This window comes from Lathamus discolor, chromosome Z (genome assembly GCF_037157495.1).
Source record: "Lathamus discolor isolate bLatDis1 chromosome Z, bLatDis1.hap1, whole genome shotgun sequence".
NCBI lineage: Eukaryota > Metazoa > Chordata > Aves > Psittaciformes > Psittacidae > Lathamus > Lathamus discolor.
The window spans coordinates 53,207,376-53,317,670 of NC_088909.1; the positions used below are offsets into that span (position 1 = coordinate 53,207,376).

The 110,295-nt window shown below is 42.1% G+C and overlaps 1 protein-coding gene across 10 annotated transcripts; it reads left to right on the forward strand.

Moving 5' to 3' along the window:
• The first annotated feature begins 12,202 nt into the window (after positions 1-12,202).
• Positions 12,203-93,990, forward strand: MOB3B (MOB kinase activator 3B). 10 transcript variants are annotated; one of them, XR_010608709.1, is made up of 8 exons: positions 12,646-12,702; positions 27,544-27,602; positions 28,739-28,831; positions 49,138-49,279; positions 50,260-50,868; positions 67,853-68,055; positions 74,668-74,797; positions 89,322-93,990. XR_010608709.1 is itself a non-coding variant. In XM_065662495.1 (5 exons), the coding sequence occupies exons 3-5, from the start codon at positions 50,451-50,453 to the stop codon at positions 89,349-89,351; spliced, it is 651 nt and encodes a 216-aa protein (XP_065518567.1). In that variant the 5' UTR covers positions 29,485-29,626; positions 49,138-49,279; positions 50,260-50,450; the 3' UTR covers positions 89,352-93,990. The 10 variants fall into 10 exon arrangements, 1 of the variants encoding a protein (XP_065518567.1); XR_010608711.1 differs by lacking the exons at positions 12,646-12,702; positions 28,739-28,831 and adding an exon at positions 12,203-12,231; XR_010608708.1 differs by lacking the exon at positions 28,739-28,831.
• The last annotated feature ends 16,305 nt before the right edge of the window (positions 93,991-110,295 follow it).

Genomic DNA, 110,295 nt, shown 5'->3' on the forward strand with positions numbered 1-110,295 from the left:
AGCTCAGAGCATATGTGAAAGAAACCAGCTCTGGTGACTGTAGTCATCTGGATACTGTAGGTTTTAGACAGCTTTTTGATGTTCTGGGTTGTTAGCCTTACTTTTCTTGTTAAGAGATTGCTCTGATGAGTACAAATGATCCTACAGGCAGGTGGCTGCAGAGATAAAAGGTGATGAGGTTTATACCTCATTAATCAGTGTTAACTGATTGTGGTGAACCACTTGAGGCCAGCTAAAGATGGTCGGAACAGGAATTCAAAGTCTGCCATGTTTTAATACTGTTTTGCTTTAATGAGCAATTTCTCTGAAGGAGACATTTCGTTTGCTGTTATATTTTTGGGGGAGTGTATGATAAATGCTCCTAATAGTGTTCTGGGCTAAAGGGTAGCAGAAAAAGCTCTTGAAAGTAGAAAATTTTAGTTAATAAAACAGCTGCATTTCGTCCCAAGTGCAGACATGTTTCAGTATCAGTTTGTGCCAAGTCACGGATTTTAAGTAAGAGAGCTAGGCTTTGCTCTAGAAGGCATATCTACAGCAAGGATTTCATAGCCTTGATGACGCAAACATGTCATTAATGATCAGCTAATGACAGGATTGCTCATTTGGACACCCGAACCCAGCAATTGCTCACAAACCCTGTGGTGCAGTGAGGCTCAGCTACTAAGCACAAAGCCTTGCTGGCTGTGCAGCGAAGTGCTCACACAGTTACTCTTCAATCTGTCTGATGTGAGGCGACATGTATACTTCTGATGTCCAGCTTCTCTGCTCCCTTTTCTGGACATAGTGGTTTTCAGGAGTAAGGGAACAGGAAGCAGAAGCAGAAGTGGAAACAGAAGGTAAAGAAGAAAGTAAACAAGGCTCTTACTAATTACCTTCCTGGAAGTCTGCCATACAACTATGTTTCATTAAGGCACTTAGGCAGAGTGAGATGAGAGCTGTAAACCACTATAAAGAGGTTTTGGAAAACAATTACAGCCTCCCCAGAAACATAAATTAGCATGTGAACAAAATAATAAACATGACAGAATTCTGATATTTTGAGTGTTCCAGTTGTCTGTATATGCAACTAAACAAAACCAGAACAACAATTCTTTGTAAATGCAGTTTCAGTTGAGATTACTTTGTTTGCCCTTCATTGTCTATACAGTAAGTGCTGAACTGTGAAAGTTGTAACGGAAGTAACTTCTCTTAGGTTTTTTATTCTTTTCATTTCAAAGCTTGCAAGGACATTTTTGACACTCTGTGTTATTTGGTTTTTACAAGGACTGTTATGGGCTGTAGAAGTGACAGTCTCACTTGCTGAGGAGCTACACTGACAAACTGAAATCTCTCTGTTCTTTAACCTCAGGTGTTTTGAATCTTTGCGTGTTTCTGCATGCAGTTTATCCTTGGACCCCATTCAGATACAATGATCACAGACCTAATTGGACTGGAGCTGTCCTGATGGAACTATCTCCCCATTTCACATTTTTCATGAAAGTTATTTAGTGAATATAAAATCAGAAATGACCCAGAATGATGTACACTTGGAAAAAAAAATGCTAAAAAAACCTTTGTCTCCAATGTAATACAGTAAGACTGAATTTCAGTATTATCAGACTAGGATTCCTTTGTCCCTGCCTTCTGTGTAGGAGGTGGAGCTGGCTTTCACAGACTGGATCCTAATTTGTGAATGGACATCACTTTCAGGGTGTTTCAGGTACCTCTTCTGTCTATTTCCTTTGGAGGTACCCATAAAGAATGTTTTGTCATGAGTTAGCTCACCTCACGATCTGCATTAGACAATTAAGACCTCACTGAATTCATGGTTTGATTTGATTTAAAAGACACATCTCCTGAACCCAGCAGATTCAGAGATGCTCAGGGGACCATGCATAAATCTGAAGATCATGATGGAACTTTGTGAGCAAAACCAGTGGTCCCATACTGACTTTCTAGAAACTAAAACTGTGCGATTGTAATCCATGATGACAGGAACAGGAATATCTTGCATCAGTTTAGTAAAAAAATGGCGATATAAGAATGTGTGATTAAAAATGCATGTGGAGTTTATACATAACAAGACTTTGGGGCCAACACCAATGTTTTTTCTCTTCAGTTTCAAATCTTTTTTCTAAAGTATAAAGCCTCTGACTTAAGGCCACCGGGAATTCCAGTATCAGAAAGGACTGTCTTTTTTGTGTCATGTGCCTGTGGATGTAAAGAATTAAAACATTACCACATTCTCTACCTGACTGTGCACGTACTGCAAGGACAGAGCAGTGTGGATGGAACTTTCTCAGTTAAGGTGCAAAAAGGCACTGAGAACTGCAATCTGAGTTTTGTTCTTCACTTCTTTTCTATATTCAGTCCTTCCCACTGGACTGATTTAACAGGTTGCTTGGCCATCTGGATATATATAACCAGTGATTAGTTTATATAGTCTGGGAATGCATTTACATAAACATTGGCAATTTAGTCACCCTGAAACCAAGTTAAAGTGTCTGCACAAGGCTTCATGCTCAGGTCTGTAGATTCCCACTGGAGTTACACCAAGAAGATTTCTGTATGTAGCCAGAGCCCACTTATGCACATTTTATTTATTCAAGCCTCAGTGCCTTTCCTTAGAGAATTATATTTCCTAGGCAAATAGTACCACTACAGATAATCCACAGGGATGTCTAGAGTAGCTCTGTATTTTGAAATGCATTCCCCACTCCTTAGTCCTTTTCACTACCTGGAATGTACAGTTTTATCTTGTGATGGATTAGCCCACATTTCTGTATCTCAGGGAGATGAAGAGGTGTGCTGCTACCTGCTTTTTAATGAATAAGTACACCATATTTTACCAGTGGTCACAAAATTGGTGTTCTGAGAGATGGGACTACTATTAAAGCTAGTAACTTAACTAAAAAAGGAAGTCGTGTTCTGAGATGAGATTTTAGAGTATGAATACTTTCTCTCTATCAAGTGAGCCCTTAATGTTATTTGAAGGAGACAGTCACCTTGGAAAATGTAAGCCTTCTGGTTTAACTGTGATTTGGAGCTGTATTTTCTAGATTCGTTTAGTTTACAAAGGGGTATCTTGTACGCCTTTGAAGGCAGTACTCAGCCTTTGCCTTTCCTTTAAATGCTGTGGTAGAGAAAACTTTGCAGAACTTGTCAGACCTGGATGATATTGCTGTATGTGCAATGAAAAGTTACTGTGTTCATCTAGGTGTTCCTATAGATGTCCTCAGTGAAACAGCACAGAAGGAAAAAAAAATTACTGCCAACACATCCCTGCGGAAAGCTGAAATGCAGTAAGTCTGCAGCCTTCAGCGTGAACGGGAGAACCAGCTAACGGCTAAAGAATGAATTTTAATACTTGCTGCTCCCACTGCAGTATGCATGGCTCTGAGCCCTTCCTGGGGGCATGAGCCCACTCATCTTGGTGCCTGCTGTTCAAGCAAGTGCACTTCTTTCACTGAACTGGCACTTTGTCCATGGTTTTGCCTATAATGCAGCCTTCCTTGTACAGAAGGCAGCAGCGTTATCTTTAGATCAGAGAGAATTAAAGGGAAACACATGACAGTGTGCTCCATAGTCTGTCTTGTCATAATAGTCTGAATTAAAATTTTAGCTATTTAGTGTTCTGGATTTTCTGAGTCCAGAGTTCTGAGTTAACTTTAAAAAGTGCATTTTATTTAGGTATGTTTTACAAGACATAAACACCAAAAATGTCTTTCCAAGGACTGAAGTCTTCCTGACTTATAATAATGTTCATAATAACAGAATTTTGTCATCTATACATTCAACCAGCTGACACTACTGCATTCAGCACCTAAACTAATTATATGCTGCAAAAAAGCTCTTCCTAACCTTCCATCTCCCGGTTGCCAGACTGGAAAATAAGCTCTAATAACACATCTGGGAGCTCAATCTGGGAAGAAACAGACCTGAACATCCAAGTGCTCTTGCCACCCACTTCTCTTTTATATGAGGGCTTCTCCAAGTTGAGTGCCTCTTCTGCTGATAAAACAACCCAGATCCAAAACAATTAGAGCCTTGAAAGCTTTGAATTTTCCCTAGGGCCTTCCAGGCAGCCAGTGCAGCTGTGTGAGCAGCAGTATAATGCTCTCCTGTCGTCAAGTCTCACTTATTAAGTGAGCTGCCAGGTTCCAAATGAGCTTTGGTGTCCAAATGGTTCCATTAAATAGGAGAGACTAGGGCTAGTCAGGGGATAGACCAGGCTGAATATAAACCAACAGTAATCTACAGCTTTTCCAGTTGCATATTCTGAAAAGTGCTGAATGTGTTATGTCAACACTCAACAGGTAAGATCAAGTGCCAAGTAAAAATATGTATAATTTTGTGTATGAGGGTCTTTTAAAGTGTGTGTTTATACCCAAACTGTTCTATGTGTCATATATAACACATAGTATCCCATGGATCACATACCAAGATGGTATCTCTTGGATCATATATCCAAGCGATACCATCATACCATCAGCTTTTCTGTGCCACATCTACGCTATCAAGTGTTTAGTGACAAAGCACAGCAGACATTGGCTCACAGTGCGCGTCCCTTCAAGATGTGGTTGAAGTATTTAAAAAGTAGTGAAGTTCTGCACATTTTTTTTTCTTTGTTTCTTTCCTAAGGTATTTGCCCCATAATGGCAGACCAACACAGCACGGACTTCCTGCATTTTGTATGAAACATTCAGAGTGCTTTCAAAAAGGGGTATAACTCCTCTACTGAACACTGGGATCACTGAGAACTTCGGCAAAGAGGGCATATGGTGCTTTCATGATCTGCTCTAAGCGCAGGTGGAGGAGGGATCATGGTAGCTTTAAGCAGGAACTAAGAAGTTCTATGGGGAACCTCTAAGAGTGGAGGGATACAGGTAAGAGAAAACCTGGAGACAGATTTAGTAGCAGCCATGCTTGGGGGAGTAATTTAAGTAGCTCTTTTACACTAGGAGAGAATAATGCTGGATTACGAATATGAAAGATGTTCCTTTCACCTCTTTCCATAGAATTGTAGCTGTATCCTTCTTTATCTCTGTGTGTCCTATGGTAAACAAAACATTTCTCTTTCTTGTTTTGTATTGTGGCAAATGCTGTTGGTTAGGTTGAGTCTGGGTGGGAATATAAGCTTGTCTGATGGTTGATGTTATCTAGAGATCTCCTTGCTTCTTCCCCTGAGGAGACTGTTGTGCATTATGTCATCTCACTGCCAGCAAGGGCTGAAAGACAGGGCTCCACTTCACAAGGCTTGGGTCATTAGCTCAGCTGATGTCCCCAGATCAACCACCATAAAGCCTGTCCTGTCTGGTGCTCCAAAGGTTGTAATGGTTTCCACCCGTTGGGGTGATCACAATTCTATCCTTCAGCTATATGGAATCATTAGGGAAAGTTGTTTTCAGCTGTGTCTTTTCTGTAATGTGACTTGGGTTGAAAACAAAATCCTCAATCAAATAGCTCTTAACAGAGAGAAACTGAACCAATGCATGCTTTGTAGACTTGACAGACTACCTTCATGGTACATTAACATCGCAACAGTCCCAGGAGGAGATAGAATTTTGCCACTAGGTCCAGGAAAGCATTCTTTCTGCTGTTTATAAGGAATAGCAAGCAAAGATTCAAACCAAAAAAAAAAAAAAAAAAAAAAGTACTTTTGTCAAAATGCAGTAAGATTATAGCACTTTCTGATCCACACATTTCTGGCAAATAAATCCTATAAATCCTAAAGAGATGTTGCAATTGTAAGAGCAGAATTAAGTTCCAAGAGCAGCTTGAATACAACCATTGTCCTGAGAGAAGCCTTGAGCAGTGTTTGAGACAGAGAAAATAGTAATTGGATTTTGCTGTTTACTTTTTGCTGGGTACGAATGGCAAACAATACTTTAATCTCAAGAGGACAAAGGGCGCTGAGTTCCACTCTTGGCCACCTTTATATAAATGTATAATCTCTTCATTGCAAGGAGTTGAAGATTTTCTTGGTTTATATTGCTAAGATTGTGCAAAACTTGTTTATGTGTACTTTACGATAAAATCTAGCAGGTATTGCCTAATGCCAGCAGAGGGGTTATATCTTGCACTGGAGATTTCTAGAAAAGTTTTCTTAATGCAGAAGCAAGGCTAATAATTCAGTTGCATGCTGTCTTTTCCCTCTAGGTACTGTATTGCCTCCTTGATTTTAGCATCACTCACACTGCTTAGGGAACACAGAAGAGATTGCATTACCACAGAAGTGCACACGTCCCTGCCTCTCCCCTTCAGCTACCAGCCCCAGAAACCTGTGGGAATATCCCACAGGTGAGCAGAAACAGACAGGCAGCAGAGGTAAACAACATGATTCATGTAGGTCTCCTGACCTCAGCAGTGTTTCTTATTCACTCCTGAAGACACTAGCAAATTTAGTCCACTGGTGTTCAGCTCCTCTACAAATGAAATAGGACTCCTGCAGGACAGTGCTGTGGGGTTTGACACCAGTAACTGTATCTAAGTACCACTCCCCCCAGGTTATTGCCATCATCAGACCTCAGTTAAACTTGTGTTATTTGCTTCCCCCCTCATCATCACATTTTGAGCTCAGACATCATGCTCTTGAGGCAGAGCTGGAGTAAAGGCAGGCAAGAAATGGCAGTATGCCCCAAAAGTGCTCTGCCCTCTGGCACCACAAGAAGACCATCAAATGTTTTTGCTGATGCCATTCAGCTGCTGGAAATGAATTGTTGTATGGCAACTATAATTACCAGGACAATCAGCAGAGGGAATAGCTGTCTTTCTGAATCACTGAGCCAGAAAATAAGCTTTTGACAGGATCATCATACTCTCTGGCCAACATCAACAAAAAAGGATTCCAGCCCTAATGGAGCTGTCATGGGACCATCAAATGGTTTATTCAGAGTTTTTGTACCTTCCTTTCTGGTGTCCTGCCTCCCAACAGGTCTGGGAATGGTAAGCCCTGGTTGCAAGTAGTAGCCATTATACAGAAGCTGTTTCTGGATGCTCTGTGAGCCACCCATAAAAATGGCAAAAATAGTCACAGAGTGCTTTTTGTTATCACTATATTCACTGCTGCTGCTTACCACCACACTGCATACGGCGGAGCACCTCCAAATTGCTGAAAGCCATCATAAGCTAAAAAAAAATTAAAAAAATAAAAAATTGAAAATAAGTCAATATAAGCAAAAGTTGATTCTGTGTCTACTCAGAAATAGGAACACTATGAAATCCCTCCGCTGCGAAACGATGTTCTTTCACCACATATATCAGTGCAGTTAGTGGAGATTTCCAGTCTGTGATGCTTTGGAATAAGTTAAACTGGTGGCACAGTTCCTAAATAGAGCAGAGATATGATTTACTCCTGTAATATTTCCTCTTAATGCCAACAACTTCAATGTATGCTCACCATATTAAAAAAAACAAAAATGAAAACAAAACAAAAACAAAAAACAACCAACCACAACATAGTAACATATGAGTCTAGGGACTTTGGAGTAGAGTATGTAAACCTTCTATTATGAGTATTTACAGCATCTGGAAGCATATTAGAAGTACTGCCATGCTAAAAATGGTAATTCTAGTTCTTGTTTTTTATAGGAAAGAAAAAGTCTCCTCTTTGTAATCACAGGCGCACATGTGTATGTTGGGAAGCATAAATTGCCTATTTGTCTCACACGGGGAGAGGCTGGAGACTACACTTTTGGGTCTGAGTTGTTCTGGCTATGTGAAGCAACTGGCTAGGGAGTAGAAATAAAGCTAGGAATGAATGCATGGAACAGCTGCATTTGTTTGCAAGCCATATAGTGGTGGTACCTGCTCCAGAGTGAGCAGTTTTGGCTTCACTGCACCTCAGACTAAGTCAGCAACATCAGCATCATCTCGCCTTCAGACACAGGTGCAGACATCTCAGCACTGCAGCCATAGATGTTTTCAGTTCAAGCTGCTGCAGGCTGGCCTACTGCCTGCTGTGGCCTTGCCTAGGTTGGGGAATACTCAGTATGTTGCCAGAACTATCTGAGGAGCAACTATGCTAGATCTGTGTCATACATAAGAATTTCAAGGGAATGAAAGAGGATTACTGTATTGATTTTTTGGTTATGGCAGCAGGCCTTTACTGTGCAGTAATTTGGGATTAAGTCAGAACTTAATGCTTGGTACTGTGTAGAGCACAGTTATGCTCTGAAGTACCCTACAGGTTATCAACTGAAAGGAACACAGGGAGATAAAATCCAATAAGAAGATGTATTTAATTTTACATGCATTGTAGCTTTAAACTATTCAGAATTTTATTGATTCTCTGTAAGTGTTGATTTTTTTTAATCATTATTTGTCTGTTTCCAATTTTTTTCCTACATAATTTTTCTGTAAATAATACAAGGTAGCTGAATTATTCTGGTGATTAAAAGAGAGGAAAACCATAGAGGTGACCATAGAGGATGATCTCCTCTATTGATATGAAGGGTACATAGTGTTCTTTTCCTTCTTTCAGGATACTCTGCTGCATAAACACATCCAAGACTCTGAGCCAAAAATGGTAAAAGATTAGCATATTCTATTCTGGTACTTTTGTAATCTTTCCTCTTTCTTTCCTTACATCACAAGACACCCCTTGTACCTTGGGGTACAAAGCTAGAAGCAAATACTAAAAAAAAAAAAGTTATTTTTATTTAGGTTGTTAAAACTTTCACAGTACCTCTGATAGCAGCTCAGTTACATGTCACTGGCTATATGCTCAGAGGGTGTAGCACAGTATAAGTCTGTGGTTTCAGCAAAGCTGTGTGACTTACAGTCAGTAGTAAGGCCAGTCCCAATACAAACAGAATTGGCTGCTGGTAAATGCAAAGACATACTTACTTCGAAAACAGACTGAATTGTTTAAATTACATGTCCAAGATTTTCTTAGTCACACTGTTTGGAAGCTTCATGTGCCTACAGCCCCTGAGACGAGAGCCTGCTATAACCTACTTAAATGCAAAATCAGCTGATCCGAGCTGCCACTGACAGTGGTTGAGCTAAATGAAGATGCTTTATTTTTTAGTAAAGCACACTCAGCTTTCGGGGTGTTAACCATCACCAAGAGGGAGGCAATAAAAGATGCAGTGGACAACTTCTTAAATGCCCCAGCTGATTTCACCAGGCAGTATTCAGCAATGGCCTCCTTTGGCGTGGTTTAAACTGATTAAGGGCCTTGACATAAAGCTAAATCAGGAAGTTCAATGCAGAATGGAGTAAAAATTATTTCCAAGTTTAAATTTGGTTTACCAAAGCCACAACAATTTCTTGCAGACTCAAATAAAAACCATAAGCTTGCCACTTGAAAAAAGAAAGAGGATGAGGCAGGCTTTAATTTTGTCCTGCTTTCCCAAGAAAACAGAGTTTATGATAGCATCTTGGTTACAAACATGTTTCTATTCTTCCCACTGTCCCAAGATCAATTTTGATTTTGCTAGCCAGTTTTGTAAAACTGATTGAGGGATACCAGTCTCCAAGATGGTATGTTTCAGCAATTCCTACGCAAACCTATGTCAGCATACACAAACAGATGCACACAAATTTTGTGATCTATCAAGGCGACAATGCGAAGTTAGTCATATCAGACACAAAACCCTAAAACAAAACAAAACAAAACAAACAGATTGGAAAGAGACATAGGAAAATAATGCTTGTAAGCTCCACTTGCAAGTTCTTGGTTCCTTCAGAGTATCCAAGCACATCTAGAACCAGAAAGAGCAACATCACAACTGCTTGTTCCTGCCAGTTTGTTTGTACCACTGTGATCTGCCCCATCAGTGTCATACCCCATTCTGGAGTCTTTGTTTTGGTTTGGCTTTGTTCGTTGAGCTGTGTATTTTGTGTGGTAGGAAAAGGGAAGACCCTTGACTTCAGCATCTTTTCTGTATGTGCTTAGAATAATAGGGCATACATGACTGAATTAATTGCTTCTTAAATTCTGCTGAAGTATGATGACTGGGTTTACAGTCCTGGTGTCTGGCTTCTCTCCCATCAGCAAAGGAGCACTTCCATTGAGTGTGCTGCTGAACGTGGCCATAGTGCTCCAGTGTGCCACATGACTACAGAGAAGGGCGATGCAGACATCTTTCTGTTCAGAAAGTCAGCTGTCCTTGATGTGCTTTTAAGCACTCTAGCAATTTGTGATGGTTACAAAAGAAGAAAGGGGACATGATTGAAGTTCAGGAAACAAATCAGGTCTGTAGTTTGTCCTTTCTGGGCTTTAGTTTGTCACCAAAAATAAATCCTTCCTAGCCAAAGCTGGCAGGTTCTTGGTATGCTTTAATGATTATGAATCACAGAAAAGAGAATGCTGACCTCAAAGACACTGTCTATCCTTGTTTGAGTCTATACAACAAAATGGATCTTGTCAACCACATCTACTGCAGTTTTAAAACAACTTTCCACACAGTGTTTACAGGGATGCAGACTTTAAACTTTTGAGGATACTGGGACAATGGGAAGACTATAGTTTGTGTAGGTTGTTCACTTGTTTTTAATAGGGAACTTGTCTGAAAATTGTTTTACTATATTGCTGGTTTTTGACCTGGCATCATCCCAACATTATGTTGAAACCTTTGAAAAGCCTTTAGGAAATGTTGAGCTTGGCACTTTTCTCTTTTTTACTTACTTCTTCTTAGGGGTCTGATCCCACAGACTCTTGTACACATATTTTACTGTCTTTAATTTCCTATACAGGGATATGGGACACAGTAATGACAACATCAAACCAGGTACAGCTCAGGAAAAAGAAAGGACTGATTCACTGCCTGAAAACAGGGAATTGCTAATGAGATAAAAAGCAGTTCTACCAGTGACTTAAACCTGCTCATTCTGCTATCAGAAAGATCATTTCTACTGCTATTTGCTCAGATAGCTCTGTGAGAAACACCTAATGACTGCCACACTAACACTAAAAAGTTGTTTGAAAAAGGGTCACTTCTCGGGCTGTTCTTGCTGTGTTTCTCGAGGTACAAGGATCACTTCCACTATCTTTATTTGCACATGTTCGGGAAGAACAGTTAATCAGTCACAATATGGTATTTCCTCTGAGCAACTCAATCTCCCCTCCCCAGTCACAAACTGCTAGATGCTTCTTAGATACATTCACCTTCTCTGGTTTGGCAGCTAAAAGTTCCTAAACCAAGCTCTCACCTGAGAGGCCACAGATTCAACCTCTTCCTCAGGCCAGCTGAGGTTCTGCTTTGCTGCTGCCACGTGGGAGCTGCTCCCCCATTTCACCTCCCATTTGAAGAGAAGTAGAAGCTGAGTCCTTTTGCAATGGCTGGGAAGAAGAGGCCACCTTCCTCTGCGTTTCATGGTAGAAAGGAGGCAATGCCAGTCTTCAACAAACCTTGGTGATTTATTGCAATCTTCTGCAAGCCTGTGAAGCAGGCAGACCTCTCCCCCATACCTTCCTCCAGACAAGATACAGACCAGTTCCCAGGGACTTTTGTCAATGCTTGCCATGATGTCCTTGTTCTCAGAAGAACGCCTTCAGTTTTGCATGGTCCTTTGTCTTGCATCTTTGCACAGCTATATGGCTCCTCCTGGGTTTCTGTTGCTTGAAAAGAGAGAGTCTGGGGTTTTGTTCACTAAGTCTTAGTGAAAACAGGATTTCCCAAACTCAGTCAGCATTCCTGCTGGGTTTGAAATTCCTCCACTTAAGAATAAAGAGTTTGGCACACAGCCATTTAATTTTGAGTTGGGTGGCACTGAAACAGTTCTCTGCTGTTACTCTCCTCTGTGGAAAAATGGTCACTTGGGTATGTGTAAGACCCTGAAGTCTTTGTTGGCATGAAAACCCAACAGATTTTAGTCCAAGCTGTATATATAGACCAGCTGTGAAGGTGGGTTTGGTTTTTGTTTGTTTGTTTTGTTTGGTGGGGTTTTTTTCAAACCGAGACGGTCAAATCAGTGTAACTGCAAAGGTGGATTTAACTGTATGAATGGTTGTGTATCAGCCTATTCCCACAAATGCCACGGATTAGATAAACCAGAAGACCCTTTGGCTGATAAAACAGCAACATGAATGCCATTACTTATCTAATTCTCCAACTCTGAGGTAAGGGATCATGCTCTTTGGCCTTGGCTGGTGTGGTAAAGCAACCATAGCTGTGGAGGGCAAACCCTCCGTAACACTGTCTCTGAGGAGTTTTGAGAAAGAGGGTCGTGGGGGTTGACATTTTCCTGGTGGTTGTTACAGGCTCCACGACAGATCACAGCTCCGCATTTGTTGCCTTAACTAAAGTAAGTTTTCCACCAAACCCTGCTAACGTTCGGTGGAGGATCTGGCCTCTTACCGGTAGCAGTGAGGAAGGGGGCTGCCTCTCAGACGGGGCCGCACGGGTGAGGGCTGCCGTGGAGGGGTGGCCTCAGGGCGCCCAGGCAGCTGAGGGGAGCGGCTGCGGGGCCGCGCCGCCTCGCCTTGCCCCGCGGGGTGCTCCCTGCGGGCGGGCGGCGGAGCAGAGCCGGCAGCAGGGCAGCGCCGCCATTTCGGTCCCTACCGCTGCTCCGCGCCCGCCAGGGGGCGGCCTCCGCGCAGGGCCGCACCACGCGCGGGGGGCCGCGCGGCGGGAGCCCGGTACCGGACGGGTGGCAGCGCCGCTGGGGATCGTCCGTGGCGGGCAGCCGCGCCGTGCTGCCCTGCTGCCCTGCCCGTCCCCTGCCCGTCCTGCGGGGAAGACACCCGGGCGGGTGGCGGCGCCCGGAGGGGTGGAGGTAAGGCGGGGGCTGCTGCGGAGGGTCGGGTCGGGTCGGGTCGGGTCGGTCTGTGTGAGGTGAGGGCTCGGACCCTGTGAGGGCTGAGGTCGGTCCCGCCGCCCCACGAACTTCCCGCAGTGAGCGGGTCGCCCACGGGGACGCGCAGCCAGCGCTGCGGCCGCCCGCCCGTTCCCCGTCCGGCTCAGCTCCAGGGGAGGTGTCGTCCCCCGCCGCGCCAGCTCCTCCCAGGCCAAACGCGGGGCTCGGCCACTGCCCGCCGCTGCCGGGAGGTTCTCCAGCTCCCCGCGCCCGTCGTGCCGCGCCGGCCAGGGCCTTCGCCTTCGGATGTTGGGGAGGGACCCCCGTCCCCCCGAAACGGCAGGTGTGCGCTTGCGTCTCTGTGGCTACGCGTGGCTCCCCGGTAACCGGTAGTGTGGGTACAGCAGCTGACCGGCCAGCCGCCCTTGTAAAGGTCCTGCGGGCTTCCCCCATCCCGGGGCTCCCCGCTTCGCCTTGTCTCCAAAAGGTGGGTCCCTCTGTGCTTTCCTGCAGGGCTGTGCTCGCGGAGCTGTTGGTCTCCAGAACTGTTGCTGCCCGGAGGGTGCTTGGAAACTGTCGGATCCAGGCGCACCCGGCAGGGCGCGGGGGCTGCTGCTGCCCGCTGTGTCGGGCGCTGAGCGGCGAGCGTGCACCAGGGTCAAGAGAGAAAGGAGGCAAGTACTTGTCAGACTGAGGTCTGGGTTGTATTTCCCCCTTTATTTAAACCCAGTATGGTGTCCCCCTGCCAGCCCATCGTCCTGCTGCCTTTCTGCACCGTGCTTTGACAGTGGTGGGATCCAGAGCCCTTCCAACCGGTCCTGTTGTAGCCGCGTTGAGCAAAGGGATGGGAGTTTGTCTTCTGGCATGGCAAACGCTGAGGCACAGCAAGTTAAAACCAGCAATTTTGCTGCATTTCTTTAATGTTGGGGCCGAATTTGGTATTTCAAGAAACTTGGCATGCAGCTAATCTGCCGGGTCTTTCAGTTGTGGAGAGACAGGCTGAGCGTGCTGGATTTTGCCTTTAGTTTGCAAGGTTGCTCAGTGAAAAATGGTTTGTGTTAAACTCCTTGTCCATTAGTGGAATGCAGGATTTGAAATCTCTGCAGGCATCACAAAGCGACAACCTGAGAGCTGCTCTTTGAGAGGCTGGCCCAAGGCTGGTTATGAAGAAATGAGTAATTGCTGGTGGAAGGACCAGCAAACCCGAGAGGTACCTGCAGTTGGCTTAGAAGAGAATGGTCCTCGCTGGCAGGGGCTTCCGGAGAGTCCTGCCTGAGGCTGATTGTCTTCTAGCAAGACTGCTGCCAGCTGGCATTTAAAGGTGTAGAGGCCTTCCTGCTTCTACTTGGTGGTCAGATCAACCTGTTCTGGGCCTGGTTGTGGGCAGTTCTCATAAACAAAATGTTCTAATTGATGCAGAGGTGTGTCCTAAACCAAGTTAGAGCAAGAACAGGTTACCTTTGTGATTATCAGATGGATACAGGGTGATTGAGGATCCTTCCCACCCTTACTTAGATTGCAGTGATTTCTTATAGACAACACAATTGTTTCTGGTCTCCAAAACATTTGTCTTTTTACACACAAATATAATTTGTACATAATGAGGGAGACTCATGAGAAAATATTCCGGGCATTCGCAGTCTGGAGGGTTTGTTTGCCAGGTGCATTGCAGTAGCTAGATGGAGAGCCTGTTTCCTCCTCTTCCACCATGGCAAAGCATGTTACTATTCAACATGTGCAGACTCTTTTGACTGGACCAACATTTGTGACAGTTTTGCTTCTTTGCTCTGTGGGGTAGAGGAAAGAGCATTGCTGGCACCAAAAAAAGAAGGGAGGAAACTGTTCTTTTGTAACAGAGAAAGAACACATCTCAGAGAAGCGCATCTCAAAGAAACAGGGCAGGGGAGAAAGAACAGCAGCACAAGGTAGACAGGGTATAGTTAAGTAATACTGCATTCCAGAAGGTGCTAAAGAGCAGGAGATGAATGCAGAACAGTGTGATGTTGTTTGGCATCAAGCAGTTTGGCATGATGATTTAATGCTGTTTGCCACCGTATTGGTGTAATAGCTGGTGCTGCTTAAAGTGCATTAGTGAGTGATGTGAAACTTGGGACTGGACCAAACCACTTATGCTCCTTTGCTGATATTTCTCTCGCTATAAATGTTTCTTTATCAACTGTTAGCTAAGTACTCGTCATCGTTTGAGATCCCTGAGGAAGGCGCTGTGTTCTGGAACAGAAACTGAAAGCAGCAGAGAGGGCCAAGCACCCTGGAAAGATGGATCACAGTTATTTGGAGTAACAGTTGTTTAAAAATGTATCAGGAAAAATGTGGTGCTGTTCTTCGTTTAATATTCAGCCTGTATTATGAGTCAGGTAAACTGAGGTCTGGAATAGTTTATAGATGGAGCACAATGTTTTTATGTTTCTGGTTTAGGATATTATCTCAGGATTAGATGCTTCAGTAGTACCTACGACAGACATGAGTCTTGTGAGCCTCTTGTGAGACAGGGACTTAGGTTTGTGCAGGTGAGATGGAGACAGAAAGCTGAAATAAGTAAAATATAACTGGAGTTTTAACTACTGCACGATTAAATTTACTTCTAGACAAATTAGTATCTTACTACTGCAATAAGCTTCTTTGGTGATGGGTAATTAGTACATTAGTATACTAAAGAAAAAAGGCTTCTGGGTGAACTGCCATGTATGACTGAAGATCAGTTGTACACAAAGTAACCAAGAGACTCTTTAAAAAAAGTTTGTACCAGATAACAATAAGAGAGGAGGTTTTGCTCGCTGTTCTCCTGTAGCTTTATTCAGTCTTGCTGCCACACTCTCCTTTCTCTTTTGTGGTGGTTGTCATATGCAGTGGGTATGCTTTAGTTTAAATCTTTACCTTTACAAAAGTACGAATTTTGTTATTGGTTTTGTTTGGATAATTTCCTTTTGGTCTGGTGAGCTAAGGAAAAGGTTCAACAAGGTCCTGGGTCGGGGCAGTCTCAAGCACAGCTACAGATTTGAGAGCAGCCCAGAGGAGAAAGACTTGGGGGTGCTGGTTGGTGAGAAAATCAACATGAGCTGGCAGTGTGTGCTTGCAGCCCAGAAAGCCAACCGTATCCTGGGCTGCATCAAAAGGAGTGTGACCAGCAGGTCAAAGGAGGTGATCCTGCCCCTTTGCTCTGCTGTCATGACACCCCACCTGCAGTCCTTAGTTCTGGGCCCCAAACACAAAAAGAATGTGGACCTGTTGGAGCGAGTCCAGAGGAAGGCCATGAAGGTGATCAGAGGTCTGGAGCACTTCTCCTGATAAGACAGGCTGAGAGAGCTGGGATTGCTCAGCCTGGAGAAGAGGAAGCTCTGGGGAGACCTTAGAGCAGCTTCCAGTGCCTAAAGGGGGCCTACAGGAAACCTACAGAGGGACTTTTTACAAGGGCAGGTAGTGACAGGACAAGGGGGAATGGCTTTAACCTGAAAGTGTGTATATTAAAATTAGAAATAAGGAAGAAGTTCTTTACTGTGAGGGTGGTAAGGCCCTGGCACAGGTTGTTGAGAGAGGTTGTAGCTACCCCATCCCTGGCAGTGTTCAAGGCCAGGTTGGACAGAGCTTTAAGCACGTGGTGTAGTAATGTGCAGTTTCTTCAGTTACCTGGTAACAGAGGACCTTGCCTGTCTTAAAAACAAGTCTTTCCCCACTGTTGTGAGCATTGGTTTTGGACTTTTGTTTTTTGTGATTTTACACTTATTACCATTTTGGGGTACAAAAAAAATAAATTAAGATATATCTATCATAATTATGCAGCTCTCGAGTTCTAAAAGAAATGTGTATAGATAGATGAGTGCAGTCTCTGAATCAGGGACTGGAGGTAAAACAGCTCGGGAAGGCTTGACACCAGCCCTTGACTGGATGGTACACTTTGTGTGCTGAAACCAGTGAAGTGCAGCTGAGAGCTGTAAGAAATGAAGTTCCATCTTATTTCTCATCCTTTGGTCATGTACTCTTACTCCAGCTCTAAATTTTGGGAGGACTTCAATTTTCCGTCTTTTCCATCTCACAACTGTCTGTATTTCAAAGCAATCCAACCTTTCAGTGACCAGCACAACATGGTACAAGTGCTAGCAGTGAATGTTTCAGGTGGTAATTCCCTAAAAAATATGGGGTTTCATTTTTTCTTTTTCTACCCAGGAACATAGTCAAGAAACTGTCCACTTTTGTAGTCACTTTTTTTTCTTAAAAGAATTTTTAAGTGACTTTAAATCTCTGTACTAGGAGTCTTAGAATACCATTTTTACTTTCTTATTTTACTTCCCATCCCCTCCCCCTCTTTTATTGATGGAAGTACCCGCTGACATGGTGACAGAGTGCTTGATAAGGCAGATGTTGAAATAGTGTGTATCCACAGTGGTATCAAAACCAACAATATAGAAAAAACTTGGACAAATAGACATGGGCTTGTTTCTTTGGATCTCCAGTTACAGTACTCAAAAAAAGTTGAAAAAAACCCCTAAACAACAAATAAAGTTTAATTGTGAAAGCTGTTACATGTGGCAATAGTCGTCTAGATTTTTCATAGAAAAGTGCAGTACTTAATTCCTAGATACTGCTTTAAGGCAAAAGGTCAAGATTTGAAGTTATTTGGCTTCAAATAGTAAAAGACCGTATTCAGTCTCAGCCAGTGCAGCTCTTTCCATAGGACTAGAAAGTTGCATATGTATTCCCATTTTTAACACTGAATTCCAGACAGGGAATGTGAAAATAATATTGTCTATAGTAACTTCTTTTTTCTTCTATGATATATAATTAGTAAAAGCAAAATGTTTTTGCAGAAAACTAACATAGGCAATTCTTAAACAACTGTTCCCTGTAAATGCTAGCTGACAGCAGTCAGTTAAGGTCACCTGGATACCCCAGATTATCACCTAATGGGCATATGGCTTTCCTCCTTTGGGAAAAAAAAAACCAACCAAACCAAAACAAACAGAAACCCAAACCAATCAATCAAACAACAAACAATCAAAAAACAACAAAGAACCCCAAACAAACAAAGCCCTCCCATCCCAAGAAAAAAAAACAAAACAAAACCAAACAAAAAAACCCTCCACAATAATATTATTTCCCCACAGTAACCATACATTAAAAGCAGCAAATTAAAAAAATAATTCAGATTTAAATGTGTAGATGTGCTTGAAAATATTTTGCTGCTGTGAAATGTCACTATGAGTCAGCATAGTTGCAAAGTGTTTAAGTCAAGAAAACGGAGATTTCAGAGATTAATTAATGTGGTTGTTGGGAATTTAATGTTACCTATGATGCGCGGATGTATCTAAGGCTCCTTATACAACCAGTTAAAGAACAAGGTCTTAGTTGGTGACAGAAAGTAGACTTATGAGTCTGAAACCCATTGTGCCCTTCCCCTGTTTCTGTAAAATAGGAGCACATGAAAGTGAACTGGATGGGCCTGATCTCCTTAGCTAAATGTCTAATTTATATGCCTAAAATTAGGCAGTTGTAAGTATCTTGTTGTTTGTTGTTGCACCCCTGGGATCAGGAATAATGATACCATTCCATTAAGATCACTAAATGCAGAATTAGTTTTCCTTTTTTTTTTTTTTTTTCCTCTCTCTGAAGTGGGAAGGAATTTTGAGATATGTATTCTCTTTAAATAAAGACATGGGACTGAAGTTGCTGTCAGGCCCTCAAGCTTCTCAGGCAGTATGCTGAGTTTCTGTATTCAGGCAGTGAATAACAGCACATTGAAGTTGAGCTTTTTGGAATACTCCCATTTTCTTCCCCAGTCCCATATAGTCACAGAAATATTTTAACTGTTTTGCCCTTAACATTCCAGTTCAACAAATTCCATTTATGATAAACATATTTTGTGAATCAGGTATGCTTAGAAGTCTGAGGTGGGAAAAAAATCCACGTCAAAGCCTATCCAGTGGTACTAAAGCCCAGGACATTCAAGGTCTTTTTAGAAGCAGGTAAACTGATGTAGATAATGACTTGAAGCACTGCTTGGCTCTGCCTGTATGAGGGGAAGTAAGGTAGGAGAGCAGTGGAATAAATTTGTTTGCATTTATGTTTATATAGTAAATATTTTCAGACTAATCTTGTCTCCTTATGAACACAAACCAGATAGAACAGATACATAATTTTTATGGTGTTGTGAACCAACATATCCTAAAAATCCATGCTGTAGTTTGTGGGAATCGCCGGGAGACGAGCTCATCAGATGATGACCAACAAGTCTCGTTTATTGCTAAGCAGATGGATACTTATATACCTTGCTTGCATGTTTATAGTTTGGTTACAGAGAGATCATTGGCTTACAGCTTTTACATGTTACAAGATCATTGGTTTGTAGCTTCTACATTTTTTGCAGCTACACCGTGCACCCCCCCACCATCCTCCTTCTCATGCACTTATCACTTAGTGGCCTTGGCTGTGATTGGTCATAGTATGTTGCTGTTTGCCGGTGTCCTTCATTTCCTCATTATCTGGCGTGAGAGGTTTGCACCATCTTCTACACAGATGTCTTGTTTCAGCTCGTTGATGGGAACATGACCTTTTGACCTTTTTCGACAAGCCAATCCTCCACAGTAGTTATTGAATATGATATATAGCAAGATGGGTTCAGTGTGCCCATAGCATATAGAGATAAGTCAACTTGCAAAATAAGGATCAAAGCTTGGAATTTACTTTTCTGCCTCAGGAGGTCTACTTGTCATTTTTTTGAGTTTAAAGAGGTTGAAGTCATGTTAAATTCTCATCTGCCTGTAAAGTAAGATCTTTGTAGCGTACAAAGGACTTGAGGAAGGTCTCTCTTCCTTACGCATCTTGTACCTTTTTGTGCATTAGTGAAAAGATGCAATAGCAAAATCTATGCAGTATCCAAATGCAGGAGTTTCAGGTCATAAAACAATTGGCATATACTGTGGGAAAACCACAAAATGTTTTTATAGTGCAAAGAGAGAATACAGAGGAGCAATATCCACTTGTTCTTCAAAGAGTTTGTCTTCTACAGAAGTGGTGATACCAAGTGCTAGAGTACTATCCATGTTTACCTTAGACTACTGAATGCTTTTTGAAAACAAACCCCAATTATCAATTTGAAAATTATTAAAATAAGGAAATTAAAAAATATTAAAAGAAGGAAAATTAGCAAATTCTCACAAAGAATAAAGAAAATAGATGTTACCTCTTCATGGTGTGTGTTTTTTCATAAGACTGTCAAAAATTATAAGGCATGTTCTCAATTCCACTTGGACTGCTTCCCAGGAACAGTGGCTATATTGCTTATCTTTTAGAAAATTGGTGATTCTTTGGAAGCACTTTTTCACACTTAATCTAATGCTTTTTAGGATCCATGTTTGAAATTTCTTTCTTGCTTTTGGTTGTTCTTCTGACAAACATATCTCTAATTCCTCAATTTGCTGATGAATAGCATTTTGGAATTTATCAGTCTTGCTTGTATTACAAACACCAGCAGGAAGATTTTTGCTAAATATTTGGCAGATCTGTTGGAGAAACTCATAGATTATCAGTGTGACAGTATTCTTTGTGACCTTGGTAATCTCCATGGGGCATCTGAAATCGGTGGTTCCGCTGAGACATTGCTGGACAAAATAGCCACCCATTTTGCACAGAAGTTTCATGTTGTGGTAGTTCATTTTGATTCCTTGGAATGGCAAACTGGATGAGAGATATTGATGTACAATGCCAATGTAATGCAAGCTTGCAGTAAGCTTCTCTGAACCAAGGTGGTCATGCTGATGAAGTAGCCAGCACTCTGTTCCTTGCCTTTTTACGGATCAGTAATCTTGCAGTTTCTTGGTTGTCTTGTCTGTGGTCACATGCTTCTCCTTTGTGTCTCTGAATTTATTTCCTTTGTATGACGTGCTGGGTATTACTTATTTTGTAGGAATTGCATTTTTATCAGCTGAGATCCTGCCAGGGTTTACTATTTATTTCAGTTTCAAGCAATTGCAAGGTTTGCTTGTTTCTCTTTTGACTGTATTTAATTGAAAAAAAAAAAAAACCCTGATTCAGTCTGGTCAGTCAGAAGTTGTGGCGATATTAGCAGGTTCGAATCATCTTTTCGTAGTCTTACTAGAATAAGCAGTCTTGCTTTATGTTGGCTAAGACTGTGAAAAAGAATCACATCCCCAGATACCAGATATGCAGATATGTCATCTAAACAAGATGTGATTTTATTGCTTTAAAACAAATGTCTTTTTTGGTAGGACAAATTGTTTTGATTGAGGAGTGGCTTAAATTTTATTAGCAAAGTAACCCTGTTCTTGACACAAGCATTGAATAATTTGGGGCATATGTTGCTACCACTGCATTGTCAAAAAAAAACCCAAGAAATATATAGAACTCAAGCCTTTTTCAAATGTCCTGTGTTCAGGACCACCCCATCCAGTGTAATGCTGTAACATGTCTCCCAGTGTTTGGCCAGTGTTCTTCTCTGAAAATCAAGTTTTTGGTTTAGCTTGTAGTAGCACTGTAGGTAGCCACCAGCATTTTTATAGTAAGTGCTCAAAACAGGCTTAGCCTTTTGTGGTGACAGTTCTGAGATAGTGCCACAGAAGCACTATGGCTTGAAATGAAAGTGCTTGATTGGCTCCTGAGTATGCACTAACAAAGTGTCATGCTGCTAGATAGTGCTGGCTTCGTCTAGTACGGTACCAACCCTTTTAACTGGTTCTTGTAATCACAGTATGATGGCAATTCAAAAGGAAGACTGGGTTGAGCATTAAGATAGGCAAACCTTACAAGGCATTTAACAGATAGATTTGCTTGTTTTCTTGGAGGAATCTTTAAGGATTGCTAAATCTATATGTAAATCTATATGGTTTTGGTCACTGAAGTGTACGGAGATTAGAAGGCCAGGGGACACTCCTTTATGTTATTCAGCCTGCGTAATTACAGGGATATTTGAAAAAGAATATGGAAAACGTTGGACTTAGGAATGTTTGATGTAAGCAGCAAAGGAACTTCTGGACATTTCTGAGATTAAAAAGTATTTTTTGTTTGGTTGGGTTTTTTTAATAAATCCTATTCATGCTTGGGAGGACCTGTCATAATGTGACAGACTGAAAGACTGCTATGGATAAGCAGTTTAGAGTCACAGAATCATAGAATAGTTAGGGTTGGAAAGGACCTTAAGATCATCTAGTTCCAAACCCCCCTGGGCCTTGGGCAGGGACACCTCACCCTAAACCATGTCACCCAAGGCTCTGTCCATCCTGGCCTTGAACACTGCCAGGGATGGAGCATTCACAGCTTCCTTGGGCAGCCCGTTCCAGTGCCTCACCACTCTAACAGTAAAGAATTTCTTAATCAAGCCACAGGACAGCTTCAGCAGTTATACTGCAGGACCCCATGAATACATTAATGCTTCTGTGGCTATTATTCTGGTTTTGCTACTGCTGTGTTAATATTGTAGCACTGTCATAAATTATTTTCACCCAGGGATCTTCAGAGAAGTTGGCTTATGAATAAAATTGTGGGAAGGATGGTTTTGCATTTGGAAAATTGGACAGAGACTTAAGAAGATAGATTGGAATGGTAGGTTTAATGCCTGAATTTACCACAGATATCTTTAGTAAGACCTTGAATTACTTTCTCTTTCAATTCTTAGTTGGTTTTTTGTTAAAGATGGGATTATTAAATTTCCCTCGATTTTTTGTTTGCTGTAGCTGTTTGCATTCGTTACATGTCTTACATGTGCTATGACTTCTAGTGTATAAGCAATCTAAAGTTATTTGGAGGCCTTGTCTTTGTTATATATTTTTTAATTTTTTTGAAGTGTGTGCAGATATCGAAATGACATAAGATAAACTATAATTAACATGCAGTGTTAACATGTAGTATTAGAAAGGTCAGAATATTTTTATCAAAATTTAGTGTAATAATAAAAGGTTACTGAAGGTTATACTAGAGGGATAACTGAGTTCACTTGAAATTAGGTGTATCACAAAAGATCCCGGGACATAGAATTTGTTATCTTTACACACAGTCTAAAGCAGCAGCAAATATGTATGTTTCTCTGACTTTTTTACAGTGGTAAAAAGTTAATGTTAAAAATGTAGTAGAGCGTTTATTTTTTAGCTGAGGAGGTTATAGTGTCGAAAATTCTGCTTTAATAGACTTGACTGAGCAGAATAAAAGTAAGTAGTGGACTGAATCAGATCTTGATGAGTGGCTGGAGCATATCGTTGGAGATGCTGAGCTGAAATGGGTTAATGCAAGGCATCATGTGAGAATAAATCGTGTCAGATTCACGCCTGGGTTAGAGCTAGAGCAGTCACGTTAAGAATGTCTGTACAGTAATGTCAGAGAGATCAGAGTCTGATCCAAAAGCCTTACTATCAGAAACATGGTTTTTATGTCAGACTGCAGGTTTGATTGTTCAGTTCAGAATTAAATGGTAATTCATCTCACCTTAAATTTGGCTCACATTTTGCAGTAGAAAGCTCAGGACAGAATTTCGACTTGAAGTACATATTCATGCCTCTGTTGCATTAAATGGAGCAAATCAGTTTAAATCAGGTGAAGACTGGCCCTTTCATGTACTAAAGCAACATGAGAAACAGCTTAGTGATGCATAGCAAAGCTGGATCTAATTCACTGTTAAACAGTTTTATTCTGTTTATGCACTGGAGAGCAGAGTCACATCACCAGTCACCTCTTGTTTTCCTTCCATTCTGATTTCATAGGTGATCCAAGAGTTATTTGGATATTGTGAAAAAATACTAAAATTTCAAGGGGAGATTAAGCAATAATTAAGAGCCTTTAACTGTTCCTGAGAAACTTTTCTTTTTTTCCTGGTAGGAAATACACAGTTCAAGTGCTAAGTGCTTATAAAGTATGCATCTCACCTCATTCATGTTACTGAGGGCTGTACAAGTGATGGAACACGCACGGAGATAAAAAGAAAAGATTAATCTTTATTGAGTATCTGCCATGGGGAAAATGTAGAAGCCATAGCCAACCAGAAAAAAAAAAAAAGAGGTGGAATGTCCTGCAGAGGCTGCTTGGCTTTCTAAGGGAGTTTCCATCTGTCTCATTCTGTGTTAGATCTTTATGACCCTAGTGTGCTCATCTGCTTATAATCAATTGTAATAAACAGACTAGCATTACTGTTCATCTGTCTGAAAGGTCATCTTAGCAGCCAATAAAATAGCATTTGTGAAAGCATCTCCACAGTGATAGGAGATACAAGATTCTCAATGCTTTCTCACTTGTACTAGTCAGTGCTGGTCTTGTTAAAATGGTGTGTGTGGTAAAATAAGAAACCAAAATGCTAGACTAGATTCCAGGATAGGGACTCACTTGGTTTTCTTGCTGAGCAGTGTTTCTTTCTGGGAAGAGTGCAATCGTGACTGTATTTCTCCTCTCAGATGTGAAAAGCCTTTAGGCCTGAATCACAGAATCCAATAAATATGATAGGGAAACCTCCATCCAGCCAGCTTGTTTGTTGTCAGTGGCAGAGGAAATGTTTCATGCTGCATGTGTTTTTAGAGATCTTAGTCAAATTACTCTTATGAGCAAGCCTCTAACAGGGTAAAGATGATGTTGAGCTTAGGGTTTCAAGTTTTAGCATTTAGCAGCCAAATTGATCTGGTATTCTGAATTTAGGAGCATGTGCTGTGTAGAAGGTAACCTGAAGCAGTCATGTGAACATGTCTTAATGTGACATATTGTGAAGTGTCTCAGCTCCTTACTTCTAGTACTTGGTCCTAAGACTGGCTGCAGAATGTAGAACAGAGCAAAACCATTTAAGACAAAACTCATAAAAAGCTAAGAACTGCAGCAATTTACCCTGAGACTTCTGACTACTGTATGTGTGTTACAAACCTTTCTTAACAGTGTTGGTGCCAGATACAGGTCAGTCTGTGTTGTATGTTAGCCTGTATGAGTATTAGAGGCTACAAACATGCATTAATATTATTCCACGTTATAATATATGCATACAGTGATTCTGTAGTTTATCCTGTGTATCATCCTCCTAGTAACAAATAAGAGAGTATTTATGGTCACTAACATAGTGTGGAGGGCAACTACTGTTCTGATGTAATGAAAACTCCTTCTTTGTGTTGCTGAAAAATACTTTTTATTTCAGTGTGGCAGTTTGCTTGTGAGAAATGTCTTGAACAATGAGGCATGACTGCACTAAGACTGCTAAGCAATGATGCAGAATTGCCCAGATACGAGGAGGTGAAGACTTAACTGTATGTGCCAGGTGTGTTTATAATTTTTTAAAATTTATTTTAGGAACTAATGAGACCTGGTTTCTGACCTTCTTTCACTTGATTCTCCAACTCTTCCTCATAGTGTTCTGTCCAAGCTTTCAGAAGATAGGACAGAGGACATACTGTAACTATTTTAAAACTCCAGATGTGATCCTAATCGGTCCTGAGTGATTAGGATTTTTCTTAGTGAGGTCAGCAGGCTCTTTTTCATCCCTGTCCAGCTGCTAATTTTGTGAACTTCGGAGGACAGCATTTATTTTGAGGTTTGAACTGCTCTCTCAAACATCATTGAAGCTGGATCATGGTTTGGAAAAGTTATTGTGGGAAGCAAGGCCGACAGTTGGACTGTGTGTTTACTTGTTTCTAGGAAATCAGTTGAGAAGTGTAGTACACATAATTACATATTTTCCATTTAAAAGTTATTAATAATACACATAGTATGTCTTTGAAATTAATCATTATTGTCAAGTATAGTTGCAGTGGACTTCTTGTGAACTTCCTGTGAAATCTGGGGAGGACAGAGTATTGACATAGACTTGCTTTTACAACAGGAGTAATAATCACGTCAGCTTCGGCTTGGGTATTTGGTTTTGTTGTTTGTTTTGTGTGTTTTGTGGATTTTGGTTGGTTGGTTTTTGTTTGTTGTGTTTTTTTCTTGTGTTTTGTTTTTGGTTTCATTTTGTTTTTCTTGGGGGAGTGGGGGCATTGTGCCCTTCTCCAGTAAATGCTGGTGTTTCAGATTAGATTTCTTAACCTAGGGAGATGGTCGCATCATGACAAGGTCATTTCCAACAGTTCTAACAGCTGGCATTGGTAATGATCTTGGCTAAAGAATTTAATGTGAAGTGGATGGATTATCAGGTAAAAAAGTTGCTGTTGAAGGCATTCGTAAGTCTTGACAGGAATGTGTGATCACATAGTTTCCTGCAGCAAGGCAGATTCCAAACTGGGAACAGTTTGTGGTGTTCCAGGAAATATGACTGCATCAGTTCCCTGTCTGCAGTGTGCATGGGAGAGTTCAGGTAGAATCATAGAATCATAGAATAGTTAGGGTTGGAAAGGACCTTAAGATCATCTAGTTCCAACCCCCCTGGCATGGGAAGAGACACCTCACACTAAAGCATGCTATGTAAGGCTTCATCCAACTTGGCCTTGAGCACTGCCAGGGATGGAGCATTCACAACCTCCCTGGGCAACCTGTTCCAGTGCCTCACCACCCTCACAGTACAGAACTTCTTCCTTATATCCAATCTAAACCTCCCCTGTTTAAGTTTTAACCCATTACCCCTTGTCCTGTCACTACAGTCCCTGACAAAGAGTCCCTCCCCAGCATCCCTATAGGCCCCCTTCAGATACTGGAAGGCTTCTATGAGGTCTCCATGCGGCCTTCTCTTCTCCAGGCTGAACAGCCCCAACTTTCTCAGCCTGGTAACATCTATTCTCACACTTCACACTACATCAGAAATAGTTGAGGCTTCATGCTTGAAGACTCCCAGTGAATCTTGGGACATTAAATTAATTTGCTCTATAGATTGTGACTCCAGAGTGAAGAACTATCTATACTGTGTGTTTTACTACTTAAGATTTAGCTAAAGTCTGACTGTGAAAGAGCTAGGTGGGCTTTCTAAGCCCTTTCTTAGTCTTTGTTCAGTAAAAGATTGTTTGGGCAGTATGGGAGGAGAAAGCTTCTGGAATCAGTGAATTGGCACGTGTGCCTTTTAATGTAGTGCAGTTAGCAAGTAGTCTACACTTTGGTGGCACTTATTTTGAAATTCTCTGCACAAATGAGCAGGCTAGAGATGGATCAGTGTTGTGGGCAGCATCTGAACACAGGAATTTCCCAAAACTATGACCCAGTTTACCAAAAAGCTTATTTCAAAGCTTTTAGGAATGACAATTTCAAAACCGTGATAGAATAAAGAGCATAGGTTGATGGGTTTTTGTCTGGACACTTGCATGTTAGATGAAGAGAGGCTGCAGTGCTTATCTCAACTTGCTTATCACAACTCCACGGTTATAACACTGACTGAACAGTTACATCCTCACTTCAGAGGCCTAGTAGTCACCTTCTGTGAATCATCATTCAGATTAGGTGTATGGATTTGTGTCAGTATTGCAGTTGTACTCAATGTTGAATGCTGGAAGCAGAAAGCAGCTGTGGGCCCCACGCACCCACCTGATTTCTAGAATTGATGATTTCCTGGAAAAACTAAAACTGGGCTTAGTGAATGAGTCCCTTTCCAGTCCAGTATTCCTCTTGACTGAAAAATAACCTGACTTGCATACTGAGAGAGCTGCAAACTTTCCTAAAGCTTTTTTCCTAAAGGCTGCTTTTGCTTTTGTAGAGATTTATAGCAAAATCTTAGCACTAATGAGGAGGGAGTGGGATTCAAACCAATAACACTTTTATTGTCAGATGTAAAACATTCACCTACCATGTAACAACATATTGAAGGTGCTGGAAATTTTTTATTATGAGTATGCCCTTGGGCTACAGCAGGATTTATCTGCTGTGCAATACCTCTATAGTGAAAGGGTGAAGCAATTGAAATTTCTCTTGCAGGTCCCAAACCACAAGGTGTTAACAAGGCTAACCCCTGAGATGCACTGCTGTTTTGACAGGTATGTCGGCTTTAATTGCCTGTGATATTAACTCAAGTTAAAATAATAAACTAGAAAGATAATGTAAGAAAAAACTCTTGCAGCAGTGGCATCATCGTTCATACCATGATAGTCTAAGGACAAGGGAATCATAGAATGGTTTGGGTTGGAAGAACCTTAAAGATCATCTAGTTCCAACCCATGGAAGGGTTTCTGATTTGGGCTGCAGGTGGGTCATGTGGTAGAATAGCATTTATGTGGGTCTGGAATTTCACCACAGTCCCAAGACTTCCTTGGTAACTCTTAGGAATAATTGAATAAGACCAATTTTTAAATGACGGTTCCCACTTAGTGCTGTTCTGTTGGTGGTGATAATCAAGGGGACAGCCTAGTAAGTATGTCTGAGACATAAGTAAGTTATAACTTACTGTAACATAGTAAGTTATATCTGAGAGAGATGAGAGAGCAGTGCTGGTAGTTACCTCTCTTCTTTGTTTCTTCCTCTTCTGTGACTGCTAGAAGAATGCCTTTATTTCCTGCCAGCTTTAGGTTCCAGGCAGCCAGGACAGCTGTAGACTGGACTGACCAGTCCAGCCTGCTGAAAGTGCTGTTGAAAAATCCATGTCAGCTGGGCCCTCCATAGCAAAAGAAAACAAGTACTTCCATGATTCTGGTTATTAACACACTTTATTTCTACAAACTTGTGTGTCTTGGTTAAGGTGATGGAGAGAAGTAACTTCTGGGTATTATTTCTGTGGTGCTAAAAGGGAAAGGTTTTCCTTGTGTTATTTCCAGTTTTATAAAAGCTAGAGTATTTTTAGAAAGTGGAGAGAAAGTGCTGTTCTAGCTTTCGGGCTTTTTCTACCCATCTTGCCTGCTTGTTTTGGGCCACCTTTACTTTTTAGAGATGTTATCTCATCCAGAAAGAGAGTCCATTTGTAAACTTGGTGAGCAGTTTGTGGTTTGCTTCTTTTTTTTCCTGTAGCTTATGCAGCAGCTTAATTTAAAATGCTCCACAGGAAGGGTGTTGATGACTGCTATTGCCTACCAAGCAACTGATAATTACATGATGCCCCTATTTTCTCCTAGTATGGGGTAAGAAGGAAAGGGAATTCCCAGAACTGAGTGCTTAGCTCTGACATTCTTTTTTCTCACAGAATTTAGGGTGAAAGATTAAGTCTTTCCAGCTCTGTAAAGAGGGTTGGGATGAGTTACTCAGTGCTTTGGATCTTCAGCAGAGGAGATCAATGGTAAGCTGTTTCTAAGGAGCTTAATTTCTTGTAAGGAATATACTTACAAGTAATATATACCCTTTCAAGTAATACCTTTATAATGCATGATATTTCTAATGGTGTCTTGAACAAAGTAATTTCCTGAATTAAAATATATTTTTCCTGAATTTTGTTGTGGTTGTCACCACCAGGCGTGTTACTAGCAAATGGAGGCCTGATTTCTTCCTTCGATGGGATAGTGATAATTCAGCTTGGAGGAGGTGTGTTTTGTTGCCCAAATCCAAATAACTTTGTTCCAGAAAACCATATACTGCGGTAGAGTATGAACCTACACACAAGTTGGAGGTGTACGGAAATAACTTGAGTAAGTTCACATGTAAAAAGGCCTTTACTCTTGGTGCCCCAGTGCGAATGAGGAGCTGCTCTCTGTTAATCACAGGTTGATGGACAGATATGCTATGTTGGAAAGAGGCACAGGAATGGGAGAGAAGATGCTGGGCCTTGAAAGCTCATGAGGTTTTGCATTTTCTGTCACCAACTTAAGTTTACCTCTTGATACTGTTTTTCTTTTTTCCTCCTCAGAACTTACGGTTTTCAGACAGTGACCTTAGGCAAAACCTTATAAATCTCTTCAGTCTACAATATTGCTGTTCCTTTGGAAAGTGATACAATTTCCAGAGCTAAGAAACAAGAAGTGAAGGAAAGGTGACAATCAAGTAGTTGAGATGATTAGAGTACTTGGAGGAGACAAATGTGAACTCCTGAAGTAAATCAAATTAATCCTCTACTCTTCATTCTGTCTCCAAAAACGTGGTGAGTCATGTCTATGCTTTTTTTGCATAGCTTGTGCTGGCACCTCCCACTTCTACTTTATTCTTCTCTGTTTGCTGTTGAACATGCTAATTTAATGATTATGACCATGCCTATTCTAGTTTAATGACATTGAGACTGTAAAAGCAGTGCAATATCCTAGTTCAGAGAAAAAACTTCCGGAGGGATAAAAAGATGTCAAGTTTGTTACCCATTTTTCTGACATCTTAAAGTCCAGATCTATTTCCAGTATGCATATGTTAGATCCAGAAGACTGTTATACAGGGGAAATTGGGACATAATGTTGTTTAATTGAGCGGGTTCAAGCTGAGTTAGACAGAGGTGCCAATGTCTGCTTCAAGGACATTTTGGAGTCTAGCTTTATGAACAGATGGCAACACAGAATGGGGCAACTGCGGTTTTCTTCCTCAGTCTGCTGATGGCCTGCTGTGTGACCTTGGACAAATGACTTGCTGTCCAGTTCTTGCCTTTATCTGCTGTTCTCCAGTCACTGGAGGAGACAAATACTTTATACAAGAGACAGTGAGACTGGTTTTGATAAGAATTTTGTGGTTATATTTTCTAGCAGAGAGAGGGGCCATTTGAAAACCAGGTCTGTCACTATTACAGTAAAGTAGCTTTTATGATCTGATTTTTTTTTAGTTTATTGTACTGATAAAGACACCAAACACAGCTTGGGTACATTAATCACCTTTAAAGAATTCTAAAGAAGGAAAATGCCCCTTGGGTTGTACAGCTCACTGTGCTGCAGGTGTAGGCTTTTTACCCCTTATCTTTTTCTAGTGCTTTGTGCTAGCAATTTAGAAATGTGTTTTCCATCATTAACTAAAATGGGACTATAGACAAGAACTAACTGTGTCAAAATCTACAACAGAAATACCTACATTTGAGTGAATGATTCCTTTCCCCACAGTTCTAACTGTAATCCCTCTGTATCTTATCACTACTCTACACTTCATCCCAGAAGAAATCAGTCCCTGGGTTTATGTACTTTGACAACAACTCATACTACTTCCCTGAAAGCTTTAACATTTGCCACATTCTCAGTCATGGCAGTAGCAGCTGTGCTTGCTCCTGCTGGACTACTGTATTTATATGTGCTGGAGCCACCAGTGTGCAGGGGGCCACTGAGTAGCCTGAGGGTACTGCTGGGCCAGAGTGCTCCAGAGGGCCAGAAGGTCTCTACTCTGCCATACTCTGAGGACTGTAGTGCTGTGACACTTTGAGGACTGGTCTTGGGCTGGTTACACAAAACCCACACGTTTCTCTGTCCTAGATGCAGTGTTGAAGCATCAGGGCTACTAGGTCAGGTGGCTGAGGTGATCTGGCTGTGCTCTGTATGAAAATGTTTTCCTGGCTGGAATTTTGTTGTCTCTGTAAATCGTACAGTCAAAATTTGTTCAGTCATAAACCTTTTCAGAATATAGGCCATTATGAACAATGTCAGTCTAGAGACATGATTGTCTTACTCTCACTCTTTCAGGTTTCGCACCAAATAAACTACTGATAGATAACTGAGGGTAGCTGGAGTTGCTTGTTAGGAACTTTGTTCATGCACTTACTTGATTAATGTGTGTGATTGTTTATTGTACCATATAATCTGACATTTGATCTAGAAGGGTGGAGTTGCTGAGTTGTTACTTGCCATTATTAGATTTCTAAAGCAGGGCCATTAGTTACTCTTAATATGGGCTTGTGCTTAGCAATGCAGTAAATTAAGCTGATAGATAAAACATTGTTTTGTTGTTCATATTACCCTGTCATTTGTAAATTTGGGGATTTAATTATGTCCTGATCACTGTGTTTATATTGCTGCATTAATGCTATCAGGCATTAGTATTAAATTCAACACAATCTGTGCTGGTTTTAATGATCAGTTAAGCTTTTCTTTAGAGGCCAGTCTTGTTTGATTCATTAAACTAAAGGAAGAAATGTGCAATAGTGCAGTCTGTTTCATCTGATGTAAAAGCTGTTTTTCGAACATGTATAGGACTCTTAAATTCCACTTCATGGAAAACACAGAAAAAAATCAGATCAGCTGAAAGTATATTTTTGCTATTAGTTTTCATGTTGAAAAGGCAAGTATTTATTGGCCCTCTAGACGACTCTCTTACCACTTAAGGTTAGATAGAAAGGAGACTAAATTACCATCAATGGGCTGATTTAGTACAATATTACAGAAAAGAGCAATTGTGAGTGCATTTTCTGAAACATTAAATCCTTGTGAAGAGCTGGCTCTTAAACTTCATAGTTAGGAGGTCCTTAACACCCCATTGAATCTCATGATTGAAAAGTATAGTAATTCCAGAGGTGGTTTCTTCCTTTAACAAAAATAGTTCAAAGGGACAGTAACTACTTAGTAGTAGTTATGGTCCATGGGGTCATCATCACAGTTCTTTAGAACTAATGTAGGACACTACTACCAGATACTTGTTTCAGACCTGTGAATATGAATGAATGTATATGGGTGCAATAGCAGAGAAGTTCTGATACTCAGTCTGACATGGAAACTGGATTTGAAATTTGAGGTTAAGTGGGAGCATGTTTACCCACAAAAAGATCTCTGCTTTAAGAAGGTGTTAATTTGATCGTGTACTACATTTAAGTCTTCACAGGATAGTTTTGTGCTATTATGTGCTCCTTTTTTCCTGTTGTCTTGGGGAAGCAAAGCATGCCTCAGTTCTTACTCTCTGCTTAGAGCTGTAGTTTAAATGAGAATGTGCCTTTATACTGAAAGCTTATTCCTGAAGATCTTTCTACTCAAAGTAGGCAGTAAGATTAACAGTAGGTGTTGGTTTAGTTTTCAGGGATACTGAGGCCTGAAACTGAGTTGATTCCTTGTATTTCCAAAACTGTATTTCACCTGAGAATGTTTTCCTTGCTTCTATTAATGAAAACTTATTTTACATATAAGCATTACTGTGTTTCTGTTAAGAGGAAATGGACAGAGGAGCATGCCCATAATCTAGTGATATGCTAGTGATGAGAACGTGAATGGTTGTTAACAATGGGATCTGTAGCTTTGTCCTGGTTTCAGCTGGGACAGAGTTAATTTTCTTCCTAGTAGCTGGTACAGTGCTGTGTTTTGGCTTCAGTCTAAGAACAATGCTGATAACACATCCATGTTTTAGTTGTTGCTCAGTGGCACTTTGCCTGACCAAGGACTTTTGGGTTCAGATCAGCTGAACTGATTCACTTGTTTGGGTTGCTTCCTGCACTCTCAGACTTTGTTCCAGCAAAGTCTCATCTTTTAATGCTCATGTGTAGGCTAATTGTATTCCTCTGATAATGTCTTAGGAATCAAAACAGTTTAAGTCTTAAGCAGGCAAGAAGTGTAATGCTTGACATGATGTTTCCTGTGAAGCTGTAATGTTTCAAAGTGGAGCTGTTATGTCTGCCTCATATGGGAATAAACCGTGCAGTTAATCTAACAGTCCAAATGATAAAGGGATGTGACAGATCAGAAGCAAGCATATAAGGTTACCTCTCACCTTTTAGCAACCATATGTTGACATCTCCTTTGTGTGAGGCACAGTTCAGATACAGAGTATGCAGTTTCACAGTCTAGATATGGTATCTCTGCCACACAGATGAAATACGAGGCAATATGTCCAAAGACTGCTGTTAACAAGCAAAACTTTTATGTGTCCAGCCTGCCTACAGCTGTTCTGTGGAGTTTTTTAAGGTCTGATGTTACTTGGCTTAAGGGGTGTTTGTTACGTGCCTGTGTATTAGAAATTAAGGTTTATTTTATGCCTTCATGGGTATGTCTTGAAAAACTGGAGGTTACATCAAATGTACAAGCTTTAAAGAAAATCTGTAGAATGTGAAGGGAACCTATTATATCTCTGTAAGCCAGAACAGCTACATGTTAAATCTGTGTAACTCTGTAGATGTAATCTGCTTTGCTAAATTACATTGGACTTAGAATAGTGCGCTTTCCGAAGGGCCCATAGAACTTCAGAGGCACCCTTACATTTTTATTATATTCTCAAGACTTATCAATATGTTTATAATAAAATAAATCTCAGTTAGGCCTTGAGAGAGGTCTAGATGGACTTCTGAAAGTTATCTGTTATCTTGTGTTAAAATACATCGGCACTGACCATTTTATTGCTGTGAGCTTAATTTAACTCCTTCTGTTCAATCCAGTGATCAAAATGTATTTGAATATGAATGTATGCTTGTACTGACATGCAGCTTTATATTTTTCCATATTCAGAATGTTTCAGTTTTGCCTTTTATTTTGACTAGGTTTGGTTTTGGGTTTGGGTTTTCTTTTTTTTTTTGCTTTGGTAGGTAGTGCAATATATAGTGCCAGTATTCATATTTGTTATAAAATAAAGCAGTTGGGGCTGAAGGAAACAGAAGAGTGATGATGCTTAGCAGAATTTGGAAAATACTAATTTCTCAGCAATAATAGATTAATTCCATTGTAATTATAAATGGTGTAGTCAATATTTGAGGTTTTCTCCTATTTTTATCATGTTTCTTTATAGTGATCATGTTCTCTAAATTTACATATTAGTTATAGCACCACACTTTTCATACCAGCTCAAACAGGTATGTTAAAGAATGTATCACAGAGTAATAGGTTTTCTCTTGAATTCCAGATGTGCCACAACACTTCTGTCTCTGACCTAAATGGAGCTAATCTTGCTTTATTTTAGAGCAAGCAGGTGAAGAATAGGCTGTTGTCTTACAGGCTGTGTAACTTGTAGTATGTTGTCCTGTTCTTTAAACAGGAAGTATGCAAGAAGAATACTTCTGTAATTGCATTGTACTCCCACACACTTACAATAATTTAATAATTGAACCTGTGTACACATAATGATATAAAAAGCATCAAACGTGGGTGGTTTACACTGTCTGTATATTTACCTGTTTGTTTTCCCTAGGCAAACCTAGGTTAGAGACTCAGTAGAAACGAAATTGGATGTAGCCAGCAGCTTTTGCTTAGTGTGTGTGTCGGCCTTCTAAATTGCTCTTTAGCTGGCACTTAAACAGAAGCCTGTTGCAGTTCCTGTGAGACATGACTGTGAGAAACACTTAAGTAGGTGAAGAACATAAGAAAGGGAAAAAAAGGAAAATGAAGAGGATGTTTCAGAACAAAGAGAAGGAGAGAAATTCTTTATAGAAAAGAAACAGTAGGGGAAAACATTTTTCAATCTTTTTCTGATCATAATGCATAAAGGGTGTGTGAAACAGTATGGGAGAAGCTATTAATTACCATCCAATTTGCTGTAATCATGGCATCTGCAGATACACCTCCAGTGATTTTCACCTTGGTATTCCTGTCGTGGTTTAACCCCAGCAAGTAACTCTTCACCATGTAGCCACTTGCTCACACCCCTCTGCCCCTACCCTGGATGGGATGGGAAGGAGAATCAAAGGAATGTAAAACCTGTGGATTGAGATAAGAACAGTTTAATAACTAAAGTATAATAGAATATATAGAATATTGAACTAAAAGGAGAAAGGCAAGAGAAAAAAACCCCAATAAACAATTGGTGCACAATGCAATTGCTCACCACCACTGACACCCAGCCTGACCCTAGCATAGATTGCTCCCTTCCAGATAACTCCTTCCGGTTTCTATACTGGGTACGATGTGCTGTGGTATGGAATATCCCCTTTGGCTAGTTTGGCTCAGGTGTCCTCTCTCTGCTCCTCCTTGGTTCCTTGTGCCCCTCTGCATGGCAGAGCATGAGAGACTGAAAAGTCCTTGATTGAGGTAAGTGCTACTGAGCAACAACTAAAACATCTGTGTGTGGTCAGCATTGTTCTCAGACTGAAGCCAGAACACAGCCCTGTACCAGCTCCTAGTGAAATAATTATCCCAGCCAAAACCAGGACAGTATGCACCCTTTATTCCATAGCATTCATGGCATGCCAGGTCCCACACTTTCCGCCATCACCTTTCCTGTCCTTTGAGATGTATATGTATGTATATGTTGTTTGAGATATATATATGTATGTATGTATACACATATATATATATACACACACACATACACAGAGATATCATTCCCATAGTCTATGGACCATCCATATAAAAGTTTGTTGAGTTCATTCAGTGCATGACTTGGGGCTCCATGAGTCTCATGAGTCATGAGTCTCTTTGGGCAGGAAAGATGGGTGCTGTGTATTGGTGGTTTATTGGATGCTGAAGCTTATTCAGATGCCATCACTGCTGCACTTGTCCAGCTTTATCAGAGTTCTTGCTTCATTAATGTGGTGATCGAAAGGGAGTCCGGTTCAGATCCTCAAATCCAGAGCAGTGGAGATGGGCGCCACAAGGCATCCAGCGTAGTGATGGATGTGTGGCTGCCATGGAAGTGATAATATCTAGTGTGTACAGCATCATAAAGTTCAATTCAGTGGCTCTCGTCACCCAAGATTAAATCCCCTTGAGGTACACAGCGGACTTCCTCATCCTCCCACATTACTCACCAGGTGCACCCAGGTCCTTGAGTGAAAGCAGTCTGACAAGTGGGTTTGCCTTTGCCCGAGGCAGGAATTACCCAGACTGTTTTCCCCAGCAGGTATATTCTGTGGTGGTTTATTGTACAGTGGGGCCTCCTCAGTATGTGTCACCTCCTCCTCTGGTGACATTCCAAAATCTTTGCCCTCTCTTAGTCCATAATGATTTCTAGGATTCCTGGATGACTGGGATTTCCTATTTGAGCTTGAAATGTGGTTAGTGAGGCCTATTTTCTTCACGTAGCATCACCTGCATGATGTGTAGAGGACACCCTGCCTTTGAACATCCATCCCAGCATGGGCTGCCGGGGTGTCAGGAGGAGCTGTGCTTCAGTGCCGGTCACTTCCAAAGCAGCTCGAACCCCTTCATAGCTTGCCAGTATCTCTTTCTTAGTTGGGGTATATCCAGCCTCAGATCCTCTGTGTTCTCAACTCCAAAAGTGGAGGGTCGACTTAGCATCTCCCTGGAGCTTTCTGCCAGAGGCTCCAGGTAGGACCATTCTCCCCGGCTGCGGTGTACAGTACATTTTTTACATCTGGCCTGGTCCGGACTGGTCCAAGGGCTACTGCATGAACTATCTCACATTTAATTTGCTCAAAGGCTTGTTGTTGCTCAGGGCTCCATTTAAAATCATTCTTCTTCTGGGTCACATGATAGAGAGGGCTTACAATCAAACTGTAATTCAGGATGTGCATTCTCCAGAACCCCACAGCACCCAAGAAAGCTTGTGTTTCTTTCTTATTAATTGGTGGAGACATTGCTGTTATCTTGTTGATCACATCTGTGGGGATCTGGTGACGTCCATCTTGCCATTTTATTCCCAAATACTGAATCTCCTGTGCAGGTCCCTTGACCTTACTCTGTCAAGGTATAGCAAAACCGGCTTTCAGCAGGATTTGGATTATTTCCTTCCCTTTCTCAAAAACTTCTTGCACTGTATCACCTCACAGAATGTTGTGATCAATGTATTGCACATGCTCTCTTTCAGTGCAGTCTGTATTAGTCCATGGCAGATGGTGGGGCTGTATTTCCATCCCTGGGGCAGTCAATTCCAAGTGAACAGGATTCCCCTCCAAGTAAAAGCGAACTGTGGCCTGCACTCTGCTGCCACAGGAATTGAGAAAAATGCATTGGTAATATCAGTTGTGGCATACCACTTGGCTGCCTTTGACTCCAGTTCATACTGAACTTCCAGCATGTCCGGTACAGGTGCACTGTTGTAGTCGCAATTGGCACTTGTCGTTGTTTGACTTTCAGTAACCCCACAACAGAGAGACTAGGCAAGATAGAAAGCTGCTTCATTTGCTCTGTCTAAAGCTATTCCAAAAGCCCACAGGTACCCTTTTTGGTCCTTGAAATGCCCCTGGGCCGGTCACAGTGGGATGCTTTTGCCAGTCCTTCCTAGTCAACCTTATTTCAGTTGGGAACCCCCTGTCACTCCAGAAATACAAATGTATTCTGACCCTTGATGGTATTAGGGTACACTACTAGGGTGTCTATGAGGACCTTATACTTGTGTGGCTCTGACGTGCCAGGCCATCTAACCCATACAGTCCAGTTAATCCGATTGTCCCTGTTCTCCACCTGGCTAGAGGCAGGGCCTCTCTATGCCTGGTCATAGGATGCTCCTCTTACTTCTGGTAAAAACGGACTAGAATTCATTACTATAGGATGAGGTCTAAGGTCAGCCCTCCCACTCCGTCCGGGAGGCTGTCCACTGGAGACTGGAGCAATGTCTTTTCTGCAAAACGCCTCATTTGTGGTTGTTTTTCCTTGCAGTTCACATACCCATACCTCTAAGGCTGAGGTAGGCTTTCCATCGCACTTCTTCATGTGTTCTCCATGATCTCAGAGGTAAAACCACAGGGGTACCTGGAGTGTACCTTCTGTATCCTTCCTCTTGAGATTAAGAGCATTTACTGTCAAAGCTGAGGGGCTGGCCCATACAGGTGGGGAATAGGTTCTCTCCTTTTGTTGTTGCTGGAACTCCTGGAACAGTTTCTCACATAACTCAGACAGTTTTTTCACAGCTGAGATATCAGACCTTAGGGAAGAAGAGAATTTTTCTTCACATTGCTGGAGTTGGCAAGTGAATTCATTCACCACTGAAGCCTCTACATGTCTCCAGTATTGCCAGTGTGTTGGCATATAACAATGGTGTACTTCATACCCCAGCTCATGTTACCTATTAGTGGGCGAACAATCCAATGCTTACCCTACTGATGATGTGCTGTTGCAATAGTAATCCTGCTCAGTGTGAGAGGAACCGCAGGTTCAGACCCCCGGTGCATGCGCTTGGCTGAGGAGCCACTGGCACGAGGCTACCATCTGCGGGCTTATGACTGAACGCCTCTAAGTCAGAATCGCGCCTAGATGTAGTGATAACCACAGTGCTGCTGGTGCCTCGGTGGGCTCCCGATGGCGGTCGCTCAAGATTGACCCAGGAAATGACAGTCTTGCTCAGAATGTGCAGGTTAAAGCCCATCCTGAATCTTAGTTAGCAAAGACAGGCCTTCCTCACAGGAGAAGGAAAACTCCTATCTTCAAACCCGGGCTGATGGAACTCATCTGTCCTTGTAAGGTCTTCCATCTAAGAGGACACTCTTACAAAGCCTACGACCTGCAGACTTTCTTGTCACCATCCTAGTTCGCTAGGCCCTGGCAGATAAACCTCAGGTGTAAAGGTTGGGGTCAGTTCTGCGCATACTGCCCTCAGCTAAAAAATCCACTGTGCAGGCTGGTACGGCTTACTCTCACTTGTCCATAGCGACAGGTGAGGGTGGAAATGGCAGGTGACAAGGTGCATGGGAAGCTGCAGATCCAGCCTTGCATGCAGGTGGATCAGGGCATGGGTCGCTCATGATTGCCCAGAAGATGTCAGTCCTGGTCGGACACTCCCTGATTGCCTAAGCACCCTTTTCCAACCAGATTTGCATATCCCACATGCCCTTGGTCAGCATGCTTGTAGTAAGCGTGTCGAAGCCCTTCCCAAATCTTCACTTGCGAAGCCAAGCCATCAATCAGTCAAACTTCATACCAATTTCTTCCACGTGACTCATGTGTCGTTGTGGCTGGAATAGCTGCCGTGCCTGTTGCTGGGTTGGAGGAGGTGCAGTGACTACGGCTGGTCCATCCCCAGCGATAGGCACTAGTGGCAGTTGCTGTCGCTGTAATTGCAGCAGCTGCAGTGTCTGTTACTGGGGAAGAAGTAGCTGCAGTGCCTCTTGCTTGGGTTGGAGTAACAGCAATGGCTACAGCTGGTCCACCCCAGCGACAGACAGCAGTTGCAGTGTCTGTTGCTTTAGCTGGTGTGGGCACAGAGCTTATTGCTGGGGTTGGAGTAGCCGCTGTGTCTGCTGCGTTGCCATCAGATTCAGAGACGTCTTTTTCCCCTTGAGGTTACTGAATAGTGTTGCGCTGGGCTGGGTAGACATGGGCTCAGCCACAGCAGGTTTCTGTGATTTCTTTCTCTGGTGGTGCCGGGACTACAGCACACCTTTTCTAAGGGTTTTACTAGTTTGTCCAGATCTTACAGTTGTTCAGGGGTGAAGTTCCAAGCACTGAAGGTGCCCCTGGCCTGGGTACTTGCCTCTACTGTCCCACACACCCTGCCACTTATGGCTGTCCAGCCTTGGGAAAGATCTCTTGGTGACATTCTTAGTTGTTGAGCCTTAAGTGAGGCATGAACCCTGTGCAGAAACATGCTTGTTCTCAGCAAAAGGAACAGGTTGGCTTCAAGGGTATTCAAGGGATATTAAAATTCTTTGAAGTTCTCAAAGGCTTCCATAAATAGGCACCAGTTGGGTTGCACGATGGTGTAAGTGGGTGCTAAGCTGCTGGACGCCATCTCCGTGTGAGAGAGAACGTGCTTCAGTTCAGCCTCTTCCTCAAAGAGGGTGCAGAAGATCCCCAAGCATGGGAATAGCTTTGGCTGTGCAGAGGTACTATCCACCAGGTCAGTGGTGGAGCATGGTTTTATTTGTGACAGCAGGCACAGCTCTGCAGTTCTTCAGGACAGTGAGGAACAATGTGGAGCATTATTTCAGCTGCAGAGGTAACTCTCAAATACAGGTACTAATGCGCATGGGTGCAGTGGGGCAGAGAAGTGGATGCTGTTGGTTGCCGCAGTCTGGGAGGGGGAACAGTGCTCCAGTTCTAATTGCACTGTTGCTTATGGAATCATAAATGATGGTGGCTTGAGTGCCACAAGTCCAGTTTTACCCAGACTGGCCATCAGCTTGGGGCTTTCCAAGAGTGCGTGCTGCAGCAGCTGAGCAGTACCAATCCTGGGCAGCAAAGGGACTTTGTAGTCACCACTGAAATGGTTGCCTCTTCTCAGGCTCCTCAATCCCCCAGGCCTCATCTCTGGGCTGCATGGTGGTTCTGGGGGTCAGCAGGGCTGGGACAGGCTAGTGGGGATGCTGACCTCCATGGCTGCCCTGTCCTTCCTGGGGTCCACCTCCTGTACATGGACACAGGCAAGTTATGCCACGGGTGGGACAGCACCGCAGAGGGGAGCTGCAGCTGCTGCCCCAGGGCTCTGAGGGGCCCTGACACCCCCTGTGCCAGCTGATAGGGGACAGGCTGGTCCTGGCAGGCTCCAAGGACACCGGGAGCCCCAGACAGGGGGTAACATGCAGGTAAGGACTGAATGCTGTGTGGTCAGAGCAGTGGAGCTCAGACCAGACACTTCCAATAGCATCGGATGCTGGAGGGGAATCCTCTCTGTTGAGAGAAGCAGAGAGAGGTGGTGGGGTGAGACACAGGCAGGCAGAGCTGGCTGGGGGGTTCCCCGGAGGGCAGGGGCACCAGGAGGAGCGGGAGCTGCTGGTGTACCTGCCATGACCATTGGTCAGTGTTGGTTGGGTTTGGATCAACTGCCTCTCTCCAACAGGTTCTGCCCCAGTGTTTAAATACCTTGACTTTATGTCTCCTTGGTGTGAGTTTGAAAACATACATAATCAGCTGTGGTTGCTGCCACTCTCTCCCAGCCTACTATATTGAGCACTTTGATGTAAACCCTGGGAAACCAAGATTTATTCTGTTGTTTGATGCTGTTAGCTTTTCTCATAGCTATGCAGTACTGTGGTTTAAAGTCGATGGATCGGGCCCAGCAGCTGCTGGAACACCATTTTGGGACAAGATTTTATATTTATGGTATAAATAATTGAATGATACTTTCAGTTAAATTATCTGGAGTTTTTCCATACTGCTCCATTTGTAAAGAACTATGCATTTTTCTGTGTCTTGATCAGTCCTGCTTTATAAATACAAATAAATCCTATGTCTCCTCTATTAATACTGAAGCTACTTTCACTGTCCTCCTCCTGTAGTGGTTAGTGCCCACAGCAATCCCACCCAGTTTGGAGTTATTGCGGTCAGTTTGAGGGTCTGCATAGGTCAGGCTTGACTGACTCATCAGTTACTGACTCCCACATGATTTTAAGCTAACTTCGTCTCAGCAACATGGAGTTGAGGGTTACTTTTTGTAAATGAAAACCGTCATGCCCATGTTGAGAATTACCAGTGTTTGTTAGGAAGGGTGCAATGCACCAGCTGAACATAGCCTTCTTTGCAGGTCTTTGCTTTGGAAAACATCTCTGAAATCCTGAGGCGTTTAGGACAATTGCTGGGGCACAGTGTTGCTAATCTGCCTTTCTCCTGTCCACTCTCCCCATATTATCTTGGGCTTTGGTCTGTAAGCTAGACTGAGGCTAAATAAAGGGTCTTAGTGGATGTCAGCTGACCTTCTTACACCTCATTTCCAGTATCTATGCTTGCAAGAAGTCCTGCTTTCTCCATGGAGTTTCTTTCAATTTGTCTCTGCCAGCTTAGTGTACTGCCTTTGTACATGACTCTGCCTTTGTATCTCTGTTTCTTTTGCACAAGAAAATCAGTGGTTTTAATTGAAATGTCACTGATATGAAACATATGATTTAGACTTTTTTTTTCTGAAAGCAGAACACATATACAGTCTCCTAAAGCTAAGATTTAGACCAAAAATAAAACTTCAGTTTGGCTACTGCATGCAGAGTAGGGCACTTGAAATTCTACAGGATGAGCTGCTGGCTTCTAGCAGAGAATATGTTGTATTGCTCTGTAAAGGAAGGTTGTACCTAGCAGGTTGCTCTCTGGTTGATCTGTACACAAGGAGAAGACTAAGGTCTGAAATGTGAGGTCAGAGACCACATTCTTGTGTTCATGTTTTGCTGTGCCCTACCACTCGCATGACCTGACTAGTATTTTTTTCAACAGACTTCCATGGATTTGGTTTTAGGCTTTTGTATGGGAATTGTGTGAATGTTCTGAAGAGTATAGGAATGCACAAGTTATCATATTGTAACTCTCTCACTGTGTACTCAGTTGTGTCAGTGCTTTTAAAGCCAGGATATAGATTTAGGAGTGAATTAAGTTGAAACAGAACAAAGATATTTGTGAAATTAAACCACAGTTTAAGAAGGAGTTTTTACTGTCTTGTCAAAGGAGAGTGTTCAGAGTGTCAAAGTGAAATTTTAGCTCTGTTGAAGTCAGTGTCAGAGCTTGCACTGACTGCAGCATAGTCAAAATTTCATCTTCAGAAACAGGTTGGAGTCAGAAATGAAACAGACTGGAGGAATCAAATTTATATTATCATGGAAAATCACTATGTAATTTAATTTGTATCTCCTCCTCTTCTTCCAGGCCATGAAAATTTTCTTATTCCTTTCACCTGTCCTCTGAATGTTGTTTCTAAAGAAATGATGGATAAAAGTTCTTGTGTTGAAGCAAATGCTGCTATAAGCAAGCTACAGAAGTGTAACAGCCATACGCTGTTGTGGCAAGGGTTCCAACCAAAGAGCCTGGAAGATTCTGGCAGAAACAGTTGATTCTGGTTCTATTAGCTGGTTCTATTGCTACTCTTGCTGCAGTTAAGTGAGCTGAACTACACAATCCACCAGTATGGTAAATGTTACAAGAGCAATGATTGTAACAGCAGCTGGTGAAATGAGGTAGATGCATGCACAAAGGCTTTGCTTTGCTGGTGTTGGAAGGATATGGCAGGTCACAAACACTTGGTAGCTGAAAGCAGAGGCTGTGTACTTATAGAGACTGTGGTTTAATGCCTGTGCTTGCACACATGCTAGTCAGAGCTCAGACCTGTAAAAGCCGATGAAAGAAGGAGATAATTGGAAGAACCTGGGTATTTAACAAAAAAAATCCAAAACAAACAGCATTCAAAGGGACTCTCAGAGCTGCATGCTTCACTGTGTGATCTGTCAGTCTGTGAAACTTCAGCTGTGGTAGCTGACTGAGCTAAAGGGAGTTCCCCACCTGCTTTAAAGGTTTAGAAGGTCTGAAATGACCATGGCAAATACTGTGATTCCCTAAAGTGGTCATGGCTGAAAAAAACACTCCCACAGGTTTTCTGTTCCATGTGTCTCATCCTCTGCCTTTCATATTCAGTTCTCTTCCCTGTGCTTTGTGGGTAAGCAGGGGATCAAAGAAGTTGATTGAGATGAAAAATAGATGGTTTATTTAATTACTGCGGTCTTGGTCTCCTACAGTTCCCTGCAAGAGGATGTATAAACACCTGGGCAGGAGGTAAAAAGAAAGCAGGAACATGAAAGGGGAGGAGGAGAGGCAGGGCTGACTTTTCAGAAAAAAATTGCAGCCACACGTACCTCTGCAGGACTGCCAGTCTGTAGAGGGTTAAGACCTTAAATTCCTGATGACAAAGGAACATCTAGTTTCAACCCCCCTGCCATGAGCAGGGACGCTTCACGGTAGACCATGTCGCCCAAGGCTGCCCAACCTGGCCTTGAACACTGCCAGGGATGGAGCATTTACGTTATGTATCTTTGTATACTTCTTTGAAGTCTTATAGTAATAGACACAGTTCTGGGAGCTTAGTCTTTATGGATCTTGCAAGATTATTGAGGCTAGGACGGAATGTAGGAAAAGATACACTGGCCCTTAGAACCCTGTTCCTGTGTTTGGGTACACTGCTTTTAAGATGCATTTTATCAGTAACCTAAGTTTGCTTTGATCTTTTTTCCTTTCCCTTTCAACTCTGGCACAAGCATAAGGCAAACCTTAATCTCCTCGCGTAATTATATGTTAGTATGGGAGGGTTTTTTTTGTCCATTGAAGAATGTGTTCTCATATCCTGAAGGTTTTGCTGTGAATAAAAAAATTGCACATTTTTTTTCCTTGTGATTTCAAGTGAAACTTAGGAGAACCGAACAAATTTAAGTATGCAAATAGGATACATGGAATATTATTGTTTCTACTCACCTGGATAATTTTTACTTTGTAAACAGGAAAAGGTATTTTCAGATTTCAGGTCAGGCTTTTCCATACTGAATAATTCTTTGTACTTCAGTGTGTTAAACAGAGAACCTGTTCATTGTGTAGTATGATACACAATATAGTTCATTGTGTGGGTATAATGGCTGTCAATCAAGAGGCTGGAGGTAGAAGAAATATATTTGCCTGATTAGAAAGGAGCATGGTATGTGTATGTGCCTCCATATAAAGCAGTTCCTGGCACAGTTGTCTGATGTAGCCGTAGTAAAATGGCTTCTTATGTGGATAGTCAAGCAGGAAGCCAAACATGAGAAGTCTACAAAATGTTGGACACTAATGGGATTTGGATCAAATATGTGCTTTCCTACAGGCTTCAGCTGGCTTTGGATCAGACTGTACAATTGCTCTAAATGGAGACATATTTTAGAAAGAAACGTAAAAAATCAGCTGATGCAGTTGCTTTTCAGACAGTGTCTGTCTGGATAGAGATCTTACTGTGTGTTTGGTGACGTAGAAGTAATGTCTCCTCACTTTCTTGATTAATAAAATGGGAATTATGCCAGTTACCTTCGTAGCAGCTTTCTAAAGTTGCGTAATGCTCACTAGAGTGCTCTGATGAAAGGTGTTTATAAACCGTGTGTCATTTTACATTCTTATTACCTGTGATTTAATAGAAAATACATGACGAAATGATATAGCGTGTTTCTAACTAACTCAGCAGTGACTCAAGCGTGATGGTGACTGTGGTGTCTGTTTTGTTGTGTGTGGTTTCTTTTAGTGGAATCTGCATGCATGGGACTGGTTTATTATTTCCATATGTTGGCTTGGAATACCTGACATTTAGACTGAGTTGCTGTCTCTATATGTGAATGTTTATACATAAAGCTGGGGACAGCATTGATTATTACGATGCTGACACCATGGATAAAGGTACCATCCTCAGTCATGGCTCTGGCAGCAATTCACCCAACTGCATTATTCATGCCATGCAATAGTCCCTTGGGAAAAGTTGTTGGTGGCTGTCACACATCTTCAGAAGTGCATTGCTCTGAAAAGAGAAGCTGAAGTGTCAGAAGGAGTTATCTACCTGAGCTGCCTGTACCAAAAGCATCTAGTTCAGAAGAACATCCAGAACCTTGGCTCTGCATGCCATCGAACCAAATACTATGTGCCACAATGCCATTCTTCATGCCCTGGAGGACTTGTCATAAAAGATCAAGAGCCAGTTTCTATCACCTTTGACACAGGTATAAGTCAGGAGCAGTTCTGCTGGCATTATTTGAGATAATGAAACTGGGAGCATTCTCTTTCTTGTCAGATGAAAAGTGTCATGAGAGTGAAAGTGGTACCTAGCAAGCCAGGTTACATTCTCAGTGCTTTAAAAATGAGGTTTTGCTCACCATTTGTTGTTGAGTCTATCTGATGAGCTTTCCTTTTGCTAATTGTATGTGATTTTGAAGCAAAATCTTTGCTTTTTAAGTCCAAGACTAGAAAGTTTTAATTGACAGTGCGTAATTTGGGATGGAGTGATGAACCTCTACTCACTGATCGTTGATACAAACACAATGCAACAATGTGTTGAAAGCCTAATGGAGAATGAGTTCCTGCAGTGTCTTAGTGATTCAGTCCAAAGCAGAGGAGTGGCCATCCTACCATAAACTACCATCAGTTTATTGCAGAAACAGTCAAGATGCTTTTAGAGCTCACAGACTTCTCTAGAGCTTTCCTATTGGCTTCAGCTTCTGAAGGATCCAAACCTAAAGAGTTTTTATTTAATCTCCGGTGAAAATTGGGTGAGCCTGTTCTTCTTGTCTCTTGCCAATGAAGTGAAAGCTTCTTCATTCCAGGGAAGTAATGTTGATGCCGTTTGTAACTGTTCAGAAAAGCCTAACTGAGCTGGTTGCTTGAGTGGGGGGAGTAGGGGCAGCTGTATAACCCGCAGTCTGTTTCAGAGGTGAGGGGGTATCTCAAGATTCTTGTTTATTTCTTTATTTCTGCTAGCTCTTGAGCAAAGAAGACGGTTAATTAGGTAGCAAACACCGTCAGGGAACAGGATGCAAAAAATTCTTTAAATGGCTGATCCACTGCAGTATTTCTGTGAAATTCAGGTCATATACTTCTCAGTTTTCTATTCTTGCACATGAAAATGAAGGAGAAAACAAGTCTATCCATCCCCTGGGTTTGCATAACTTTCAGTAACATTTTAAGAGAGAGAAAAAAATCAGCTCCTAGCAGAGCTAAGTGTCTAAGAGCAGTTAAACTGTGAGTTTGACTTCTGCAGTCCAGCTTTGTAAAGATAGTGTGTAGGTTTTTATTGCGTAGTGATAGATGAAAGAAGAAAAGCCTTAGCTTTTATTGCGGGACACTGGACAGGAGACTTTCCAGACAGGAAATATATAGGAAATTCTTGTTCTGATTCCGCCTTGATGAATTAAAGAAGAGTTTCATTTGGCTGCATAGTAACCTTTTGGATTAGTCTTTGGGTTGAATTTGCCTATGTTGTATGTGTGCTTCCACAGACAATTTCAACATGTGATTCCTTTGACTTGAGGTGATGGTTTATTTGCTGAATGTTTTGGTTGCTTTTTCTCTACATTAATGGTGTTATGTGGACTTACTGAATGTAGGAAGAGGAGTGGTGAAGAGTACGTGTTTATTATGATTGATTATGTTTGCATATTCAGTAGAAAATAGCTTCTAAAACATGGGGTTTTTTTTTCTTTTTTTGTTTTTTTTTTGGGGGGGGGGGGGAAAGGTTTACAGCAGTGAGTACTGTGCTTCAAAATGTGTCTTTTGAAGATGAGTTCTAATTGGTGCTCAGTTTGTTGTTTAAAATAAAATCTCCTTGCATGTTCTGGTGAATATTTACAGGTGAGGAAGAGAGTCAAAAGTAGCCACATCAGAGTGCCAGGTATATTAAAGTGGGAGGAAAACTAGTTACCTGAGCTGTAAAACCCTGAAGCTAACATCCTTATTATTACAAACTGGGCCATTGGCTCCATGCCATCTCCAAAGTGTGTCAGTCGCAAGCTCCGTCTTTGCAGCAGTATTATTCTTTGAAAAGCTTTTAAATAAACATCTGAGTGCCTCAAATGCTCTTATAGAGCATTTGAGAGCTGGAGGTTATGTGTCTCAGTAACAAACAGCAAACTGTAGCACAAAGTTGTATCTTTAAAGTGCCTTCATTTCCTGCCAGTGACACTTAATTGTTCAAGGCTAGTTTAGTTTAGTGTCTTCCTTCCCTGACTCTTGGCAGGTTTCAGGACCTCTGTGTTTGAACACAGAATCTCAGAATAGTTAGGGTTGGAAAGGACCTCAAGATCATCCAGTTCCAACCCCCTGCCATGGGCAGGGACACTTCACACTAAACCATGTCACCCAAGGCTCCATCCAACCTGGCCTTGAAAACTGCCAGGGATGGAGCACTCACACCTTCCCTGGGCAACCCATTCCAGTGCCTCACCACCCTAACAGGAAAGAATTTCCTCCTTAAATCCAATCTAAACTTCCCCTGTTTAAGTTTTAACCCGTTACCCCTTGTCCTGTCACTACAGTCCCTAATGAAGAGTCCCTCTACAGCATCCTTGTAGGACCCCTTCAGATACTGGAAGGCTGCTATGAGGTCTCCATGCAGCCTTCTCTTCTCCAGGCTGAAAAGCCCCAACTTTCTCAGCCTGTCTTCATACGGGAGGTGCTCCAGTCCCCTGATCATCCTCGTGGCCCTCCTCTGGACTTGTTCCAGCAGTTCCATGTCCTTTTTATGTTGAGGACACCAGAACTGCACACAATACTCCAGGTGAGGTCTCACGAGAGCAGAGGGGCAGGATCACCTCCTTCGACCTGCTGGTCACACTCCTTTTGATACAGCCCAGGATGCAACTGGTTTCTAGGCTGCGAGCACACACTAACAGCTCACATTAAGTTTCTCATTGACCAACACTCCCAAGTCCTTCTCCACAGGGCTGCTCTGAATCTCTTCTCTGCCCAACCTGTAGCTGTGCCTGGGTTTGCCCTGATCGACGTGTAGGACCTTACACTTGTCATGCTTAAACTTCATAAGATTGATATCAGCCCACCTCACAAGCGTGTCAAGGCCCCTCTGGATGGCATTCCTTCCCTCCAGCATATCAACCGAACCACACAGCTTAGCGTCATCAGCAAACTTGCTGAGGGCACACTCAATCCCACTGTCCGTGTCAGCGACAAAGATGTTGGACAAGATAGGTCCCAACACCGATCCCCGAGGGGCACCACTCGTTACTGGTCTCCAGCTGGACATTGAGACTTTGAACACAAGTCTTTGCATGCGCCATCCTGCCAGTTCTTTATCCACCGAGTAGTCCACCTGTCAAACTGATGTCTCTCCAGTTTAGTGACAAGGATGTCATGCGGGACAGTGTGAAGCACTTTGTGCAAATCCATGGAACATGTCAAATAGGACAGTAGTCTGCTGGTAGTTCATCCCTGGATTTACTGTATTTTGCTGGCACAGAAAGAATGACTGTTCATAAACTCATGATTGAAGTATCCCTCCATCATGGCATCAGCAAAAGGGAATGCTGACCTTTCAGCTATTTGGGAGAGTACTTTTTATGGCATTTATGTTCTTTTGTGTGGGGATGGGGTCTAGCACACCAGATTTCTTTTTACTTAGGTATGTCTTGCTTTCTTGTGGTGCTTAAGAAAAAGGAAACACCTCTTTATCTTCCTTTCTGCCCCTCAGCAAAGCTTTGGGCAACTGTCTTCAGAAGAATTTAGTGCTTTCCACACACAGCCTGGTAAAATTTTCGTGGACATGATTTCTGTAAAGGGAAACAGTGAAGCATGAATAGTCCCATGACGAGAATTCATCAGCCACTGATAGGGTAAGATTTTTGTAGTGCTGTGCAAATTTAAAATATACTGTGTTATTTAATTTAAATTATGCATTAAATGTTTATTCTCTATCTTTAATCATAAAATCTTCAGTACTAAAATAAAAGTCTAATTGAGATATCCCCTGTCTACCCAATTGCCTTCTAATCGTCTGCGTTTACTGATGATAATACTCTTCTGCACATACATGTAAGAACAAGCAAGGTTTTAATGCAGTAATTTTTTATTTTTTTTTTTTTTTTTTTGGCTGTTAAAGCTATTTTTTGTTGCCAGAGTAGGTTAGATGGAATAATGCAAAATCTAGGCTCTTTTCTTTTGTAAGAATGACAGTGACAAGGATTCCCCTGTAGAGGAGATGAATAGAGCTATAAAGCAGCAGCGTCACTTTTGCTTTTCAGTCGGTCTACCCAATCTAATAGAAAATTAAGACCACTACTGAATTCTTGAAGGTACATCTAGAGAAATAACAATCTCTGTGCAGTTCTGTGGGAAAACAGAAGTTATTTCTGTGCAGTACCGTAGGTTTCACTGTAAGTAGGATCTACGAGGTTTGCAGAAACAAATAGCTTGTTAATTAAAAGTAGAGAACAAATATGGAAAATCTTGCTCGGAGATTTTTTTCCTAGAGAAGGGTGCTGTAGCCATAATGAATGCTTAGGGGCACTATCTGTCACTTCAGGAGTGGTTAGAGACTTCTACATTGTAACATAGTATTTTGTCTACTATAAACTGATACATACAGTTGTGTAGTATGCACTCACTGTAAAAAGGCAGCAAAATGAAAACAGTTTAAAAAATATCTAAAGATGGAAAGATTATGCAAGACTTACTGAATTCTCATCTTTCTGGTAACTTACGAAGCCTCTATTTGAGTAGATACTTAAAAAAAAAACAGAGAAGTAAAACAGTAACAAACCGACAGGGCCAGACTTGAGCTTATCACTAATGTTTACTGTTTCCACATTCTCAGGGACATGAAGCCTTTAAGGAAGGCTTTCCAGAGGAAGAGCTAGCAGACTGCTCTGAAGTCAATACAAGCTTCTGTGAGAGAAACAGCAAGGCTTGGAGGACCTGTGTTAGAGAGCAACTGCTTTCAGGTACCTGCATTAAATCTCAGCCTTGCTTTTCTGCCAGCTGCTGCAGAGCAGAAGATTAGCAGACATGTCCACTGCACTCAAGCAAGTCTTTAATAAAGACAAGACTTTCCGCCCAAAACGCAGGTTTGAACCTGGAACCCAGAGGTTTGAACTTCACAAACGAGCACAGGCATCTCTGCACTCAGGCGTGGACTTGAAAGCAGCTGTGCAGTTGCCTAGTGGAGAAGACCAAAATGACTGGGTTGCTGTTCATGTTGTTGACTTCTTCAATAGGATCAACCTCATTTATGGAACTATCTGTGAGTTCTGCACAGAGAAGACCTGCCCAGTGATGGCTGGAGGCCCTAAGTATGAGTATCGGTGGCAGGACGACATGAAATACAAGAAGCCCACAGCATTGCCAGCACCCCAGTATATGAATCTTCTTATGGACTGGATTGAGGCACAAATCAACAATGAGCATCTCTTTCCTACAAATGTAGGTAAGTGCAAGAAAGAAGTCCTAAAGCATAAACTGCCTTTCATGCTGTGTACTAAGCGTGTTCGCTTCCCACCCTCTTTTTTTAGTGATTGTGAAATTCAGGCCTTTAAACAGCAGGAGAAAAGGAGGAAGGTGTCTTGCAGGAATAGTGTCAAATGTATGAAGTGTTAACTGTGTCTTTTTGCGAGGTTAATGATGGGGTATGTTAGCCTAAAATGTTATCATTCCGTTTGTCCTTGGTAAGCCTCTCAGGTTAATCACTAAGGGTGGTCATATTGTGTTATTAGGTGGTTGAAAGCTAATTTACATTGTTGAAAGCTAGTTTACATTGCTTTGCACTTTGCCTAGGCACTTAGGCACTTATATCCGATGTAGAATGGACAGAAAGCAAAGCATAATTGGAGTGATATCTTCCCTTAAAAGTATGTACAGTTGTGTGCCGTACAAGGCAGTGGAGACTCAGGAATGCAGTGAACTCTGGCCTCCCACCCTCTCTTGATTTCTCATCCAAATCTGAGGAACTGAGTAGTGAATTGTTCTCCCAAGTACTGTTTCTAAGACTATATATAACTAACAAGCTTTGCTATAGTTTAACCAGACAGCCCAGATGAGCTACACAGTTTTCCTTTTATAATACTATTGTTAGTTTTTCTGAAGATGGGGTGGATAGGGGAAGTATTGTTGCTGGAATAGTTTCCTCTGCATGAAGAGAACTTTGCAGAAGTTTGCTTTGTGTAGTGTAAGCAGCCTGAATCTTTAGCTGTGGCTGCATGTAATAAAACAACCCCCAAAATGTTGTACCTTAGAGATGTCAGCATACCTGTGTATTTTTTGGCAATTTTAGGTAATGAGTCCTGTTTCACTTGTTGCAAGTCAGAAAGATGGGAGCTTGCTGTAGGAAATGTGAGATGTCATATATATGTACTCAGCCCAGATGAGTAACAAACAAGAATAATGCTCATAAATTAATTCAGCCCAATATTTTGCAGTTTATGTGCAACTGCAGTTTGTGGTTAGTTGGTAGATGGCACATCAAGAGACTGTCTATCAGTATTTTCTGACCTTTAAAATAATCTTGTTCTTGGCCTTGACAGCTGTAACTCTGCAGACATACTTGTGGTTTGTTTGCCAGTTCCTATCACTTTTCTACACTAGTGGGTAGAAAGAAGGCCTCCTAATATGTAATCTAAATTTACCCTATGTAGGTTTAGTATTGAAGCTTTATTAATATTAATAAATTAACCTTTATTTTCACTCAGAGAAATTAATGATGGTGAAAATGATGATTGTTCATTCTTCAAAGAAGTTGAAACAGGTCTTGAAAGATGATATACTCAGCTGTGAAAACAAAACAGGCTTAGGTATATCCTTACTAATAGGACAGCAGCTTTAAGGCATTGAGTGGCTGTAACTGAAAGAGCATAATTATTGCTTTGGATCTTTGTAGCATATGGTCTGCAGAGAATTGTTCTGGTAAAAGTGTATGTCCAGTGAATGGGGTTTGGGATAACCTTTCCATTAGCAAATGAGTTTGGTGAAGAGATCCAGAGTTAGCTTGATAGGATCTGTCCACAGAAATATGAACATATTTTCTTCAGTTTAATCGTATTAAACTTGTCCTCTTTCATTTGATATGTCTCATGTGTACTATCTAAAAAGGGATTTCAAGAACTGTGATCAAATGCAGCTTTCATTGAGGAGCTACTTTCAAGGAAAATCACTCATTTCAGGATAGGCAGGACAGGGATAGCTAGGCTTGGTGGACTTTTTTTTTTTTTTTTTTTGCTTTTTTTTGCCTTTTTTTTTTTTTTTTGGTGGTGGTGATCCTCTGTTGTTAAAAAAAAAACCTAAACCATCAAATACACTTGAGTTGTAAGTTGTCATGAACGTTATATTTAACCCTCTCAGTGTTTTACACTGGCATGATTACTGGCATGAAAGGCAAGGGAAATAAGCCTACACTGGGCAGAAACCTGAAAGGCTACAGCAAACAATGTCCTTGAGTGAATTGCAGCGCTTCAGGGTGATGCATTCAGCTGCTGTTTCTCGCTGCCGAAATGAATAACAGTGCTACAGCACCCAAACAAGGCACACCTTTAATACCACTCTGGTTTCACTAGAGCCTCTTACAGGTCTCTGTACTTCCTGTGGTCTGATGCTGTTTCCTCTCTGCTTTTCCTAGTCATTCTGGTCTATTCACTCTTCTTCCAGCCACTTTCCTACTAAAACTGAGGTGGCTGGCAGGAGAAAGTGGAGCTGGTATGGGAACAGGAGAGTTGTCAAGATATTGTGTGCGGGTGACAAAAGCAGGTGATGAATATTAGGACCACTTCTTTGTGTAGCAGGGCTTTATGGACTGTCTTTGTAAATGGCCTCAAAACCTGATAGGGTTTTAAACATACTAATTTCTTTGCTCTTACTTCTGTTATTCTCAATTTCTTTTATCCATTTTTACGTGGATTTAGTACTCCTAAGAGGCCAACAGCTCTGGAAACAAGTTCTGTATGTAGCCACAGATATATCCTGACCTGTCTCAGCCCTCAGTGAGTTGGGAATGCAGAAGCAGAGTGGAGAATTCAGTCTGTATCCCTGCTCAGGGCACACTGGTGAAACTATCCATATTAGTCCCCAGCATGAATTTTTGTAGTGTGCTGGAGTTTTATTTAGCTTTAGGGTAAACTCTTTCATCAGTAAATACTAGGTTTTCCAGGCATCTAGTAGTCTCACTTTTTAAACGCATTTCAAGGGATCTTTTTCCCAGGCTTGTGTGGATAACTTAAATACTTCATAGCCTCAAAAGTACCTTTTCTCCTCCCTTCCCCACCCTTGTTTTTTTATCTCTGTTCTTTTTGGTAAACAGGTTCAAGAAATACTGTGGGAAGCAGTAGATCCATTGGGCAGTTGCAGGTTTTGGTGGGCTCCAGTTGTCAGCTTCCACCATATGTTTGGGCAGCCTCAAAAAAAGAAGCTTTCAAAAGTTGGATTGGCTGTATCAGGATCTTATCTTGTTGGTAGTGTAATTTCCCCTGAGTTTTTTATCATCAGATTAGGTTTTGCAGATAAGGGGGGAACAGAGACGGGTTCTGACAAATGTCATTGATTTCCAATGAGATTTCTGAATCTGAAATATGAATCTTTTTTCACAAAACCTTCCTAAGATAGACTGATTCTGTATGGCGTAACAGGGGGCATTAATAATTTCTGTCATTGTGAGTAGTTCAGAGCGTGTAGGCCAAATATATAGATAGAGACAAAAGCAAGCCCAGTTCTTTCCACCAGCTGCAGTCTGTATTCACTGCTTAGCTAGAGCTGTCCTAAAGATCTGGGAAAATTTCTCCCACAGGAGGCATCCTCAGACATACCCCAGTAGCACTGTAGTTTGCCAAACCCAGTTTAGCAGGGATGTAGCGTGAGACACACCACTGGGTTTCTACTTTGGCAGAGTTCTGTGTCAGGTAGTTGCAGAGATCCTGCAAAAAAAATGAGAGCCACCTTTGAAAGTTGTTTAATCTCTTGCTTTATCCCGAAATCAAACCCACAAAAGCTCATCTGAAATAGCAACAGATAATGAACAGTACCTGCCTTCCAGCCTCGTGAAGATGTATAGCTATGGAGGCCACACATGGATTTAGGGGTCTCATTAAAGTATTATTCCTTCAGAGAATTCAGTCCACATTTTTCCAATAGTTTGGCTCCAGTAGTTTAGTCTTACATTTTCAAATTGAGAAACTTATTTTCAGTCATATTACATATAAACTGTTACTTGCTATATTTCTGGCTTCTATTAAATAGGCAATTACAAACTTTTCCAGTGATAACTTTCACTCTTCTTTCAGTAATAAAAAAACAAACTGTCCAGTGTCAGAGCCATATTCTGCCTTCACTGAGGTGCACAAAAATGTTGCTGAGCATGTCCCTAAGTTACCTGGACCCCTGAATCTGTTCCCAGGCTCCTGGCTGTGCTGTTAGTCTGTAGTGGAAGTGAATTCCTCTCCTGCTGCTGGGGAAGGAATTGCTCTCTGAACCTGTCAAGTCAGTACTGCTTGGTGTAGGTCTGGTACCACAAGTTACTCTGTCAAAGCACACCTACAGCTGTTGGAATACAGGTCCAGATGGGAGTGTACAGTACAACTTCAGTACAGCTCCAGACCGGAACAGGCCTCTTCACATATAAATGGGGTCATGTTTAAATAGTTCCCTAGCAGCTGCAATGTTAAAGTGTTCATTAAAGACCATGAGTGCAGCATGGTAAGACATTGAGCGCTGTGGCCCTTGGAGCTTTACTGGGTAGAACTGCAGAATCACAGAGTAATTTAGGCTTCTGACAGACAGTGCCTTCCCTTGTGGCCTGCTTGTGAACCAGTACCCTAACTACTGCATTTCTCAGCACATTACAGTAACTGAGCTCTGATTTAACTTTTAGGAGTAGATCAGGCATACGTATCATAATGATAGTGAAGTATGTGAAGGGAGTAGGGTGACAGGTTGAAACAGCAGCAGCCAGTTGATTTGCTGTGCCCCGTTGTCTGTCTGCCTGAGCTGTAAGTTTCAGAGAAGACACACACATTTGTGGATGGCAAGCTGAAAATCTCCATTATGTTTGGCAGTGTAATAGATCTTTTGAGTTATTGTAGTGCTGCATTAAGCACTGAGTACAACTGGCTTTTTCTCCTCCAGTTAGTAGCTTTGTTACTAATACTCATTTTAAATTTTCTAGAAGGGGAATAGAAAGGTAAGAAAATTTGTAACACTGCAGTGAGAAATGTATGTTTGTTATAGTAGGGCATCCCATATAACTTGTGCTTGTTACCTTATGTTGTGTACTAAATTATTTTAAGAAGCTTTACCACTTTACAAAGGTTGGTGTTTAGCAGCTGTCAAGTAGTACAGCTGCTCTTCTAGTTTTACAAAACAACCAACTTCCTTAAGAATTTTCTGTGCTTCTTGAAGTACCCCTTCCTCATTTGAAGTATTCAATCAGGCAGTATATTTTGTCACTATAAAGGACCAGCAATAATAACCTTGGATGTGGTTTTGGGGATTTTTTTGGTGCTTGAACAAGTCCTAGGAGTCATAGGGAGTGCTGGCCATAATTTTCGTGGGCTTCCGTGCATACTAATTAGTCGACACGGAGAAAGAACTGTCCTTGGGCATTTTATGTAGCATCCAAAAGGGAGTCTTTGTAAATAGTCTTTGTAAAGCTTTATGCAGAAAGTCTTAATGCAGTATTATTGTTCCATTTCTTCCTGGGGCTTGTATTATTGTGGGAAACTGCAGTTGTCCTTTTTGCAAATACTGTGATGGAGCAACCTCGTTGTTTTCCTTTCTAGTTCTGAGCAGTTTGCATTTATCTACATGGATCACCCAGGAATCAGAAATTGTTAATTTTCAGTATGCTGTAGTAGAAGTTAAACTTCGTGGCAATTTCAGTAGGCACAGCTAATGTCTGTCTCACTGTGGGGGTTAGAAGGGTAAGGATAACCTCATGAAATCAGTTTTACCATTCTTCACATTCAGACTATGTAAACCGGAGTCAAGAGTGCCTAAGGAAAAATACTGTTTCTTATTTTTTCTACTTTTTGTCAGAATAAGATTTTGGGAGTTTTCTCATCACAGGAGAGAATAATACAAATTGTAGTAAAACAAAAAATGCTAAATAAATTTACTGGCATAAGGAAATTCACAAAAATAGTCAAGCTAATGAGGAAACTTGATAAGGCATCAAAACCAGATCAGACTGTTGGACGAAAAACTCGACTCTATAAAAGTTTTCTTTTATACAAAACACCAAGGAGGCGAAGGGCCAGCCTTAGAGGCTGGCAGAGCTGCATTTGAAATCCACCACTTGTATGGAGCAATATTTTGGTGCTAACAAGAGAAAAATACAAAGGAAGCAGAGCAAAAGACAGAAAGAAAAAGGAAAGAAAGCACAAAGCAGGTGGGATGTAACCTTGTGATTCCACAATGCCCTACATTATATATTTAATATTTAGCTTGTACTTCAGCTGTGCCTCCTCAGTTGCACACTTACGCCTCTGCAGAGACATAAAATGGACAATGGTAGTATTAGGGATTCTTCCATCATTATATCCTTACATTTATGTTTTTTTGCTGACGCTCTTGCTCCCCTCCCCCCCCCCCCCCCCCCAAATCAGCTTTCTGACAGCAGGAACGTGATGCTTTAGCACAATTGCATAGTCAAAGAATAGTTTAGGGAAGTTACCTTCAGAGGCCATGTTCTCTCCACTTTTCCCCCAAGCTGTGGGGTTTCTAAAGCGATTATCAATCAGGATGGTAGAAACCATCACACACAGAGCTTTTGTCAAAAAAAATTGAAGAGTAAGTTCTAATTGTATGTTCTGAGTTAGAACCATTTAAATCTAACTGAAAACAGTAATTTAAAGATAAGTGGATCTGGAAGGTTGATCTGTATGCTGACTAATGAGGCTACATATTTTGCACTTCAGTTTCTCTTTTTAATATTTCAGAGCTGCTTCATGTTCTCCTTTTTACACCAGAAAGCTGACTGGAGATACTGCAGCTGCTTAGTGCTTTGTAGTGCATCCTGAAAACATCTGTGCTGTAAACAGAATTTTTTTACTTGGCAGGGAGCCACAAACAGCTCTCATTCAGGTTGATGCAGCCTTTATTCTACCTGAAGTTTACTGCTAGGAAGTGAGTGAAAGTATTACGGAGTGTATATACTGCTTCATGATCTATAACCAGGGAGAGCTTTTCTTTTTATTTATATAAATCTCTATATATCTATATAGAGACAGATATCTGTATCTGCCATTTACCTGGTTGTTAGGTGATTTTCTCCGCAGCAGTGGCAAGACTTCTGTTGGGACTTACTGTGACTCAGTGATGGTCTGGAGGAGTTCTAAAACTGTAGCAAAGTCTTTTGTAAAGAGCCATCCGCAGCAAATTTTGAATGAATGAACACACAGTGGGATCAGTGTGATGCCTCTATGTCCTCTTCAGTCATCTTGTATGCAGACTTAAAACACAACTTAAAAGGCACCTTTGACTGAACCTGCAGAATGTCTTAACAACTGAAAAAGAACAGATTTTTAAATGAATTTATTTAGTTTAGTCTTCTGTATTCTGTTTTTAGTGTTCATGTTTCAAATCTTTTTTCGAATTCGTAGCCATGGTATAGCCAGAAGGTATGACTTGGTGCAGAAATTAGTATGTGAAGTTCTGTGCCACGCATATGAAGCACACTGTACTGTAGTATCAATCTGTTATGGCTAAATGGAATGTAACAGCCATCTCTGTCTTACCACTCTATGTTGTCTAGGTTTTTACCCTCAATACAGCATGTTTGTTGCATCAGTTTGTTGAACACATTCTGTAATAATTTTGTCTTTGAATATTATAATGTTTTCAAGCACAAATCTATGCTGAATCTGAGTGGTAGGCTGAAAAGCCTCCTCAGTACTTTCTTTTGCCATCAGTCGTGTTCATTCTTAAAGCCAACAGATGAACCTGGATCTCAGGGCATGTACAAATAACCGCTTGCCTAAAGAACACATTGTCTTAAGTTCGCAAGTGTTTAGTTAGTGTTTGTAGAAATCTCCTTTTGAGGTTCAACGAGCCTGTCTGTGTTTACAGGTGGTGGCACTCTACTGGAACTGTAAAAGTGTCTTGATTTTGGCTGGGATAGATAAGTTTTTTCCTAATACTTGGTACGGTGCTGTGTTTTGGCTTTAGTCTGAGAACAGTGCTTATAGCACATCGATGTTTTAGTTGTTGTTGATTATACTGAAGCCAAAACACAGCACAGCACCAGCTAATAAGAGGAAAAAAGATAACTGTTACTGCTGAAAACAGGACAAACACTTGTTTTGATAAGGTGGTGTTGCCCATGACTAGTGGGGCCTAGGGTGTTTCTTCGGAGCTGTCAAAGATCATTGATGTTCCAAGCTGTGGTGAGAGGGAATTGAAGGATGGATGGTGAATTATGTAAGGATTCAAAGTATATTAACCCTGTAAAAGATCTGAGAAAAAGAGGAAGAGAAAATTTTACCCTAGTTAAAGCAGCGTGCCTCTGTTCCTCAACTGATTTTGATAGTAGAACAAACCAAACATTTTTGGCTAGGTATGTTTTAAAATACTAATTTCATCTGATCTCTTTGAAAACTTTTGATCCTGTAGTGCATTTGATTTTTACTGACTTTCATTCAGAATTTTTATTAGCAGATAAATCTTGCAAAAGAAGTTGGTTCAGGTCAAAGTAATGCAACTTTTGAAATATTTTATGCAATCTTCTTTTGCTAGTGACATTAAGATGGTATTGTACTGCTTAGTTAGCTTCATGATGCCTTATAAGAATCAGGATATCCTTCCTTGCTCATTCATTTTCCAGACTCATTTTCAGTGAAATCAGTGGCAAAGCTTCCCTTGATTTCCAGGTACCAAATGGAGCCCTAAGTATGAAGAGACAGATCATATCCATTTATGACATATTGGAAGAATCTTTTTAAATGATAGTAACTCCTTTGCATGGGCAATAATAGGTTTTGGATGCCTCATACATCCAAGTGTCATTGGCCTATACTTAAATAGGAAAGATGGTCTTACAGGGGCACGTGCAATCAAAATACGCAAATCCTTTTTATATTATTTCAGCTCCTGTTCTGGAATTGCACTGCTGACCTGTCAGTCCATGACAGCTTTTTCACAGGCTTCACAGTATGTGTGTGTGTGTATGTCTGTGTGGATTTGTGTGTGCCTGCTGACATAAGCTGAAATCCCATGGAAGGTGCTGCCATTTGTGAGTGTAGAGTCCCATGTACTCTGGTTCCTATTCCAGAAAGATTTGAGATGAGTACACTGTTGCAAACTGCAGGAGCACCTCCAGGAGCAGGAGTTTACCTACTGGGCTACAGTCTTCCCTTCTTTTCACCACAGTGGCTTCAAGGTAGCACAAAGAGTGCAGCTGCCCAGATTCATCAGTTTTCTGCTAAATATACTTCCCTGCAAAACAATAGAGAGAAGTTTGAGTGTCTTTAACTCTGGAAATACTGCCAGAAAAACTGAATGATATATAAAAGACAGACAGCACTACCACCTTCTCTGGTTTTTGGAACATCAGTTAGTATTTACATGGGAGGGGGGGACTGACCTCTTCCAGTAAGGCAGTTCTGAGAAAACAAAGAGAGGTAAAACTTCAAGTGCCTGAGAGGCTGCTGGTAGAACAAGGGCATGAACTGACAGCAGCTGAAGACAGAGTAGCTCAAGTTGCAGTTACAGACTTCAGAAGAGTGAATCTGGCTTAGCTCTGGGATTGTCTGAGTGTGCTGGGAGCTGCTTGCTTGGCTCTTTTTTTCTTCAGCTGAAGAGGTCATTCCATTTTACAACCGTTTAATAGTTGTAAAAACAGAATAGTGAAAAACATCTGTTATGTTACCCTCAGATCCAATGTTATTAAACCAAAAATAGTTAAACATGTACAAGCAGATTGAAAAGCCCCAACTAGCACTTGTTATCAGCCTGCAGAATTCTCTCCCAGGATGCTGGACTTTATTCCAGGCTGAGCTGTTGTAAACCAGGCTTAACTCAAGCAAAGTCAGGAATCAAGATTATGTTCTTGGGTTTTTTGTTCTTAGTTTTCTGGATCAGAGCTTCCAATCTTCTATTCAACATCCCTTCCACAGTGCTATGTAATTGTCTTTCCCTATTTCATGGAAGAGCTACATTTTACTGGAGAGAAAAAATAATGTATTTAAAACTTCTAAATCACCTTTCCAATGAACTATCAGTGTGCACTGAAGGTATTCTCATACACATACAAGATCCCAAAGTCAGCACAGATATTAAAGGGCCAGAAAATGACTTGCAGTAGGAGATAAAAGATCTGTGATCTGAAGTGGCAGAACTGCCTGAATGTTTCTTCTAATGGCCAACTGAAAAGAAATTTAGCACAGTAATAATCTGAAGAATGCATGTTTCTTCTGTGATATTAATCTTTAAAGTACAATTACTTGTTAATATCATGCCATGAGTTTTGGCAGATGTAAGGGCTCTGTTTTTCAGTTAACTGCTGGAACATCTGTGTCTTGGGGACAGGCGGCTGTTTTATCTGTGAGCCCATCTCCAAGACCATGTTGCTTGTTGCTCCTGATAATGTTTTATATTGCTGCATCTTACTGCATCAGTAAGCCAGAGGGGGGCCCTTAGAACAGCACGTTTCTTCCAATGCCCCAGTAAAATTAATGGGGAGCTAGAATGTTTATTTCCTGAAGGCAACAGAAGTTAATAACAAAAATAAAAGCCATACTGGGTTATGGTGCACTCAGCATGGAAAGGTGAAACCCTGACATTACTCTGAGATTGTCAGGCCATGATAGGTATCGTAGAAAAAAGCTATTAACAAACTTCTGCCAGGTGGGGAGGAAAGTTCTTCCATTGATATCTTGTCCGGGTTACTGTTTGCAAATACTTTTTCCTTGCATTCATTCACTGGGCTAATTTTTCCCATCGTAAGCTGTTACACTGCCAAATGGCAGCTATATTTTCTGTCTGAGAAGAGGCTGCATTTTGTTGACCTGTACTATAGTTTCTGCTAAAGCAGGGAGAGCTCTAAATTATTCTACTGTATCTCCAAGCCTTTTTTAGACTATGTATACATTATTGCCACATAATGTTGTTTGAATGCAGTGCTCCAACAAATCTTGGTTTGTTACTATGGTGAAGATCAATCTTCAAGGCACACAACCATGACTGTGCAGCTTTTTATGACATTCACTGTTCTTATTGCCTTGCAGACCTGCAGATCTATTCTAATGGGTTTATCAGATTGTTGTCTGGGGTAAGACTAGCTATGCTTGGTACAGGCAACAAGAGCATTCTGCTCTCTGTCATTGTTTTTCTCTTCTGTTCCTCTGCAGCAGCAGAAGCAGAAGTAATAAGTAACATCGACGAGGTCAGATTGTAGTCAGGAACAGCCATTGTAAATTTGCTTAAAATTCAAGAGATCTGGCTTACGCAGTGCAAGGATTTAGGTCACTCTGTCATCTAATTTCAGTGGCAGTAAATTTAGGTGCTTTGCATACTCTAGGTGCTTTGCAGTATTTGCATTTTAAGATATCTTTTCTGGTGAAATTGGTAATTATATAGCAAAATTCAGTACCATCACCCATTTTTTGATACACAGCAGCAGGGAGGGCCATTGTGCATGTTCAGGTAGTGCAAAGCCTCAAACTATTTTCTGATCTGTACACTGTTCCATTTAGAGTTACCTCCAGGACAGCAGAGGAGTACCTTTGTCGAAGATCTGGCAGTGGGCCTGGCTGCTGATATATTCACTGTTAGAGACAGTCCTGCTTAATACTAAAAGAAGGACACCATTTTTGTGTAGAAAGCCTTATCTCAAGTGTTGAGATATGCTTTCTTCATCTCTGGTACAGAAAGGAGGGCAGTATCAGGAGGAGGTAGTCTAGTTTATCCCGAGTATTTTGCAGCTGTCTGGTTATTTATGTGAGGAACAAAGTCCAGCAAAACTGACATTGTTTTCATTGGCCCTTGAGACAGACATTTCCTCAACTAACACATCACGATAACATTTAACATCTGCTTCTATCAGGGTAGGAGTTTTTGTAGCAGAGCTACAGAGTTTTTCTAGCAGTAGCTAAGGGTGTCTTTGGTAGTCTTTGTACTTTGATCAAGGGTAGGAGAAAAAAAGCAGGGTAGGAGGAGGGCAGTAGGGGTTTGGTTCAGGTGCCATCTCCAGATTGTTAGTGTCTGGTAACACTGTTTTCATGCTGTGTATTGCAGCACTAGAAAAAATTACTTTAGCAGGTCGATATGTTTCTGAGCTGTGTTTGCAATAATAAGTGTGAATCCTTTTGCCAGGGGAGAAGGGAGTCTCTCCTTTTTCCCATATGTATATTTAAAAAAATGAATGAATTATGACTGTGGCCTGTAAAAGGATTTTCAAATGTGCAGTGAAATTTCTGGACATGATTGCTAAAGGACTCACCAGCTTCCCTTGAGTAAAGCAAGACTTCAAACCACACAAGTACAAAAGCTCAAAAATACTCATCATCTGGCATGACAGAAGATTTAACTGAGCCATCATTTACATTGCGTGTTACAGGGGGGAGTGTGAGCCAGTCGAGAAATGAATGTAACATTACAGGGCAAAAAGTCTGGGTTGTTCCCTCTGATTCCTCAGTATTGACTTTCTGCGACCATATACTTTCTGACTCTTGCCTTGGGATAATCAGGCAACAAAGACGAATTGTATCATCCCTTTTCTTCTGTTTCCTCTCTAACATCAGAGGAGGTCATGATACACTTTGAAGTAAGAAGATTCAAGATTTTCATGTATCAGATGGGACAGACTTTTTGCCTATTGCCTTAATCTCCGACCTTTAGTTACTCTCCTTTATCCTCACCTAATTTAGTTTCTTTAACATTTAGTCTGTATTTTATCCCACTGGAGTTTTTGCCTCATGCGAAAAACAGGTGTTGTATCAGTGGGGTTTAAATGAGGACCTTCATCGTGGCATCAGTGTTTTAAACTAACATACCACTGACTTACTGGTAATCACAGCACAAGATGGTCAACATAATCTTCCATGTTATTGTGACCAGCCTTTTGAGCAGATAGAGATTGTAATACAGCTTAGGGGGAGTGAGCATCATAAGAAGGCCATAACACTGTCTGCAGTTGGTCTGTCTGGTAATTGATAGATCAGATTTGGATGCTCACTCTGTACAGGAACAAATCACCTGATATCAGACTAAGAATGTGTAAGAAGCAAAGTCGATAGCTTACAAAGAGCAGTGTGTACCAGGCTGATTTCAAAAAGAAGGGGGAAATCCGTCCATTTTCTGATGGAAAAGAACATGGGAAATGGATCAGACGGATTGACTTTTGGAAGCTGTAGATTCCTGCTCATCTTAGGAGCAGCCTTTTCCAGCAAGTGAACAGAAGCAAAGAGGTCAGGAGAGTACAGGGACGTTGAAACAGAGAAGTGTTGTGATTGTTCACCTGCACTGCTGCGGTGCATCTGTCACCAAGGGTATATGGGTGCAGCTTTTTTGTAGGGGAAGTCTGTCAGTACAGAACTGGCAAGTGCAGCACACACTCCAGAGACAAGTTAACAGGGGTGGTTTAGGTTAGATATAAGGAAGAAATTCTTTACTGTGAGGGCACTGCCCAGTATTGCCAACAGGGTCCCCAAGGAAGTTGTGGCTGCCCCATCACTGGCAGTGTTCAAGGTCACATTGGATTAGGCCTTGAGCAGCCTGGTGTAGTGGGAGGTGTTCTTGTCCATTTCAGGGGCTTTGGTTCTTTCCAACCCAAACTGTTCTGTGATTCTGCATATGGGTACAGTCATGCTTGCGGTGTTTGTTACTGGTTATACCATCCCTAACAACTTCTCACTGAGTTATTTCCCAATAACATTTATGACTCTGAGTCAAAGGAGCTTCTGCTCTGTGACTGGGATGTTTCAAAGCTGCTTGAACATCCTTGGGACGTAATGGGGAGCTCTGGGGTTTTGAATACCAAGTTATTTTCTTCTCATACAGCAGCAATGGGACTCAGCCTATGAATGAACCAAGGGTGCAAGTTCACTCATCCAGAAATTCTTTCAGCAGTAGCAGATAACTCAAAAATTTCAGTGTCATCTTTGTATTTCTTTGTCTTTTATTAACCATAACTTAGCAGTCTAATTTGGTGGGTTTACGCTGTATCTCTTTAAGGTGTCACAAATAGAGAACCATTTTTATTCTTGAATATTTTAAGTATTAAATGAGGGCTTAGAGGGGAAAAAGGCAAAGGCTACTGTGGCTGAGCTGAAGAACAGAGAACAGACTCCTTAGCAAGTTAAGGATCTAAATGTAAGCTGCTCCATTCCCAAGAGCCATTCGTAATGATTATGTTCTGTAGCTGATTTATTTATAACTGTAGCAGTTGCAGTGGGAACAAAACATTAGGCCAAATTCTGACCTCAGAGTATAAATCGAGAATCATTTCACTTTTTTCTTTTTTTTTAATGGCATTACTTTGGATTCATCCTGCTGTAACTGAGATCAGGATCTGTTCTGTTGTATTAGGTTTGGTTTTTTTCTCTGAGATCAGATTTCTATCTTCTCTGTTTTTTTTTTTTGTTTTGTCTAATTTTGAACACAAAGAGCAGTAGAGTGTATGTTTAAACTAGTGCTGCAGCAGCCTCCATATGCTAATCCATACCTTGAGGATGACCAGGCTTTCAGCCTCCTCTGCACTCCAGGGGCAGGCTGGCTGGCAGGCTCTCCAGTTGCTTTCAGTGGCACAAGGAGGCACTTTTTAACTATTTAGAATTCTGTGTCAGTTTGTAAACCAGTTTTGCAGGAAAGGAAGAGAAGTCAGAGAGCCATTACGGATTCTGCTGTACCTAGTTAATAATATTGTGATAGCAGCAGTGTTCCACTGTTTATTTGAGAGTAAATGAAACAGTGATAGCTTTGAAAAATTGGGGAAGTTCCACAGTGGCAAGTGAAACTACACAGCCTGTCTGAAAACTTAATGCATGTGAGGGGCAGGGGGGACACTGCAAGTTAATTATGTACCCTAAGCGGCTCTGCACCAGCTATTATTTTTTTTTCCTGTGCGTTATTTACATCTCCTCAGATTGACTGCCTAACACATCTAAAAAGCTGTCAGATGAAAGTCCTCACACGCAGCAGAAACAGTGCTCTGTGGCCTTTCACTTACTGCCTGTAACTGTTAAGTGGGAACATGGGCTGCAGAGAAGTTAAAAGGATTCTTCAGATTGGCTTATTCAGCATGTTTTAGTTAGTTAATACAGAAGCATGAGTTTCTTCATTACAGTAACATTCTTTGGTCATAATCGGGTCAGCCCGTGGAAGATGAAAGCAATTTTTCTTCATTTTGGGACATACCTGTTCTGGATCAGAACATACAGCACCTTAAAGAATTTTTATGTCTGTTCAATGAACCAGTTTGCAGTGACAAATGCTAGCTATTGCCCTTCCCCTTTATTAAGGCTTAATATTTTAAAATTCTAGTTTGGGTAGCTTTTACAAAAATGTAAAGCAGGCTGCTGCTGTAATCATTCCTGAATTTGCCCATGCTCTGGTAGCAGAAATGTGATCCCCATAGTTAATAAGCAACTAACTAGGGGTTCTGTTATGTTTTTTGATTGATAGTATTTATTTTACCCTTGGAAATAACAACAATCTTTTATTATAACCCAGGTGTTCAGCTAATTGAGCAGCTTTTTGATTCAAGTATTGACAAGACAGCTGTACGTATTATCATTTCCGTAGTTGAGCGATGTTTCAGTTCATGCTTGAGCATTCAGGCCTCCTCCTCTGGGACCTTTGATATTAGCTCTAGGATTAAGATGAATGGATGTGACAACACAAAGCAAACATTTCTTAAGGAAATAAAGGGCTTGTGTTTTGATAGATGCGACCATTTCGCTTGTTCCTGGTTAATATATAAAGAGTAAGAAGAGCTGCACTGCATCTTAAAGCTGCTTGAAATTACATCAAAAGGATTTGCCTCTGATGAACCCAGTACAGGCCAAAAAACCCTAAGGCACTTTCCCACATTATGTGCTCCTCAGCAGTGGCAGATCTCGAGGCAGTTCAGGGATACACTGAGCAGGATACTTCTGCATGCTAATGTGCCATGTTACTCCCATGGTAACAAACACAGCAGTGCTCACATCTGCAGTGCATATACCCTGGTACCTCCTTGGCTAAGGAGTCAAAAATAAGGTGCAAGTTTCTGTTGATGGGACCCAGACTGACACAGCCACAGCTGATAATATATGTGATCTATAATCAAAAATCTGCTTTCAGTATGGAAATTGTCACTGTATGTCTTCATGTCCTCCCTCAGTGAAACTGGGCAATTTGTCCATTATCTCACATTCTTATGAGTGCTGAGCAGTATTTAATTTAACGAGACTAAAATTTGAAAACCAGAAAGCTTGCAAGAGTATTAAATCTACTATCTCCAGCTTCTTTCCGCAAGTAATAAATGTTTTTGTTGTTGAGCATGAGTTGGGCCTTCAGAGAGTATGGGACTGGCTAGCTGTGATGTTTGATTTTTATTTTAAAAGAAGCAATAACTAACAGGTAGTTCAGATCTGACTAAAACATGAACTATAAGAAGTCAGGAGGATGTTCAGCAAAGAAAAATAACAGTACAGTTTTGACAGTGGCACTAAAGTCATCATGTCTGAGGAACAATCATAAAAGAAGATGAACTCTTCGGCTTTTTGGAACAGCTCAGTACACAATGCCATGCAATTCATCAGTCTTTAATGAAGAGCAGTTTTGAAGGAATTATTAGTGCCACACTGTGGATGCCTGACTGTTTACTTGCAAGTATTGCTTCAGCTGCTGCTTTGGAGTCTCTGGCTGTGAAGTGGTTTAACTTTTAAGGTATTTTGGATGAGCTATCCCTGGGTCATCTCAAGAGTTTTTTTATTAAAAGAGCAGCCAGATTGGTACACACAACTGGGAGGAAAGTGAAAGCAAAGGGGTGTGTCCTTCAAACAAGTTATTTCAAATTCATCATTAAATTTGACGCTATGAAATGCTGCTGTTGAATGAGGTGAGCAGGAGAGTGTCACTTCTAGGATGAGCTCTGTGTCTATCAGTATGCAAAACAGCCATATTGGGTTGTAAAACCATTGAAGTTAATGGAACATTGTGCACTGCAGTGAAAATCACATTTCTGAATGTTACAGTACTGGATGTTTCTCCATTAAATTATTCACAGAAAAAGGACCAGTACCTCTCAGTCTTGATCCACTAAAGTTGCTTAAGTATTTGGTTATCTTTGATGCTAGTGGTCAGATAAATGTGTGCATTAAGTAACCTTCTAGATTGGAAAGGAGGCCTAGGAAGTCATAACCTGATTTGCATTTCCAATTCACACTTTGCTCCAAAGCCGTTGTCTTGGGAGGATGACAGGATGGTTATGACAATCCAACCTTCTCTATTCACAGGTGTTCCATTTCCAAAGAACTTCCTTCAGATCTGCAAGAAGATACTCTGCCGACTTTTTCGGGTGTTTGTTCATGTCTACATCCATCACTTCGACCGTATCATTGTAATGGGGGCTGAGGCTCACGTCAATACTTGCTACAAGCATTTTTATTATTTTGTGACAGAGTTCAACCTCATTGACCGCAAAGAACTAGAGCCTTTGGTAAGTGTGGGGCTGGGGGGAAAGCTCCAGGAAGTTTTTCTTCTCCTTTCACTGAGCCTTTCCCAATGCTTGTTGCAGTGGGTTTCCTCTGGGGGTAACATCCATGGTTGAACACAGGCAGTTAAAAGGGATAAATGCTTGCATCTATCCGTAAACCCATTCCGTCTGCTGCAGTATTTGTGTGATGCTTAGTAGGCTCAGTAGAAAGAGAAAAGTGCAGTGTATTTTGTAGGGAAAAATATAAGGTGGGAAATACTGCCATTTGAAAATAGAAGTTTATTTGTCTTCTGCTTCTTCCTGTATTACATATTTTATATATAATTTTATTCTGTCTTTTTTCATTGGTCAGTAACAGCATGATACTTACACCCTCGAATCACTCAAACGCATTTGAAGGGAAGAGTGGTCTGTGTAAAGGTGAATTGTTCATGTGTTTTTTAAATCTTTAAGCAGGTGTTTGTGAAGGTATTGAGTATGTTACATCCAGAGCACACTCTGGATCTAAGTGAGACAGGTGAAGTGAGACAGAGGTTCAGACAATTAGCAGCGTAACAAAACCAGACATTTCCTTTTGGACTGAAATAGATCAAAGTTAAATTCATTGTTTCCAGAAATAAGACTCCAGAAATGGAAATGCTTTCACTGTTGCTTTCAAATGCAAATAAAATAAAAGTGTAAGCAGGGAAGGAGAAGTAAGGTGCAATTCAGGAAGCAGTTTACGTGCAAATCCTCACTGGCATCAATTAGCCAACTTTAAAAGTGATCAGGGCAATGTTTCTCCAAGTGTCAGAGTTTGGAAATACGGTATCATACAGCTATTGATGAAGTGCTCGAAACAGTGGGATTAATTTTTTTTTCTCCACAGAATCATACAATGGCTGAGGTTGGATGACAGCTATGGATATCATGTAGTCCAAATCCTTGCTCAGAATTTAGAAATGGCTGACCAGGACCATGTCAAGTTTTCAGTTGTTCCACATAAAGGCACGTTGCAAGGAGGTGTATTTCATAGTTGGTATGAAACACTTCTGAAAGTGTGGCAAAGTGATTTTTGCCTGGGTTTCCACAGGAATTGGATCTGTTGCAGGTGTGGTACATGCATATGCTTATGTGGATTGAAGACTGAAAAGTCAGACAAAATGGGAGGTCTTGTTTTCAGCAGTTCACAAGGCCTGCTGAAAGACACTGCATATGGCATGTATCAATAACTTGCAATATACCTATGGTTTCTTTCTACATAGAAGAGCTTAATATGTCATCTGAATGTGTCCTAAGGGACAGAAGGGAGGCCTGCGAAAGAGAACTTCCCTGCCAGCCTAGTGATTCTGGATTAGCTGTAGCTGTTAAGTGCTGAGATGTGTCAGAAGCAAGATCCAAGGCAGGATATTACAGAGGTAGGAACAGAGGCAATCTTAAGGTATTACAAGTTCCTTGCTTACATTGGAATAGAGAGAGCGTACAAATGATTTAATACGGCTCTTTTGGCTTCGAATATTCCTGCACTAAGTGGACAAAGGGTTTGGGCTGGTGGTGCAGGAGGTGGCCCAAGCCCAGCAGCAGAGCAAGCTGCTAATGTGTTACAACTGGTGTGTGCATTCCCTTCCTTCACAACATTATCTTTAGGACCATCATATGGTGCAGTATTATTAACTTTGCTGGGATTCAGAGTATCCCAGAAAAATGTTTCATCTGCACTGGGAAAACACCATGTCAGCAAACTGTCAAAGCTCCACCTGCTTCCATCTTCCTGTCCTTGGCTTCTATGGGTGTCAGCAGCGTGGAAGTGCAGAAATAACACATCTGTATTTTTGTCTTCAGCTGGGCAGAGAGAAGGGAGGGAGTTTTAAAACGAAAGCATACATTACAAACACTCCTGAATTTTAATGCAGTCATTGAGTACAACCTGTGCCCTGCCAGGTTCACCATAGCAGGAAATGAGTCCACATTATCTCCCTTAATTAGAAAATGGGCCAAGAGCTGATTAAATAAACTGCCACATGCTTTATTTAACAGGGAGGAGACTGATTTATCAACATAACTTCAAGAAGGGGGAATGACTGGGGAAGCAGGCAGTAGATGAATAGTAATATTAGGCTGCAGGACTTTGCTCTTTAGATTTTATCAGCCTTTTGCAACCCAGTGCAGCAGTTATAAAATAAAATGAAGCAAATGAGTCAAATGGGGTTCCCCTCCCATTCAGGAGTTACATAAGTTACCCTTTCTGCAATCAAAGAGGGGGATATAGTTCAAAATGCTGCATCCCCATCACTGTGCTAATTTGACAGATCCCCAAGTTTTTGTAGACCTGTTTTGTGTGGGGACAAGAAAGGAGGCTGGCACAGTCACTGACCCCACAGGTGGTCCTGAGGAAGAAAATGTATGTCCAATTGGTTAATCTGGGGGAAAAGAAGTCTGAGTGCATATCTGTCCTTTCCTGAAGCTAACTGGCAGAAAAGGCAGCCCACACCATGGGAGTTCTCAGGAGACCCTTAAGGCCTGCCTCCATGGGGAAGCTATCAGGGAATAAACTAAGATTTGAATTTTAACATGTAGCATCTGCTTTGTGGTGGCTCCCTGCGTGACTGGCTTTATTTTCCACTGGCACATTAATTCACATCTGAGCCTCTTCCCACGACCAAAACTGTCTAGCGGTGTGGTGCCTATTACCTCCATCCCACCCACCCTCACCCTGTGTAGGTGTCTGTTTGTATAGGGTGCTTTAAACACTTCAACTTAACATGCCTTTTAGTGAGAATCTTAATGCAGCTGCCTCAGTACGGTAGCTTACTGTTCAGATGGCAGCGAGTAATGCTTCTCTACTTCCTTCCTATGATCCCCTTTCTCTAGCAGCGTATTTCATAGTATGTAGGACTGAAGAAATATGAGTACTCTGTGTCAGGAGCAACATCTCGGTTCAGATGTTTTAGTTCTGGAAAACTCGGTTCAGGAAATTTTAGTCAGTTTATTGCCAGTTAACAAAGCTTTTCATTACAGATCTGGATATTGAGGAAAAAAAAAACCCACAATTAAACAAAACACTTGTTGAAGAAACAGCTTTCTTTCTCAGGCTCTAATTCAGTAAAAAATTTCTCTTCCTCACTTTGGTTTTGATACACATTGCACTCACATACTCCTGTCATGAAACCTGAGGATCAGTACAGCTGCAGCAATATCACTTCTAGAAAGGGCAGGGAAATTAATAACTGGAAGCTTCTGAAAAGTGATAAAGTTAATGCCAGAGAGGCATTAAACTACAAAGTGGTTTGTTTGGGTCCTTTTTGCCCAGCAGAACTTGCCTGTCAGACAGAGGGACAGAGGCAAAGAATCCAGAGCTATAGCTCTCCTTCAGTCATGTCTTCTGATTTAGAGGCCTTAGAGATTTGTTACTCAATCTCAGTGCATTTTGCCAGATAGCAGTTGGTGATGCAGCCAAGTCTGCTCCCAGCTTCTCAGCATTGGTCTGTGTGCATCAGAGTATCTTGTTATGATTTCTACATCTCTGCATTTTAGTTTGACTGATATTCCACTGTGCCTTGTGTTTGTCAGAGTTAAGTAAAAGAAACACCAACCACCTAAAAATGTGGTGAGATTTCAGTGTTAAATTTAGAGATCTGATCATGATGTAATTCACTTAAAGGAACAAAGTTCCGAGGGTTTTTTTATGTTCTTTTTTAAACCTGTGGGAGGTGTTGACCTAGCTTTTTTTCTCACTACTGAGCATTAGTATCATAACCTTAAATTGTATCTCTGAAGAGGAGAGATATAAAATTTGGTCTTTTTTGCTATGCTTCTTAGACCATGGGACTGGTTTTGAGGAACCTTGTCTACTGGGTGCTGATGGGGTCCATCTGTCAGGGAAGGGGAAGAGCATCTTTGCTCAAAGTCTTGCCAAGCTGGTGAAGAAGCCTTTAAACTAAACTTGCTGGTGAGGGGAATCTCAGTCTATCCCATAACAACCAGTTTGGTGCTAGTGCCAGCAAGAGATGCCTAGAGCCTGGAGAGGGATCGCAGGTCAGCAGGAGAGCACCTTAAAAACAGCACAAGGAAATACCAGCCTCTCCAGCCAGTAAATCAGCTTCATCAGAGGCCCAGCTTACAAGCCTTTATGCAAATGCATGTAGCATGGTGAATATACAAGAGGAGTTAGAGATGTGTGTGTGCATGCAGTATTCCTGCAATAATGACTTACTGGCATTACAGATATGTGGTGAGATGGCTCCTAAGACTGGAGTGTTGGAATGGGAGGATGCAGGCTCTTCAGGGAGAATTGGCTGGGGAGACAAGGACAGGGTGTCACCTTCTCCATCAGTGACCAGCACAGGGCTCTGCCTGGGCATGGATGAGGAGCTGACCAAGAGCTTATGGGGCAGGATTAAAGAGAGGGCAGGGACAGGGGACATGACAGTGGGAGTCTGCTACAGGCTGCCCAACCAGGAAAATCAAGAGAAAGAGGCCCTCTACAGACAGGAGCAGCTTCATGTTCACAAGCCCTCATCCTCATGGAGGTCTTTAAACACCCTGATATCTGTTGAAAGGACAACACAGCAGGGCACAAGCAATCCAGTAGGCTCCTGGAATGCATTGGTGATAAATTCGTTGATGATAAATTCCTTCTTGAGTGATAGAGGAGCTAACAAGGAGAGGTGCAGTGCAGGACCTTGCTTTCACCAACGAGGGCCTTGTTGGTGAAAGCAAGAAGCCCTTGTGGGGAATGTGAAGCTCAAGGGCGCCCTTGGCTGTGGTGACCACAAAATGGTGTAATTTGAGATCCTTAAGGCAGCGAGCAGTTTATGCAGGAAGCTCACTACCCTGAACTTCAGCAGAGCAGACTGTGGCCTCTTGAGGAATCTCCTTGGTGGAGTGCCATGGGAAAAAGCCCTGGAGGGAAGAGGAGCCCAAGGAAACTGGTTAATATTCAAGGATCACATCCTCCAAGCTCAGGAGCGATACATACTGACAGAGAGGAGGTCGGGCAGGAACACCGGGAGGCCTGCGTGGATGAAGATAAGCTCCTGGATAAACACCACCAGAAAAAGGAGACCTATGGAGGGTGGAAGCAAGGGCAGGTATCCTGGGAGGAGTGGAAATTGTCAGAGCAGCCAAGGATCAGGTTAGGAAAGCTAAAGCCTTGATGGAATTAAATCTGGCCAGGGACATCAAGGGCAACAAGAAAAACTTCTATAGGTGCATCGGTGACAAAAGGAAGACAAGGGAAAATGTGGGCCCTCTCCAGAAGGAAATGGGAAACCTGATCACCTATGACATGGAGAAGTATGAGGTACTCAGTGACTTCTTTGCCTCGGTCTTCACTGCAAGAGCTGCAGCCACACTGCCGAAGTCACAGGAGGTAAAGGCAGGGACTAGGAGAATGAAGAACTGCCCACTGTAGGAGACGATCAGGTTTGCAGCCCAGAAAGCCAACTGTATCCTGGGCTGCATCAAAAAGAGTGTGACCAGCAGGTCAAGGGAGGTAATCCTGCCCCTCTACTCTGCTCTTGTGAAACCCCACCTGCACTACTGCATTCAGCTCTGGGACCCCCAGCATAAGAGGTACGTGGACCTGTTGGAGCGAGTCCAGAGGAGGCCACAAACATGATCCAAGGGCTGGAGCCTGACGACAGGCTGAGAGAGTTGAGGCTGTTCAGCCTGGAGAAGGCTCAGGGGAGACCTTAGAGCAGCCTTTTGGTACCTAATGGGGGCCTAGAGGAAATCTGGAGAGGGACTTTTTGCAAGGTCATTAGGGATAGGACAAGGGAAATGGCTTTAAGCTGTCAGAGGGTAAATTCAGATTTAGATATAAGGAAGGCATTCTTCACTATGAGAGTGGTGAGGAAGTAGATGATCTTTAATGTTCCTTACAACACAAACCGTTCTGTGATTCTAGATATCTCTGCAAGTTCACAGAGGCCCTGAAAATTTATGCACACTTATATATTCAATATGTACCCTGAAACTCGTGATCTAATAAAAAATCTAGGTGGCAAACCCAAGTATATTTCAAGTCTCCATGACCACACGGTTACAGAAATGTGGGCAGGTCATGTATTTATACTGTACCAATGGGCAGTGGGAAGTTATGCACAAGGAGGACCCTGCCAAATAGGAAGAAATTATTCGCGTGGTTTGAGTGTATCTGCTTCTCTCAAAGATACTAGGATTCATCAAATGCACGAATGTTTGCCAGAGATACCAGTATATACCAGTTTTGAACATGTGTTTTTGTTTTTTGTTTAACCAAGGTAGTGTCCTCTTACGGAGCAAAGATGAACTTTTGTGCTCTTACAGAAATACCAAAAATATATTGCAAACTAGTCAGATTCCCAACAGATCCTTACATAACTTTGTAACGTATAGTGGAATTTCCCTCAGAGGACAGAGTAAAAGACAGAAGAATGTGGCCATCTGCTTTACTCATTTTCTACTTTTTCTTTTTTTTTTTTTTTTTTGTAAGTTACATCCGGTTAAAATGTTGATCTCTTTCTCAGAAGTAATTTTTTATTAACATTTTATTTATGAGAACAGAAAGTAGCAATTACGCTTGAATGAAGTAAAGTAAAGGATATTACTTACAAGTGCTCTTCTGATAGCTGTTAAAATGCTGATTTCATTTAGATGCAGAGACAGTCAGCCACAGTAGCAAGTGGATAGCATTGGGGCTGGAAGTGGTGCAGTCAGTGGAGCTCAGTGTACAAAAATGGTGAAGCTGGTAATTGCCTCCATGAGGATGGAGTTCATCTGCAGGGTAAGCGAAGACAGTAAGATTTTCTTGCCTTATTCTCCTTAATTCTCAGTGTAAAAGCTTCCTTTGGCTTTACGGCATGGTTTGCTTCTGATAATATTTTCATCCAATATTTGGAGCTGTTTAAAAGCAACCATCTAAATGCAGGGGAAGCTCCTTGTCTCTGTAGAAAGCTGTCTTTCAGAATGAAATTTCTAGTGCTTGTCCAGGCAGCCTACTAAGTAAAGAGATGAGTGTCTAATACATTAACCTAATCCTTAAACTTTGTTCAGTTGTTTGGGTTTCTTTTTTTTTTTTTTCCTATCTTCTTCTTTTTTCCCCCTAGGAAGTGTTATTATATATTATTTGCTAAAACCTATTATGGTCTGGGTGACAGAAGATTTCAAAGATAAATGTGTTCAGGAAATTACACACTGGGGTTTGTGTAATGACCATAATTATACCTTCCTATATTCTATGATTCAGAGAATCATTGATGTCCTGATGACACTGACATGAATCTGAGGTACTTTCTTTTCAGTCAGTGGGGTTATTCCAGATCTTCACATAAAATTCAAAGAAAAAATTATCCCTGCAGTCTCAGGTGGTACGTTCATGTGCTGTGCATGTGGTACGTTCATGTGTTTTACACCAATATTGGTGTTACACAGGATGCTGCTTTGTGTGCTGCTGTAGGGTGCTGTGACCCCATGGTTGTATTAATTGACAGGATTGTAGGCAAGTTCAGCAGAACAACAAAAAAAAAGTACGTGGGGAAAGGGAAAGCTATCTTTGTACTTACAGCCAGAACGTCAGAAGTGCTGCCATATGCGTGGCATTGATTGTGAAAACACAGTGCTTCCATTTACAAGCTAGTATCTTACATAATCTATTTAAAAAAAAAAATCACTCAAGGCATAGTTCCACAATCATTTTAGGCCGTGATGAATGCAGTCTGAAACTGGAAGCGGCAATCCTGCCCTTCATTGCTGCTAACTTGATAGCCCTCTCAACTTCCTTCAGAACTAGCCTTTGTGTTATCAGATCCAGGAATGGATCAGCTGGGCACCAGTTCAGCCGAAACTGGTGGTTATCACAGAATTGTAGAATCACAGAATGGTTTGGGTTGGAATTGAAATTTAAAGGTCGTCTAGTCCAACCCCCCCACAATGGACATCTTCAACTTGATCAGGTCCAACCTGACCTTGAATGTTTCCAGAGATGGGCACCTACCACCTCAATGGGCAACCTGTGCCAGTGCTTCACTGCACTAACTGTATTTTTTTTTTCCTTATATCCATTTTCTTCAGTTTAAAACTCTTTTAGTTTAAAACCATTACCTCTCCTTATCAACAGCCCTGCTAAAAAGTCTGTCCTCATCTTACAAGCCCTCTTCAAGTATTGAAAGGCCACAGTACGTCACCCTTAGAGTGACTTAGAAGGGCCTTAGAATAACCCCAGAACCCTGGCAGAAGTAGACCTGCTCTGCTCATAGTTTCTCCTTTAGACAATGATGGTTGGCCACTTTGGGGACAAGACTATTGAGCCAGGTGAACCTTTTCTCTGATGGAGTACTGTTGTTCTCAGGCTTTCATGTTTTAGTCTGTTTTCCGAAGGGAAACAGCTCTGGCATTTCCAGAAATGAGCATGAGGAAACCAAATTCATAGGGAACTGAACAGGTATTGCTCACCTCATAAAGATTTGCATCCATTTGGTTGAGGAGCATGTCCTGCTTCAGGCTGAGGCTTCGAGCCTTGCTAGTGTCAGAGATGTGGAAACCCACGAAGGTGCTGCGAGCATCCCTGGGGATTTTTTGCCTTCCTCTGCAGCACTGAGCACAGCTTCAACAGGGCTTCTTTGGGCTGTTGTGGCCCAAAGGCAACTGCTTGTGCTCCACACGGGTGGCCCTCGTGCCCCGCATCTTGGGGGAGGAAGCTTTCTGGCCTCCCAGGGAAGGCCTCAGTTGTTGCTGCTTGTCCTGTGTAGCATTGAGCACATCCCCTTGTCAGGGCTCCCCTGTGGACTAGGTTCTTGCCTGCTGCTCTTGCACCTCCAAGGCACTCTTGTGCCCTGGCTCTCTTTGGCTTCATTGCCCAGTGAAAGCTCAGAGTGGGAGTGAGATCTGCTCTTCTCTTAGCTCCATCTCCCCAGGGGTTCTTGTGCACAGCAGCCTGTGCTTGGAAGGGCTCCAGCCTTGCTGCCTTGTCAGCAGCTGCCACTCTCCAGCTCTCCCTGCGTGCAACACCAGCGCCAGGCAGGCATGAGAGCACTTTTCATGCATCCCTGGCCAGGAAGCGCAGCAGATGAACAAGAGTTGGAAGTCAGTAGTGTGCTTATCATCGATAGGTGTCATGCTTCGGGAAATACGCCACACTACCGCACACCTTCTTCTTGCACATTTGTGTGTGGTCGGTGATGATGCTTATAAATAATAACATAAAACTTTCAAGTTGGATATGAGGAGGAAGTTCTTTACTGTCAGGGTGCTGAGCACTTGAACAGGTTGCCCAAGGAAGCTGTGTGTGCTCTAACCCATGGGGAGGCGTAACACCGGGTTGTACAGAACCTAGAGTGCCATCTTCTGGCGAGGTATAAGACCAGGGTGTACAGCGCCTTGGGCAGCACGCTTCTCATGTGAGGCATCCCTGACAATGGCACGGGGGTTGGAACTAGGTGCTCATGAGGTTCTCTCCAACCCTAACTATTTTATGATTCTAGGATCTAATGATTCTCAAATAACATAAAATATAAGAAACCAAACCAAAATCTAATGCAATAATAAAATCTTGTTTCCACGTGAAAGCTTTGTGATTTGTGTCCTTGAATGCGGTTTTGGAGCTGGAAACCCCTGACATTGCAGAGAAATCAGTCTCACTGTTATTCAGCTCAGGGGGAATGGAATGGGGTGGAATGAAACTGAGAGGCATGAAACACGTAATGGAATGGAATGGCATGGAAGAGAATGAAACGGACTTGACTAGACTAGACTAGAATAGGACTGGAAGATGTTAGGCTGTGTTACACCTGCAACTCTGCATGACAAGTTATGATCTAGGTTTAAGGCATCCACGCAGGAGAGCCGTTTTTTGCACTGCAGGTCCCAGACCCATCCAGGAGACAGAAAGGCACAGCTACAGCATGGCTCAGGCAGGGACTGAAGGCCACAGGCTGGGCTGAGCTATGTCCCCTGAGCCCTTGGCAGGAGGCATTGAGGTAGGGCTCCTAGAGGTGATGAGTCCAGCCACTGAGGACTTAGAACACCCCCAGAACCCTGGCAGAAGTAGACCGGCTCTGCTCATAGGCTCTCCTTTAGACACGTGGTTGCCCATTCTGGGGACAAGAGTACTGAGCCAGATGGACCTTCTCTCTGATGGAGTACTGTTGTTCTCAGGCTTTCGTGTTTCAGTCTGTTTTCCGAAGGAAAACAGCTCCGGCATTTCTAGAAATGAACATGAGGAAATAAAACCAAATTCATAGGGAACTGAACAGGTATTGCTGACACTGCTGAGAACAGGAGCACAGAATGACTTTCCTACTGACAATTTTCTGTGTCTTCAACTCATTGGAGTTTTTGGGGTGGTTCTGTAAGGTGCTCTGGATTAACTGCTCTGCTGTCTTGTGCTTTGACACAATTAGCTGTCTTTTGTGGGTGCATAAGTACAAGTGCCTGTTGCTGGTGAGGAGTATACCACAGAAGTCTTGTTTCAAAGTTTAGCCAGTGAATTAAAATTATAGCCTGTTGATTAAAAGGGGTTCTCCAAATTAATCCGTAATTCAGTTTGCAGTAAACAATACTACATTTGAACTTCAAAGAGATTATTGAAACAAGATTAAAAAGGCCAGAATAAAGGAAAGTTTAGACTAAGTTGTTGCTCTGTCCTAGTTCAGTATCTGTGGGGAGAGCTGGTTTGGTTACAGCAACAAGGAGAAAAAAACAGAGTAGAAAAGAGCAATTGTGATTGCAAAACCACAAAGAATTACAGGGGCATTCCAGGTCAGGTGTGATATAAAAAAAGGGTTTGAAACTATTTGCTTTATAATGGATATGTGTTTCTCCTACTCTACTCACATGGGAGCTTCCTGCACATGGGCTTGCCTGTGTTTAAATTCCAAAATGAGTCAGAGCCAAAATTGCTCCTTAGTAACCACGTGATGCCTTACTCTGGCTGTTCTAATAACTGGTAGATGATGTGAATCAGAGTTGCAGGTCATGCCCCATCAAGGAAAAACCACGTAGAATACTCTGTAAGTGGAATCAGAAAGTGGCAAAACCACTAAGAATTTAATCCGATATGATTTTCTATCTGTAATTTGTTTGGGTCTGTTTACACTGGTTCTTTTATTGATTAGCAAAACAGGTCCTTCCTGATGGTCTGTGCTCTGTGTGGAAAGCACATTTAACAGCAAGTTGAGACTGGAAAAAGCTTTTTCACCAGCATTGCAGTTTAGATATATCCTGTGCTTCTGTGAATGACATAGATCAGCTGCCCTTACTAGACTGAAACAAGGAAGCAATCCACTGACTGCTGTCAATCTTTGCAAATAACAAACTTCTTAAAAAGAAGAAAGCGAAACTTCCTATAGCTTGAAATTTTGGAAAACTGTTCAAAAAATAGCTATAATTTCCTTTCTGTAGCACTTAACAACTTAATCCAGTAGCCTAACTGGCATTAGAAGGCAACTGTGAAGACATTATTGAGAACAAGTTTCAGGAAAGCTATTTTACCTAACAAAAAATGCGTATTTTCCTAATTTGAACAGTACTTGTTGAGTGACTGTTGGCTTTCTTGAGCGTTGGGTTAGGCTGTTGTTAGTTTTTCTAAATCCACACAAACTGGAAAACTGAGAAACAGCAAATCAAATTTTTATGTTTGCCAAAGGAAAAAAATGAACTTGGCAGTTTTGTAAAAAAAAAAAAAAAAAAGAAGGAAAGATGTAATTATTGTCCCTTTAAATAGATCTGTTACTGTATAAAAACAGTTATGTAAAATACATACTATAAATAACAAAACTGTAGTTCATAATAGAGAACTAGCACGTCTCCTGATAAATTTTCTGCAAAATTGTATGCTATGGCGTTACTATGTGGTTATTCACTCTGCGTGACCTCAGTGCCAAGAGCAGCACATTTAAAGTCCATTTGGTAAGGTAAGATACAGAAGATAAAAACATGAAGAAAGTGGAAGTACCTCCTTGGAATACTCTGCCTTTAAGCAAGTTTGCCATCCAAATGCATGTTCTGTGTATCTACTTAGATATAACCCTACTGACAGGTGCATTTTGCAGTACAATTTCCTGATCCTCTTCCAACTTGCAGTTAGTTGATAAAGTGCCTTTGTCATCAGTGATAAGGGATTACGTTTGTAGACAGGAGTATTACCCTGCAAACTTCACTATGGCAATTCAAGAGTAATCAGTTGGGACTATTATCAGGCCATCCATAGCCTCAGAGTAATTACCATGAAGCCAAACGAATCATAGGAGAAATTCATTCGGTCCTGTGTATGATGACAATTGAGACTCACTCATGCGGAAAACATCCTGAAACCTAATGAAATACCCAAATGATCAATATGCCCACTAGATAGAAATTGCCAGTCTTTTGTTTTTTTCTGTCAGTATACGGAGACGGGGGTAACTAAAGAAGTCAAGGAAATTTTTTTAGGTAACTTTGGAGAAAGCAATTTCTAAGTGAAGATTCAGGGCTAGAAGAAAGGAGTTTTGCAAATGGCTTTGCTAGAAGAAAGGAGTTTTGCAAATGGCTTTGCTATTACGTGTCTGGCTTCAGCCTTCCTATCCTGGTCAATTAATTGTCTGAGTATAGATTAGAACACAGAACTTAAACCTCATGATCTGTGGTATTCCATAGTAAACAGCATCTTTTGTGACCAGGAGGCAAAGAGTTTTGTCCACATGATAATTATTTGTCAGCTGCTGAAATCTTTGTGAAGGAAAACAGCAAAAAGGTTGCAGAAGTCACAGCCATTTGTACTTTGAAGAACAGTATGTAAAATGTTCTTTTAATCCTTTTGCTTCTTTGTCTACTTATTCTGTGATTCTGATCTGAACAAAAAGGCTGTGAACTGGCTCCATACTGAGCCAGTATGAGCCTCTCTGCATATGTATGAGATTCCCCTTAGAATCATAGAATAGTTAGGGTTGGAAAGGACCTCAAGATCATCCAGTTCCAACCCCCCTGCCATGGACAGGGACACCTCACACTAAACCATCCCACACAAGGCTTCATCCAACCTGGCCTTGAACACCGCCAGGGATGGAGCACTCACAACCTCCCTGGGCAACCCATTCCAGTGCCTCACCACCTTAACAATAAAGAATTTCCTCCTTATATCCAATCTAAACTTCCCCTGTTTAAGTTTTAACCCGTTACCCCTTGTCCTGTCACTACAGTCCCTGACGAAGAGTCCATCCCCAGCATCCCTATAGGCCCCCTTCAGGTACTGGAAGGCTGCTATTAGGTCCCCACGCAGCCTTCTCTATTCCAGGCTGAACAGCCCCAACTTCGTCAGCCTGTCTTCATACGGGAGGTGCTCCAGTCCCTTCATCATCCTCGTGGCCCTCCTCTGGACTTGTTCCAGCAGTTCCATGTCTTTTTTATGTTGAGGACACCAGAATTGCACACAATACTCCAAGTGAGGTCTCACAAGAGCAGAGTAGAGGGGCAGGATCACCTCCTTCGACCTGTTGGTCACACTCCTTTTGATGCAGCCCAGGATACGGTTGGCTTTCTGGGCTGCGAGCGCACACTGAAGCCGGCCCATGTTCATTTTCTCATCGACCAGCACCCCCAAGTCCTTCCCTGCATGGCTGCTCTGAATCTCTTCTTTGCCCAGTCTGTAGCTGTGCCTGGGATTGCTCCGACCCAGGTGTAGGACCTTGCACTTGGCATGGTTGAACTTCATAAGGTTGGCATCAGCCCACCTCACAAGCTTGTCAAGGTCCCTCTGGATGGCATCCCTTCCCTCCAGCATATCAACAGGACCACACAGCTTGGTGTCATCAGCAAACTTGCTGAGGGCGCACTCAATCCCACTGTCTATGTCAGCGATGAAGATGTTAAACAAGACCAGTCCCAACACCGATCCCTGAGGGACACCACTCGTTACTGGTCTCCTTGCGCATAGCTTGCTTTTTTTGGTCTGTGAGAGTAGGGAGAAGAAAGGTGTATCCCAGTGATGCTTGCGTTTGCTCCAACAGAGCCTTCTAATCATAGAACAGCAGGATGGTTTGGGTTGGAAGGGACTGTAAACATCATCCAGTTCCAACCCCCCAGCCATGGGCAGGGACACCTTCCACTAGACCAGGTTGCTCCAAGCTCCATCCAACCTGGCCTTGAACACTGCCAGGGATGGGACAGCCACAGCTTCTCTGAGCAGCCTGTGCCAGTGCCTCAGCACCCTCATACTACAGAACTTTTTCCTAATGTCTAATTTAAATCCCACTTTTGACAGCTTAAAGCCATTCCCCCTTGTCCTATCCCTACATGCCCATGTAAAATGTCCCTCTCCAGATTTCCTGTAGATGCCTTTAGGCACTAGAAGCAGCTCTAAGGTTTCCCCTGAGCCTTTTCTTCTCCAGGCTGAACAATTCAGGAACACACTTGCTGGCTCATGTTGAACTTCTTGTCAGCCAACACCTCCCAAGTCCTCCTTCGCAGGGCTGCTCTCTGTATCAGGGTCTCTCCAGATCCCATCCCTTACCTCCAGCATTCACCACACCGACGGCTTGGTGTCATTGGCAAACTTGCTGATGGTGCACTCAATCAAGAACCACACAGATCAGAAGCATTATGCATTACCTTCCTGCCCAACATCATGTATTTATTCACAGGATTGTTAAATAGTTAAGTTCCTTAACCATAAGAATATGGTTAAGACTGAGCAATGTTGGGGTTTTTTTTGGGTTGCAGTGACTGAAGACATGAGTATGTGACCGGATACCTGTGAAAGGTTTTTTTCTTTAAGTTAGATGGGACAGGTGAATTAGGCATGGTATCCATTGCTGCTATCTCCTTTTTATCAGCTACTCAGTCAGGTTTTCCAAGGTGCTGGGCACCTCTGTGCAGTGTATCCCTGCCTGTCAAGAGCCAGTGTCTTTCCTCTAACCACTGCTCTGCTGAGACACTTGTATTCACATCTTCCACCCTCACCTTGTTTAAAACAGTTGGCAAAGGGCTAAAAAAGGCTGTTGTCAGATCATCCGTAGGCTTGCCAACTGGCGATAGCAGGAGGTGGTAAGCCCTATGCAGCTGTGGTTTGAGGAAGTGGGGGATGCGACATGGACACTGAATGAGGATTCAGATCTTGAAAACAGCCCTGGTTTTAGTGATCATTGCATTAATTAATTTATCTGGTGTTCTTACAGAATACTGTCATTTATGCTATTTACTCATGTCACTTCAGCCACTTTCCCGTCAGCTTTTGCACAAGACAGACTCCAGACCCCTTGCTTCTATTAGATACTGGTACAAAGGTGGTACGCGGTTTTTTATAACTTGTGTTTTCCAACTTCGTATTTGAGTCATGCAAGCATTGAAACACTATTTTCTTAGAAGAATGTGATTCTTTATTTGGGAACTCATTATTTGTCCTATTAAAAAGATTTCTTCATCTACTCATGCATGCTGTAAGATGTCTGATTTTTCCCATTCTTTTCCTGGAGAAAAGACAAGCTGAGGAGTGGAAATTGAAAGAGTTAGGTATAGATTCATGTGCTGAATATATCTGACACACATATTTAAACAGTAGGGAGGGGAGAGAACCGGATATCCATCAGAGATAAAGATCGATTGCCCTCTTAAGACTGTGTGTTGCTTTTCTCCCTCCTTCTGGGGAATTATGTTGGTTGGTACTCCCCAGAAAATACTGAGGAAGGAATCCTTCTGTGAAATCACAGATAATAACAAACCAGATGGATTTCTGGTGCTTGTTAGTGTTAACTCCAGCAAGTGAGGCAGTACTTTAAAGGACTTGACAAAGAATGACGAATGTTTCTCTTTAAGCTACTTAGAAGTCAGTCCTGTGTTAAATTCTTCTCAGTGGCTAGTCTTTGGCCATACTCAACACACAGATAAGATCGAGAATTTTTTTTTTGGTTTGTATTTTGGGTTTGAAAAACAGCATTTACTTCTGCCTTCCTTTTTTTAGTCAATTGTGTAATCAGAAATTGAAAGCAGGGGCAAGTCTGAATGCAGCAATACAGAATAATGCTGTGGAATTTCTTGTGATGTGTTTTCAAGAGGAAGCGCATCTGGTATCAAAAATTCTGGTGTGGAGAGTTTCTGTTAATGATGTTTTGTGTGTTTAGTCAGCACAGGAAGACTTTGAAAGTTTTGAGTATCTCTAAAAATGTTTGTCTGTGTCTCTGTGTCTGATTCTCTAACTTGTCTGTCTAACCTGTATATTATATTTAATATCCAGCTGCGGCTGGGTATAATAGTACTTTAAACCAAAGAGTCAGCATTACCCGTCTTCCTGCCTTCTCAGAAGAGTCAGTCAACAGCGAATTGTCATTTTCCACATTTGGGAATTACCCTTGTGTGCTTTTAATTGATAGTTATTACTCGAGAGCATGCCTTTACACCTTGCCAAATTCAGTAAAGTTTCAGAGAAGCACAGAGTCGGGACAACTCCCGAAACACTGAAGAAGACTCGGCTTTTGAGTTTATGTCAAAGGCAGTGCTCACTTAATGGCTGTATACCACCAGAATAAATAAGGAGCCAGATCTTTGATGAGGTTTGAGGAGGACTTCTCTGCTGAGTTAAGCAGAGTGGAGCTGTGCGTCAAGTTCCCTTGTGCTCATCAGAATCAGTGAGGGATTTTCCATCAGCCTCTGTAAGGAGCAGGTAATTAGTTTGTGAAGGTAAGCATCCCAGAAGGAGTGTTTGGCAAGTAGGAGAGGTTTGCTCTGTTAAAAGCTCAGCAGTAGGCTCTGCAGCACATCGCATGCCTGATGGATGCTGTGGGCATGACCATTCCTCTCATTCTCACCAGCATTTTAAGTAAGCTTTTTCTTTGCCTCCTTCATAATTTTATCTGTCTCTTGGAGAAACCAGTTCCTGTTTGTTTTTCTTCCCTATTGTAACAAACAACTGGAAGTAGATCACTCTTGCAAAACATGTACCAGGTCACTGTTATAAGAATCGTGTGGGTTTTGTTTGCTTGCTTGTTTGTTTGTTTAAAAAAAGCACATCCATTTCATTGTCATGGCTGAAATCAGTAAAAGCTTAATCACATATATGCAGGAATGCAATGTGACTGTATGTCTGTACTTCTGTGTCCTTCATTTAGCAATAATAATATAGGTCAACACAGAGAAAGTTTCTGAGATGATGATGTTTTTTAAGTTTCAACATTATTCTGACTTTACAACTTTGGTGAGCATTTCCAAATGACACAGAAGGCTGGTTAAGTAGAAGCAGGGAGAAGACTGCAGAGCTATTTGCCAGAAACGTTCTCCTGACAGGATGAGTGGAATAGGAGGTAGTGAATATAAGGGACCGTGAATATAACTGTACAACCAAACAACAACCCAGACATGAAGGGAGGGAGAGGCTTCGGGAGAATTTGTATTATTGTAAAAAAATAAATTCTGACTCTACAGAAAAGTTAGGAATGGCATGGTAGCTCCATGCTTCATAACTCTCGAGCAGTGAAGCATTCACAGCTGCATATGGCTGAAACACATCGCAAACTGATTTAAAGCCCTCTAGTTACGTCTTAGGCATAAATTACCTAGGCTTTTATTCTTTCCTTTGCCTAAACACACTTACGAATGCCTAAACTCCTGTCTCTGATGCCGTTTTTTTCTTTGAGGTAAGAATGGAGACCCATTTTGCCTCTTGAATGTGTTGCTTATTATGTTTTATTATTCTATGATTGCCTCCCGCTGCTCCTGAAGGAGGATGGCCAAGTTTATGACAACTCCAGTAGTGTCCACATTACCCTCTTTACTGCTTTTCTAACAGGATAAGATGCTATTGTCTTCAAATATCTGTTCAGCAGCAGATGGAGAAGTGAATCATAGAATCGTAGAATAGTTAAGTGGTGGTGGTTTACCTCACAGATCAGCTGTGGTTGTTGATAGTATAATATGGACATGCAGGCGACTAATTAATCTTCAGATAAGAGAGATAAAGGAATAATTTAAAACTGGGAGGAAATCACAGACTTTGGCAACAAGTGCTCTTTTCCTGAGCGCGTTTCATCTCCTTTCTACTAGCAGCAGATTTTTGCAGAGGAAGGCACTGAACAGCCTCCACAAGATGTGTCCCCACAGCCCGTACAAAAGCCTAGCAGCACAAGCCTGGCAGCACATGAGGAGGCAGCTCAGAGTGCAGATGCTGGGGAGTGGCCAGGGCTGTGACGACATCCTCAGATGGGAAAATCAGCTTTGGAAACAGTGTCAGGCACTCTCAATAATGCTTCTGCGTGTGTCAAACCACACCAGGGCTGGTGGGACTGACCTCCCCTCCCCAGGAAGAGCTTCCTGTCAAACTGAGTGCTGCTGGGTTTTCCAGCTTTTAGGGGCCTACTTTGGTCAGAGCTAGTTATCATGGTGTTTATGTATTTGTAAATTGTATTTTGGTCTTTACTTCGTATTACAGAATCATAGAATCATAGAATCGTTAGGGTTGGAAAGGACCTCAAGATCATCCAGTTCCAACCCCCCTGCCATGGACAGGGACACCTCACACTAAACCATCCCACCCAAGGCTTCATCCAACCTGGCCTTCAACACTGCCAGGGATGGAGCACTCACAACCTCCCTGGGCAACCGATTCCAGTGCCTCACCACCCTAACAGGAAAGAATTTCCTCCTTATATCCAATTTAAACTTCCCCTGTATAAGTTTGAACCCGTTGCCCCTCGTCCTGTCACTACAGTCCCTAACAAAGAGTCCCTCCCCAGCATCCCTATAGGCCCCCTTCAGATACTGGAAGGCTGCTATGAGGTCTCCATGCAGCCTTCTCTTCTCCAGGCTGAACAGCCCCAACTTCCTCAGCCTATCTTCATACGGGAGGTGCTCCAGTCCCTTCATCATCCTCGTGGCCCTCCTCTGGACTTGTTCCAACAGTTCCATGTCCTTTTTATGTTGAGGACACCAGAACTGCACACAATACTCCAGGTGAGGTCTCACAAGAGCAAAGTAGAGGGGCAGGATCACCTCCTTCGACCTGTTGGTCACGCTCCTTTTGATGCAGCCCAGGATACGGTTGGCTTTCTGGGCTGCGAGTGCACACTGCCGGCTCATGTTCATTTTCCCATCGACCAGCACCCCCAAGTCCTTCCCTGCATGGCCGCTCTGAATCTCTTCTCTGCCCAGCCTGTATCTGTGCCTGGGATTGCTCTGACCCAGGTGTAGGACCCTGCACTTGTTGTGGTTGAACTTCATAAGGTTGGCATCAGCCCACCTCACAAGCGTGTCAAGGTCCCTCTGGATGTCATCCCTTCCCTCCAGCTTATCAACCGGACCACACAGCTTGGTGTCATCGGCAAACTTGCTGAGGGCGCACTCAATCCCACTGTCCGTGTCACCGACAAAGATGTTGGACAAGATGGGTCCCAACACCGATCCCTGAGGGACACCACTCGTTACCGGTCTCCAGCCGGACATCGAGCCATTGACCACAACTCTTTGCGTGCGGCCATCCAGCCAGTTTTTTATCCACCGAGTGGTCCATCCATCAAATTGATGTCTCTCCAATTCAGAGAGGTCAGGCAGGATTTCCCCTTAGTGAAGCCATGCTGGCTGTCACCAAGCACCCTGTTGTTTTTCGTGTGCCTTAGCATGCTGTCCAGGAGAATGTGCTCCAAGATTTTAGCAGGCACAGAGGTGAGACTGACTCTTCATGATCCTTCAAAGAAAGAAGAGGGAGAGAGACATTTTGTATATCCTTACCTATAAAACATTAGGAAGCTGTCCAGCAGTGTGCTGAATTATATTGTTATGCTTCTGGTGTTTGTTGCTCTGAAGGGATAAGCCTAACTGCAGATGTTTAAAAGAAAAACACCTCAAGCCCCCAAAATCATAGAATCATAGAATAGTTAGGTTTGGAAAGGACCTCAAGATCATGCAGTTCCACCCCACCTGCCATGGGCAGGGACACCTCACACTAAACCATCCCACCCAAGGCTTAATCCTGCCTGGCCTTGAACACCGCCAGGGATGGAGCACTCACAACCTCCCTGGGCAACCCATTCCAGTGCCTCACCACCCTAACAGGAAAGAATTTCCTCCTTATATCCAATCTAAACTTCTCCTCTTTAAGTTTTAACCCGTTACCCCTTGTCCTGTCACTACAGTCCCTGATGAAGAATCCCTTCCCAATATTTAAGGAGAAAAAGGGACAGATTTTTTCATGAGCATTCATCTTCCTCACCTTTAATAAGTCAGAGGAGAAGCAACTACTAGTTCAGATCACTGTATTGATCATTGTGGAGATCACACATTACTGTCCAAATTACTGTACTAATTACCATTGTCTTTATAACAGCTACAAATGACATTATTCCATTCTGTTACATGCATGGCAGCAAAATAATAAGTGATGCATGACAGTTTATGATTCTACAAGAAATTAAAACTAAAGCTCTGGAAGGTGAAAGAAGTCCTGCAGTTCTGCATGTGAGAGCAGAGGTAGAGTTACAAGACTGTCAGAAAGCTGTTTGCATTAGGTATTAGTGATCTTATGACAGACTATTGGAGCCAGCTAAGAAGATTTGCAAAAACTTCTCAGAACTTGGTAAATCTAAATAGATTCTCCAAGGGAAGTGCTGTATGGTCTGGAGACAATATGAAAGAGGACCTAAACGGAAAACCTGCACAACTGCAGTGACTCTTATATGTGGCAGCCTTCAGCCTTGGCAGCAAACAGCACACATTTCTGCCATGTATGTGGATTGCTATTGGACAGATCATCTGATATTTCTTTCCAGAAAATCTGATGACAGATATGGAGAGTTTCATAGAATGGGGTGTTTACCAGAGAGTTTATGTCAAAGTGCCCTTAAATCAGATTAGAAAAAAAGCCTGTATGGATCCCAAACCCCAGTTCCTAATGGACTCTTTGAATGCTCCAAGACCCCATGCTACAGCTCTGTTCGAGTCTTCAAGAAGATTTGTGTCCATGTGCACTTTGTGTCCACATGTAGGCAGAAGTAACGAGGCAGAGAATGTATCTCCATGTTTCCTGATGGCCACAGCTTCAGTGACAATGATTGAAATCCTTTTTCTTACATTAAATTAAAAGGTTTCTTGCTTTTGCAGGTGAATAATTTCTTTCTTGTGGGATGCAGCACCGTTTACCTTGGGAATTAGTAGGGTATTAAAGCTGATAAAAAAGACAAAGTGGTGCATGCTTATTGACAGTTATGTTCATTGTCCTTGAATGTGACAGAGGGGACAGGACCACAGTGGTACATAAAACCAAGAGCAGAGATGCAGAAATATTAACTAGAAAGATGTGTGTGCACGCTTTACAACAAATGCTATTTGCTTTTTAATCTCCCCCTCTTGTTTTACAGAAAGAGATGACAACCAGGATGTGTCACTAAAAAGCTATCCACTGAAGAAAAGCAAAGTCCAGTTTCCTTCTTACTGCAGAGTTCGAGAATGTGACAGCCCTTGTGGACTGGGCCTGCTTGTTACTCCATGAAAGCATGAAAGATGGGAACCACAGTTAATTTCACGAATGTTTTACATCACTTTCAGTGTTCTTAGCCCTGCATATGCTGCTAGGAACCTCATCTGAGCAACATGGATTATTGAGAAAAAGAAGAATCAATTTCATATTAGGTCTAGCTTCTCCATTAGGGATAAGAATCTCTTCAGCCACAAATGATGGCAGACTGTTCTCCTGCTGCTAAAGCTTTACTGAAATTCAGGTCAGCTCCCTGGGCTGACCTCCAGATTAGTCATTTAGAAACGAAACTGTATTGTTAGCTGCAATGTTGTTTTCTTTTTCTTTTGTTTCTTGGTATGTGCTTTGTTTCCCAAGTGCAGCAGAATATTAAGATGATCTGGAATTAATCTGGAATCACAGAAGACATCTAGCCTTTAATGCCCGCCCCGCCCCACCCCCAATCACCAGGCCACCCGAGGCTTGGCCATTGTTCCCAAATGCCAGCGAGCCTTGTGTTTCCAGGAGCACAGCCATGTTCTTCAGCTGATCAGGCAGTTTGTGCTTCATTGTGACTCTGAATTGGGTGACGGGGGACAGTTTCTGATCTCAATTACACGAGTAGAAATCCAGATACAGCTCTGCAGTGTTGAAATCTATTCTTTGAATTCATTCTGTCACTGACAGCAAATCTGCTCAGCATTTTCCTGAAGTACCCGATGAAGTACAGCGATGTGATTTGGTATCCTCCCGTCCTCTTCACAAAAAGGATCTCTCTCATTCACCTTAAAGTTTTATCTTTTCAAGGAAAAATAAACTTAATTTTCATTACTGTTTTTAAATATAGTTACTTCCTGGAAGGAAGATAGAGTGAAGACGTGTAACATAAAAGTTAGAGCGGGAGGGACTAAGTGAAGGTCTCTGTTGCATCTGAACAGTGTCCAGCAGTGTGGCTTGCTTTCCACACAAAATTTTTTTGCAATACTCAGGCCAACTTTACTAATTCAGATATGTACAGCCTGGAAGCATACATTGCAGTAAATCAAGTCTTCTATGCCAAATACGCCCTGATAAGAGGCTTTCTTCTAAAAAATGAAAAAGAAGAAAAAAAGAATATTGAAGCAATATTTCACAGAGAGATCACAAGAGACATACAGCTGAGTACATGGAGTCAAGTGGAACACACATATATTTTGTGCCTTCTAATGAATTTTGCACACTTGAGTTATTGTGAAAGATTATTCCTTCCTTCCTAAGTGCTGAACTCTGTTGCTGCCTTCTTCTCAAGTGAATTAGGTGTGTTTACATCTTCTGAGACAGTATCAGAAGCAAATCTCACGGATCATGCAGTGACTGGAACATTTAAAATGAAGGGGTGGCATGCACTAAAGAGTAACAGCAGTTTCAAGCTCATATTGTGGTACGTTCTGATTTGCTTGCCTGCTTGCTTAAATTGGGGCTTGTAAATGTTAGTGGTTGTCCATTCCACAACAAAGGGCTTTTGTTTGTGAACATTCGGTGTAGCTAGGGTGAAGGCTTTTCTGCATCTTTAAATTATGAAAGCAGCATTATCCTTTGCTTTCAAGGGGATGGACTAAAGTGTTCCTACCTCCTTTGGTGGTCTTTGCAATCGGGTTAATTCTTTGGGGATTGGAATGTGCACACAGATAACTTCTGGCCTGCTGGCACTTTTGCAGGATATAACTAGCTTGTGGAATTCATTGCCACAGCTGCTGCCAAGCTTAGTTGCCTGCTTATGAAGATGAGAAATGTTGCATCCGTGGAAGAATGTACCTGGTACATGTGGATGGTGGCTGCCTGGAATTACAGCATCAGTTGCATACAAAAAGGTTTCTTGCACCCCTCCGAAGTGCCTGGGTTGTTGCACTGTTGGCAGTCGGCTCTTGAATTTCAGTGTGGTCGGTTGCCATCTGCTGTTCTTGTGGCTAGGCAATACTGCAGTGCCGTATTTTAAAGATTAACACAAACATGCAAATGGGTGAAATTTTGTTCATAAAGATCAAAGTCACTACATAAATTGAAAATCATGGTATTATATACATAAAGTACCTTCATTTTATTATGCTACTTACCTGATGCTGGTTTGAGTCTATTCACTGTAGCTGTCCGAAGATGAAGTAGAATTTGTTCCCAGTTACTTTGGATTATATTTTAATAAGCTTTTTGTGAATGTATTGATTTTGTGAATGCAAAACTTACCTGTTGGAGTATTTTCCTTCTTCTGAAACTGCTTGTCATAAACTCTTGTGTTTCCTTTTCTAGTACAGCACACTGTATCAGGCAAAGGAGGGAAATGCAGAGTTTATGCTAGAGGATTTGTGTTTGACCTGGCCAAAATTCCTGTAGTTAGAAAAGCCTGTTACAACCCAGGAGCTGAACCAGCCACAAAGAAGTGCAAAACGTACTTGTTCTGCTTGTTTATTCCGCTGGGGAGAACAGTGAGGTTGCTAGGCGATGAAATAAATCTCCTCTGAATGGTAGAGTTTGGCCTTTGGCTAAATATGCCTCCAAACAGGTGCACTTGCTTCCACGGCAGAGGTGTTCAGCCAGAGCCAGCCCATCTCATGCTGTGAGCCATTTCTCTTTTCCTGTGCCTGGTATGTGATATGCAAATAAAAATAATGTCTGGAATGTGGCATCACTACGTGAAAGTATATTTCCCTTCCCGTAGAAGACAGAAGTGCAGCATCTTACTGGATCTCATGCTCAAGGATTCCAGCTGCATCAGTAATCGGCTCTGGGCCACATCTGGACAGAATTTTGTTTTGGTTGTTAACTGCAGGTCCTGATTTATGTGATTCCTCAGGATATGTAATGAGTACTGACTTCAAACATGATTGTGTGCAGAGGCACCATTTTCAGCTACTGAGAAAAACTTTCTACCTGATCTTACTAATTATGTATGTCCCTAATCATGCCAACATTCCGTATGGTTCTGGGATTGCAAGTGGGAGACGTTGTTTGGATTTGCTCTCTTGGTTTGGTTTGGGTTTATTCACCGTTCTACTCTTTCAATCAGGTCTTGGTTTTCTTGCCCAAAACCCAATTACTTTACTCTTGTAAAATTATTAATTAGTATTGTACTCTTACCTTATTAAGATAGGCTGTTAGTGTTAAGATTCAAGGCACTGTAAGAGGTACTTCAGCTGACTGAGACCACAGCTTTACTACAGAGTGTGAAGGGTTCCTGTGATACCAGATTGCCTTTGGTGGTTAAAGACTTAATAACTTTCATTGATTGTCTCTGTAATAAGGCATTTTGTAGTAAACTTCTTCTGCTTTGTATCAACATAGACTAGCGTCACTGGTGATAAATGCAACATGAAACAAATCTTAATGTCACCTCCCTTTCAGTGTTAGGAAGGATGGAGTTCCAGGGTCTATCAAAGGGGATTTTTTTACTGATACTCAGCAGTAAATTGATATTTTCCATCAGATTTGAGAGCAGTTTGGTGCTTACAAAAACAGGAGTTTTCTCCAAAACCTTGAGCTCTAAGCAGCAAAATGTGCACCAGGCAAGGTACTTGACTCTCCTGACCAATGGATTCATCAAGAGCAAGGTAGGGAAAGAGGAGGAGAGCAGCTGATGTATAACTCTGTGGGGACCTAAGGAAAACTGCTCAAGATGTGCAGAAACCTAAGGGGTAAACACTGTACCAGTGATCATGTGTGAAATAATTCCTGGAGCAATGTGGAAAGGACATAGAGAACAGTGCCCTTAGTAGTCAGGGAACCGCTATTACTAAGGCGCTACTAACAATAGACTAGGAGGATCTTTCAGCACCTTTGTATTTTGGGTTGAATAAATTATACATCCTAGAGCCTTCTCACAAAAAGCGGTTCCTTTTTTTACCTTTTCACCATGTTCTTCAGGTTTCTCACACTTTCAGGGAATGGGGTCTCAGAGGTGGCCTTCTGCCTTTTAATCTTTTTGCTTCCCCAAGGGCAATGTTGCTACAAAATGCAGCTTTCTCACCTCTCTGTGCCTCCAGAAAGGATACCTCTCACCTGTGCCCTCCAAAGAGAGACCAACAAGGGTTGGGTTTGCATTGTGTCTTCAGAAGAGCAGAAGCAGAGAGCAGGAGGTACCTGCCAGCCCTACAAAACAGGATGCACTGTGTCTTAAAAAGATACATGCTTGCTATTGCATAACATGCTTTAACTGCTTTAGAGAGGAGATAACACTGGGGGATGTGTTATAGACAAGTGGTCAGTGTTTAGACATTTTTTCCTCTGTATTGAAAGAAATTAAATACTTTCTTAAATAATTATGAAGACTATTCCAAGGGCAAATAAGCCAAATCAGTAGTAAGAATCTGGTAGTTGTATACATTTAAGTCTGTAATTATCAAACTTGATTTTTCATGTATTTCAAGCTCCGTAGAGAGTGTTTTGTGTTTTTCAAGGTTTAGCCAAATAAGTTTGATCTATTAAAGTAGTTGTTTCTTTTCTGTTTTAATAAGTTTTCCTGTTCAAAAGATAGATATAATATAATGTAGAGCTATAATAATATCCTCCCAAGAAAAAAAAATAAATACTTGTCCAGTCTAATACATGTGCGTGCTTTTATATGTGTGCACATACGTATATGTATGTTTGGGTGGGGATGTGCATGTGAAAGTCTGTGTGTGATATGTACAGTGTGTGCATATGTACACTCCTTGCTGTCCATCACAGAACACACTTTTTCATTTTGATAGTTTTTAGTGAGGATAAGTCTTTCTAAGAATAAAGTGTTTGGTTCCTTTTCCTTGGTTCTGCAATGCATCAGCGCTGTTTGGAATGTCAGGTGTGTCTTGGGCTCTTTTAGTTCTGTTTGTTATTGAATGACGGTTCAGCTGTATGGGAATAGAAACTGATGCTAACTGTTGTAGTCATTAAAAGAAAGAATACTTTTCAAATCAGTCTTAGTAAATGAAGCAGTGAAATCCAAATATGAATACAAGAAACTTAAACTTGCAGAAGTGTTGTGAAGTTGTTTGGGGTCTAACTCTTCAACAACAAAAACACTTCTGATTTTAACACGATGGGGTGGAATGTAGAATCATAGAATCATAGAATAGTTAGGGTTGGAAAGGACCTCAAGATCATCTAGTTCCAACCCCCCCCAGCACCCCCAAGTCCTTCTCTGCAGGGCCACTCTGAATCTCTTCTTTGCCCAATCTGTAGCCGTGCCTGGGATTGCTCCGACCCAGGTGTAGGACCCTGCACTTGTCATGGTTGAACTTCATAAGGTTGGTATCAGCCCACCTCACAAGCGTGTCAAGGTCCCTCTGGATGCCATCCCTTCCCTCCAGCGTATCAACCGGACCACACAGCTTGGTGTCATCGGCAAACTTGCTGAGGGCGCACTCAATCCCACTGTCCATGTCACTGACAAAGATGTTAAACAAGACCGGTCCCAACACCGATCCCTGAGGGACACCACTCATTACTGGTCTCCAGCCAGACATCGAGCCATTGACCACAACTCTTTGCATGTGGCCATCCAGCCAGTTCTTTATCCACCGAGTGGTCCATCCATCAAATTGATGTCTCTCTAATTTAGAGACAAGGATGTTGTGCGGGACAGTGTCAAATGCTTTGCACAAGTCCAGGTAGATGACATCAACTGCTCTACCCCTGTCCATCAGTTCTGTAGCCCCATCATAGAAGGCCACCAAATTGGTCAGGCAGGATTTCCCCTTAGTGAAGCCATGCTGGCTGTCACCAAGCACCTTGTTGTTTTTCATGTGCCTTAGCATGCTGTCCAGGAGAATGTGCTCCAAGATTTTACCAGGCACAGAGGTGAGATTGACTGGTCTGTAATTCCCCGGGTCTTCCATTTTCCCCTTCTTGAAGACGGGGATTATATTTCCCTATTTCCAGTCATTGGGAACTTCACCTGACTGCCATGATTTTTCAACTATGATGGCCAGTGGCTTAGCAACTTCATTCGCCAGCTCCTTCAGGACCCGCGGATGGATTCCATCAGATCCCATGGACTTGTGTGCGTTCAGATTTTTAAGATGGTCTCGAACCAGATCCTCTCCTACAGTGGGCCCAAGGTCTTCATTCTCACAGTCCCTGCATCTACCTTCTAAGACCTGGGTGGTGCAGGACCATCACTGCCAATGCACCAGTTTCCTCACAGCCCTCCTGGCACCAATGTGGCAGCAAGAAAAATAAACCAACTGTCATAGAATCATAGAATAGTTAGGGTTGGAAAGGACCTCAAGATCATCTAGTTCCAACCCCCCTGCCATGGGCAGGGACACCTCACACTAAACCATCCCACACAAGGCTCTGTCCAACCTGGCCTTGAACACCGCCAGGGATGAAGCACTCACAGCCCCCCTGGGCAACCCATTCCAGTGCCTCACCACCTTAACAATAAAGAATTTCCTCCTTATATCCAATTTAAACTTCCCCTGTTTAAGTTTTAACCCGTTACCCCTTGTCCTGTCACTACAGTCCCTGACAAAGAGTCCCTCCCCAGCATCCCTATAGGCCCCCTTCAGATACTGGAAGGCTGCTATGAGGTCTCCATGCAGCCTTCTCTTCTCCAGGCTGAACAGCCCCAACTTCCTCAGCCTATCTTCATACGAGAGGTGCTCCAGTCCCCTGATCATCCTTGTGGCCCTCCTCTGGACTTGTTCCAACAGTTCCATGTCCTTTTTATGTTGAGGACACCAGAACTGCACACAATACTCCAGGTGAGGTCTCACAAGAGCAAAGTAGAGAGGCAGGATCACCTCCTTCGACCTACTGGTCACACTCCTTTTGATGCAGCCCAGGATACGGTTGGCTTTCTGGGCTGCGAGCGCACGCTGAAGCCGGCTCATGTTCATTTTCTCATTGACCAGCACCCCCAAGTCCTTCTCTGCAGGGCTGCTCTGAATCTCTTCTTTGCCCAGTCTGTAGCTGTGCCTGGGATTGCTCCGACCCAGGTGTAGGACCTTGCACTTGTTGTGGTTGAACTTCATAAGGTTGGCATCAGCCCACCTCACAAGCGTGTCAAGGTCCCTCTGGATGGCATCCCTTCCCTCCAGCATATCAACCGGACCACACATGCTAATGGAAACTGTCCACCTTTTCACAACATCAGTGGGATTGGACTAGCCATGCACGTAGCCTTTCTCTAGCTAAGCTAAAGACTGCCGGTCTTCCCTGACAGTTTTTCAAACTTAGGTAGCACCATGTTCTTCAGCTAATTCCTAATGGGACACTCCAAGACAGGAGGGGCATATAAATGGCACCAGGCCAGTTCAGAGCAAAGTTTCATGTCCTAAAACTAAAGAGCCTTAGTTAGAATTTGGCTGTGGCAAAGGGAAACAATTGGTCCAATAGGGCAACAGAAACTATCTCCAGCATATGGACTTACAGCTCTCTCTTATGGACTGTTCTCTTTGTCCTTTGGCTTGATTCCTAAAACATACATAACCATATGTGTATATTCATTATTATATATGAAGCTACTATATACACTGAGTATGAGTTGAGTTATGGAGCCTGAGGGGAGCAAGAGCATAGGGGTTAAGAACAGCTGGCGGCTGTGTAGAGATAGCACCCAGGAGAAGATCTGATGTCTCTGATGGCAGGGAGAAACAGATTGTTGATGCTGAGACTAACAGAGTTAACTGGAAAAGTTGCTGAGGGAAGCTGGGCAATTTGGCAGAGCTGAAAGAAGCCCAGTGGCAAGGGATGTGTGAGGTTTCTGAGGGTAGCATGTACATATATGGATGTGCCACCATTCAGAGCACCCTCAATAGTTGGAGGAAAAGGCCAACCAGGACCTCGTGAAGTTTAATAATGGAAAATGCAAAGTCCTGCCCTCAGGGAGGAACAGCTCCAGGCATCAGGATGTGCAGAGGCCATACAGCTGGGCAGAGAGGGCCCTGTTGGACACCGAGCTGACCATGATCCAGCAATGTGCCCTCATGGCAAGCAAGGCCAAAGGCCTTCGGGGCTGCATTAGGAGGAGTGTCACCACCAGGTCAAGGGCTGAGGCCCAGTGAGATGCATGGAGTGCTGTGTCCAGTCCTGGCTCACCAATGCAGGACATAGGGCAAGCTGGAGCCAGTGCAGAAAAGGGCCATGAGGATAACAAATGGGCTGGAGCATCTCACACAAGCAGAGACTGAAAGAGATGGGACTGTTCTGCCTGGAGAGGGCTCATGGGGAATGTAATCCATATGTGTAGGGTTCTGATGAGGTAAATGCAGAAGACAGACTCTTCTCTGTACTATCCAATGGCAGAAGGAATGGACGAATGTTAAGGAAGACCTCTTTCTCTGTGAGGGTGGTCAGACAGTACCAGGTTGCCCAGAGCTGTTGTGGAGTCATTGAAAGACCCAGCCGGACACAGCCCTGAGCTACCTGTTCAAAGTGACCTTGCTCTGTGTGAGGGTTTGCACTAGCAACGTCCAGCAGCCCCTCCAGCCCCGTGGTGCGCTGACCCTGTGGTTACAGCAGCGGGTACAGGCTCTTCAGCAGTGATGAGTCCCTTCTATCTGCCAGTTTCCCTGTCTGGGCCAGAAGAGACCTGTGCTGTCAGGGGGAAGAGCTGCAGTGCATTCTTCCCTCCCTGCTTTGCTGCACGCCCACCTCTTTTTCCATAGCTGAATCCGTAAAGCTGAACATAGCTGAAACCATAAAGCAGAGGCACCTTCTAGGTCAGCCAAGGAGTGAAGCAGCAGGGGAGAAGTGAGACTGACTGTTTCATGCCATGCACCTAGCTACACTGCATCATTGCCACTAGAGCTGGGATGATGACTGCCTGCTGCTGCACGATATGATGGCAAAGCAGGATTCAGCCTTCCTTTTCTGCTCTTCACAGTCCTCCGCATTGAATACAAGTGAGGCAAACCCAGCAGGTGACACTGAAAAATGAACAGACCTGATTAAAAGTGATTCTGACATGCACCATATGGACCTCACGATTTGAGCCCTTGGGCTGTATTTAGTATGTCACAGCAATTAGAGCAATTCAAGAAGATTGTCTGGCCATCTGAAGGTATCACCACCTGATGCATGCATTTGGGTAAGTGGGACCATTCTGGCACCATTAGTAGCAGAGTGAAAGCTACATGTTACTCTCACCCCTAAAAGCCACACTGTAGGTAGTTACTAACCATACACAAATCAAAATGGCACAAGGGGTAGCAATAGTTGGGAGGGCAAGTGACATCTCACTGCATAAACAGGAAACCAAGCCCCTCTCCTGCTGTAAGGCTGTTTATATCATATTCTAGCAGTCAAACAATAAGAAAAACCAACACAAAACCAAAACCAGGGCATTCTAAAATTTGACGTTTATACTGCAGGAGTCCTAGAGAACTGCAAAATCTTGCCAGGCTTGTCAGCTCTGCAAATCAGGACACTTATTTTAGTTCAGTGTTACGAACCTGTCACTCGCTGTCTTAAAATGGGCAGCTTCCATCAGCTTGCAGTACTTGTAGCCGTCACTGCTGCTCAGCAAGAGGCTGACTTCTAACCAGTGGCATCACTCTCACCAAACGAGGGAAGCAGTCTGCTGAACATGCTCACATTCGTGTGAATGGAGCAATGAAACTGCTGTGTGTGTGGCTGGGACCGCACTGAGCATAGCTGCATCCCTCGCTGCTGGTAGCCTCTGGCTCAGCGGTGCTGTCATTTTGGACATATCATTGAACAGTTTGCTTTCTACCCAGTGGCTTCCATATTCATGACGGAAAAGAGAGTAGCAGAATTTAGGCCCAGGTTTGGAAGACTTGCAGATAGGTGTGAAGTCGGCTGTGAGTGATGTCGTGTGCTGCACTGGAGTGCATGTCACTCACAGCATGAGTCTTTCAGCCTCTCCTGGGTTCAAGCTGTAAAAGTCATTAGATGTTTCCACAGATTGTTCTGCTTTGCTGCCAACAGACAAGTGCTTAGTAAACTAAATGCCTATGCACTTTACACTATGTTAATGGAAGAAACATGTTTTGGCTTCCTGAGACTTTCTGTTAGCAAATAATAAGAGAAATACACTAACAGTGCAGTCTAGTTACTCTCACTTACCAGTAGTTTCAGTGGCACACATACGCAAGACCTGAACAGTTAAGCCCAAGAATTAGGTCACCTGCCATCCCAGTTACTACCATAATAAACAACACTATACCAAATTAACCTGCCTACTTGCTTGCTTGGTTTTAAAGTAGTTGTAGCATGATCAAACTAAGTTGACAAACTCTTCAGGGATAACCAAACCAAAATCCTATTCATCTAAATACGTTCATTTATTCTTCCAACCCTAACTATTCTGTGATTCTACGATTGTGTTTCTCAAGCTGGATGATATGCAATGCATTTGTGAGCTGGTGCATGTAACTTGAGGAAGGCTAGGGAGGAAGGTTAGGCTAAAGGAAGAGACTGAGTTGACTCAAAAGACTCAGCATGATCCTGAGGTCTGTGATGTCCGTCCCAAGTAATGCACAGAAAACCGAATTTTACTGACAGATGAATGTCTTAATGCCCATCAGTTCTCAGCTCAAGCAACTGAAATGGATATGAGCAGGAATGGTGGTAAAGATACTGGTATAGCCTGACACAGCATTTTGTTGCTACTAGCAAACATTTCACAAGCTGATTTCATTGGTTTTTATGCCTGCCCATTGGAAAAAACAATTAAAAAAATGAAGTACAGCAGAGAAAAACATATCCAGGCAAAGGAAAAATGAAACAAAACAAAAGAAAGCCGTGCCAAACTGACCTGGTAGGTTTACTTTGTGGGTCTGCAGTGTGATGCTGAAGCCTTCACTGCTGTTTCTGAACTGCCGCTGCAGGTGCTGGGAAATACAATGTCTTTACTTTGTAACTGCTTTTCTAGAAGTTGTCCTGATGCAAGCTGGAAAGTGATCAAGCTGCTGGACCGTAACAAAACTCTAAACCTGCCCCTGAGTTCAAGCAAACCTCCATAAATCAAGTGATTCAAACGCCTGACTGGATCAGCTCACTCATTAACAGACTGGAATAACAAATGGGACTAATCTTTATTGCCGTATCCTGTTCTTAGTTTGAAGGTGGTTTTGCAGGATTCAAAGTAAGCAGGATTTAAAGTTTTGGAAGCATTCATCCAAAACACTTAATTGTTCTAACAGGTTGGCTGTTCCCTGAGGGACTGGGGCCGAGCGAGAGGCTAGTTATTAGACCCAGCTAGCATTTGTTATGTGCCATGTTCAGAAGGATGAAAAAAGCTTGTTTTGCTCAAAAGGAATGAGAGAGGTACAGAGCAGAGCAAACAGCAGCACAAGTAAAGGAGAAAGCGCTTTGTTTGAACCAAATAAAAGAACAGAAGACCATACAGAGAGTGAAGTGTGGTGTTCAGCTTTTCCTAGTGAAACAGCCGAAACTGTTACAGATTACTTTTTTTCAAGTGAAAACTCTTAAATAGTGTATTTTCTATTCTGATTCCTATGTGAATGTACGGATTTCAGCTGTTGCTCATGTACTTTTAGTTTTAAATAAAACCAGACCAGAATGTTTCTTCCATAGCTGTTTTGACTATCCAGACATCAAGCACTCCAGGTTGGGTTTTCTTGGGGGTTTTTGGTTTATTTTTGCAAGTGTCTGTGCTGCACTGCCTCTGGCCTTCTGCTCTGAGCCTGGGGTGATGTGAAAAGAATAAGAAAACGTCAAAATCCTTTTATCTTGTCCTTTCTGCAGGCTAAAGTCATCAAGCCTTGTTCTCAGTTGTCAAACCAGAATTTATACAGGGGAATTCCTAAAATCTTTCCCAGAGTCCCAGTGACAAGGAATCAGCATGCTAGAAATGGCAGTGGAGCTGTCAGTGCTCAACACCGCTGTGTAATCACTATATGCTTTTTAGTTTTGAGATAGAAAAAGTTGCGTTTCCTTTCAAAATGACATGCAATGTACTGTGTTTGCAGAATGTAACTAAAACCCCAATTATGTGGTTGGTGGGCAGAATGGAATAGACCTAAGAGTTTTCTGAAAGAGTTTTCTGAGTAGAAATTAGTTCATAGGTTAGTATGAAGTTCCTTCCATTATATTGTGTTCTGGGGTTTTGATTCCTTCTTTGTGTTTATTTTGGTTTGGTTGGGTTTGGTTTGGTTGGTTGATTGATTCATTGGTTCATTGATTTGTTGGTTGGGGTTGGGGCTTTTTTGGTGTGCCTGTTTGATGTGTGGAGGTTCATTAGTACCTCCTATGGTACTTGTTTTGGGAAAAAATCAAGTAAGGAAATCACAGAAAATTACATCATTTGTCTCAAAAATATCTTCCGCATGCAGGAGGTGCTGCCTGTCTGGTGAATGCTCAGCTGGTCCCCTCCTGGAGCACCAAGTGAGGGCAAAGAGGGGAAAAGATAGTCCCGATTGGAATATATATTTATCTGTGGAAAGTGCTGCATTTTCAAAGGCCATGACAGGAAATTAAGAAGATGGATCTCATTAACTTTGATCCTGTACCTTTTTCATTAAGACATCGGGCAGTATAATTATTTCTTGTAAAATGAAAATGGAAGAGAATCTGTGATCTATGGTAGAATGAGAAAAGCAAGTAATAAGACAATTAAGTTGTTGTAGATTTATTGTAAGACATCTAAGAACTAGTATCCTGAAATGAATTGTACCTGTTACAGATTATCTGTATAATAAAGTTCTACACATATATCTTAATTTTATATGTATGGAAGCAAAATACATACACGACCCATCTGGATAATTTCAGTCTCCTGTGGTTAAAGTGGGGAGGTGGGTTAGGCCGTGTAAATAAACAAATGTTGGGTTTGAAAATTATTTTGGGCATCCGTAATGAAGAGACAATTTAAATCTGCTGTTTTGCGACTGCAGGCAGAAACCTACATTTCCTGTCTGCTATTTTTGTTATCAGCCTTATTTTCTGCAAGAAAATAAAAGGTACCTCAGGATGCACTTTGTGACTGCTATGGTGTCACTGATTGTCTGGCTGTCACTCTGACTCTCTGGCCTCAATATTCCAAAGCGTTATTGTAATAAGTAGTACATGCTATATTAAAAAGTACAGTCATTACTTTAGCTTCAGTTATGGCAAATCAGATGCATGGCAATATTGCCCACATGTGTTCTCCATCAAGTCAAGTAATTTAAACAGCAGTGATGATGCTTAAGCAGATCTTTTAACATGCATCTGCAGGAGATGGTACTCTCTAGGTCTCCCTGGCAGAATTACTTGGTGTCAATGAGGAGGAACGCGGAGGGTACTAGTTCAGGGGCTGAACAAGTACCAGCAGTCTCTCCACAATGTCCAAGCCCTTGTCCCTCTTACAGCAAGCCAGGTCAGCAAATAGGGCACCTATTCTCATGGCTGGGAGTTTTCACTTCCTCCTGGTGCTGCTGCTTCACCGGACGCAACTTGTAAGTCTCTCCACTGCTGTCAGGACGCTGACCCTGCTCTGCAGCTGCAGATCTGCAGGTGGAGCAGGAGTGGTCCTCTTGCTGTGGGAAATCACCAGCTCCCAGCCTTCACCATCAAGGGAGTCTCTGTTTCCCAGCTTGATAAGCACAGACTCTGCCTGCCCCCGCCCTTGGGACAACCAGATGTTCCAGATCTTGCTTGGACATGATCCATTTAAGCTCTTTCTTTGTGGATCTGAGACTATGCAGCCTGTTGACCTTCTCTTGCTGCTCCTTTACTTGGTAACAGAGCTCCTCAAGCAGCACACACCTCCTGTGAGGAAGGGCCCCATCTCCTGCCCCGGCCTAATGGCCCCAGTCCTCTGCATTTCAGCCCTCGCCCAGAGACCTGTGTACTCTCCTGGGACTCCCAAATGGGGCAAGACCAGGAGCAGTTGCTCCAGTGTGTGCTCAGGACTGTGACCAGTGGTGCACATGTGCTGAGCACGCAGGCAGAGCTCTCTGGGGAGTTCCTGCCTCCCTCTGCACCAACTGTTGTGCAAACTATTGGACATCTGGGCTCCCCCTGTTAGCTGCACTCACTGAACTGCTGAAAGAACATCACTGATTCCAAGGCAACTTGCAGTGTAAAGGGAAAAAATAATCTGAAGCTGGTGGCTTTGATTTAAACATTGTTTTTTCTGTTTGGGTTTTTTCCTTCTGTTCCACACACCCCCCCCCCCCAACACCCCCCCCCCCTTCTCCTTGTGTTCATCACCACCTTCTTTTTCTTTTATTCAAGTTTCATTCTCTCCACAGCAGCAATATAAGGAGGGTAAGGAGTACTCACTTAGTTTGGTGACACAACATCATCGGACCCTGGGGTAAAAGACTGTTCATGACCACTCAGAGTTCCTTGTTACTCCTTCACCTCAATCCCCTCCCTTTAAAATCTTCTAAAATGTTATGTTAGGTGTCTGTTTTTTTCCCTATAGCCTCTTGTTAACCATGCATACAGTTCTGCTAAATCAGCCCCTCATTACATTTGCTCATGTCTTGCAGCACAAACTTCTAGGTAGCTCTTAATGTTGCTTTACGTCCCTGCTCCTTAACTAGCCAATCAGTCACTTCTAGACTACTTAAAATATGAATCCTACCTTTTTATGCCACCACACTGTGCTTAACCATAGGGCTCCCATTCTGCTTGACCTGAATTCTTCTGTGTGCTACCTCCAATCACGTTTATCACATGCAAGTTGCCCCCATGTCACTTCTCTCACCTATAGTGAGGGGTTTATCACTGAAATAGTCTGCCTCAGACAGGGGCTGAGCTTTTCTCTGTGTCCAGGCGTTAAAAAAAGCGCACCATGAACCAGAAAGGGTTCAAGTGCTCATGTCCAAGTGTAAGTTTGAAAAAGTCATGACTGTTGCAAACAAAACCGAATACCTTTCAGGAAGGGCAATGGCTGCGAGATCACAGTTTATTTTACTGGACTGCCTAAAGCTGCAGACTGGGTCTGTATGTGCTACACCAGAAACGTTCTTCATACTCCTCATCATGTTATTCCACCAACTTTAACATTTTTGCTTACATGAGTAATATGGGGTCACCAGTAATTCCCATGAGTGTTGACTAAATAAGTATTTTAGTGTGAGAAATGGTCTCTAAATAAAAACTTTCACTGTAGAAGCTCAGGATAGACACAGAAGTGAAGCAGCAGCTATTTATTAACATTTGTGCAAAAGCAGGTGTCCTAGCAAGTAGGCACACACTGTGATTTGTATTTCCTATCCCGTCTGCAAGTTCCCTCCCTTGCTTGGGTGCTCCAAGGTTTACAGCCTATCTGACACATATTCTCTGCATGACGACTGTCCCACCTCTGTTTACATCTCCCCTTACTCGATTTTGTATGCCCCTTCCTCTTATCTATTTATCTGCTTTTATGGTTTGATTTCATAACTCTCCGGCAGACGTATGGTACCCCAACTTACTGTTTAACTACAGAACCAGTTTGCATCAGCTTAGTTTCATAGGTTGTACAAAGATAGCATTCTTTTTAACCACAGAGTGTGTCTGTTGCCCAAAGATGACATTGTTTTTAACTACAAAGTGTGTCTGTTTAAGCCATGGTATTTCAAACCCTTTGTTTCGTTCCCTTAGTAACTTAGCCTCAGCTCCAATATTGTAAGGTCTTGATATTGCAAAGCCTTAATATTACAAAACCTTAATATTGTAAAGCCCCATCCCCAATATGCAAAACCAGTACTGTTTCTGTCACTTTTACTTCTGTCCTCCGCATATAATTATATTGGTCTCACTCTCCCCGAGCCCATTTTTCCATAAATGTTTTCCACAATTTTATAAACCTGACTTTTCTCTCTGTAGTCAGCAGAGGGAGCTGTGTCACTCACTTACGCAGGACCTTCGCAGTTCGTGCTTTGAATCTTGGCCCTTTTCCAGTTCCCGCAAGCTAGGCTGATTCTCGTGCCTTAAAACTTCATTAAAAGGCTCTGGCACAGTGGCAGTCACATAGGCGGTTTGACAAACTGTTACACATTAGGAATAGCGCACCTTTCCCAGGTTTCTCACTAAAAATTAACCGTGCCAAATAGTACTGGAAGTCCACATTCTGCACTATCTGAACCACAAACATTGGCTTCTGAAGCAGTGAAATCTTTAGACAAAAACCTTGCGGTTCAAAACATGGCTTTGAAACAGTTGTTGCTTGCAGTCAAGAAAAAGTATAGGTGAGAACTGACAGCTGTGTTGATCTTACGCTTGCAGATGGAGTTGCAGGATGCGTGCTGCAGTAAGACTCCTCAGCAGGAGAAGGCTGATTTGGTTTTTGTCAAATGCACCTCTTCCCCTGAGCAACCCACAGCACGGTCTAACAGCATAGAGATACATGGGAAAGGAGCCGCACAGTCTTTCTACATCCATAGGGCCCTCCATTTGTAATACTGGTCATATCACCTTAAGTAAGCATCCTCTTTACTCCAGTGTCATTTGTGGAGTATTTCCAGACCAAAAAAAAAGCTTGCATTCTCCTCTGAATGCCTCATGACAGCTCTCAGCAGGATGATGATGTCACAGGGCCCCATCTTGGAAGGCGTATTCCGCTTCTCATGACTAAGCAGAGCACAGAGACCAGGATAATCTCTGGAGAAGTAGCACCATTTGCCCTATGGAAGTAACTTTGCTTGTCTTTTTATCCCTCCTAATTTCTGCAGGGACTACTGGAAAACTCATTTCACGTGATGGTATGCTCTAATCAAAACTTTATTCTGTTAAAAAATACCGCAGAGCTTACATCCACTAGATATGAAAAAAGCAGAGGGTATTTCTTCTTCTCACTATTTTTCAGTTAAGTTTTTCCTCAGAAAGCATAAGTCCGTTCCCTTCCACTGCAGTAGCACTGCTGTTTTGAAAGCATGTTTTCCACAGTTTGACTTGCTCTACCCGTGCACAGGTGCAAAGGCATGTAGGAAGCAAAAGAGCACAGAGCTTGCCCAGGCTCTCCAGCAACAACACAGCACCCAGTCATAACATAACCATTAGAGTTTCTAACACCAGAGAGAAGAGCATCTGCTCAAAGTTCTGTGAGCCAAGCAATGAGTTTAAATGAGAATGGCGCAAGGTGTGCTCCTGAGCTTTCTAATGGTGCAGGGACAGTCAATCCTGCAGGCAAACCACAGAGTTCAGTCGTCAAGAACTCAAAACAGCAGCACTGAAATACTCGACTGTTTCTCTGGCTGGCTGCTTCTCAGATTCACCTTCATAAAGGGAAATGAAAAATAATTGTTTCACAAAGTCAAAAAAGGACTGTTGTTTTCCTGACCGTTGCAGACACGGTCTTACATTCCAGACCCCAGACTGGAACATTGTTTTCTTAGCATATATAATTTTTCATCTTAACTGAGAAATATTCTCATTGGCAGGCTGCAAAGGCTGCAGGCTAGAGCAAAGTGGAAGCCTGATGTGGGAGATAGTTCCTGAATGTCAGTGTATGTAGACAGCTGTTGGAAATAGGCCATATGTAGAAACACAGTATTATGGAACTATTAAGATCTTAATAAAATTATAAAAGCATTTAAAAAAGTGAATAGTATTGTTTTATCATTTACTAAACTGCTTTTAGTCACTTGTTACAGCAAAAGTATTCTGCAGCTTGTCAAATAATCAGCGGATAGAGGGTTTGGTTTGGTTTTGTGGGGTTTTTTTTTCTAATAAACCAACCTATATTTCACTAAGAAGTTACTGACTAAGAATTTTCTGGGTCACTCTAAAGTGGCGCTACCTGAAGATTATTCAGAAGAAGAGAAGGAAGATACTGATGACAATGAAAAAACAATTAATGTTGAACAAAGTCCTGGTAAGAAGATCCTATGAACTAGCAAAATGAAGTGAAGTTGCAAAATATAGACATTCTGTCACCTCAGGATAGGGTATTCAAAATTTTAGGTGAGGTGGAATCCTCCCTTTTACATATGTTTTATATAATGTTTGTGGTCTCTACTCATAGTATTGTTTCATGGAGTCACTGTCTCCACACAAACCAACTGACTGGCTTACACATTCATACAAATTCAATGGGGAGTTCCTAGTAACAGGATGGGATAAATATTAGCTACGTCCTTGGAACAAAATCCTGTTCTTTGGTCATGCAATGGCATGCCTAGTGCTTATAGATGGGAGAGAAATGAAAAGGCTATCTATGGTGAGAAAAGAGTAGACTATAGAACACCTTGAGGACAAAGTCAGGTTCGCTCTTTTTCTGGCAACATTTGAATTATATAGGTTTGTAATACCAGCCTATTACAGCGTTAGAGAATGGAATTATAAAATACCCCTGTAAGGAAAAGATTTTAGTTAACTGTTTTTTCCTCTAATGCATCAGGAAGGGTAAGATGTAAGAGAGAGGAACTGTGCTGTACTGTTTAGTCCTTGAACTAATCACATTCAGAATTTGTACTAATTTATAAGCATATTGTATACTGGAAACAAAACAGGTTATGAATAAAAAAATTAAAAGAAGAAACATGTTATGTGTGGCCTTCAGAATACCCATTTCAATTGCACTTTAGACAGTTACAGAATAGAACAATCTAAACTTTCAAAGACAATGGTTGGTTCCTTTGTGAAAATGACTGTCAGTTAAGCACAACTAGTTAGTTTGGAAACCATTTCTCTCACCTGAATGTGACTGTTTGTGTGAATACTCCTATTTCCTTTGGAAAATGCCAAACTTCCATGGCAAAGATAAGCATTTAACTTAATATGCATTTATTTAGAAATTTCTGCAAGCACACTTCTGTCCCGGTTTGATGATGGAGAGGATCTGTTAAGGAAGAGTATTCAGAGTTTGCAGGAGAAATGTAAGTAGCAGAAGGCATCACTGATGCAGTGGGAAACTATATAGCACATTTCAAGAATCCTCTTATCCTACCTGCTGCTCACTGGTGACCTTTGTGATCACCAATATGGTGTTCAAAGATAGCCCACATACAGTTAATTGCAGAAAATAAGCAAAGCCACAGTGTGTAAACACACATGGCACTGTACAGATTGACAAAGTCCCTTTCCAGTTCTGCCTGAATCATTCCTTTAAGATATTTCTGTTACAATTTAGACTTAACAGTTGATGATTATGAAAAGGAACTATAATAGTAATGAGGTTTTTTGCTGAGTGACCAGTTGCGTATAGGAAGTGACATGCTGATTACACTTATCAACTCTGCCAACAAGTGTGAAAGATGGTCTCAGTTAAAACAACTCATCTGGAGCATCACAGGCAAATAGCACATTGTCTTCCATACATGGCCATCGAATGTCAAATATGAATCTGGAAAATGCTCTTGACTTTATATTTATACGTAGACTAGGATTTTTGTGAATACTTAATTTCTGCTCCTAAAAGATTGACTCAGCCTAACTTCAGCTTCTTTATTATAACTGCTTGTAGCAAAATTCATCACCAAAGGAGGAGAAGATGAGAGATCCCAGGAAAAGCAGGAACTAGGTAACAGCTAATGGGTGTTTTCATTGGCATTTCTAGTATCACACTAGAAAAAATTGGCTTGACATGCTGATCTGACATGAATTTCTCAGTTTCACTGAGCTCAAGACCAGGTGTTCCTTTGCCATTTGTGGGTTCATAATATACCTATTTGAAGTTCTCCATTTGTTAATCACTGCAGAAGTGCAGATTACTGCAGAATAAAACATACAGTTGTTTTGGGTGTGTTTTGTTTTGTTGTTTTGGTTTTGTTCTGTTTTGTTGTTTTTTTAAGAAAGCAGTTATTATCACTTTTCCAAACATGTTTGCTAGTGACCTACTTTCATTTCCGTTTCCTCTAGCTTTCAGACTTTTGTCAATGATGAAGCAGGTTCCCTAGGCATGCTTCATCTCCTTCCCTTTCATTTCAGATGTTGAACTTCCAGACTTTTTTTCTCTGCTTTGTCTTAGGAATAATCTTTGCAGCTCTTTTCTTTTTTCTTTCCAGAATCCAGACTTGGACCCCATTACCTTACACGACAGAACCATGGTGAAGAACCACCTTTGGACGGTATGGTAGAGGACTCAGCAAAAGATTAAATATAAGTTAAATTTTTCTAACTAGACAGTGTAAGAGCAACATCAGTTCTAAATATGGTGACAAAACTGAAATGAAAAAGAAACTTGAAATCAAGAGACATTTTCACATCTTCATCTGAGAATCATATAAGAAGTAAAAACTGTTAGGCAAGCCCTTTCTTTGGGACACACAGTTATTAGGATGTAAGCAAATTGAAGTTCCAAGACAGTGAAACTCAGCATGAGGCATATTAGTAAGCTATAGAAAAAGTAATGAAGTGCTTTGAATCTGAAAACATGCTTCTGCCCCAAAACTCTGAAGAATGATTGTGTGTCTCTTGTTTTCCTACCTCCAGTTACATTTTATACTACTTTGCAGCTGAGAGGGAATGTTAAGTGTATACACAAATATACGGAAGAAGTTCAGTTTCTACTAACTTGAATGGAAGACACATTTGTGTGCAAAATCTGGCCTCTGAAATTGTGTGTCGTTTATCCATATTGATTGATGAATGAAACAGCAGAATATGCTTTCTGTATCTCTGGGGGGAAAAAAATATGGAAAAAATCAAAACCCAAACCCCAAACAAAACAGCTTGTTTCTACTTCTGAATACCTAGAAAAATATACCAGCTTTGTTTCATTTTCTAAATTGGGCTTTTAAGCAAAAGCATTTCTATAAACAAAACTGTAAGGAAGGAAATTATCTTAAAAGGTTCGTCTCTTCCTTGAATTTGTATATAGGATCATAAATGGTGAAATAAAAAGTTATTGCTTAAATGTAAGTTTTTTTCTTGTGGAAAAAGCTCCAGTAATTACTCCAGTGACACTGGAGCATTACTGTATCTTACATCTTTCAGATCCGGAGCCAAATTTATAAAAGATTATGAGAATGTCTCTGAATGTAACAGAAAAGCACAGACAGGGAGTTTCACCTTGATAGATAAAA

Excerpts from the sequence above, each read along its gene's own strand:
- MOB3B (XM_065662495.1), top strand. The coding sequence starts at position 50,451 with ATGTCCACTGCACTCAAGCAAGTCTTTAATAAAGACAAGACTTTCCGC. Across the intron at positions 50,869-67,852 it reads TCTCTTTCCTACAAATGTAG|GTGTTCCATTTCCAAAGAAC; the intron begins GTAAGTGCAAGA and ends CTCTATTCACAG. Across the intron at positions 68,056-89,321 it reads GCAAAGAACTAGAGCCTTTG|AAAGAGATGACAACCAGGAT; the intron begins GTAAGTGTGGGG and ends CTTGTTTTACAG.